General features: G+C 37.5%; 4 protein-coding genes, 2 long non-coding RNA genes and 1 other non-coding gene across 12 annotated transcripts; 4 read left to right on the top strand and 3 right to left on the bottom strand.

Annotated features, from left to right (window-relative positions):
• Positions 1-14,619: 14,619 nt before the first annotated feature.
• On the bottom strand, positions 14,620-17,663 carry LOC136226514 (uncharacterized). 2 transcript variants are annotated; one of them, XR_010687754.1, is made up of 3 exons: positions 17,338-17,661; positions 16,172-16,841; positions 14,620-15,054 (listed from the first exon to the last, which is right to left on the bottom strand). It is a non-coding gene; the product is annotated as an uncharacterized lncRNA (long non-coding RNA). The 2 variants fall into 2 exon arrangements; XR_010687753.1 differs by having other exon boundaries at positions 14,620-16,841; positions 17,338-17,663.
• A 27,129-nt stretch (positions 17,664-44,792) lies between these two features.
• LOC136225677 (7-deoxyloganetic acid glucosyltransferase-like) lies at positions 44,793-46,639 on the top strand. Its single transcript, XM_066013778.1, has 2 exons — positions 44,793-45,364; positions 45,446-46,639. Exons 1-2 carry the CDS (start codon positions 44,851-44,853, stop codon positions 46,381-46,383), a joined length of 1,452 nt encoding a protein of 483 aa, XP_065869850.1. The 5' UTR covers positions 44,793-44,850; the 3' UTR covers positions 46,384-46,639.
• Positions 46,640-51,498: 4,859 nt separating this feature from the next.
• Positions 51,499-53,323, top strand: LOC136225738 (7-deoxyloganetic acid glucosyltransferase-like). The gene is made up of 2 exons (XM_066013836.1): positions 51,499-52,076; positions 52,152-53,323. Exons 1-2 carry the CDS (start codon positions 51,563-51,565, stop codon positions 53,087-53,089), a joined length of 1,452 nt encoding a protein of 483 aa, XP_065869908.1. The 5' UTR covers positions 51,499-51,562; the 3' UTR covers positions 53,090-53,323.
• Positions 53,324-54,596: 1,273 nt separating this feature from the next.
• Positions 54,597-72,157, top strand: LOC136225758 (homeobox protein knotted-1-like 4). 4 transcript variants are annotated; one of them, XR_010687289.1, is made up of 8 exons: positions 54,597-54,973; positions 55,105-55,261; positions 55,873-55,980; positions 56,622-57,116; positions 57,192-57,523; positions 57,678-57,724; positions 70,808-71,001; positions 71,063-71,444. XR_010687289.1 is itself a non-coding variant. In XM_066013867.1 (8 exons), exons 6-8 carry the CDS (start codon positions 57,697-57,699, stop codon positions 72,037-72,039), a joined length of 261 nt encoding a protein of 86 aa, XP_065869939.1. In that variant the 5' UTR covers positions 54,597-54,973; positions 55,105-55,208; positions 55,873-55,980; positions 56,622-57,116; positions 57,192-57,523; positions 57,678-57,696; the 3' UTR covers positions 72,040-72,157. The 4 variants fall into 4 exon arrangements, 2 of the variants coding, with proteins under 2 accessions (XP_065869939.1, XP_065869938.1); XM_066013867.1 differs by lacking the exon at positions 71,063-71,444 and adding an exon at positions 72,001-72,157 and having other exon boundaries at positions 55,105-55,208; XM_066013866.1 differs by having other exon boundaries at positions 55,105-55,208; positions 71,063-71,451.
• LOC136226810 (uncharacterized) lies at positions 62,680-65,948 on the bottom strand. Of its 2 annotated transcripts, XR_010687870.1 has the most exons (5): positions 65,610-65,948; positions 65,106-65,331; positions 63,893-64,168; positions 63,260-63,402; positions 62,680-63,048 (listed from the first exon to the last, which is right to left on the bottom strand). It is a non-coding gene; the product is annotated as an uncharacterized lncRNA (long non-coding RNA). The 2 variants fall into 2 exon arrangements; XR_010687869.1 differs by lacking the exon at positions 65,610-65,948 and having other exon boundaries at positions 65,106-65,444.
• Positions 72,158-78,033: 5,876 nt separating the features above from the next.
• LOC136225532 (7-deoxyloganetic acid glucosyltransferase-like) lies at positions 78,034-79,877 on the top strand. The gene is made up of 2 exons (XM_066013595.1): positions 78,034-78,726; positions 78,816-79,877. The coding sequence occupies exons 1-2, from the start codon at positions 78,120-78,122 to the stop codon at positions 79,730-79,732; spliced, it is 1,524 nt and encodes a 507-aa protein (XP_065869667.1). The 5' UTR covers positions 78,034-78,119; the 3' UTR covers positions 79,733-79,877.
• Positions 79,878-99,653: 19,776 nt separating this feature from the next.
• On the bottom strand, positions 99,654-99,760 carry LOC136228396 (small nucleolar RNA R71). Its single transcript, XR_010688713.1, has one exon. It is a non-coding gene; the product is annotated as a small nucleolar RNA R71 (small nucleolar RNA).
• Between the last annotated feature and the right edge of the window lie 18,274 nt (positions 99,761-118,034).

The following is a 118,034-nucleotide window of genomic DNA, read 5'->3' as shown; positions in this document are numbered from 1 at the left end:
TCTACTTCTGATATATCTTGTCTGAGAAGATGTAGGCGTTTAAGGTAGTGATAAAAAGGGAAATCATTTGGGTTTAGTGTAGGAATGAATAAATTTCTTAACAAAGAGATATGATGTTTTGCTAGAGAGCTATGGTCGCTGGTCTGTAATGTCTACAACGTTACCTGCAATTTTAGTGGCTGCTATAATGATTTTTTCTCCTCGCTTCGTAGCACACGGGTCAGTCGCAGCAGGAGGAAAGGGTGGACTTTTCCAGTAATAACATGCATCTGGTTTATTTGGCTAACTAGAAATCGGGCTATTTTTGATGGACAGCTCCCTTCAATCCAAATTCTTAAGAGCAGACTTCTGCATTTGATTAATGAGGGTCCGACTGCTGCTGCTGCTGTAGATAGCCGTCCTCCCCCTGAACCAGACTTTGTGACTGTTAAATGGGTTCCTCCGCCAGTTAACTGGCTAAAGGTTAACACGGACGGAGCTTCGAGCAGCTTGGGAAGTGCCGGGGCGGGAGGAATATTCAGAAATTACAGAAGTTTCACTCTTGGTTGCTTTGCCTTCCCCATTCAGAGCTCCCCAGCCCACATTGCAGAACTCACGACCATCATCTTCGCAGTCAAAGCGGTGAGGGAAAGAAACTGGAACAACCTCTGGATAGAATCAGACTCCTCTTATGCAGTTAATTTACTAAATAACACTCAGGCAGAGGTACCTTGGAAAATTAGAAGGGATTGGCAAAATTGCCTACATCAGCTGTCTCAGATGAACTGGAGAGCTACACATATCTACAGAGAAGAAAACCAAGCTGCGGATAGACTAGCAAATCATGGGCAGTCGGCTCTTTCCTCTTGTTGGTGGCACTCGGCACCTCAATTCTGTCAGAATCTGGTGTTTGATGACATGTGTAAAATAGCGCATATTAGAATCATGTAATTCTTTTATTTTGTTTCTTTTATTTTCTTCTTCTCCCCTCTGTATTTTATTTTCATTTTTTATTAATAAAAGGGTGGTCGGTGCTGGGGGTGCCAACATAGTTGGGATGTCCAGTCTTCCGTCGAGGCCCAACCTTCATTCAAAAAAAGTGTATAAAAAAAGAGGTAAAGGTTTCTGGGAAGATTTTTTTTCTGGGAAAATCATCTGTCTTGTTCCTGATATTGCAGTTGCGGAACCTGATATGCAATTTTCTTGAAAAATTTTCATTCCCTTCTGATGTATCTGCTAGCCGAATTTCTTTTCTGTAGACTCCTTCGGTGAATTTATATTGATGATCAAATCTCCAGTTTATCTTTGAAAAAACTTGATTTTTTTTTATCTGCAAACATCTAAATGCAAACGTTAAATAACAACGAGGATTTAGTCCTAGTGACCATCCTCAATAAATAATAAAAACTATAAAAATAAATAAATACATATATTGTAAACCAAGGTTCGGAATAAAACACGAAAAATATAAATTTTTGTTAAAAATTTGGCGTTCTCCGGCAACTGTGCCAAAAACTTGTTAAGCAATTTCCGCAAGTGCACGGTTTCACTTTTAGTAATAAAAAGATATCGATCCCACAGGGAACGTTTTTTAACGAAAACTTATTTTAATTCAGTTTGATTCACGTTTTACGTTTATAATATGGAAAATCATTAATTGAATTTGGTTTTGAGATTGATTTAATAAGAATCAGATTAGGATATATGTAGAATGTTAGAAATCAATTCTGTTTTGAGTATGAATTACAAAACAGAAACGTTTAGTGTTTAAAATAAGAGATTAATTGTGTTCGTTTGCATTAAGCAAAGAAAACAACTCTAAACTTTGTATAAATTATAAAAGTGTAATAACGTAAACTTCTTCAATTAAAAGGCTTTGAACCGCAGACAATCCTCCTACGGTCGGGTTAGATTGCTACCTTAACCAAATTCATTCTTACTTCCGATAAGCCGACCTAATGGTCATATCGTTTGTAAGAATGAATTTGCCCAAGTGTTCAACAAACTTTCATTATAAAGATATTGAATTCAACTACGTTTTAATGAAAACACCAGAACTCACTTCGGATCAATCACAGAAGTGCTATATAAAATTATATTGAATTGCATGAACTTTATTAGATGAAGTATGAATTTGATACAAGTTTACAGAGAATAGAAAGCATGGAAGCATTCGAACGACATAAGAGTTTCGGGTCATCAATCCTTTCCTCAAACCTCGTCATAGAGTTTGTCAGGCTTCAGGGTCGAATCTGCTACTTAATCTTCTCACTGAATCTTCAGAATAGAGATGGTTCGTCAACTACCAGAATGTAAACTAATATAAACAGATCTTAATCTAAATCTAAATGCTACTGTGTTTGTAAGTAATCTAAGAACAATTTGTGTACATCAGATTGCTTTTTACAAAATTGAAATCTAAACTCTGACTCTTTCCTAAGTTAGAGTTTCTACATAACTTCTGCACTCTAATCTTGCAAATCTCACTCTCTCTCAACTCTGAAATCAATACTTTATTTATAGATGTTGAAGAGTCGTGTCTAAGGGTCGTGTCCGCTGCGAAGAGAAGTTTCTATCCACCCGAACGGACGCGTTTCTTTGATTTTCAACATGTGAATATAGTGCTGCCAGAATTTCTGATCTTACCGAGAATGGAAATTCTCAACCGAGAATAGGGAAGTAAATTTCATTCCTTCGGAACACAAGAAGAAGACGCCAGGAAAAGGCGTGTCGCGATCGAGAATCGGGATTCTCGATCGCATTCTCGGTCGCGACTCGGAATCTCTACCGAGATTTCGGAATCCCTGCCGAGATTCAGAATTTTCCTCCCATTTTTGACTTCGTTCCCGTGTTGAATTCTTCGTCTTTTGGCTCCTAACTTAGGGTTTTTCCTTCGTTTTTGACTTGTTTTCATTCCTATTTGGATTTTACCAAATATTTAGATACCTTGCATGAAAGAAACATATTTGGACGTAAAAGTACTCTAAATAGATATAAACAGCACGATTTCATAGCAAAACTGATGTAAATATTAATGATATTTTAGGTATATTTTGGGCTTAACACACCACAACAGAATGGTGTAGCTGAACGAATGAACCAGACATTACTGGAGAGGGTGAGGTGTATGCTCTCTAACGCTGGGATAGATAGAAGATTCTGGACTAAAGCGGTGAACACATCATGTTATTTGATTAACCACGGACCACACACCGGCATACAGCTCAAGACGCCTACAGAAATGTGGTCAGGAAAGGTTGCTGATTACTCAAATCTGAAAGCTTTTGGTTGCATAGTTTACTATCATGTTAATGAGCATAAGCTAGAGCCAATAGCCAAGAAGGGAGTGTTCATAGGCTATGGAGATGGAGTGAAAGGTTTCAGGATCTGGTCTCCATCAGAGAAAAGGGTCATTTTGAGCAGAAATATAGTCTTTGACGAAAAATCTGTGCTTAGACCCATGGTGAAACCTACAACTGCAACAGAAACTGATAGCATTGATAAACAGGTGGAGCTTCAGGTCATACAGAGTGAGAGTGGTTTGAAGGAACAAGAGTCAGAAGTAGAAATTGAGCTACCAGAATCTACACCATCAGTTTCTCAACCATCTAAAGCTACACATCATAGCTTAGCTCAAGATCGACCAAGGAGGGTTGGAGTTGGGCCACCTAAGAGGTATGGTTTTGAGGACATGGTATGTTATGCACTACAGGTTGTTGAAGAGGTGGACACTCGTGAACCATCAACTTAAAAAGCAGCTGTTTCAGGCACTGATTCTGAGAAATGGCTTGCTGTTAAGTGAGATGAGATGGAATCCCTCCATAAGAATCAAACATGGGATTTAGTCATACCACCTCCAGGGAGAAAGAATATTACTTGCAAGTGGGTTCTAAAGATGAAAGAAGGGATATCACCTGTAGAGAGAGTCAAGTACAAGGCTAGAGTTGTTGCTAGAGGTTTCAATTAGAGAGAGTGAGTGAATTATAATGAGATATTTTCACCAGTAGTCAGACACACCTCTATTAGAGTGTTGCTAGCTATAGTTACACATCAGGATTTGGAGCTTGAGAAACTTGATGTAAAGACAACCTTTCTACATGGAGATTTAGAGGAAGAGATATACATGACCCAACCAGATGGTTTCCAAATTCTTGGAAAGGAGAATTATGTTTGCAAGTTGAAGAAGTCCTTGTATGGACTTAAGCAGTCTCCCAGGCAGTGGTATAAGAGGTTTGACAGCTACATGATGCAGCTGAGCTACACCAGGAGCCCATATGATTGTTGTGTCTATTACAATAAACTAAAAGATGAGTCTTTTATCTATCTGGTGTTGTATGTAGATGACATGCTGATAGCTGCAAAAAAGAAGCACGACATTCAGAAGTTGAAGGGTCTTCTCAGCGCAGAGTTCGAGATAAAGGATTTGGGTGCAGCTCAAAAAATTCTAGGAATAGAGATTTACAGGGACAAAAGCAAAAGGAAGCTTTTTTTGTCACAGAAGGGCTATACTCAGAAGATTTTGTCAAGATTTGGCATGTCTACCGCAAAGCCTATAGATACTCCTAGTGCTGCAAGTGCACATCTGTCTATTGCTTTTGCACCTAATAAGTCTGCTGAAGAGAAGGAGTACATGTCTCGAGTTCCCTGTACTAGTGCAGTAGGAAGCTTGATGTATGCAATGGTCTGCACTAGACCTGATCTTGCACAGTTTTATTAGTGTTGTTAGCACACTACAAGAAAATATCAGTTCACATACGACATTTGACATGCATGTCGTTGTTATTAGCAATGAAATACAAACAACTTGCTTACGAAATTAATCACCCAACATCTATAAATAAAATACTTAGAAAATACAATCCACATATCGACGACAGAAAATACCAATGACGCATGTCGTTGGCAGTTGCGATGACAAATGCATGTCAATGCTATATCATCCCAAATAGAGACAACATACAAACAAGTTTCATACAAATTATTTAATGGCTGAATTATAAACAAAAAACACCAACTACTTGCCAACGACTGAAAAATAGAACACCAGAAGAATTCCCGCTTATTTCCTAAAAACTTTCCCTCTAAACTTTACTTTCCATTATTTTCCTTTCTCTTGTACCAATAGCTATAATAAGAATAAATAATATCATAAATATTACAATATAATATAATTATATTATATTATATTATATTATATATTCCCCAAATATTTAAAGCCCACTTTTTTTACTAAAATATTTCAGTAAGGCACCATGAATTCCCCTCAAATTTTTGACTAAAATATTTTAGAAAGGCGTAAGCCATTCCCCCAAATTTTCACAAAACCTAAAATTCTACTTCATCCCCAATTCCGCTCCCGGTTCTAGGCTATCTTCGCTTTCTTCTCAATTCCAATTCGACCTCTTCATTAGACTTTTCAAATATCTGGCAGGAACAATTTTTCATTCTCCCCCCTTTTTACGTTTTGCTCACCTCAGCTCCCCTCTTTGCTAAAATCGACACCCTCTCCTCTTTCTCTCTCAATCTGCATCCTAGCCTCTCAATCACCCACCTCTCTTCCTCTCTCGATTTTTATCAGCCGGTCACCCCTCTCTCTCCACTTCCATCATTTTGAATGTCTCAAAGCCATCGTAAGGATACTGGCACGGATTGTATTTTTGAAGGCAACTGCTGCGTGCAGACCCCTCACAGCCATCAAGGGCCAGATTATGCTTCATTAGGTGAGTTAACTTCTTAATTAAACAGGTTTTCTTTGGGCTTGCGTTAATTTTGAATGAATTTGGTGCCTTTTCTTGTTAATTTGTGAAGCAGGTTAGAGTTTCTATTGCTGAAATTGGGGTAAATTTCATCTATGGTGTACAACCTTTGCCCCATTTCACACTTTGGTGTACAACCTTCAATTTGTCTCACTAATATGTACGAACTTATAGGTGACCTCCCACTATGATGTATCAATGTCAGTTAATCAACTGATAAACACACAGTACAAAAGATTCATAGTTACCCTGAGTTGTAAGGAATAAGGAATATAGAATTAGCACCACCCTGTTTGAACCGATCCATCAACTCCTTTGAGCGGTCCGTTGGAGTTTTCTTAGTTCCAAGAGCAAAAGTAATACATGGATCAACAAATAACACCCTTTCTTCCATTCGTGCTTTTTTCAATACATGGTATAGATGACTGGGCAAATACATATATAAGTGTTGATGAAATAGATATCCAAATTAATAAATTTGTGTATTGCATTCATGTACCTCATGTAAAATGTAATTGTGTCTGCGGTCATCTCATGAAAGTGTACCATTACATATAAATCGCTAGGCATCAATACTTGCATTCGTTCTGCTCCGAACAACTCAGGTCCAAAAGTTTTGGTTATACATTTGATTCCATCCATCATATTGGTTCTCGCCCAGTTGCACAACTTCTGCAATGGGCGTGGTAAATTTGTTGGCAACTAAACGAAATCAATCGCCTCAGCCTCACTATTAACTTTCTTCAAGGCCTTCGCAAAAACTTTTGCTGCCTTGTTTGCCTCTTGATTGCCATAATTAAACACGCATTATACAACCAAAGAAATAATCGAAACACATAATCCAACCAACGAAATAAATGAATATTACCTCAACAGATTTGACACTACATAGCACCTTTGGCCATGCTACAATAGACCCCATTGCCTCCCTAACAACTTCCATTTCACCTATAATTGTCCTTTCCCAGTGGTCGCCCATGGATTGTCTGCTCTTCTTGGTCAATGTCTGATTGTATCAATCTACCATGGGCAACAATCTTCCCACTCTCTTCCACTGATAGTGCAACCTCAATGTCAAGTACATTGTCCTGATTCAACAATTTCAAATACAACTAATTAACTAAGTATATATAAGTGATAAATTCAACAAGCTGACAATCATAATAACCATTTACCTCTGAGATCGTTGGAATCTCATATCCTGCGCCTTCACCAACAACTTCCTCTTCCATGGTATTAGAGACCTCTAATACCAACTTTTTCTTCGCCACAACTTCATATTTCCCTAATATCTCCTCTCTATCGATATCATCTCGATTACAACTACCTTCTCCTGATTTTCCATTGTAAGTTGTTGGTGCAGCTGTTGGGGATTCCTCAGTCGTAACCCATTTGGACACAAGTTTCTCCATTCGATCTAGTTTTTGGACCATTTTCGCTTCAGACTTCTTTAACTCATCTTGATACATCTCATGTATCTTCTTCAATTCTTCTTCATGTTTCCTTGTTGACTCTTCCTCCCACTTTGCCCTTTCTGTTTCAAGCAATGCTTGCAACTCCTCAGCTCGCTTCTTTCTTCCCCTCTTCTGACCCGGTAGCTTGAAGAATACTACCAGCTTCACAGCACCCACTCCTCTAACCCTGCCACTGTGTTCTGGATTCCCTAATACCTCAGTTAGCACATCATTACTACCCTTGGCTTTAAACACACCTTCAGCCTCCTCCTTTTCCAGTTTCAACTATGGAAATAAACATATATAAATCAGTTATACATATGCGTTTTATCAATCACATTGTGTATTTGAATAAATGCTACTTACAAATTTTTTAAACTCCTCCTCTACTTCAGTGTCCTTAAAATTTCCCAGTTTGTCTTGCCTTCCCTTTATCCAATATGTGTGCATGCTGATTTTTTCCACTTCCTCTTTTGATAGCTCTGAGGTCTGCCACATAGTACGAATAATATCAAAAATCATACAAATCTGAAGTCTGAAAGTAGACAATAAACGACCATACCATTTCAACTCGGATTCCTCTGTACCCCTTGCGAGACATCTGGTGGTTGTACTTGTTCTTTTGCCGTTTGGATATCTGCACTTGTCGGATTTCCTTGAAGGAAAATAGACAAGCCTAGGCGCAGCGGAATAATAAAATTTTATCTATTTTATCTATTTCCCCTTTTCCAAGATCTGTTAATTGTTATTTCATATAAAGAGTGATAGAATGAAATACCTTTTCTGAAGAACTATCTACAGTTGCAAACGAAGTGCCCACAACTCTTAATCCGTGTATCACGAACAAAAAAAGAAACAACACAGAAAAGAATAACTAATCAGTAATCAACCTTAATAGTAGCAATCGCAATGATTGCCTCTAACAGAAATCGATACGAGATCAAAGAGAGAGTAAGAAAGATTGTAATTAGCCGAGACGGTTTCGGAACGATTCCTCTTGCCCCTTGTATGTGTGTTAGTCGAAATATTGGGGTTAGGGAGTCTATTTATAGACTTCTCAAAACCCTAATCCCAGTTGTGTTAGGTAATTAATTAATTAGAATCTTATTCGGAATAAGATTACTAATTAGATAATTAAATAAACACTTATTATTATCTAAATAATAACTAATTATATTTAGATAATATCACTAATCAAATTAGTAATTTATTTATTGTTAGGGATAATTAATTAGAGTTTGAATCTCATTAAAATCTCTAATTAATATTATTAGATAATCCTTTAATTTAATTCACAACTATAATCCAATTATAATTATTAATCAAATTAATTTATCCCTAATTTAATTACAAATTTCGGCCCATATATTAGTGTCTCACTAATTACATTTTCGTCCTCTGGTTCCAAGTCCCATATGCGACCCATTATGTCCTTTATTGCCACTAGCCGTACATATCCTTTGAAATTAATTCATCATGATTAATTCCAACATATATATAACGGAATACCGTCGCGAGCTGTTACCACTCACCGACAGGTATCCCCGCACCATCCCAGTGCGTAGCAAAAACAGCACAGAGTATCTCCCAACATCCTGAGATACTCCGACACTGGCCACAATGACCAGTGTCTAGCAAATCATATCTCATCTCAACCATATATACCAACATCAGGAAATGACCATTGAGTATAAATCCACTATGACAAGCTATTAATTAACCAGTATTCTCTATTTGTCATGTTTATCTCCTAACACAACCCATATCAGACATTCCAGAACCATATCATTACACAAGTCCATAGCATTCATGAATTCCAACTCAACCCAATGTCATACGAATCTCAAGCACTCAATTTACACAACACATTATGATCCCTTCAACGTCAAGTCCATTGTATCAAACCCTGACAACTTAATTCTGAAAAAAAACATATAGAACCCCACAATCAAATAAATATATATCAACTATCACTTACTTGGTAATTCAAGCAACTCCAACGAAACGCTAAGTCATGAGTGCTACCCGTCAACTTTTTCACTATCGTCTAAAAATAACAAATAATTTGTTTTATTATCTTATTAAACGCACTAATTTATATAAAATAAAACAAATACTATTCGACAAATTTAATGTAATATTTCCATAAATTAATCGTTTAAAACATTACAGAAGATAAAGTAACATTTAATCAGATATGAAATTTATTAATTCATCCTATGCCCATAGTACCTACAACTATCATAGCATGAGACAAAACAATTTGTAATATTTTTTTCTAATGTTAAATAACTAATATGAATTTCAGAGGTTGCAACTTCAACCTATGGTTCAAACTTAACTAAATTGTAATATTTGGAACCCAAATGGAAGGTTTGGTTTTTTTCTACATAGTGATAAAATATTAACCAATAAAGATATACTTAGTTGGCTCTATATACAACTTGTGTAAATATAATAGCTTTATCATATTTCTTTGTGGAGAAGAAAAGAATTACAACTACAATATATGCGGATTCCAAGATCAATAACCCATTTTTTAAATAATATGGAAATAAAATCATTGTGATGCTGGAACCAAGAAGTAGAAAAAGACAAACTTAAAACAATAATTTAACAATATGAAAGATACCCACTTGTCATTTGAGAAAATAGTCTTACCTCTTAAAAACCTTCAAGTTTTGCACAGAAATGGAGAAGAGTAGACAGTAGTGCGGCTCCAACAAAAGAAAATCATAGGGTTTTCTACTCTTCTCTCTAATTGTACACGGCAACTAAATATAATTACTGTTATACCCTTTTTATTTTATCTATTTAAAACAATTAACCATTATCCTTTATATACTAACTTTATTTACCTTTATTGCCCTTTCTTTTTATTTGACTTTGATCAAAAGGTGGTTCTATATTTTTTTAACACTACTCTAATTAACTATATATATATATTTTTTTTTTTGGGGGGATGTTACAATATATCTCCCACTTATCGGGAGTGACGAATGCTCAATCTGACATTAACTATTCTGCAATTACTTTGTGTGATACCCAACCCTGCTCTCACACACCCCAGGCTCTCACCTGTTGGATCGTGCTCGCACAGAATCAAAGTATCAGACTCCATAATCCAGAATCACTAATTAACGAATGTTTGAGTCTGATGATTAGTTATACCTACTAATACCAATGAGATGAACAGTTGACACATTAGATAAATCAATCCATTCTGTTATCTCAAGTCGTGTCTCAATCCTAATGAACTCCTTCACCGGATCCATGTAACTGTCTAGATATCTGAATATCTAAAGCTTGTGAGATCAGCTTTCTGTCTCGACAGAAAACACTGTTACATGCAAGTCTCAACAGTAATATGCCAACCCCTATAACATATTACTTGACTTGGGTTTACTTTAAGTCTATTGGTCTATTATAAAGTACAGTCTCACTTCATGCTTGTATGAACACTTTATAACTACTTAAATAAACTTAGGGTTACTTTCTTTATGAAAGATTTGTGCCTTTATATATAGTTACATTTTAATGCTATATATCTGATTAAACAAATGATTAAATAAACAATTTATTCATTAATATTTATATCCTAAAACAATTGTCTTTAGGACACTAAACTCCAACATTCTCCCACTTGGACTAAAGCCAATTGTTTCTGAAAACATTCCCATAAGCGTTCGCATGACGATCATGAACCTTTTGGGGTAAGGTATTCTTTAAATGGATCCATAAGATTGTGCCTTGGTGGGCACTCTTTTAATTCTCACATCTACTCTTGTTGTTATCTCTCGGAAGAGATGGTAACGACTGAGGTAGTGTTTGGACGTATTATGAGACCGCGGGCCCTTAGCAAGAGCAACAACTCTATTGTTAATCTCATTAACAATGTCAGGTACCACGCCTAGTTCATTAATGAACTTGCATTCCAAACTTCCTTTTAGGTGCTTCCGAAGCTGCTACATATATATATACTCTGATTTAATTTACTGGCTCGGTCATGATTTCCTACTCGGAACTATTCCAGCTAATCGTACCTCTTTCAGAATAAACTTGTATTCTGTAAGATCATTTTCATCTGTTTGATGACTTGCATCTAAAAGTCTCCAACTTTCAAATTTCATCTCCATATACCCGGAACATATCTTCAGTCATTTTAAGTACTTAAGAATGTTCTTGACAACAATCCAGTGACCATCACTCGGATTGACCTATAATTGACTTTGTCATGCTTAAAGCAAAAGTGATGTTAGGTCTAGTGCAAAACGCTTTGAGCACTTTGTCAATGTATTTAGACTAGGAGGGGTCAAGCAGTCTTCTCAATCAATCTCCATAGATTTTAATCCTTAAGATGTAAGCTGCTTCTCCTAAGTCTATTATGGAGGATTTTATCTGATAACCAAAATTTTCACCAATTTCAGTATAGCTACGTCGTTCCCATTAGTAGAATATCATCGACATATAATACTAAGTAAACGACCAAGCTCCCACTAGTTTACATATAAAGGCTCATACGAGCTCCTACTAGCTTACATGTACAGGTTTACAAGAGCCTTCCCATAAGTCGTAGGCTCATCGTCTAACACGTGAACCTCTTCGTTGTCTCCCACTAGAAATCCAAATCTCTTTGGGATTTCATTGGCTCCCAATAAAAATCCAAATCTCTTTGGGATTTGATGAACTCGACCAGACATATGAGTCAGTAATGTCACCAGTGTCTCATCCTGTGAGACAGATTCGGTTCCACCTATCGCTTCCGCTATTTCAGCCAATCCTTCTTCATGAACTTCTTCAAGTTCAATCACGCTTTCTACTTGTGTTTCTAGAAGAAACTCTTTCTCTAGAAATACAGCGTGTTTGGATACTATTACTTTCGATCATCCGAATGATAAAAGTAATATCCTACTGTTTCTTTCGAAATTCCAATGAAGAAATATTTATCAGATTTAGGGTCTAACTTAATCTGATGCTATGTATTTAACATGTGCTGAACACCCCTAAATTCTCATGAAAGAGAAACTGGGTTTCTTTTCCTATGAACAATTCAAATGGAATAGAACTTGGCGGTTTTGTGGATACTCGGTTCAAGGTAAATAAGGCGGTTTCTAGGGCGTAGCCTTAGAACATCTTTGGAAGAGAGGTTGTGCTCATCATGAATCGTACTATATCTAATAGAGTACAATTTCTCCTTTCAGATACATCATGGTGTATACGGAGGAGTCCATTATGAGCGAATCCTATATTCAATTTAGATAATTCAGAAAATCATTAGAAAGATATTCTCCACGACGATCTAATCGAAGCACTATAATATTCTTTCTTGTTTGTTTTTCTTACTTCATTCGTGAAGCATTTGAACTTTCTCAAAATCTTCTAACTTATGCTTCATCAAGCAGATGAATCAATATCTGGTATGATCATCTTATGAAGCTAATGAAGTAACTGAACCTTTCTCTTGCTTGTGTTGACATATGACTACATACATCTGAATGTACTAGTCCTAGAGTGTCTGATACACATTCTCCTTTATTGCTAAAGGGTGTCTTTGTCATCTTTCTTTTAAACAAGACTTACATGTGTTCATTGATTCAAAATCAACTGAGTCTATAAGCCCATCTTGATGCAGCTTAGACATATGTTTCTTGCTTACATGGCCTAGGTGACTATCACAAGTAAGTTGAATTATCTATCCTTTAGTTCTAAAAGTAAAAGCACCATCATGGCCCTTCTTCTAGAGAGAGTTTAAGTACTTATTACAGTTCATCTTCCAATTCCCTTCTTTACCATATTGGTGGCATTCCCTTCTTGCTTTTATTGACTTGGGTTTAATGCATTTGTTCTTCTTGGAATCTTTAGAATTGGCAAACTTCCCTTTCTCTTGTGAGATCCCTCAATAACAAGTGCTGACCTCACTTTCGTAAGATTTGGGCTCAACTGACTTGAGCGTATTCAAAAGCTCTTCGATAGAGGTCTCTGAGTTATTCATCTGATAGTTCATGATGAACTTATGAATAAATCTTTGGGAGGGATTGTAGAACTAAGTCGACACTTAATTCATCACAAATCCAATACTAGAAAGCTTTGGTGAAGTAGTCAATCATCTTGACACAAAGTGCCACAACAGAAGAACCTTCTTGCATCTTGGAGTGAAACAATCATCGCTATCTCATAACTTTCGCATTTGAGTCTGTTTCTCAAAACACCTCCTCCAAGTGCATAACCATGGAATACGCATCCATGTTCTTATGTTGCCTTTGTAACTCTAGTGCCATAGCTGCAAGTATGATACATCCTGTACGTTCATCATCTAATTGGTGCTTTCGGTAAACATCAATCTTCTTGATAGGAGCATCATCAACAAGGACATTGGGTATCGACGTATCTTAATACATACCCAATCTTTTCGAATCTCAAAACAATTTTGACGATGGATATCAATGTATCTTAATACATACCCAATCATTTCGAATCCTCAAAACAATTTTGAGTTTGCCAAAAACAGTTGGTGAATTTTGAACTATTCAATTTGTTATCGGTTAAAATATTACGTAGATCCATTTTAGCTATGATGATTCAGAGTATTTACTTTAACTTGAGAGTGAGATAGAGTGACAGATGTTATTCATTTGCTTTAATATATTTCAATTTAAAACATAGGACTTTAATTTATTTTAAATTGCTCCCACTATTTTACCAAATTAATAACCCTCAATATTAATTCGAAGAATTTCACAAATCCCTTAGTGAGCTAAAATCCTAACTCCTGAAATTTCACCTTAAGTTTGCTCAACAAGCTAGTTTCATTCATTAGGTACACTACAAAAAAAAATGGTCTATTACGACGCTAAATTTTATGGTTTAACGACACATTTCAGTGTCGCTAAATGTTTACCCACGCTTTTTTTAAACGTCGTCCCAAGTGTCGTTAAATCGCATGTCGTTAAATTTAACGACGCATAAAACATTGTGTGGGTAAATTTTGCCCAACGACATATTGCATACAAGCGTCATGTTTCCAACACTTATATTGTTAGCGTCTTGATTTTTTTTAAAATTATTTATTTTTAATTTCAGAAATTTCCACTACGTTTTAATAAAGCGTTGCAAATGAACAACACATAATATTTGTTATGTCGTTATTTCGCTTCAGAAATATTATTAGCGTCTTGCATATCACGACACTTTAATTTAATAGCGTCTCCAAATTGACGACAGATAATTAAAAAGGTGTCTACATTTGACTACATAAAAATCGATTACGCCCCTAATGCAACGAAATTTCACGGCTAAAATACCCACGCTTGTAAATGTCCATATTTAGATACATCAGATACTAAATATTAAAATAATTATTTATCAATTCAGAAAGTAATTGATAAAAAATTTCTTAAAAAGTAAAATAAAAAGTAATTGATGGTAAATACTTGAATACAAAAATTTAATATATTAAACTAAATCAACCTTCGGTTACATAAATATCACTGTATTTCATGTATAGCTCACAAACACCTAATATAAAATTCCAAACGAATCAAATAGCCATCCATGAGCGGAACTCTTAGAGTTGTTGTGACTTTAACTGACCACGTTCTATGAAATAGTACCGAACCATATTCATCTTCATCAACATGGCAATATGCTGGCCTTATTCCTCCTGCAAGTCCCAATGTAGCTAACCTTTAAGGTAATCACAAGCTCTGCTAACAACAAAAAAGCAACCATAAAATTTTGAATCAAATTTCAAATTAACAAACTAATCAAACTCAACACTCATCATATAAGTACGTAGGAAAATTTTGAAGCATGAGAACTAGCAAACTGGTGGGGCTGCTGGAGTTGTTGAACTGAATTAATAAGACCTACAAAATGGTAATAAAATACATGGCAATATTTAGCATTAATATGGATATGTCACTAACTATGCATATTTACAAGATAAACACACCATATACAACTCATTTCTATGATAAGCCAAATAAATTGAGGAAAGAAAAAGAGCTGTAGAAAGAAATAGGCCTAAAAAATTAGTTGAAGTGCACAAGCAATCCCTTAAAATTACACACACAAATGCGGATATCTCTGTCAAACTAGTCTTATTCCTTGTCGTGAAAACCATTATTCTGTCTTCTTCCGCTAGTAGAATAAATGATATCTAACTTTTGAAAATTTTCATGTAGAAAAAGAAACTAATGCATTCCATTTGAAAAATAAAGCCAATTATAAAGAAATTGAAAAGTAGGCAATTTCTGCCAACAAATTACATAAATGTAATAAGAGTTCGATAGAAGAAATTACATCTACAATCAATAACATATTCTTTAGTGTGCAGTGAAAATAGAACAAAATCTTAACAACTTAGAGAGGCTCATAGAAGAACTAGTAAAAATATATACCAACACCGCATATCAAGCGAGTTCTTTTACAGTGTACAACCATAACCCTGACAGCTAGACCTTGATATTCTTTTCTATTTTCTATTTTCAGATTTAAAGGATTAGTGTTGTAGCCCCTCTGTTCAATAATCTGTAAGCAGCAACAACCATAACCCATTGAGACAAGGCCTACCCATTCAATTATTTTGCACAACAATTTCATTAATTTTAGGTCCTCTTGGTTTGAGTTAAAGAAGTACTTCAGCTAAGGATATGTGTCTCAATAGAGAATGTGTCTTACCATTTATTACCAAAAAGCTCTATCCCTTGTGAACTCCAATGACTCTAAATAGCCTCAGATATCTAATCAATGTTTATATTGCTTCTACGTTTTTTGGGTTGATTTAAAGTAACACATAGAATATCCAATCGAAGAACAAAACCACATGAAATTGATTCAAAATCCTTATGCCTGAGATTGAGGCAATGCTTACTCTAGGAAACAAAAAATATTGAAAGATATACCTTACAGTACTTAATTTTTTAAAATAGTAAACAAACGTGGATCACAACATCTTTTTTTACAATTGGAACAAAAGCATACCTTCAGACATTTACTCCATTTAGGATATGTTTGGGCATTTAAGAGCAGAGCATTTCCATTTTGGACAGCAGCATAACCATGCATAGCAATTTCATGAACAACAGTTTAACGGGTCAGAATCACATCAATTTGGGCATTTTTGACGAAGAGATCATCTAGAACAGCAACAATAGGACATCCATAAGAAACAGGGCATTCCAAAAGACTAGATTGCCGAGTATTATAAACATGAAAATGCTATGGTCACACTCGAAGTCTACTAGAGCATAACCATAATTACAACAATGAAATTGAATAATCAGTTTTACGGTATTAGTTCTTCCTCTGATCTGCCTATTTTGTCACACCATCAAGTTGACAAAATCATGTCATTTGGACTATAAACCACATAATCACAAATTAAAGGGTACCAAGTAAACCATAACATCTTCTACTGTGTTTCTGTAAGACTATCAACGAAATATGGTATGTGAGCATCAATAATCATAAGCAATAACTGAAACATACTACAAGTGATAGTTGAAACAAATATCTGCTAGACCTGACCAAAATTGATAAGTCTGCAATTGATAAGCAATATCCAACAAGAAAATATTGTTTTCAGGTACAATTGATAAGCAAACTTTGACACTGCTGAAAAGATACGAGAATAATTGAGCCATTCATCAATCTGCAAAGAAAAAACAAAAAACAAAGAAACTTTCCTCATCAATTAGCATACTTAAAAACACCACAGTGAACCAAATGAAGAAAATAGAGAAAAGACAAAAAAAAAAGGAACAAAAATTGGATATCAAGTGGAAAGGGAAGTTTTTTAATCTCCATTTCCGTCACTACCATCAGCAAAGATTAATCTCATCCTCTGTACTCAAGCACTTTATTTAGGTTTGCAAAGAAAGGGGGGAATTTAAAAAGAAGCAAGGGGGATATATAAAAAGAAGGGGGGGACATACATTTCATAAGCCTATGAAGGTTAGATTATAGCGTCTGGAATTGTTTGGGCAGTAAAAAGAGAAGGTCGAATTAGATAGCAATTATTGCAACTTCCTGAGGCGATTTTGAGAATTGATCTAAGAAGGAACTGAATCTGAGGTTTCTCAAAATGATTTGAGAAGTCAATAGAGGAAGCCAGATTCGGAGTATTCAAGCCAATGGAAAAACCATACCTAAACAATCAAAGAGGATAGCAACTGTCACGACTGCCGGAAGCAATTCCTCAAAGTTGATCTGAACGTTGCTGAAAATCGCGTGGAGAATAGGCATTAGAACTGCTCAAATTGTGAGCTTGCAGCGTGGAAGGGGCTGCTGCATTGTGCAAAGCAACATCTTGCTAGCCTTCTTTGGCTGGAAATGTGGTGGTGGTGGTGGCGGCGGCGTTACTCGGTTAGGGTTAGAGGGAGGTTGCAGCTCGTGGAAGAGAAGAGAACGCGGGATAATATTTTGTAGATAAAAAAGGTAGATAAACTAAAGAATTTTGCTAATTTATCCAAATTTTAAAATGACAATAAAATGTTTAGTTAGGAAATATGGAAACACGGTTGATGCAAAATTTAAACCGTTTTCAAACTAAAAAAACGTGGGTATTCTTTTTTACAAGTGTATTGAAATTTTTAAAAATATCACAGAAAAATTAAAATCATCATTAAATGATAAAAATCAATACAAAAAAAACGTGGATGAATTTATAAATACAGAAGTGAAAATCAAAATATCTCAAAATTTAAAAAATATTGCATAATTTTTCAATATTAATTCTTAACAGTTTTAACTTAAAAAAGTTATTATGACACTTTTTATCGACACAAAATTAAACCGTCTTTATATTTACATAAAATGTTGACGCTTAATTTCAAATCTGTAGTTAAATTTTAAAAAAAGCCAAAAAAAATTAAAAACATTATTAAGTGATTTTAAAACGCGACACAAATAGAAAAAGTGTTGTTGAATTTTTAAAATATAGGGACAAAACTAAAGACGTCTTGAAATTAAAAAAATACCAGAACATTTTTTATCGATACAAAATCTAAACCGTCTTTAACTTATAAAAATACTAACGCTTTTTTTTCAAATACGTTGTTAAATTTTTCAAAATGCCAACAAAATATTAAAAGCGTCGTTAAGTGATTGTAAAAGGCGACACAAAATTAAAGAGCGTGGTTGAGTTTTTAAATATGAAAATAAAAAATAAAAATATATTCAAATGAAAAAATATCGGGACACTTTTTCACGACGTAAAATCTAAACCGTCTTGAAAAAAATATCGATGCTTTTTTTTAAAGCGTAGTTAATTTTCTAAATATGCCATCGAAGCATAAAAAGCGTTGTTAAGTAACAATACAAGCCGACACAAAGATAAAAGTGTCGCTAAATGTGAAATTATGGAGACACAAATCGAAAAGCGTCACTACAAAAGTGTCGTCATAGACCAATTTTTTTGTAGTGGTAGATTCATGCAATCAATCACATCAACCATGTGATTCCTAGGTTATTGGGTTACTAACCGCATTAGTAACTAATATGCATTCATATTAATCCCAACCATATTGCACATTAGTTTATAAAAACATGAGTTTGCTCATCCAATTATCATAATCTAATTTAAGTATTACCCCATATTCGTGAAAACGATTTTCGATAATTCAGGTGTTACCATAAGACCCCGAACTTGAGTTTGCTCAACAACCCAAAGGCCCCTAGTACTGCCGGCTGAATTATAATATCAGGGAGGGGCAACCGATTTTAATAACTTGCTTATTTACTTAACTTTTAATTAGTGAGGGATTTTATTTTAAGTCTCATAATCTAACCTAGTCTTGATTTGCTTTAGCATACATCAGACACATACAATTTACATTGGTAGTTATGGACATGTCATCTAAATTATTCCGTTGAGCCAGAAACGGAATAAAGGTCACCCTAGGGTAAATACTAACTATTACATATTTATCCTTCAGGTCCTCCGTCTTTTCTTGGCGCCTTGATTTACAACAATATTTAATTTCTATACTACTTTAGAATACTTCAACTAATTTGAAGGGATTTAGGTGAGAAGAGAAATACAATAGAGAGTAGGTAAGGCAGGACACACATGCCCTATTTTCCAAAAAATACCAAAAGACTAAATAACAATTATAGAGGGGTGTAAATATGTCTATAACACCAAACATGCAAAGACTCAATTAAATAAATTTAATTAGTTGATTACATAAACTATTTATGTAATATTTTAGTTAATCAAATTAACCCTTAAATTAATTTTACTATCAATTTAGTCCTTTAATAAATTTTACTATGAAATTAACCTTTAATTAACTTTTGTATCATTTATATTTTATTCTAATTAAAATATATCAAAAATAAACTTAATTAGACTTTCAAAATATAACTATACAAATATTAATTATTTGTGTTCAATTATTTTACCAAAATTATATATCATGTTTAATTCAACCGTATCCATACAAATAATTAAACATCAAATAACTTTGCAAAATCAATTCCAAAACACAAAACTTTTAAGACGAGAGATTATTAAATTATTGCGTTTAATCATTTTACCAAAACCGTTTAACGTGATTAACTAATACATCAAACATGATTATTAAACACAAAATCGGTTTGCAAAATCAAATTAAAACACACACAATTACCATATCCTTTTATTAATTATAACAATTATAAATTAATAAACTTATATGGGTTGATTCGTTGTTCCTAAATTTTAATTTTGTATCAATGAAATAGTTAATCTAATTAACCTTATCAAAATAACTTTAATTAGATAACTCAATTCAATCTATAGAATTTAAAATAGACAACGATCAAAATCAAGTGGATTAATTAATTCCTTATATATTAGTTTTAGTTTCCGAAAAATCAAAATATTTAGAATATCAAAACATTAAATAAATGTGAGGGGGCGAAAACCGGATTCGCCCCATCGCGAATCTCATCCGCGACGAAGGGCAGCATTACTGCCAAAAGGGGCAGCAACGCCGCACTTGCGATCGACACAACAATTGTGTCAATTGCTGTGTTCGAAAGAACACATCAATTAATTAATTTTTTTATTGTTTATTTAAAAACTATTTTAAGTTTAAATCAAATGAAAACACTTTTAACTTAATTCGTTTATATCAAATTAGAACTCTAATTCCGATTTACATAAAACTTTTATATATAAACTTATAAACCGATTTATAATTTATATATAGTTATTTCTAAATATATATCCCTAATTAATCGGTTTTAACCGTTTCATTCGAAACGTTAACAAAATCAAATTCTTCAAAGATTAATCTAATTAACTCTTTTAACGATTCAAACAATTAAAACCCTTAATCCACAAAACAAGTATATCACATATACAAACATCGTTTTAATCAACCGTTTAATTCTACAAACCCCTTTGTTAATTAACCGAATCATAAAACATCTTAATCTCATCTTAACCATTTATCTTTAGATTAATTAACCAAATCAAATTTATTAATTAACCTAACAATAAATCTATTCAATCTGATTGAAAACCCTTTTATTTACATATATGAAATAACAGATTTAACATAGGCTCTGATACCAATGAAGGAAAATAGACAAGCCTAGGCGCAACGGAATAATAAAATTTTATCTATTTTATCTATTTCCCATTTTCCAAGATCTGTTAATTGTTATTTCATATAAAGAGGGATAGAATAAGATACCTTTTTCTGAAGAACTATCTACAGTTGCAAACGAAGTGTCCACAACTCTTAATCCGTGTATCACGAACAACAAAAGAAACAACACAGAAAAGAATAACTAATCAGTAATCAACCTTAATAGTAGCAATCGCAATGATTGCCTCTAACAGAAATCGATACGAGATCAAAGAGAGAGTAAGAAAGATTGTAATTAGCCGAGACGGTTTCGGAACGATTCCTCTTGCCCCTTGTATGTGTGTTAGTGGAAATATTGGGGTTAGGGAGTCTATTTATAGACTTCTCAAAACCCTAATCCCAATTGTGTTAGGTAATTAATTAATTAGAATCTTATTCGGAATAGGATTACTAATTAGATAATTAAATAAACACTTATTATTATCTAAATAATAACTAATTATATTTAGATAATATCACTAATCAAATTAGTAATTTAATTATTGTTAGGGATAATTAATTAGAATTTCAATCGCATTAAAATCTCTAATTAATATTATTAGATAATCCTTTAATTTAATTCACAACTATAATCCAATTATAATTATTAATCAAATTAATTTATCCCTAATTTAATTACAAATTTCGGCCCATATATTAGTGTCTCACTAATTACATTTTCGTCCTCTGGTTCCAAGTCCCCTATGCGACCCATTAGGTCCTTTATTGCCACTAGCCGTACATATCCTTTGAAATTAATTCATCATAATTAATTCCAACATATATATAACGGAATACCGTCGCGAGCTGTTACTAGCAGAACCTATGATATTCCCTCAGAGCAATTAAAAAGTCAGGTTGATAACTGATGTTAACCTTTCTGCATTAGGTACAGTATAATACGATCCTTCATCAACTATATCCTGTCGGTTAATTCTTTACAACCATGGAATGTGTCAAGGTTATATATAATGAAGAGTCCGGTTTTACTTGTACAGGTTGAATTCACTCTGAAAAGATAAGTTAAGTGAAATGTTCATTTCTACTCTTAACTCTATCACCTTGCAAGGATTTCAGTCAATTCACCACAAGCGGCCAGTTAGATATATCTCCCACTTATCGGGAGTGATGAATGCTCAATCTGACATTAACTATTCTGCAATTACTTTGTGTGATACCCAACCCTGCTCTCACACACCCCAGGCTCTCACTTGTTGGATCGTGCTCGCACAGAATCAAAGTATCAGACTCCATAATCCAAAATCACTAATTAACGAATGTTTGAGTCTGAGGATTAGTTATACCTACTAATACCAATGAGATGAACAGTTGACACATTAGATAAATCAATCCATTCTGTTATCTCAAGTCGGGTCCCAATCCTAATGAACTCCTTCACCGGATCCATGTAACTGTCTAGATATCTGAATATCTAAAGCTTGTGAGATCAGCTTTCTGTCTCGACAGAAAACACAATTACATGCAAGTCTCAACAGTAATATGCCAACCCCTATAACATATTACTTGACTTGGGTTTACTTTAAGTCTATTGGTCTATTATAAAGTACAGTCTCACTTCATGCTTGTATGAACACTTTTTAACTACTTAAATAAATTTAGGGTTACTTTCTTTATGAAAGATTTGTGCCTTTATATATAGTTACATTTTAATGCTATATATCTAATTAAACAAATGATTAAATAAACAATTTATTCATTAATATTTATATCCTAAAACAATTGTCTTTAGGACACTAAACTCCAACATTCCTAAACAATAAAGCCATGTATATATGTGTATTTGTTAGCATGGCACATACAAACTAACAGATTAAGAGTAAAGCATATACGTAAATCAAATGGCAAACCATGTGCTGATTTGTAAGCCGATCGAATACAAACTGATGTCCGTCGTCCTTATTCATGAACCGGTAGTCATCAGGAACCTTTTGCAAGACCTCTACATCATCCTTGTGGGGCATGATATACTTGGACGTAAGTAAAGACTTGAAGTTCCTCCATTTGGTTGCAGCAGATACCAGGACTTCCTTCTTTTGACTCGGTGATAGCACAAACAACGACTAAAGAACAGCATACAAGTACAGTCTAAAGAACAGCATACAAATAACGTCTAAAGAATAGCATACAAATAACATCTAAAGAACAGCATACAAATATGTGTATACCGTAACAGATTCCCAAAGCTGTTCCTTTGCATCAGCTGTCACTTGTCTCCAGTCTTTGTACGCAATGGATATCCTCGTGCGTGCCAACACTCCTATAGAAGATTGCATCCACCCAAACTCCTTGCCAATAGGATCTCCATGGTGATTATACTTAATGTTCATCTTCTTCATTCGAATCATGGCTTGGGTCAGCCACGCCATAGTCACGGTCTCACGTTTTAGCAGTTTTAACCCACCAGTCACATTTGTGACTTCAGGTTCGTCGACAACAGGTGGCGATTCAGAGGGAGGTGAACTCGATTGACGTTTACTGAGGGTTGTGATCGCTGTCTCGTCATTGTTGGGTGACACTTTACATTTTCTCTCAGTCTGATTGACCCTCTTGCGTTCTAATGACTACTTAGCAGCTTGCTTTATTTTTTTGCAAGTTGTCGTGCATGTGTTTTTTCTGGTGCTCCTCTTGTATTAGAGCTGGGTGCCATGATGATATTCCTGAAGTTGCATCAATCAAAACATAAATGAAGGAAACTTGTAGGTACATGACATTAGGAGTATGCACAATAACTCACAATCAATCACATTATAACCAAAGCAAGTTCACACACAATAACTCAAGCAAATCACATTGATTTCATCAAACATTAATTATTCCAAAGTGTACAAGTAAATCCAGATTGACATACATTGTATAAGAACAAGCACACAAACAATTTCATCATAATTTCACTTATCAATCCAGATTGCTTCTTCTCCTGGTCTAGCATATGAAACTGTACAATCGGTGTCAACATCATCGAAGGCAGGCACATTCAGTGGATGTTCATCGAATATCCTGCTGTTATCATCATCATAATAATCATCATCAACCACATCAGCTTCATCTTCATCATCACATTTGAAATATTTATCTGGGCACGTCACGACAACCGACCATTCAGGATCCAAGGGGTCCTCAATGTAAAATATTTGCTTTACATGGGTAGCCAGCACGAATGGATATTTCAAATGACCAATTCTATCTACTTTGACCAAAGTAAAGCCTAGATCGTCTACTTTCACCCCTCTAGCTGACTCAACCCAATCACACAGGAATACTGGAATCCTAAAGTGGTAGTAGTCCACCTCCCAAATCTCACTGATACGCCCATAAAAATTCATGTCCATAGTCTTAGGCCTTTTATCCTTTGCGCTTGCAAACTGCAAAGCATCGACAACTAAGAAGACACCACTGTTTTGAACTGATTTGGTAACGTCCCGTTCTTTTGTGTTGCAATCAATGCCGTTGACATGATAACCCTGATATGTAGGAACGTGACTATTCGGTCCAGAAGCAAGCCACCTCAAGGTCTCTGAAACGGTAGACTTGTCAACTCTTATTTCATTTGAAACCTGACAAATGAAATCATTTATAGTTAGTACACAACAGCCCATTACTTCAACCAGATATGCATAATTACCCTGACAAATGAATTCATGTAAAAATTACCCTGTTTTTAAGCCAATCGGGAAATGTCTTGTTTTTTCTATCTCTCATCCACTTAGGATTCTTTTTTTGGCCGGGATAACTCAACTCTAAGAACTTCATATGCTCCCTGCAATTCATACATATTTCATAGATAAGCAATAATAACTTATTCTACAAACAAACAAAAATAAATCAAAATCACAAGGTATACACGATAGTACTTATAGAAAATAAGGTTGTACATCTTCATAGTTTTGCAAAACTGTTAAATGAGCCTTATGCAGTTGTTCTGAGTCCACCTGTACAATTGTAGGGGCAGATAAAGACTTGCATCCATTTACTAGTCTCTTCACGTTTCTTTTAGGAAGCCCCACAGTTGCAACATCTCCATTACTCATATGCGCTTGAACAAATTCTACGGCTTCTTCAACAATGTAGCACTCCGCAATGCAACCCTTAGGAAATTGTCGATTATAAATCATTCCTTTAAAAACTTTCATATACCTCTCAAAGGGGTACATCCATCTATAAAATACCGGACCGCACAACTCGACTTCTCTCACAAGGTGTAGGGTTAAGTGAATCATTATGTCAAAGAAAGAGGTGGGAAAAACTTTTCAAGCAAAGAGAGGGTATTGACAAGCTCACTTTGGATTTTGTGAAGGACTGATATGTCGATTACTTTAGTGCAAACAGATTTAAAGAATAAGCAGAATCGAATGATGGCAATTCTAACAGGTTTGTCCAACACTGAACGCAATGCAATGGGCAGTAGCAATTGCATTATAACATGGCAATCATGAGACTTTAAATTACCTATTCTGGAATCTTTTAATGAAACAAGGTTCCGTACATTAGATGAAAAATGAGAGGGAGTCTTTATATTAAAAAATGAATTGCAGACAATCTTTCGTTCTTCCACATGCAAGTTGATCTGACTTATAGGCAACTTGTCTCTCTTGTCACCAGATGTGGGTTTCAAGTCAGTACGGATCCCCATATCAATCATATCATTTCTAGCTGCAACTCCATCCTTTGTTTTACCCAATATGTTCAATAGTGTCCCAAGAATAGACTCACAATAATTCTTTTCAATATGCATTACATCTAGATTATGCCTGACTGGAAGGAATTTCCAATATTCTAGTTCGTAGAATACAGACTTCTTCTTCCAACATGGTCTAGACTCAGGGTCACCCTTATACGGAACAGATTTCTCACCCTTCCCATTAGCTTTGGGCAAGCATTGAACTCTTTCATATAACTCCTCCCCAGTTAATGGTTTAGGAGGATCATCCTTTTCTACAGTATTATCAAAAGCAGAAGCTTGCTTCCTATAAGGATGGTTTCTTGCAGTCCACCTACGAGTCCTTATATAAGCCATCTTTTTAGAATACTTCAACCTTATCGGTTTGGTCTGGTAAATGCATATAGGACATGCATTGTACCCTTTAACAATGCTCCCTGATAAGTTCCCATAAGCGGGAAAATCGTTAATAGTCCACAACAAGACCCCTCTCAACCTAAAGTATTCTCCTCTCACTGCATCATACGCCCGATCAATTCCATCATCCCACAAGACTTTTAGGTCATCTATTAAAGGCTACAAGTACACATCAATATCATTTCCAGGCTGCTTGGGTCCGGAAATTAACAAAGTTAACATCATATACTTTTATTTCATACATAGCCATGACGGAAGGTTATAAACAACCATTATGACTGGCCAACACGAGTAGGTGCTGCTAAGATTGCCAAATGGGTTAAAACCATATGAAGATAGTCCTATCCTAAGGTTCATAGGTTCACTACCAAAATCTGGCCACTTAGTGTCAATCATTTGCCAAGTTGGGGAATCAGCTGGATGTCTCATCAATCCATCCTTTTTCCTACCAGTCGAGTGCCAAGTAAGTTCCTTAGCGGTAACTGTGGACTGAAACATTCTTCTAAACCTTGGGATTGGTGGAAAATACCATAAAGTCTTAGCTGCTACCCCTACCTTCTCTGTATTATCCCTAGCTAGTTTCCACCTATAGACATTACATGATGGACATCGAGTAGCACCCTCATTAACATCTCTATACAAAATGTAGTCATTAGGACATGCATCAATCTTCTCATATTTCATCCCTAAGGCATGAAGAATTTTTTTAGCCTCATTGGCAGACATTGGCGTTTCATTCCCATTAGGAAGTAGGGTGTGAAACAACAATAAAATGTCAGTATAACAAGACTCGGTCAGACTATGTTTAGCTTTCAGATTAAAGGTTTGTAGTAAACCATTCATCTTGGTGGATTTAGTACAACCAGGATACAAAGGCTTGTCTCCATCATGAACGAAATGCATAAATTCATCTGACTCTACTGAGCACCCATCTTCTTCTAAGTCTCTCCCTAAGTCATGGTTCATTTCAACTGTTTCAGAACTCTCACCTATATGATTTGAGTCTGCAATAGAACACTCACCGTGCCATACCCAAGTTGTATATGTTTTCATAATTCCATTACAGATTAAATGATCCTTAATAAAGTCAATACTACCACCTCTGAGGTTACAACATTTGACACAAGGACAGAAAATATAGTTTGAGTTTGTAGCATTAGCAGTTGCAAACTTCAGAAACTTTTGTAAGCCTATTCTAAACTGTAGTGATCTCCTATCAGCCACCATCCATGATTTATCCATCTTGAACAAACATAATCTATAATCAGTTGTATTCTAACTAATAATTAACAATAAACACATACATTGACAAACATAAAACAGCAGAGAAACCTAAAATGTATATGTAAATGTATCTGCAAGACTATAAACCCAGCATCAAAAGTACATTAAAGAATCATCTCCAAAGTAAACACAACATCAAAAGTACATGAAAGAATCATCCAAAGTAAACCCAGCATCAAAAGTACATGAAAGAATCATCCAAATAGAACAGCATTGCCAAAAAACCAGATAAACATAAAAAATAACTAGATATACTAAAACCACATAAAACCCTTATTTCAGAATGTCAATACCTAATTTTAACCAAACAAACTTCGAATTATAGAAAGAATATGCAGTAGATTAAGTCAAAACTAACATGCATATAGTATAATAATTTCAAGAACAATCGTCATGAACATAGCGTAATGTGTTAAATAAACCCTAAAACGAACCTTACCGAGATGAAGAATTAACGAGTTAGAAGACGATTCACCCGATTGAGAGAGATAAACCAAGCAGGAGAAGATGAATTGTGTTTAGGGCTTTTGCAGAGGTGGAGATCGAAGGAGAAGAGGAGGATCGAAAGACTGGGTTTAGGCTAAATTGGCCTTATATACCCCGTTCTTTTTTTAAGTGCGCAAACTAAAAGTTAGAGTTTTTGCTCCCCCGCTTTTCTAAGTTTTGGTTGCCGCTTTTTTATTTTCGTACAACAATGACAGTCATTTATTCGAAGTGTCGTCTGATGCTTAAGTGACTTTTCCATCAAAATCGTGTTCGTTTGGGATGACAGCATACTGTAACCGTAACGTCATCTGAGACGTGAGCGCATTTTTTTTTCGCCTTCCGATGACATAGAATTAAAATACTATCACGAAACATATTCAAACGACACGAAAACAAATGTCTGTCATGTATCTTGTGTCATGTGAAAGGGAAAATGGCATAGTGTAAATTGATACTTCCCCAAAAATGACTTATCTATTTTGGCACCCTATCCCTAAATTCTACTAAAAGCTGCTGAATTTTTATTGCAATTATATTTTGGTATCCAAGCTTATCTTTCTGCTTTGATGTTTAATTTTTCAACCATCTGTAGATAGTTCATTATTGGATCAATAGCTTGTTTATATAGCGATAACAACGGCACTACTTCTGCACCTCCACCGTCTGCTGAATATACTTCTAAAATAAGAGCAACAAGTTCAAGATTTGAATGAAAAATATGGATGCCTACAGGTAGAAGTAACTCTGTTATGCCAACAGTTAGAAAATTGTAATGATGAACAAATTAATTGTAATAATGAACGACCTATTGTTTCTTGCTACCTTGGTTGTCTATCCTTTTGTTGCATTAGAATTGTGATTTTGGAATATTGTTTATATAGCGATAACTTAGTAATCACTTTCAAAACTCTAGCCCTTAAAGTCCAAAAAATTTAGAACATTGGAGTAATTTTGGATATATTATCTGATTAGTTTGATGATTTAAATTCTTATTTTTATTATTTTGTTGCATGGGATATTATTTCTTAGTTCTAGAATTATTTAAAAATCAATATAGTATACAAATTTAAATTTGATGAATTATCAGGTATTATATATATGTTAGCAACATGTTAGCAACGACTTACCGATAACATAGTTATCAACTTAAGATACATGTTACCGACGACATTTTAACAACAGTATTACAAACGACTTCCACACGATTCAAGTTAGAAACTACATACAAACGACTTCCCTACAACACATGTTTCTAAATTCATGCGAAATTCAATGTGAAAATTACCGACGACATGCCAACGACATATCTATTAACGATGACTTAACAACGACATATGTCGTGTCAAATAACGACACCGATTAATTCTTATGGTTGTACACTTACAACTTACCAACAACCATGTTGTCGCTAATGCCAACGACAATGATTTTGTCGTCGGTAACCATTTTCCCAACAATCAATCTGACTACGACATTAGTTTCGTTTGTATGTCCTCAGTAACTTATATTACCGACGAAAATATTATGATTACCAACGACATTGTGTCGTAGGTAAACAGTTATTTTCTTGTAGTGGCAGATTTATGGGTGAACCTAGCAATGAGCATTGGCAATAGACCTGTTCAAAAGCCCACTGGCCCGCCCAACCCGTCCAAGCCCGCTCTTCAAAGACTGGGCTTGGACATATATGTTTCGTAATAGACCCGGCCCGGTCCAAGCCCGCTTAGGCCCGCACATAGAGTAGGTTGGGCTTGGGATTTGTCTTAAAACCCAAGCCCAACCCAGCCCGACCCGAAATTTTAATAATAATTTTAATTTAATAACTTTTATATTTTAATAAACTTTATATTCTAAAAATAAAAAATTTAAATTTCTTCACCATAAAAATTTCCAAACCATATATTTTTTAGAATTGGTGAACATGTACATATTGTTGGTCCCTTGTAAGGTTGAAAATATAGTTCCAATGGGGGGTTAGGAACTATTTTACCTTTTTAAAATAAATTGGGCAGATTTCTTTTCTTCAAGAAAAGTTTATCTAACAGCGGCGCTTACCACTCAGCAAGACACTGGCTTAGTCAACTAGTGACTAGGACAGCTTCGTTGCTTAGGTCAGGAAATAGCACTTAGAGTCTATTCCTGAACCTTCTCGTTGGTAGCGCACAACTCAGCTTGACCTCTTTTACTTGGTCAGTTTTAGTTTGTTTTAAGCAAGCAATATGAATAAGGAGTTAAGGTTTAGAAATACTTCACTCAGCAGATTTATCCAGGTTCGGCTTCTTCTAAGCCTACGTCCTGTCCCCGGAACACCTCCGAGATTTCAAATCCTCTACTGAGCTCTTTAAAGGTAGAGCCTCAAACCTTTTACAATATCAGCAATTGAGTATGATAAGAGTACCTTCCTCTATACTTCTACTCAATCCTAATCTCTCCGTTGAGTACTTAAAACCGAGTACTCAGCCTCTCCTTTCTACTTCTAGAAATGATAAAGATTTTGTCCTAAACAACAATTGCTAGAACACCTTAGATGATTGAAAAACAATCACTCTAGACTTTTACACAAATGAATAGACTTTGTAGTGTAAGAACTTTGCTTTGCTTTTGATGGAGAACTTTTGTATACGTTTGGTCAGCGTAGCGGCTCTTGCTCAAAGTTCTCTGCAGAATGTGGATTCTGAATGGACTATTTATAGAGAGCTGTGAGAGCTTCTGGTTATTTCGAATTTCAAAATAACCGTTGGAGAGAAACGGCTACAGGTCGCTTTTACTGAGTCTGCCAGCAGTTCTCGTTAGCCAATCAGATTCCAGCGACTTCTGTTCTTCGGTCAGTGAGTCAGTATGTTCCACCATTTTGGGTAATGTCAACCAGACAGCTTGTTGTGTCTTCTGACCTTTACCTAATGAGGAAATACTTTGTTTGGAAGCTGTCTTATGGTCAGTAGCTGTCTTGCACGTTTTGTCGAGACAGCTCAGCAGCTTCATACCGAAGTTGTCTACGTGGATCTTCTCGATCCTTCTTTACTCAGCATGCGTTTCATCACTTTAACGGCAACGTTTTGGAGATACGCGGGCTGAGTGATCTTTGGCTTGTTTGACTTGGGCCTTGATTTCCATATAGGGCTTGAGCCTTATGATCTTTACGTCTTATGATAAATTATAAACTCAACATTGAACAAACACATTAGTAACACTAAATCAAAGCATTTAAACTTAGTGTGTTATAGAATATTTACTTTCACTTAATTAATTTTGTCAAATCAAAATCCTGTGGAAAGGTGTTTTAACAAACTCCCCCATTTTGATGTTGGCAAAACTAATCAGCAAGGAACTCAGTATGAGCTCCCCCATGATAGTTGACCTTTTTAATTAAGTGAACTCCCCCGTAAGGATAGAACTACTGACTTAGTTTTATTCTAAACATTCTAAGGTTTGGCTGAATAAGCCTAAGATCAGTTTTCAGTTATAGGTCAGCTTATGGGTCATATTCTATTTTGCTCAGTATTCAGCGGAAGTGATGTATAGTGACAGAGCGCGCTGAGCAAATTATTGTTCAATGAGTTCTTATTTGACAAGTTCAAACATCTATATGCAGCATGCATTTATATAATACTTGGCATTTAAAGGATGAATAATCAACAGTTAAAATATGAATGCAAGTATTTCAGGAGTAACAGAAGTTAGGCATAAAATAAAACAACACAAAAACAAACATTACAAAACAAAACAAGATAAAGTTCTTCTTCCTAACTTCTAACACTTAACACTCTAGTTTCTCTAACACTCTAGAGTTCCTTCTCCTTAGTTGCCACTTTTCTCCCCCGTTTTGCTAGCATCAGCAGTAGGCAAATTAATCGGTAGGGGCAGGAGATTTGGCCTGATCCTACAGCACACGTATTTGACCCTCCAAGGAATTCATATGACTGACCATAGCCAGCATGAGTTCAGTCATTCTGGTCATGTGAGCGTGTGTGGGTTGCTGCGTCTGGACAGAGGAGAAGTGATTGATTAATTCATGGATTTCACGCAGAATATGGTGAGTGATAGGTGGATGAGAGGACTGAGCAGGAGTCGATGGAGTAGGTGCTTGTTCTTGAAGCAGAGTGCTTGCTGAGGCGATGACACGCCGACCTGACTCAGTGGCACCAAGGTGTGCATATTTGGCAGAAGTGGGTTCACACTGAGGGCCTTGTGTAGTGACAGGACTACGAGGCGTGTTGACCTCAGGTGCTGAATTGCTTTGAGTTTGAGGTGGGAGTGGAGCTTCTTTTGGACTTACAGGGGTCTTGGCTTGTTTCTCTACGGGAGGAACAGAGGCTTGATTTTGTGGAGACCCCTCTTGAGCAACATGGCCCTCAAGAACAGGTTCTTCAGCTGTTCGCAGCTTCTTCTCAGCTGACTCAGCTAGGTCTTGATCAGCTTTCCTCTTGTTGCTTTCTATGAGCCTTATCTTTCGCGGGACAGTATGAATATCCTTCGAGCATGCTCCCTTTTTCTTCTTCTTCTCAGCTTCAGCAACCTTAGATGGCACGGTGGACGGATTCTCAGTTGGAGGTTCATTGATTGGTTCCGTACCCTCAGCAGTGTGAGCGGCTTCAGCCATAACATCATCTATAATGGCATCAAGGTTAGCCAGATTTTCCATTTCTCTAATGGGTTGCTCATCCTCAGCCATAAGATTCTCCTCCTCAGGAGTGGCATTTTCATCATATCCTCTAAGAGGTTGGCTATGTGAGAGTCCATTCAGCAGACGTGCAGTGATAGCAGTTCCCGTTGAACTTATTTCACCAACAGTCTCTATGTTCTTGTCTTGTATTATCCTGGTGATGAGAGAACCTAAACGGAGCTTCCTTCCGCTTCTTTGGAAAGCTCCGACCAAAAATACAGGCATGTTGAAAGGAGTGCTGGTCAGCATATGCCAGATGAAACATTGTTCAAAATTAGAGGCAGATGAGGGAGAGCTGAGTTTAGGGAAGATAAAGTTGGTCAGCAAAAAGTGAGCCATCTTCTGATTTTTGCCCATGCAGGTGCTGGGTACTTCTCCCTTGTAGTTTCTGGGTTTACAGAATCCCTTCATCTTCTCTGCGATGGCTTTCGGTATCGGCTCCTTTGTGGTTCTGAATTGGATTCCTGTATTTGGTATCTCTAGCAATGTAGCTAGATATTCAGGGGTTATCACTATCTTTTGACCCTTGACTGTGGTCTCCAGATAGTCAGAGTAATCTGCATCAACATGTAGGTTGGAGTAGAACTCTCTTACCATTATAGGATAGGTTTCCCCGGACAGAGAGAAGAGACCTGTCCATTTGTTGTTTTTGATCCATTCACAGAATGGAGTCTCTGAAGAGATGAAGTCAGGGTGGAAGAATCGACTTCTTAATACCTCTTGATTCTTAGCCCAAGAGTGTACTTTAATCATTTTTCTCATTAGGCTAGTTGAAGGACCAGCCTGGTCAGAGGATTTGGGAGTTGGAGAGAAATAACTTTCGTTGTAAGACATTTTTGAAATTTTGAAGCTTTCTTAGAGTTCAGTGTATATGTGACGAGGGTAGTGGGTTAGTATTTACTATTTATAGATTTTATGGTTTAGGGTTCCGTTTGAAATTTAATCCAGTTTTGCTCTGGGTTGTCCAATCGCCAGAAACCCTGACACTTATGACACTATTAAGACGTTATTCGGCGCATGCGCAGTACAGGTGTCACCTCGCGTGTAGTGACATTAAATGCTAATAAGTGCTTCTACTTAGCGTTTGTTGATATAAACGTTTCATATTCTGAGTAGTCAGTACATTCTTTAGGAATGGCTTTAAGTTAAAGTTCGAAGCTAATTTACTCAGTGTGCAAGATTACTCAGTATTGTATATTTAGTCAGTTTCAAGAGATACTCAGCAAACAATAAATCATTCAGCATGTAATTCACTCAGCATTCAATATTCATTTAGCACAGGAATTTACTGAAGAGGATTAAACATACCAATTGCTTCTCTCAGTATGCTAAATTGCTCTCGTGCTAGAGGCTTTGTAAAGATATCAGCAAGCTGCTCGTCTGTTGGTACATACGTCAGCTTGATTTCTTTCTTGAGTACATGATCTCTGATGAAGTGATGTCGTATACTGACATGTTTCATCCTGCTGTGTTGAATTGGGTTCTTTGAGAGGTCAATTGCACTTTTGTTGTCGCATTTGACTTCAATTGTCTTTGTTTGAACACCATAATCTTCAAGATGTTGCTTAATCCAAAGGACCTGAGCAACACAACCTCCAGCAGCAATGTACTCAGCTTCAATTGTGGACAGGGCTACTGACGCCTGCTTCTTGCTGAACCAAGATACAAGACAGCTTCCTAGGAATTGGCATCCTCCATAGGTGCTTTTTCTTTCCAGCTTGTCTCGTCCATAGTCAGCGTCAGTGTATCCGATGAGTGTAAAATCATGAGTGTTTGGATACCACAGACCTGCATTTACTGAGCTTTGCAAATATCTAAGGATCCTTTTTACGGCTATGTAATGGGATTCCTTAGGGTTAGCTTGATATCTAGCACAATAACATACTGAGAACTGAATGTCCGGTCTACTTGCTGTTAAGTAAAGTAAAGAGCCAATCATACCTCGGTATAACTTGCTGTCTACTGACTTACCATTCTCATCAGCACAAAGGACAGTGTCAGTGCCCATAGGAGTGGATATTGGCTTACAATGTTCCAGTTCATATTTCTTCAATATCTCCTTGGCATATTTAGCTTGACTGATGAATATGCCATTCTTTCCTTGCTTAATTTGAAGTCCGAGGAAGAAGTTGAGTTCTCCCATCATTGACATTTCGAATTCAGTCTGCATCTGTTTGCTAAATTCCTTGCACATAGATTCATTAGTAGCACCAAATATAATATCATCTACATATATTTGAGCCAGCAGGGTATCTTTACCCTTTCTCTTAATGAATAAGGTTGTATCAGCTTGACCCCTGACGTAACCTCTAGTCAGTAAAAAGTTGGTCAGACTCTCATACCAAGCACGTGGTGCTTGCTTGAGTCCATACAGAGCCTTTTTGAGTTTGTAAACGTGGTTTGGGAACTTAGAATCCTCAAACCCTAGAGGCTGATTTACATAGACCTCCTCGTCTATTATTCCATTAAGAAAGGCACTTTTGACATCCATTTGAAACAGTTTATAGTTCATGTAAGATGCATATGCACATAAAATCCTAATAGCTTCTAGCCTTGCCACTGGGGCAAAGGTCTCACCGTAGTCAATACCTTCTTGCTGACTGTAGCCCTGAGCTACAAGTCTTGCCTTATTTCTGACTATGTTTCCTTGCTCATCTAGCTTGTTCCTGAAGACCCATCTTGTTCCAATGGTCTTTTGGCTCCTAGGATGTGGCACTAGCTCCCATACATTATTCCTCCTGAATTGATTGAGTTCCTCTTGCATGGCATTCATCCAGAATTCGTCAACCTCAGCTTCGGCAAAGTTCTTTGGCTCAAGTACTGAGACAAAAGCTACATTGCCGAGATACTTCCTTAGTTGATTTCTTGTCATCAGCGTATTTCCAGCTGAGTCAAGAATTGCATTTTCTGAATGCCCTCTTGGGACTCTTATCTCCTTTGGTAGACTTGTGTCTTGTTCTATCCGTGTTTCAACATTCTCTGCAGAAGTAGATAGGTCAGTGAAAGTAATTTTAGGTTCGCTCTTACTCTTGGTCAACCGTTTTATGAAGGACTCAGTAGCTGGTTCTTGATCAGCAGGTGCTGAGTTTGGTTCATCTTCTGTCAGCGGCTGGTATCTTCCTGCAGGGTTAGTTTCATCGAATTGCACATGTATAGATTCTTCTAATACTTGAGTTCTCTTATTAAAAACTCTGTATGCTTTATTGTTTGTTGAGTAGCCTAGAAAGATAGCCTCATCAGCTTTTGAATCAAATTTGGCTAAGCTATCTTTGGTATTTAAAATAAAACACCTACAGCCAAAGGCACGAAAGTATCCAATGTTGGGCTTTCGTCCTTTCCAAAGTTCATATGGGGTTTTCTTAAGTATAGGTCTAACTAAAGCCCTATTCAGAATATAGCATGCTGTGTTGACAGCTTCTCCCCAAAAATACTTTGGAAGCCTATGCTCATCCAGCATTGTCTTGGCAATCTCAACCAGAGTTCTGTTCTTCCTTTCAACAACCCCATTTTGCTGAGGCGTTCTAGGAGCAGAGAAATTGTGGTCAATGCCGCTGGCTTCACAGAATTCAGCAAACTTTTGGTTCTTGAATTCTCCACCATTATCACTACGGATATGAGCTAATTTTAGGTCTTTCTCATTTTCAATTTTTCTAACCAAGTTTGAAAATGTCTCAAAAGTCTCACCCTTACTGGTCAGCAGGATAACCCATGTGTACCGAGAGAAATCATCTACAATAACCAAGGAAAACCTTCTTCCACCCAGACTGAGCGGCTGGACTGGACCAAAGAGATCCAAGTGTAGCATTTCTAACGGACGCTTAGTTGAGACAATGTTTTTACTTTGAAAAGATTGCTTGGTTTGTTTTCCAGCTTGGCAGGCATGGCATAATTGATCTTTTTGAAATTTAAGTTCAGGCAGTCCCTCAACCAATTGCTTTCTTGCTAATTTGGCCAGGAGGTCCATGCTTACATGACCAAGTCTCCTGTGCCATAGCCAGGAATTTTCTTCCTTTGTGACTGAGCCTACTATCTTACCCTTCTTGTTGTCTCCAAAACTTACACTCCTTCCTCGTTTACGTTCAAACGTGATGAACTGAGTTTCATCACCCGTCATATGCCTTGAGCATGCGCTGTCAATATACCACATCTTTGACTTCTCGGCACATCTCAGGCTTACCTGCATTGTAACTAGTTACTTTTAGGTACCCAACTCTTTTTGGGTCCTGACTTGTTAGGTGCAACAGGTATAGCATCATATTTTATTTTATGGCGGCATACATGGACAGTATGGCCATTCTTTCCACAGAAGTCACAGTTGACCTTCTATTTAGGATTTTTTACTGACTTGCCAGCACCCCAGTGCTGAGCGTGCCAGCACACTTTAGTAGTGTGTCCTAACTTCCCATAAAAATCACATTGGACTTTTCGCTGGGGATTTCTTCTCTGCTGAGTACCTTGGTACTGTGTACCTTGATACTGAGTTCTCAGCGAAAAATTGTTTTTGTTTGGAACCTTTAATTGGTTCTGAATGGTTGTGACATCCTTCCTCAGTTTCTTTGAAACTGACTGGACTTCAGAGACAGACTCATTAATGATTTTCATATTTTCATGCAAAACTGAGTTGTCTTGAAGAAGGTATCTGAGGTCACTCAGTTTGACCTCTTCTACTTCATCACAGCGCCGGCTGAGTGCTTTAATCTTCCTATTACACTTTTTAACAAGTGTATAGAGATCACTCAGGGCGTTACCCATTTCATTTCTGAGTTGAGAGAGTGAGATTACCTCATTAGATTGCTCTTCATTATCTGACTCATCAGATTGGTCAGCATGCTCAGAAATGCATGGCTCAGCAAGTTCGTCAGCCATAAAGCATATCTTCGCTGACTCGGTGGCCTCAGTTTCTGTTGATGAAGATTCATCACTGTCACTCCAAGTAGCCACCATTGCCTTCTTCCCACTTTTCTTGTCTTTCCTCAGCGTGGGGCAGTTTGACTTAATATGGCCATCTTGGTGGCACTCAAAGCATGTAATGGGCTTTGAGCTGTCCTTTCTGTATTTGTTGTCGCTTGAGTCAGCCTTATACTTATCAAACTTTTTGTAAGGCTTTTTGGAATATTTGTCGTTCTTCCTGAACAGCCTCTTCATCTTTCTTGTAAACATAGCCATCTCCTCATCATCAGTTGAACTCCCGTCAGTGGAGTCAGCCTTCATGAAAAGTGACTTCTGCTTCTTGTCATCAGATTTTTCCTTCACCTCAAAGTTCTTCATTGATATCTCATGGGTCAGCAATGAACCGATGAGTTCGTCATATTTGTAGGTGGTTAAATCCTGAGCTTCCTCAACTGCTGTCTTCTTTGCTTGCCAGTCTTTTGGAAGACTCCTGAGTATCTTTTTGACTTGTTCTTCCTCAGTGAAGATTTTCCCAAGTCTCTTGAGCTCATTAATGATGTTGGTGAACCTTGCGTTCATGTCTGAAATGCCCTCATCATTGTTCATCTCGAACAGCTCGTACAGTCTCATCTGCTGATTCACCTTGGATTCTTTTACTTTGTTTGTTCCCTCGTAGGTGACTTCCAGCTTTTTCTAGATCTCTTGTGCCGACTCACAACCTGAGATTTTGTTATATTCTGCAGCATCGAGCGCACAGTGAAGCATATTGATAGCTGAAGCATGGTTTTGAAGCTTCTTAAGATCATCCTCTGTCCATTCAACCTCAGCTTTAACAACTGACTGGCCAGCAACAACTTTCACAGGTACAAACGGGCCTTGGACTATAGATAGCCAGACACTCATGTTTGTAGCTTGAATGAAGTTTTTCATCCTATTCTTCCAAAAGGTATAGTTTGACCCGAAGAATAGGGGAGGCCTGGTAATGGACAGTCCCTCAGGTAATATCTGAGTTGTCTGGTTTCCAGGGAGAAACCGAGTGCTGTTTTCGCCCATGGTATGGATCAACTCAAGGTTGTTAGACCTTTAGTAGTGAGCTTTTAGGCTCTGATACCACTTGTTGGTCCCTTGTAAGGTTGCAAATATAGTTCCAAGGGGGGGTTAGGAACTATTTTACCTTTTTAAAATAAATTGGGCAGATTTCTTTTCTTCAAGAAAAGTTTATCTAACATCGGCGCTTACCACTCAGCAAGACACTGGCTTAGTCAACTAGTGACTAGGACAGCTTCGTTGCTTAGGTCAGGAAATAGCACTTAGAGTCTATTCCTGAACCTTCTCGTTGGTAGCGCACAACTCAGCTTGACCTCTTTTACTTGGTCAGTTTTAGTTTGTTTTAAGCAAGCAATATGAATAAGGAGTTAAGGCTTAGAAATACTTCACTCAGCAGATTTATCTAGGTTCGGCTTCTTCTAAGCCTACGTCCTGTCCCCGGAACACCTCCGAGATTTCAAATCCTCTATTGAGCTCTTTAAAGGTAGAGCCTCAAACCTTTTACAATATCAGCAATTGAGTATGACAAGAGTACCTTCCTCTATACTTCTACTCAATCCTAATCTCTCCGCTGAGTACTTAAAACCGAGTACCCAGCCTCTCCTTTCTACTTCTAGAAATGATAAAGATTTTGTCCTAAACAACAATTGCTAGAACACCTTAGATGATTGAAAAACAATCACGCTAGACTTTTACACAAATGAATAGACTTTGTAGTGTAAGAACTTTGCTTTGCTTTTGATGGAGAACTTTTGTATACGCTTGGTCAGCGTAGCGGCTCTTGCTCAAAGTTCTTTGCAGAATGTGGATTCTGAATGGACTATTTATAGAGAGCTGTGAGAGCTTCTGGTTATTTCGAATTTTGAAATAACCGTTGGAGAGAAACGGCTACAGGTCGCTTTCACTGAGTCTGCCAGCAGTTCTCGTTAGCCAATCAGATTCCAGCGACTTCTGTTCTTCGGTCAGTGAGTCAGTATGTTCCACCATTTTGGGTAATGTCAACCAGACAGCTTGTTGTGTCTTCTGACCTTTACCTAATGAGGAAATACTTTGTCTGGAAGCTGTCTTATGGTCAGTAGCTGTCTTGCACGTTTTGTCGAGACAGCTCAGCAGCTTCATACCGAAGTTGTCTACGTGGATCTTCTCGATCCTTCTTTACTCAGCATGCGTTTCATCACTTTAACGGCGACGTTTTGGAGATACGCGGGCTGAGTGATCTTTGGCTTGTTTGACTTGGGCCTTGATTTCCATATAGGGCTTGAGCCTTATGATCTTTATGTCTTATGATAAATTATAAACTCAACATTGAACAAACACATTAGTAACACTAAATCAAAGCATTTAAACTTAGTGTGTTATAGAATATTTACTTTCACTTAATTAATTTTGTCAAATCAAAATCCTGTGGAAAGGTGTTTCAACAAATATTTTTGTTACTATTTTATTTATTACTATCAAAAAAGTATTTTTTAGGATTGCATTAATTGAACTCCGCCTGTGAGGGTCACTTGGTGGCCTTTATAGCCGGTCCCAAGCCCGGACAAAGGAGGAGGGTTGCGGTAGGTTTGTGGCGGCCAGCGTAAAACTTAGCCACATCTTATGACATGAACCATGATATAAACATCGTTGGGGCGTTCCCTACTCAGCGACGCGCTGCACTTCCTAGACCCGGGTGTAGTGATAAATGTGCAAGGGTTGCTAGGTCGTCACCCCGAAGCGGCGCGCCATCCCAGGACCCGGGGGTGGTGTCAAATATGCAAGGGTTGCAGGTAAATAAGCTAGTCCATGGTAATGGTAGGGGTAGCGGTAAGGGTAGTAGGTTACGCTTTGGGACATGGAACATAGGTTCTTTGACAGGAAGATTAGCTGAAATTGTAGATGTTATGAAGAGGAGGAGAATAAATATAATGTGCCTACAAGAAACCAAGTGGGTTGGAGCCAAGGCTAGAGAGATAGCTCCTTGGGGTTATAAGCTTTGGTACTCAGGAAAGGATAAGGGTAGAAATGGAGTAGGTATTCTTATTGATAGGAAGTATATTGATGATGTAGTTGCGGTGTCTAGGAAGAGCGATAGAATTATGAGTGTTAAGCTAGTGATAGGGGATGAGGTTGTGAATGTCATTAGTGCATATGCGCCACAAATAGGATTAGATGTCTCTATAAGACAAGCTTTTTGGGAGGACTTAGAGGAAGTGGTGCAACAGGTTCTTAGGGATGAAAAAATGGTATTGGGGGCGATCTCAATGGACACGTGGGTTCTATACGAGATGGGTTTGAGAGTGTTCATGGAGGGTATGGTTTTGGAGATACGAATGAAGCAGGAAATGATATTTTGGAATTCACATCAGCCTATGACTTGAGTATCATGAACACATGGTTTATGAAGAGAACATCCCACTTAGTGACTTATCGGAGTGGCGATAATGCGAGCCAAATTGACTTCTTCTTAGTAAGGAGTGCTTGGAGAAAGAGTTATATTGATTGTAAGGTGATCCCTGGTGAGAGTACGACAACCCAACATAGAGTAGTGGTGCTTGATTTTCGAAGTAGGAAATGTATAAGAAAACAAACACCACAATAGAGACTAAGATTAAGTGGTGGAAATTGCAAGGGGAGAATCAACAAAAATTTGTGGATGAGATGACCAAAAAAGATGTTTGGACTTGTAATATGGATTTAGATATAGATTCGATATGGACTAAGATGGAGCATAGTATAAGGGAAGTAGCGAAGGAAGTTCTAGGGGAATCTAAAGGTAGCATGCCACCGGGTAAGGACACATCTTGGTGGACAGAAGAAGTACGACAAGCAGTAAAGAGTAAGCGAGAATCCTATAAAATATTGGGGAAATGTAGGAGTGACGAGAACTACGAAAAATACAAAGAGGCTAAAAGGGAAGTAAAGAAGGTCATACGAGATGCTAGAGCAAAGGTGAATCGGGATTTGTATACAAGATTGGATACGAAAGAAGGGGAAAGAGACATATATAGAATTGCTCGGATGAGAGATAGGAAGACGCGAGATCTTGGAAAAGTTAAATGTGTGAAGGATGTGGACCAGAAAGTCCTAGTTGGAGATAAGGATATCAAGGAACGGTGGAGGTCCTATTTTGATGACTTATTTAATGGAGATCGCAGACAAGATGTTGGAGATATAAGTATCCATCATGATATGATAAATCATGAATGCCTGCGGAGAATTCAAAAGGGTGAAGTCAAAATGGCATTAAGTAAGATGAAGTTGAAGAAAGCAGTAGGACCTGATGGCATCCCTTTTGAGATTTGGAGATGTTTGGGAGAAAGAGGAATCGAATGGTTGACGACGTTCTTCAACAAAATTTGGAGAAACAATAAGATGCCATCAGAATGGAGGAAAAGTATCTTAATCCCTTTGTATAAGAACAAAGGCGATATCCAAGATTGTGCCAACTATCGGGGAATCAAATTAAGAGTCACACTATGAAACTTTGGGAGCGAGTGATCGAACAAAGGCTAAGGAGGACGGTGAAGATCTCAGAAAACCAGTTTGGCTTTATGCCGGGAAGATCAACTATGGAAGCCATCCATCTAATGAGACAATTAATGGAGCACTATCGAAATAAGAAGAAAGATTTGCATATGGTTTTAATTGACTTGGAGAAAGCATATGATAGTGGGCCTTGATAAGGAAAGGCATTTCGCGGAAATATATTGACATCATGAAGGACATGTATGAGGGCGCATGCACGAGTGTACGTACTAGTGTTGGGAAGACTGAAGAGTTTCCTATTACGATTGGAGTGCATCAAGGTTCCGTACTAAGCCCATTTCTTTTTGCCATCGTTATGGATGAACTAACAAGTTCACTTCAAGATGGTATACCATGGTGCATGCTATTTGCAGATGATATTGTGTTGGTTGATGAGACGAAAGAAAGAGTGGAGAGGAAGTTGGAACTATGGAGATAAACTCTAGAATCTAGAAGCTAAGTTGAGCCGAAGTAAGACAGAATATTTGGAGTGTAAGTTTAGTGGCCATAGGAGTAGGGAGGCAGGGACAATCACCCTAGATGGGAGAGTTGTTCAGGCCTCGGATTGCTTCCGGTATTTAGGATCTATTATCCAAATGGATGGAGAAGTAGATGGAGATGTTGCTCATAGGATTAAAGCTGGTTGGTCGAAGTGGAAGAGTGCTACGGGTTTCCTTTGTGACCCCGGCATGCCTAATAGATTGAAGGGAAAATTTTACCGGACGACAATTAGACCAGCATTGTTATATGGTACGGAGTGTTGGGCAGTGAAACACTGCCACATCCATAAGATGTCGGTGGCGGAGATGCGTATGTTGAGATGGATGTGTGGTCATACGAGAAAGGATCGGGTGAGTAATGAAATAATTAGGACAAAAGTAGGGGTCACATCTATTGAGAATAAAATGAGAGAAAACCGACTAAGGTGGTTTGGCCATGTGAGACGTAGAGCGCTTGATGCGCCGGTTAGGAGAACCGAAGAGTGGCAAAGGGATGTAGTGGTGAGGGGTAGGGGAAGACCTAAGAAAACTTGGAGGAGGGTGATCGAGAGTGATATGAGTTTACTGGGAATTAAGGAAAATATGGTAGTGGATAGGACGGAGTGGAGGGAGCGAATTTGTGTCGCTGACACGACTTGATTTCACGGTTTTATATGATGGTTCATGTTAGCCGACCCCGAATCATTTCGGGACTAAGGCTTTGTTGTTGTTGTTGTTGTTGTAGGATTGCATTAATTGATTTTTATTGAAATAATCCTCTAAAATTTAGTTTATTGTATTTTATTATTTATATTTGTAGTATAATTTTTTAGTTTAATTTTAATTTTTAAAAAATACAAAGATATTAGTTGGGCCGGGCCAGGTTGGGCTTGGAAATTAGTTTTTTTAGCTTGGCCCAGCCCGGCCCGACCCCGATATAAATATAGTGCGGGCTTGGTTGGGCTTGGACAAAGTAATTATGTCATAAGCCCGGTTAGGTCCGGTCCAAGCCCAGCCCAGCCCAGCCCATGAACAGGTCTAATTGGCAAGCTGTGAAGAGGATTTTTAGGTACCTAAAAGGTACATCTGACATTGGTCTCATTTATGGAGGTGATACAGAGTGTTTGGTGACAGGTTTTTCAGAATCTGATTATGCTGGAGATGTTGACAATAGAAGATATATGACTGGTTATATTTTCACTCCTGGCGGTTCAGTTCTCAGTTGGAAAGCTTCTCTGCAGCCTATAATGACTTTGTCTACTACGGAAGCAGAGTATATGGAACTAACTGAAGCTGCTAAGGAGGGGATTTGGCTTAAAGGATTGGTTAGTGATCTTGGTCTACATTATGATCAGGCTACAGTGTATTGTGACAGTTTGAGTGCAATCTTTTTAGCCAAGGATCAGGTTCATCATGAGAGGACAAAGCATATAGATGTGAGGTATCATTTTCTGAGAAGTGAGAAGAGGGTAAAGGTGAAGAAGGTTGACACTGCCGACAATGTTGCTGACATGTTTACCAAGCTCGTTCCACAGAGCAAGTTTCAACACTGTTTGGACTTGCTAAACATCAGAGATTACTAGTTGCCTGTGGGGAACTCTGAGGCAGAGGGAGAAGTATGTTCATCTGACAATGTAATGGGTGCATCTGTTATGTTTTCAGGAGGATTCAAGTCAAGGTGTAGATTTGCCGTAATGCATATATCTTGTTTCCTATTCGGAGTAGTATTGGGTTTCAGATTCCTAGTTGGATTATGATCATGAGTTCCTAGTTGGATTGAGATCATGGGTTCCTAATGGGATTAGATTAGATTGGGTATTATAAATAACCCATTATGTAAACCTAATCATGTAATCTGATTTTCTGCCTCCTAATAATACTATTCCCCTTCTGCCCGTGGACTAGCCAACACAATGTTGGTGAACCACGTAAATCTGTGTTTTTTCGATTCTTTATTTATTTACCTTTTTTCGTTAATTCTGCACAACAAATAATAATAATAATAATAATAATAATAATAATAATATGTTTTAGGATTAGAATTATGAGTTGATGAAGAATTATTATAGTAATTCTAAAATTATAGTTGAAGAAAAAGGAGTTGAATAAGAATATGAAATTATGGGATTGATGCTCCAAGTTGCCAATATTGAACTTCAAAAAAGTTGGCAATAGAGAAGCAAATTATGGAACTATAAGCCGAGCAAGCACCCTCCCACCACACTAGTTGAAAGAATTATGAAGACATAAAGATGGAATTTCCCTTTATTTATTTGTCCTTATTCCTCCCACCCACATCCATATTATATGTGCAAGTCAAGTAAAAACGTGCATGAATCTGCAATTTCTTTTGTGATGGCCCATCAATCATTCATTGATAAATATCACTTGCTCTGCAAGAAAAACACAAGTCAGCTTTAAAATATCAAAGTTTTTCGGTCAATGTCTTTTATTCATATAGGTCAAAAAGGCATTTGGAGTAACAAATTAAAAAACATTCGAAACTCAACTCTTTTCAATATATAAAATTCCACTATATATATCCAATTTCATCAATTGTTCATACTCAGAATTTCCCTCCATTTACAAAGATGAATAAAAGCTTAACTTGTCCTTCTATTCCTCATGTTCTAATCTTTCCAGCACCAGGTCAAGGCCATGTCAACTCCATGCTTAAGCTAGCTGAGCTTTTATGCCTTTCTGGCCTTAATCATATTACCTTCTTCAATTTCCAGATTATCCATGAAAATCTTATCCGCTGTACAGATATTGAATCTCGTTTTGTTTCCAAGTATCCTGGCTTCCAATTCAAAACAATTCCAGATTGTTTCTCTTTCAATGATGGGCCAAAAGATCCGGGTGATCGATTAAGAGAATTCTTAGATGCAACAAAGACCAAGAGTAAGCCTATTTTGAAGAAACTGATAATTGAGAGTAGTCCACCTGTTAGTTATATCATTGGAGATATGTTAACAAGTTTTATCCATGATGTTGCTTCTGAACTTGGAATTCCATCTATTCAATTTCATACTATCAGTGCTTGTGCTATGTGGATCTTTTATTCTGTACCTGACATTATTGCTGCTCATCAACTTCCCATCAAAGGTATGTAATCTCATTTTATGCAATCTTATTCAAATATACAAAGAATGAGCATATATTAAATTAATTTCTTGAAAACTGAAGGGGAAGAAGATATGGATCGGTTGATAACAGCAGTTCCAGGCATGGAAACAATTCTCCGGTGTAGAGATCTTCCAAAGAAAATTGTCCAAGTCGATGACATAACCAATCCAAATCTGCTTATGAACAGAAACGAAATGAGAGAAGCAGAATCACTTATCCTCAACACATTTGAAGAACTAGAAGGACCTATACTCTCTGAAATTCGAACTCAATACCCGAAAATCTACGCCATTGGACCTATCCACGAGCTCTTGAAATCAAAGCTCGAAAGCATCAATAAGGGAGAATCATATTCAAGCTCCAATAGTTTACAGCAGGTGGACAGAAGCTGTATGGAATGGCTAGATAGGCAGCCATTGCATTCTGTTGTGTATGTAAGTTTTGGTAGTATTACATTGATGACAAGAGATCAATTCATGGAATTATGGTATGGTCTTGCTAATAGCAAACAGAGATTCTTGTGGGTAATAAGGAATGAATCTCTTATTGATGAAGATGGTAATGTCCTTGAAAGCATTCCAGTTGAGCTTGAAATGGGTCCTAAGGAAAGAGGGTATGTGGTGAATTGGGCACCACAAGAGGAGGTATTAGCACATAAAGCAATAGGTGGATTTTGGACACACAGTGGATGGAATTCAACTTTGGAGAGTATAGTTGCTGGTGTGCCCATGATTTGCTGGCCATATTATGGTGATCAACAAGTCAATAGTAGGTTTGTTGGCGAGGTTTGGAAATTGGGGTTGGATATGAAGGATACATGTGATAGAAATATTGTTGAAAAGATGATCAATGATTTGATGGTTGATAGGAGGGAGGAGTTTGTGAAATCTGCAGCAAACATGGCTGAGTTGGCAAGAAATAGTGTCAAAGAAGGTGGGTCTTCTGCTTGTAATCTTGATAGTCTAATTGAGGAGATAAAATTGATGAGCATGAAATGATTTTTGTTTCTTTTGAGTTTAAAATTTTATGAAATTAGCTTTCGTAAGCATCCCAATTTTTCTTGAAGTTGGGTTCTGGATGGATTTTGAATTTGGCAATTGAAAGTGGATTTATTTTGTATTTTCTCTAATTTTTGTACTCAATATGTTGTAGTTTTGAATTCAATGTAGTATGCATAAGCTATATGGAAGAATATATTTTATATTGTGTTTTGTTTAATGAATTTTTTCAACTGAATATTGATTTTAACAAAAACTTGAAATATTTAATATGTTTTACAGCACGTAGATTAACACAAAATTCTAGAAATATATAAATAGAGGGCTATCTATCTAATCTATCTACTACTGATAGACAAACATAATTTTGCCATATGAAATCGTGGAAGCCCGAACGAAAAAGGCTTGAAAGTCTTGTTGTTGGAGGACCTATCTGAAACAAAGGAAAGATGAAGGAGTTTTCGAAATCCAAAAAGAGTCATCATTATTGCTAATTGAAAGGGTTTAGAAGTGACAAAACAAAGGCTAGATTAAATCAAAATCCAAATCCTCGCATATTTTAACTAGGCCTAGCATTTCTAGCCAACCATTCGGAGACAACTGCATCTAACATATTTTCAACTCCTTCAGAACATTAACAACACCAGTAGGAAAAAGGAGACAAACCTATAGTTCTCCAAAAAGATATCTTAAAAACCTAGAATTCCTTTAGGAGCACGAGTTGTTACCTGACCACGAGTTGGACTGAAAACATCATGAGCGAACTTAGGATAGCGAGACACCAACTTTGTTACGACAAGATCATCCAGAGTTGAGGGCTGCTCGTAATTTCGAAGATTGGGGAGAATGTGCCTCTTTGATTCCCTAGAGGCAACATGTTTCTCAGTCCGTGCTTTCTTACGACCCATTAAAATTAATGAAAAATGAGAGAAAAATAGAAAAATATGTGAAAAAGCAAGAATTTGAAGACTTGTTAGGGCAGACGAGATATAAAAAACCTTGAAATCAAAAAAGCCGACCAATTTCAAAAATAAAGGATCATCGTGTCCTTGGAATCAAAGAAATCAATTGATCCTCAACAATAAAAAAAAAAGGGATAAGTACAAAAAAAAAAATGTATGTGGTATACACTTTTTGCGAACTCGAACCTGTGGTATTTTTTTTCTTCAAACAGAGGTCTGTGCTAAACGCTGTTAGCAAACAGAGGCAAATTTGACTAACGGTGTTAAAATTCAAAAAGAAAAGAGTTAATTTGGTCCTTATATTTATTTATTTTATAAATTAACCCCCCTAATTATCTAATTATCACAAATAAACCCCAAAATCAAAAATAAAAATAAAAAATACCATCTTCTCCATCCTTTTTAATTTTTAATTTTTGATTTTCATTCTTCTTTCTCTCTCTTCTCTCTCTCTTCTTCTTCTTCTTCAATATTTTTAAAATCGCTTTGGAGAGAACGACGATACGTTGATGCCGAATCGGAAGTCCAGCTAGCGCCACCAGAGAATCGGGTCGATTGGAGAGAAATGAAGTGCTCTCCGGTGATCGTAGATTCAGTTGATGAATGAATTGTATTACAAAATATAATTCGTAGGAATTATATGGACTTGGATTGCAAAACTATGAATGATGATAAATTAATTGCAGGAATATGAATGAATCTATAAGAAATGGGGAAGAAATTAAGTTAGAAAAAGCAAGTGAACTCCATAAATTAATTATCCACTAAGCAAACTGATGAACTGAGGTGGCCGTTATTCTTTTCCGTTTTCGATCGATAAGTTGCAGCAAAGAAATCTGGAAATTTCCAGAAATTCTGGAAATTTCCAGAAATCTGGCAGATTCCCAAAAAATCAATAGAAATTCGATCAAAACCGTAGTAGTTCTAGTAATGGAGAACCGCTCCTTCGACCACATGCTCGGTTGGATGAAGAAATTGAATCCAAAAATCAATGGCGTCGATGGAACATAATGGAATCGATTGAACACGAGCGATCCGAATTCGGAGAAATTGTATTACAAAGATGAATCGATTTATTTGATTTGATGCTATAAATTTATAGTAAATATATAAGTAACTTTAATTATTTATATAACTTTAGAAGAAGAAGAAGAAGAAGAAGAAGAAGAAGAAGAAGAAGAAGAAGAAGAAGAAGAAGAAGAAGAAGAAGAAGAAGAAGAATGAAAATTAAAAATAAAAAATTAAAAATTAAAAAGGGATGGAGAAGATGGTATTTTTTTTTTTTTGATTTTGGGGTTTATTTGTGATAATTAGATAATTAGGTGGGTTAATTTATAAAATAAATAAATATAAGGACCAAATTAACTCTTTTCTCTTTGAATTTTAACACCGTTAGTCAATTTTGCCTCTGTTTGCTAACGGCGTTTAGCACAGACCTCTGCTTGCAAAAAAAATACCACAGGTTTGAGTTCGCAAAAAGTGTATACGATAGACATTTTTTTTGTACTTATCCCTAAAAAAAATGATAGAAAGATAAAAGTGCACGATAACCTCGGAATCAGAAAAGCTCATAGGTCCTCAACGATCGAAAAATTATGGAAAGATGGAGAAAAAAATAAAAATAAAATACCTTTATAAGAGGAGAACAAATGACGTATGAAACACTTAAACGCAAGTGAGGAGACTGAGGAATTAGAAGAGACGAAAGACAGACATGGTTTTAAAAGGTCCTAATCATTATGAACAACCGATATTTTTCAAGAAAAATGTGGCCCATGCAAATTCACAGCTGTGTCAAGAGAAAGACGCGTGGACAAGGCATGTAGAGAAAAGCTATAAAAAATGACGAAGCAAATCAACAAATTAAAGAACTAAAAAGCTCCTTTTCCCCTTATACCCCGAATTAAATTTGAAAGAATTTATAAGTCAAAGGAGGAGAGTCATATGATATCATACAAAATAACATCACGCACGTGACATCGATATCGTCCTTTATGCAAACACATCACGTGTAACAGAGCATGTCCAAAGCCAGTCTTAGAAGCTTCAGTTTCCTTAATAAATGAATATTAAAAAGAAAATGGAGTTCTATGAGATAGGATTCCTCTTATGACAAGGAAATTCTCAGCTTATAAGGATTTCTAATTAATAAAAGTCCCGACTTAAAAACCATATATATAAACAAGTGTAGTCACAAGAGAGAGTACGTTAAATATCATCTTACAACTAGTCCATACTCTTCAATCCTTCATAAATCATCAGCTAACTTAGACATCGGAGCGGATCACTAGTCTCCTGCGCCGTCTGACATTCGGTTTTGTTTTTAGGTGGAAACCGAGGTAGTTTGGAAAGCATTTTGAACACGTAGACGGAGTTTAGATACACGGTTATCACAGTACCAAAAACTAGTTTGAGTTCTTACAAACCAAGCTTAGTATTTATGGACAACACATCAAAGAGGATTGTTCGTAAGTCCACAAACTAAATTAACTAAATAAAAAAACCCATTAATAATAGTAAAATAGAATTGATTTAAATAAATAAATGAATTAAAAAAAAGTCACATGATTTTGTTGAGTTGTGTGAAATAGGGATGGTAATGGGTAGGGTACCCGTGGGTAGTGTCAATCCAAAACCTTTACCCGTTTAACTTTTAATTATCCATTACCCTAACGGGTATACCTTTTGCATCTCATACTCGTTCTATTTAATTTATGGATATTTTTACCCGTTAAGAATTAATAAATAAAACAAAAAATATTACAAATTTAATAAAGTATAAATTTAATAAATCATCAATCTAAAAATTGAAAAAGTTGAACATTAATCAATAAAAATAAATTAGATTATTGATATCACTCAATGGTTTAAAAATAATAGGTTAGGGTTCAAATCTTATAATTTACGTTTAGAAAACAATAATATTTTTTTTAATTGCAATACCTCCAACAGAAAAGAAAAGACAAACAAAAGGTTTGGAGAGAGAAAGTAATGCAAAGAAGGCTCAAGAGAAACATACAGAAAATAAAAAGCTAGAGAGTGATTAGAGATATCAATTCAGCGTATTTAACACGACATTTTTTTTATGTGTATATATATGTTTTTGATATATTATTGACTAGTAGTAAAATGACATACTTATGCAATGTAGATTACAAAGTTAATTATTGACAAGACAGTTTGATAAATTATTCTCAAATTGATCAAAAATATTAATGTTGTGGATAAAAATTACTTTTAAATATCAACATTAGGAGTAAAAATTGCTCAAGCTCTCAATATTAGAGACATTTTTACACTTTATCCTTTCAATAAACTGCATGAGAATACTCGAAGTCAATTAGGAGTCTAAAATAATTTAATAATATTGAACTATTCAATTACATGAATTATTTATACCCAAAAAGGTGTCTTCTAAAAATACTACTTAATTTTAATAAACTGTTGTTAAAAAGATTATTTTAGGCTTAAAGTATTATTTGGGCTCTGACCTATCCAAAATTGTATCATTTGGCTCCTGACCTATTATTCGATCACATTTGCCCCTTGACGTATCCCATTTAGTGAAATTTCACCCAATTTATATTAATACTTAACGGAATCGTTATCTCATTAATAAGTAACGATATTTTGACACTTAAACTTGAAACGTGATGTTTCTTAAAGTTTTTTTCCACATTATGCGGAAATAATTAATTAGATTTAAAAAAAAAAACAAAAAACAAATTCTAAACTAAAATCTATTAAGTTCAAGTGTCAAAATATCGTCACTTATCAATGAGATAATAATTCAGTTAAGCTTGAATCCAAATTGGGTAAAAGCTCACCAATTTAAAATAAATCAGGGACCAAATGTGATTAAATAATAAGTTAGAAGCCAATTGACAAAATTTTGAATAGATCCGGAACTAAACAGTGCTTTAATCCATTATTTTAACAATATGCTAGGTTAGTTTGCAAGTCAAGTAAATGTGTCATGAATCTGCGATTTTTTTTGATATGGTCCATCATCACTTGTTCTCCAAGAAAAAATGAAGTCAGCTTTAATTTTTAGTCAATGTCTTTTATTCGTATAGGTCAAAAAGGCATTTGCAGTCTTTATAAAAAACTAAAAATAAAAACTGGAACCTCAACTCTTTTTACTATATAAAATTCCACTATATAATAAATCCAACTTCATCAATTGTTTATACTCAGAACTTGACTCCATTACAAAGATGAATAAAAGCTTAACATCTCCTATTCTTCCTCATGTTCTAATCTTTCCAGCACCAGGCCAAGGTCATGTCAACTCTATGCTTAAACTAGCTGAGGTTTTATGCCTTTCTGGTCTTCATCGTATTACCTTCTTCAATTTCCAAATTATCCATGAAAACCTTATCCGCTGTTCAGATATTGAGTCTCGTTTTGTTTCCAAGTATCCTGGCTTTCAATTCAAAACAATTCCAGATTGTTTCTTAGTCAGTGATGGGCCAAAAGATCCAGCTGATTGGTTAAGAGAATTCTTAGATGCAACAAAGAAGAAAAGCAAGCCTATTTTGAAGAAACTGTTAATTGAGAGTAATCCACCTGTTACTTATATCATTGGAGATATGATTACTAGTTTTATACATGATGTTGCTTCTGAACTTGGAATTCCATCTATTCAATTTCATACAATTAGTGCTTGTGCTATGTGGATCTTTTATTCTGTGCCTGACATCATTGCTGCTCATCAACTTCCAATCAAAGGTACGGTAATTTAATTTTATGCAATTCTTATAAAGATTGAGGATATATTAAATTAATTTCTTTTGAAAACTGAAGGGGAAGAAGACATGGATCGGTTGATAACCGCAGTTCCAGGCATGGAAACTATTCTCAGGTGTAGAGATCTTCCAAAGAAAATTGTTCAAGTCGATGACATAAACAATCCAAACCTGCTCATGAACAGAAACGAAATGAGAGAAGCAGAATCACTTATCCTCAACACATTTGAAGAATTAGAAGGACCTATACTCTCTCAAATTCGAACTCGATACCCGAAAGTCTACGCCATTGGACCTATCCACGAGCTGCTCAAAACAAAACTCGAAAGTATGAATAAGAAAGAATCATATTCAAGCTCCAATAGTTTACAACAGGTGGACAGAAGCTGTATAGACTGGCTAGATAAGCAGCCATTGCATTCTGTTGTGTATGTAAGTTTTGGTAGTGTTACATTGATGACAAGAGATCAATTCATGGAATTATGGTATGGTCTTGCTAATAGCAAACAGAGATTTTTGTGGGTAATAAGGTCTGATTCCCTTGTTGATGAAGATGGTAATGTGCTTGAAAACATTCCAGTTGAAGTTGAAATGGGTCCTAAGGAAAGAGGGTATGTGGTGAGTTGGGCACCACAAGAGGAGGTTTTAGGACATAAAGCAATAGGTGGATTTTGGACACATAGTGGATGGAACTCAACTTTGGAGAGTATAGTTGCTGGTGTTCCTATGATTTGCTGGCCATATTATGGTGATCAACAAGTGAATAGTAGGTTTGTTGGTGAGGTTTGGAAATTGGGATTGGATATGAAAGATACATGTGATAGAAATATTGTTGAAAAGATGGTGAATGATTTGATGGTTGATAGGAGGGAGGAGTTTGTGAAATCAGCAGCAGAGATGGCTGAGTTGGCAAGAAATAGTGTCAAAGAAGGTGGGTCTTCTGCTTGTAATCTTGATAGTCTAATTGAGGATATAAATTTGAGGAGCATGAAATGATTTTTGTTTCTTTTGAGTTTATGTTTTTATGAAATTTGCTTTTGTAAGCATCCCTTTGTTTGTTTGTTTTTTTTTTTTTTTTTTTTCTTTTTTTTTTGAAGTTGGGGTTCTGGATGGATTTTGAATTTGGCAATTGAAGATAAATTGGATTTATTTTGTATTTTCTCTAATTTTTGTACTCAGTATATGTTGTTGTTTGAATTCAATGTGATTTGGGTAAGCTGGATTATATGAAAGAGTATGTTTTTATATTGTGTTTTGTTTAATGAATTTTTTCAACAGCATATTTATTTTAACAAAATCTGAAATATTTTTTTTTTGAGGGAAAAAATCTGAAATATTTAATTTGTTTTATATCATGTAGATTATATTAAAAATCTAGAAATATATAAATATAGATGACTATCTATCTAATCTATTTAATACTGTTATGTGAGAGCATCTCCAAGAGACTCTTAGTGAGCTCTCTAAAAATAATATAAATAATTGACTCTTAGTGATTTAAGAGTGACTAAAATATATCATCTCCAATAATGCTCCTTATATTCACTTCTTATTTATTATTTTATTGTTACATTACCAATAGTGTGTGGAGAGAGACACATCAATAATAAATTATTAATAAAAAATGAAGTTAGGAGGCACTAAGAGGTGGAGAGAGGTTCTCTATTAATAGAGAGGATGGAGAGGCTCTTAGTGATTTGAGGAGTCACTAAGAGGCTGTTGAAGATGAATTTCCATTCTCCCTCCTCAAATTTTAACTTAAGAGCCAACTTAAGAGGCTGTTGGAGATACTCTGACAAATATAAGTTTGTCATGTGGATTTCGTAGAAATCCGAACCTACTCTTTAAAGTTAGAATATGTAGCATTTTCTTGTTTAAAGTACAACTAGAAATGACTGCATGCTAGAAGTTTGACTAGGGAAGCCTGGCTTGACGCATTGAAGGATTCAGTAATTGCCACAATCGCACCTAACCTCGGAGATCTCGGACCAAGTGGCCTTAAGAGATATCAGGTCCCGATATCTGCACTGCAAGAAAAATGAGTATTAATAAGTAAAATTTAATAAGGATGTCAAATATACTTATTAAAAATATATTCTTCACACATATAATAAGGATAAATTCCATCACTATATTATTAACAAGCAAAATATTTTTTTATTAAATTTTACTAAAATTTCCCCTTATTAATTCATTCAAAATTAAAATATTTTTATTTTTATTTTCTTAATAAAGTTAAAACCTCTTCAGATTGATATTAGAAAAAAAGTAAATACTTATTAATTATAATAATAACAAATAAATCCCTTATTAAAAAGTTTTGATAGCAAAAAAATAAAAACTTTTAATACTTATATTAGAAAATATAAGTACTTATAAACTCTAATAATAATAAATAAATCTATTATTAAAAAATTTGATGATAATATAAACAAATAAATCCCTGATCAATTTTTTTTAGTTTTTACCGCCCTTCTTAAATTTGGCTTCCCCCCTAAATTGCTCAAAAATTTCAGACGAAAAATTCAAAAGCCGCCCTCTGCTCCAAATTAGCCGCTCTTTGCTCCAAATCCCTAATTGGTAGTGGATCCCTAATTCACTATCGATGCAAATGAATCATTCTTGGTCTCTCTTCACCTTCTTCTCTCAATCCCTAATTCACCTGCGAGATGCTCTCAATCCCTAATTCACCTGCGGTAGTTCGTCCGCTCTCAATCCCTAATTCACCTGCGCTAGCTCGTCTGAACCTCGTGGTAGGGCTATGTTCTGCACTATCTCATCTCATCTCTCATGTTCAACTATTTCGCAATGTCTTTCACTTTAAGGGTCTTGGTGACAATGGTATCAGAGTCTGGTTGTTACGTTTCAAATTTCTCCAAAGTAAGTCTCCCTGTCTCTCTATGGAATAGAAATGACATTTATCCTTCAGCCACCGTTGGTTATTGCTCCCTTTTAGAGTAATTGTTCTTCTTGGAGTGTCATGTTCTGAAGCTTTTTTCATTAACGAACAGATTTCAGGAGCAACTGTCCAGGCTAGAAAGAAGCCTGCTAGTTCTTTTGGAGCACCATTGGAGGCGGAATGTCTATGAGAACAAAGTTTGAGAGTGCCATCAAGGTATTATTCTATACATATGGGAGTTCTGCTGCCTGTGCTACTTGGAAATATAGGTACAACATTGTTAGATAATGTGTTAAGGGCTTGGTAGCTTTTACTGGTGCTTTATTTATTGACCTTATCCATGTGCTAATTCATGATAAAAGCCAGAGAGGTCTTTACATTTTCCTTGATGGTTCAATGTCTTGTGCTCTATTATATTAGTTTCTATTGTGCTCAATTCATCTTTTGAATGTCTCACTGTGCTCTATTACATTCGTTTCTATAATGTCTCCTCCTATAGTAGTCAAAAATGGGTTAAGCTAAATCCTTCATAATGTCCCCACTCTCGAAGTTATTGATCTTTTCTCCGGAAGCTTAGTAAGTGGCTCTGGTTATTATTTATTGTTAGGTTTAAAATTTTCATGTTTGTTCTAATTATGATTTAGAAGTTAGGCAGATAAAGTTTTATATAGCAGTTTCATGGCTTTCTAGTCATGTGAATAATGGGATACTAATTGATCGAGTTTAGATAAGTCTTGGGTTTTAGAGAGCAATATCCGGAAAAACATTTTGCATCGTGGATAATAGGGTACTAATTGATACTCTAGCTAGCTTATATTCTTTTCATGATTTTCTGTGTTCATATGGGAGTAATAGAAAATCTATGAAAATGTGGTTGCAGGGGTTGTTACTAGGTGTCCTCTTATCTTGCAACTTTATAAGAGTGATGAAGGTACCAGAGAATATGTAGAGTTCTTGCACCTCCCAAGGAAACAATTAATTGATTTTGGTAAACCTCTCAACTTCTTAGCCATTACTTATAAGCTATGATTCAATGATTTTCGTCTGCTTTGCGAAATAAGTAAAATTTGGCATTGATTAGGTGTTGTGATACTATAGTTACACGGTAAAACTATTTTAGCTATTGATGTTACTACTTAAGAGCAGCTCAAGCAAGTTATGCTTTATCTTGCCTTACCCCATTATTACTTATTCCTTGTGTGACTTCAATAACCATAGCCAAATAAGCCTTGTTAGTACATTTGCCAAATCAAATGAATTTTCTTTAAATTTCATAGATGTGTCTGGAACTGTGCATCTTGATTCATAATGGACTAGAACTAAAGTTAGCAGCTTTGTATGATTGCTGCTTTGTTGTCGGGATTCAGGCTGACTGAACTTTTCTTTTGAATTTCCCAAATAAATAATTGTATGATAAATTCCTCACTTACTTTATGATTTGCATGATAAGCTATCAATTATCAGTGGAAAATTGTACAATTACATACCATCTGCAATAGTTTCAATTAAACACTTGATGTGCAGTTCTATATTGTGCAATAGTTGGTGTTAGTAGTTTCTTCAAAATAAGATCCCAATTGCTTCTTGTCTTTGAATTGGGCCCTTATATATGCAGTTTTACTTTTGCAGCATTAGCCAGTCAGATATAGTTCTAGTTGAGAAAGACTTGTGGATTTCTGCAAAGGATTCTATTACAAGTGCACGGCTAATGGACTGGAAACAGAACGGACACGTGTTTAAGTTGCCCAAGATGATGCTTGTTGCCACCAATTTTAAGGCTGGTGAATTTAATAAGGCTAAGGGAGGTTTTGTAGATAAAGCTATCATGAAAACTTTGAATGTTAGTATGGTGGCTGCATGTCTTCAATAGGTGCTGGGAATTGGGAAAAAGAGGCTGCAAAGAAATGATCCCAATGGATTTACTTACCTTCGGAGCCTGCTCTTCGGTAAGAAAATTCTCGTGGTTGATGACAATATGGTAAACGGCAGAGTTGCTGCAGGTGCAGTGAAGTTTGTTGCGAATGTGGAGTGTGCTGACAGCGGAAAAACAACATTAAAGTTGCTTCAACTATCGCACAACTTCGATGCATGCTTTATGGATATTGAAATGCCAAAAATGGATGGGTAAGTTATCTGGATTTAGAGTTTTGAAACATTGAACTTAAACATGGTTTTGTGAAAATTCTTGTTACTGTCCAGGTTTGAGGCAACACGTCGTATCTGGATGATGGAGAGCCAAGCTAATGAGCATATAAATGGTGAATTAGCAGCAGAAGGAAGTGGTATAAAAGGCAGAGTAGAATGCACCAGTATTAGCCGTACTAGTATTAGCCATGACGGCGGACGTGATACATGCTAGTATGCCATATATGATGAATTCATGAAATGTGGAATGGATGGATATGTATCGAAGCCATTTGAGGAAGAAATTTTTTATGAAGCAGTAGCCAAATTCTTTAAATCAAAGCCTATCTAAGAGTCATATCTCCTGCAAAATCGAGATGAATGAGCAGTGGCAGCAATTTTATTTAGTAAGTGGTTCCTTGCCTTGGACACTTTTCAATTTCATAATGGATCTCAATCTAAATTGAACCTTTCCCTAAGAAAGCAGTATTGATGCTAATTTTGTTTCTGCACTGCAAATTTTTCCTCAAGTTTCTCTGAAATTTGTCTACTTAACTGTAGGAGCTGAAGCAAAACCAGCATGGAAATCAGCATCATGCATTTCACTAGTAAGTTATAACGTTTTCTCCTTGGAATTTAGTATTTGAATATCCAAAGTTTATGTGTTTGAATGTGGAAATGAATATCTTAAGATACATGTACGTACTATATATACACTAGTACAGAAATGGCCTATGGCCACGGTCGTTTATCGTCATTAGTCACAGTTGTATGACCGTGACCAAAGGAGGCGTGGCAAATGCGTGGCATCTTCAGCCACAGTTGTTCGACCGTGGCCAAAGGGGTATTAGAGTCAGTATTTACATATAACCGACTCTAATGCTCTATGTTTTAGCCACGGTTGTTACGAAAAACTGTGGCTAAAGAGGTCTTTAGCCACGGTCTTTCATAACAACCGACCCTAATACTGTGATCATTAGAGTCGGTTGTAGAAGAACTGTGGCTAATGATAAGAGCATTAGAGTCGGTTGTTGTAACGACCGACTCTAATACTCTAATCATTAGAGTTGGTTGTTCTGCAACCGTGACTAATGTCAATTATATTAGAGTCTAATATTATTGTTTTTAACAATTTTACATCAGCAGGTTTAAATTAAACCTACTCTATTTTTTTTTTGTATTACTGTAATTACTTGGTCGTTTACCATAATCGAAATTGATCCTGATGTATTACTGAAATTAAATACAAAATCAATAAAAATGTACACAAATATAGGGTAATTAATTAACCTGCTATATATATACAATCTTTGATTCAATATTCACAAATTCACAAATTCACAGTATTTTCAAGTATTTAACCAGTTGTATATTACTGCGAACACACAAAAAAACTGAGATATACTCATTACTACTCTATCATACTACTCTATACAACGGGATGTTAAACATAACTAGGCCTAATCAAAATAAATTTCAATGAGCTTCAAAATTTGATCAATAATCAAAATCCTACCAGAACACCTTATGAAGATGATAAGGGACACGAGCCATTTACAGAATCGCTAGTTTTGGAAGTGAATTAGCACATCCTAACCATATGCAGAATACTCCTCCTGTTTGAAGAGTCCATAGAACCCAAAGTCCTCTCATTCCAAAGTATCTTGTTGCTAAATCAGATGAATATCCATTTTTGCCATTCCAAATGCTGCTGCTATCATTCCTGCTGTCTGTAGCTTCGTGTTAAACTTGCACATTCATTTCATGAACACCTTGTTATTTGTATATCTTAATTAATCTTATATATTTAATCATCAAACTAAGTGCTAATTATAAAGTACATGTCAAAGAAATATTTTGTAATCACATTATCTATGGATAGCTCAACACCCTTATAGTATCCATATAGAAGCACAAAGATCCATGTTCTGTAGTTTATAATCGCATACCACATAATCTGGAACTATATACTGTAACTAATTAATTCAATTTCTACAAACTCATCATACCTACACTAGCACCATGGTAAGAATATAATACAAATTAACCAATCAAAGTTGAGTAGATCTCAAGCTACATTTATCCGTTCGTTTTCTCCTCCACCGTAATAGCATCCAGAGAATGCAAGCATATCAGATTCAAACCTAGAACATGATATATTATATATTTCAGAGACTCACCAGGTTCAAACAACAGCATCAGCTGCAGACCGGACTTGCTTCAGAATAAAAACAGGATCTTCCCACATTAACTATGTTCCTTTTCTTCCCTCCTTCACTATTATCATCCTTCCAAACTAGATTCTGCCCAAAGTATATCTGCACTAGCATTTCACAATTCACATGACTATTTTTGTATCAACAGAAGAACATGGTTTCCGCTCTGGGGTACCACTCACCTTGCCTGGCTGTTTCTTGTTTGGACGCAATACTTTATCAGATCCGATTTGCTACTGGTGGAACCCCTGGTGGCTCAGATTCTAGTCTGAACAATCCAAATCATTAAATATTCATTTTCCATTTGTATATATATTATATATAGGACACCACTATTTTCAAAACACATTCAACAAACTAACGGAACACTTACGTCCAATTGTTAGCTGCTTTACACTTGCATTTCACACAACTAAGTAATAATGGGTAATCTGCAGAGGTGCTGCTCACCGAGGAATTACAAGTTGTCCATTCATTAACACCACAACTTTATATTATCATTACTTTATAATTCTATTTACCACTTCTGGAAAAGGAACCACTACAGGATTGGTTTGTGCTCCACCAACATGACATGGATACTTTACCTTTAAATATTAAACATTGAATCCACTACAAGAATTAGGTTTGATTTTAGGTATTTTACCCATTCTACAATAAGGATATATAAATTCTCTATTCTATATACAAAACTGGATATGCACTATTATCAAACTAAGTTAGTTCATTAATGGTTCCTCTTTTAACTTTTAATTTAATAGACAATGAAAATTGAACAACTTCTATGTAATATCATTTCATGGAATATTAAGAAATAAATATATACAAATGAATTCAAAACCTATAAAAGTATAAATTGAATTTAATAATAATAGGCATAATATTAAGCTCTTTAACTTGGCTAAAAAAAACTGATTAAGTCCATGTGCCGAACAAGAGAAGATTTGAAAAATTAAAATGTATATATATCACTTTAAACAAGTCAAAAAAATTAATAGATTGTAAGAAAGTGTAGAAAACTAATAAATACTTAATAAATTCAAGTGATCAACAAATTATTTTAAATAAGTTCAGAGGCTTAATGATAACTGTGGCTAAATTCTGGGGTCAATCTGCTTTTTGGGATAGGACCCGAAGCACAGATGAGTAAAACTAAAACAATTCAATAAGTGAGAACAGAAAGAAGACAAGTTAGTAAACAAGTAGGGCAGGCAGAGACCATATGAAGCTTTTAATGAACCCATAAAAAGTAGCTCAATTTGTTAGATAACTACTGTTTCTACTGATGTTGTTCCTAAAATATTCATAAAATTAAAAAACTAAAATGAAAACCAAACTATGTATAATAATATTTATATTTATATTTTCCAAAATATTGATAAAAGTAAGAAAATAAACAAATATGTGAACATGTAAAATTTTCTTTTTTCTAAAGCTAACTTTCAAATTTAACTGAATATGATAACATAGCCTATTTGAATGAATGCAAATTAATAGAGAATGAAAATGGCAGAGTGAAAACCTTGAAGAGGAACATCAAGAACTTGGCCAGCTAAGAGAGAAGAATCATTCGCGATTGCATTAAGACTCATAACAGTACTTCTAGTAGTTCTATATTCCTCTGCGATCAACTCCAGCGTACTCCCACTTTCTACTATCTAAGGTCTAGCTCCAAGGCTCCTATGTGGCCACCAATGTAGCTATTTCCTTTAGGATTGAAAATTCCAAGTGTTGGTAAGGATTGCCAGACTGGTCTTATAAGATGCCCGCCTTCTGCATCTTAGCTTTTGTAAATCCATGTCCAGCTTATTTGAGAGTCTGTAATCAAATTTACCAAGCTGAACAGCCTGCAAAACAAACGAATTGTTGACAATTTTCAGTTCTTTCATGAACATTAGGTTACCCAAATAGTTTAAAATCTAAGAAATTTAAGCTTTATGGCTATGATAATTAACACTTTCGGAATCAGATTAAACATGCTCAACATAGTTAATGAGAACGCCAACACTTCACAGATATACATGTTAATAGTCAAGGTTCCTTAAGCCGATGATATTTGACTTTCACTAACCATATCTTGCCTCATTCATACTTCTCAGTTTCCACAATTAATGTCACATTCTATGTTAATACCACCCATACGTATGAATCAATAAGCGATTCAGAGCTTTTCTATCTTCCCCTTTCCAGATGGAACTGCATTTTCATTTTAAATTAGCTCAAAAACACCTTACTTACACCAAACCAAGTTAGTTATCAGTAAGGAATGTCTCACCAGCAGAACCTATAATTTTTGTGTCCTTGTTATCTCAATATCGAAATCAATCACAAGGCTATGACATCTCCACTGAATGGACCGGAAATATCCAAATCCATAAATGCCAATGCCAATGCCAATGAGCTCAAGCCAACTTTATACACTATTTTTTAACATCTCACTAAAATATAATGTGTTGAAATGAAACTTCAAATTTGAACAAAATTCTTCAAGAGTAAGAAAGCAAATAAGAAAAACATTGCAATTTAGATCCAAGTGTATACAGAGAGGTAATGCTTCTGTGATTACATTGCAATATTGTATGTTGTTATGAGCATCACTACAAGAAATTCGGTCTTGTATGACGCACACAAATTGTCATGAAAACATAGTTTATCGTCACAATATATAATAGGTGACAAAAATTTATCGTCATAGCGATCGTCATGGTAGGAGCGTGGTATTATGTATCTAAAAAAAAAAAAGGGCGGCCCGATCGCATTACGCGTCCCCGCTGAGCGAGGGTCCGGGGAGGGGTCCCACCACAAGGGTGTATTGGGGGCAAGCCTTCTCTTGCCAATTTAATTGGCAAGAGGCCGCTCCTAAGACTCGAACCCGTGACCTCTGGTCACACGACAACAACGTTTTACCGTTGCGCCAAGGCTCATGTGATGAAATTTCTTTTTGTCATAAATGATTTGCTTTTATATGACGAACAAAAACATGAGTCACTATACACTTTTATTTTAGTGACGCTTATTTTGTCATTGTTATTACAAATAATTTGTCATGTAAGACCTCATTTTGTCATAAATATAAACATTTAAATGACATTATTCAAATTCCGTCATCTAAACATATAGTTAAGGTGACGATATTAATATAAGATTGAAATTATAGAGTTAAAATGGCATTATAAATGTCATCCTTTTTGTCACTTGAATTAAATTTTGTCATAAACCTAAATATTAAAATGACAAAATTCAAATTGTCATCGAAATATATAGTTAAGGTGACGATATCTTTATTAAACTACAATTATAGAATTTTAATGACATTATATCTATCAAATTTATTGTCACTTTAACATTGATTTGTCACTGAAGAATATTAAATAGAGACAACAAACTCATCATGGAAACTTATCTTACTCTAACAAAATACTAATTGTCATTTATTTAATATATATTGTGACAATACAATGTCTCATTAAAAATTAATGTGGTTACAAATTTGTTCAAATAGCCTTTGCTATGGACGCTTTCTACCCTTGGCTCTATATTGTTTGGAAAAGTGCATGTCTCTAATGCTATATGTGTGTCCGCTGTCAGAAATTACTTCATCACAATGCCATGCTAGCCATGCTCCAGAAATTACTGCAGCACAATGCCATGCTAGTCATGCTCCAGTTGAGACCTCTTTTTTGCTAAATACATCCATGCTAATATGAATCACCATCCTGCATGGTAAAATATTTTATGCTTCAAACACAATATATAAAACTTCATAAAAAACTATTAAAGTAGTGAACAAAAAAATAAATATATAATCATTTTTATGATGAGAACATAATAAACACGATGCATATTGTGAAAACATAAGAATGAACATAGAAGAAATGGATTTTAGGCTCATCAAGTCTTACAACCCCAATTAAATTGAGAACTTACAGATAAGAGAATGATGATTGACCTTGCTTAGGTCCTCATCATCTAACCTTATAGATTCCAATGTTAAACTCGTAAGCACATGCTTGATTCAAACCATCTATAGATACCTAAGCATTCTTCACCTTCATGTCAATATGATTGACCTGTAGTTTCAAAAATACCAATTGTAAGTAGGACACATTAATATCTCATGGCCTTCTAAAACTCTTTTCTTTAACAATTCAAAACCAAAACAAAGTATGTGTAACAGTTAAGATGCTTTCTTTGGAGCATAATGACAAATCCATCCCATTTATATCAAACACTTATTCATTCTTGCTTATCTCTACCAGAAAGCTAATGACCTGTACACAACATCATTTACAAAGATGCTAATTAACAAATCCATTCAAATACTTATTCGTTGTACATAGTTAAATCAAAGTGAAGTATCGAAATCTTGGACGCAATTAGAGTCCTACAACAAAAATTCATACCCATTCAATCCATTTCCAAATATATAAAAAAATCAAAACCAACAAACAGATATATAAACATAGACAATCTATGAGCTAGAGGGGAGCAGAACAAAAAGAGGAGGAACCAAAGAATCAGAACAAGCCATCACTCAAATGATATTGAACAAAGAAATACCTGAGTTCCAATGGGTTTAATTTGTATACAAATGTTCACTAGATCCAGAACCTTCAGACCTTGTCTCTATATAGCAACTTGCTCATTCAATTTTACTTCCTCGACCCATTCCATTATCAAAATTTGACAAAAAACATCAGGAACAAGGCTATCATCTTTGTTAGTATACAAGTTTTTAAATCTCCTAGCATTCTGCCCCTCCTGCAGCATCCTTATCAGCCACAATTTGTCCAGAATACTTCACATGTTCTTTGTAAACTTGGCCTAAGCTGCCAGCTGCAATCCAAGATAGGGATATATATGAATAAATAGTGTTGAGTGGTAGCATATCTCTTTCTCAATGCATAGAAATGTTTCTGTATCAGGGAATGTATGTAACACATCATGTTTAATTGTAAAGTGAACATGATAATGATTTAAAAAGCTTAATGTGATTAAAATTAATTGCAACAGAAAACTTGGGTAGGAAGATTTCAATGCTTCACTTCCAGTCTAAATCAATCATATAATTTGAATTTTATGCTCTGGTTCCTAGGGCGGCAACTAGGTAAAGGGCCCAAACCCGTACGAAACAGTACACCCAATGTTCAGTTGGACCATAACTAAGAGACGGGCTTGCTGTTGTTCTGCAAATGGAAATGTTCGCATCGAGATGCATCTATTTGGATGGAATGAGGAACTCCATGTTTTGAATCCCCTGCCTACTTTTCACTCCCTGGCTTGCTTCCAGTTGCTACTTGTTTTCCCCAAAGGAGTGGGCAGTGATTTTTCTAACTACTTTCCCAAGTGTCGGCATATCCCTGAGACTATTGATGAAAAGCAGCCTATTTTTACACCATATTCTGATCCCTCAGACCAGGAGTGAAAGCTGCAGAGTGTTTGGCTTACAACAACAGATGAACTAAAAATTTCACTCTCATTACCTTAAGCAATTAAATTGAGAACCCAGTCCAGGTTACCTCACCCATTAGGAAAGAAAAAACACCAAACGCATAAACATAGAATGCACCACTTAGTAAGTGCGGGTGAATCTGAACTGTGGAAACTAAACTCTTAACCCTGAAGAATTTGCATCTTCAATTATAAAAAATTCAGATATAAATGTAAAATTTGATTATAGCATCTTAAAATTTTACTCTACACGAACATGGTGAGGAGATAAAGTGGAAAACAAAAACGAAATAAATAGATGAATAAACAAATGGAGAGCAACCTTGATAGGCAGTACAAGCCATGGTGTCCTTCGCTCAATCCCCTCCTAGCGCTGGCTTCCACAAAAGCTCCCTTAAACACGGCCTTGAATCAAACTGCTGGCTACCGACAAAATCAAAAATCGGGAGGGGAGTGTAATGCAATTGAGAATAGAGAAGAGAGAGGGAACATGGTTCGATGGGCCAGTTGGTGGAGATGGTGGAAGCAACATTCAAATCGCTCTCGTCCTGAGAGGTGGGCAATAGAGAGAGAGGGGAGATTTCAGAGAAACGTGAATAACCCTAATAAAAAAAGAATAAATAGGTGTTTTTTTTTGCAACAAAAAAGGGAGATATTAAATGTAAACCGTAATATAATACAGATATATTAAAAATAAAATATGAATCCTAAAAAAAAAAAACAAGTATGGAGCAGGGAGATATTTTATTTGCTATTATCTGTCACCACCTTTGGAAGTGGAGAAACGATGAGATCTTTGGTGAGACTGTTTTTATTCAGAACTTACCCGAGTTCTTCTCTAAAAAGCTCCTTACTATTACGGGGAGCTTCAAAGGGGACCCCCTTGCCAATTCTACCCAGAATAAAGAGGTTCAACTCGTTGGGTGGTGTAGGCCGAAGGATGGGGTGGTTAAGTTGAACACAGATGGCTCCTGTCTCAACAATGGAAAGATCGCGGCTGGAGGCGTGCTCAGGGACGCGGGAGGTGCCTGGTTGTCTGGATTCACCCATAACCTGGGTTTGGGCTCATCCTTTTCAGCGGAACTTTGGGGTATTCTTTCTGTAGTCAAGCTTGCCAGAAATCTGGGTATTAAAAGGCTTGCTGTGGAGTCTGATAATATGGAGGCTATTAGTATGATCTCTAATAATCATGCTTTTTGTCTTAGTAGCCAGAACCTTATCAAAGCAATAAGAAGTCTTGGCTCCTCCTTTGAGTCCTTAGAGTTCAGCCACATCTACAGAGAACAAAATCGAATTACGGATTGTTTGGCGGCGGCTGGGCACGAGGGGATGTTAGGTGTTTCCACCCTTTCTGATCCTCCTATCTATCTTTCTTCTCTCCTTTTAGAGGACAGAGTTGGGGTTAGCTTTTGTCTCGGTGTTGGTTTGTTTTCTTTCCTGTTTCTACCAAAAAAAAAAAACAAGTAATTAAATTCAACTATTACATTATTTTAATATAATAATGATAAAAATAAAAATCTTATTATATTTGTATGGGTTAAGGTGTAAAAATATCCATAATGTTTTGGGTCATGAGCAACTTTACCTTTAACGTCTAAAATTGTGCAATTTTACCCCTAATGTTGATAAATTGGATCAATTTGAGAAATAATTTATCAAACTGTGTTCTCGGTCCTGAATCTTGTCATCTACACTTCACACCTGTAATCTATCAGTAACAAATCACAAACATATGTTTGGATGTGAAAAAAATATAAAAAATAAAAAATATACTGTCTTTTATACGAATTAGACAAAAATCTTCAAAAAAATCCACCGAATTTATAAATATTAATCTCCAATTCTATTATTCAATTAAAAAAACATAAAATTCTTTTTCGAACGAATTGATATGCAATTTGTGCAAAATAAGGAACAAAAATATATGTGTTTCATAATAGTATCTTAAATTGACACAAATTATCAACGTTAGGGGTAAAATTGCTATTGGCTACAAAAGCTAGTGGTAAAATTGCACAATTTTAGACATTAGAGATAAAATTGCTCTTAACCTAAAATATTAGAGGTATTTTTACACCTTAACCCTATAAGTTTCTACATAAACTCTGTTACGGGAGTTATCCCACTATAATTTTTTGAAGGAATATTTTTTGGATAAACAAAGGAATATTTTTTATTTTAATGATCCACTATAAAATAGCAGGATTATTTTTTATATATAATTTGATAACAAAAATTTAATTAATCATATAAGAAAAATAGTACACATGATATTAAAAAAATTATAATTAAACATAATTGTCATAAACCTAAATATTTTGTCCACAAAAATATTATTATATATGAAAAATATAAGTAACGTGATAATAATAATAATCAAAATATATTGTGAGTAAGATTAATATTATATTCTACGACGATATAAAAATATCATCAATTAACATTATTTTATGAGGATTTATCGTATTGTCATACAAATATTATAATAGGTCAATGTACAAATATGGTTACAATAAAATAATAATAAATGATAATATTAAAAATCGTCATTAATATATTATCTTGATGAAAAAATAAATCATCATGTACTAAAATTCTTTTTTCAAAAAAATATATTCTTTTCCCAATTTTAAATTATTAAAAAATTTATGTTAATATTACGGTGATGATAATTCATAGATCGTCATAATAACATTAAAATACATGACGATATTTAAATAATATAACAAAAGATTATAATATATGATGAAATCTCATTTGTCACCATTTATTCAATTTATGTTATGATGAATATAAAGTGTCATAAAAAATATTTCTTATTATGACGATAATTTTGTCACCAATTATCATTATTTCGTCAAGAAAAAAGTTTCTCTCCCAATTTATTATACTTAAGTTTCCCCTAGAAGGATAAGTTACGATTTTTCACTTATCGTCACCAAATGTATCAAATAGTGACAAAATTTTAAAAAAATAGGGACGCCTTTCAAACTTGTCATGAAAAATTTATAAATAATGACGAAAGTTAAAATTTGTCATGGTTAAGTGATTATAGGTGACTAAATTATATTCGTAGAAAAAATAATCGTCATAAAACACCAAATTTCTTGTAGTGACATGTTAATAGAATTTGACACTAATGTCTGTTGAAACACTTATATGGACAATGTTTACTTTAAATTTCGGAGATCTATTGTTTGTCTTGTTGCTGAAAGTATCAGTATGACAGAAGCACATTTACTACCTGTTTCTCAGTTGCATTTTGTTATGTTGTTGTTGCCCAACAAGATTCTTGTCACTGTTTGTGTCTAAAATTGCTTAATCTTAAAGCATTGAGAATCTAATTTAATTGTAATAAAGCCCTGAACAATAATCAAAATTGTTTTATTGGAGATATTTATGGTTTACATTACAAAAAGGAACTAAGTTAAAGACATTTTAACTCAATTCTCACAAGTTTTAGTGAAAGCAAGCATATAATTTATGAATTTGACAGATTAGCTTACTATAAAACCTAGTAACATGCTTCAACATAGTCAGATGAAATGCATCTCAAAGTCACCAATACCTCAATTGTTATCAAGTCAGCTCTAGTGAATGACTCATCTATAAGAAGCTCCTTCCAGTTCTTGGTCTTGATGTTTAGTTCTTGGTCTTGATGTTTAATTCTTTAACTGCCTATGAAATAAAAACCAAAGAAATCAAGACTTACATCAAAGAAATAACTACTCACCCTATGAATTAGGTATAAATCAAACCTCGCAGCAGAAAACAAACAAAACCCAGAACCAACCCAGAAACCTAACGAAACCCAGAAACAAACAAAACACAGAACGAAACCCAGAATGAACAAACCCAGAACGAATGATCGGAACCCGTAATACAAACAAAATAAACAAAACCCATAACCTTTCAAATGAAACCCAAAACACGAACAAACAAAATCCAACACAGTCTTTCAAACAAACCCAACAAGCAGAGCATCGCATCACACCGCACAAGCTACTTGCAAATGAAAGCTAAACCCATACGATTTTACAAATGCAGAAAACCCAGATTAATTACTTACCTCTTTTCTGGTGCCTCTGTTAGACTCGGAACACGAACCAAACACACCCTCAGCACAGAGACGAACTCAAACAGTGGAAATAGGTCAAGAAGAAAAGAGAGGTGTGTTTGCGCAAAAGAGAAGAAAAGAGAACGTATATATTTCTTTCTTATTATCAGGTCATTAGGATCGGTTATGTTAATAACCGACTCTAAAAGGCTAATTAGCGTTGGTTACACAAGAAACCAACACCAATCACCCTTCAATGGCGCCGGTTAATTCAAAACCGACCCTATTGTTTGGATTATTGAGGCTAATAAAACCTTATTGGAGTCGGTCATTTGAATAACCGACTCTAATGATCTTTAGCTACGGTTCTTATTGACAACCGTGGCTAATAAGGCGTAGCTATAGGTCATTTATGTACATGCTATTATAATTGATGATCTAGCTGCTACTAGTGGAACACTGTCAGCTGTAATAAGGCTATTATTAAGCTAACAGTTGCTTTTCCCTTAATCTGTTATCAATTTTGTCTCTAAATAGAGATTTCTATCGAAATAACAACTAAGTAGAGCATGTTCAGTGAACATTGTTGAATGCGTGCTTGTGTTCTAGAGTTTAAGGTAATGATAGTAGCTTCTCATACTTCGTCAATTGTCATGCTTCCATATTTACACATTTTACTTTTTTCTCTCATATATAGTTTCTTCATAATTTCGGATGTTCTAAGTAGCTTTTGAGGCAACTAATTCTCCACTCATATCTCTATGAATATCTGAAAATCTTGTATTTCACATGAACTCACTAAAAATAATATGGCTTCAAATGGTATATGTAAGTCATCACACTCATCTGTAATATGCCTTGCCATTTGATGCAAATCTAGATAACTAGTAGAATTGTCTGTCATTATACTTATAAACTGAAAGATCACCTCTTCTTGGCCAACTTTAGTGAAATTTAACTTGTTACCGTCAAAAGGCTAGAGGACCTTGTCAACACGGAACTCAGTAGGTCTCTTCTTCAAGTGCCGGCCTTCATTCAGCTGGGCAATAAATCCATATCGGCCAGGAATCACCTAAACAAAAATAACCACATACTTCCGAATAAATAGTATATTTCCAACTCAATAAACACCAAGTTGCGATCTTTGATTGAGACTAAATCACAAAGTGGACAAAAGAACACTTCGTATATAAGAACTCTCTTCTTTAGCTTTCAACCTTACTGACTTGCTTGTCTTCACGCCCATGACTATCGAGGTAAACATCTTGCAATTGTGAGCCTATACCCTGATGCAGAAATTTACTTGTGGTTGCACCTACCTTTTGCTTGTCCTGGTTGTTGAGAAAATTGGGGAAAGAGGGAGAAAATTTGTTATTAATTGGGGAAAGAAGGTCAAATAGCTATGACCAAGTGTTTCTCAATGCTAACCAAACATTTTAGATCCACTCTTTGGACTCCGGAGTAAAATAGCAAGACAGAGTAATATATGTGTTCTTTGCCAGTTCAAAATGCATACTGGTCAGGGAGAGGATTATACAAACCGTTGGTTTCTTCTGCTTAAAGAATTTTTTCTATGAGAAATGTAATTTTAAATTTGATGGAGGATCTATAACTTTCCGTGATGGTCACTGCACATAATAGCTCAAATTTTCTTTAATTGTCAGTGAGGTTAGTCATTTGTCATAAGAATAGATGAGCTCATATATGATAATGAAACATTTCAAATATATTTAGGTACAAAAGCATGTTTACCGTGAAAGAATAAGGATCATTTTCTTCTGATGTATGCTTGGTTATGACATTAATTTTATGTCTTTATATTGTGAACGAAAAACAGGATCAATTCTGTTTACAAAACTGTAGTAGTTCTGTAACAGAACAAGACCAATTCTATTTACAGAACAGGACTTGAATCCTGTAACAGATTGAAGTTGCTAGGCTTACAACCTAATCATGATGCATTGCAGGTGCATTATTGGGTGAAGGCACCGGTGCCACGATGTCAGAGGATGAGGATGATCAGGAAGATTGTGATGCCAACTTGTACGATGGAAGTATGGACAGGCTAGATTGCATGGGATTTGGCCCACTTGTTCCCACTGAAAGTGAGAGGTCATTGATGGAGCATGTAAGGAAAGAATTGAAGCATGAACTGAAACAGGTAAGATTCAAGAAAAAAAATGGTATTGTTACAGTGTGGCTAAGCTGCGTTCTGCATTTAGGATTACAAAGAGAAGATTGTGGACATTAGGGAGGAAATTCTCAGAAAGAGAAGAGCTGGAAAATTGCCATGAGATACCACCTCTCTCTCTTAAAAGCTTGGTGGCAATCGCATTTTATGTGGCCATATCCAACTATTAGTATGATTTTTTGTTCAGTAGTTGATCAAACTTTTTGTTCAGGAAGGAGGAAATCTTTTATTTTGTTCAGTCATGAATTTTTCCTTTTCTTTTAGGAGGAAGACAAAACAAAATTAGTGCAGGAAACAGGCTTGCAGTTAAAGCAGATAAATAATTGGTTCATAAACCAAAGAAATTATGCCTTTTCTTTTCTGATTTTTTCATTTTTGGGTTTGATTTTACCATTTTTCTCAATAGTATGAACTTCTCTTTTGGTTGTGTACAGACGGACCAAGTCCGTTCGTATGCATGCCATATAGTTGCCACGACTGCCAGTAGCTTTCCGATTAGCCAATATAATTTGGTAGAAGATTTTGGTCAATATCACTACATACGTATGTTATTTGTCATATTGCTGATTTGCTTTTATTTGCTTTGGAGTGACATACCAATTATTATTTGATGTTATCATAGCTCCATTCAATCCAAATTTTTATTTATTTTATTATTGGAAATTTTAGTTCAAATAATAAATATCATTAATTAGAGTAAATATTATGATTTAATAAGGGAATTTTTAATTATTATAAATAGTTTTAATAATGAGATTTTTATTTATTATAAATAATTTTAATAACAGAAATTTTAGTTATTATAAATACTCTTATAAAAAAAATATTTCCCTTATTAAAAATATTTAGTAAGGAAGCATTTATTAAGGGGTCGATAAGGGGGAATTTCCCTTATTAAAAGCTTCTAATAAGGAAAATTTGACTTTTAATAAGGCTTTTCACTCTTATAAAAACCCATTTTTTTTGTAGTGCTGGGTCCACTCCCTCCTATCAACAGGAGACGCCTGACCCACCTTGCTCCACGATCTGTAATCGTCTTCTACAGCTAAACATCAGTATAAACAAAGTAAGCTCAACTCGAGGTAAACATATTCATCCATTATTACATTAAACTGACATTACTGATTGTGATCATCCTTGAGTCTTCTCTATAAACTGACTAGGCATCGAAGCGGGTTCGCCGTACAAACCGCTCCCCTTTCACCTTCCTTCTGTACAGTTACAAGTTGATATGTGGACTTTTAGGATTTAATGACATCCAATTGGTGCGGTGAACATGGATTGATACAGTGATGACTCATTTAAGCAGTTCTATCAAAATTTCTTCCACTAGTGCACTCCTCACAATGGAGATTTAGAGAACCACCGAAGAAGATGCACACCGTATTCGTTAGGTAAATAAGGATCCAATCTTGGGAATGATGGAAAAAGGGGAGGTCCAAGAGTCCCAGCAGCAAGGCTTTTGGACGCAACCTCATGTCGCCTAGCGGAGAATCTTGATTCTATATAGGAGGGCGTTAACATCATGAGCTAAGAATATGCCATCCAAATGGTAGACTTAAAAGAAAAGTGTGTGATATCGTAAGAAACGTTCAGGTGTGTGAATAAATCTGAAACCACGAACTCGACCGGACACCATATTATCGGAAGCTGCTAACGCTGATAAGATGATTCCCCGAATAAGAGAAGGAGATATCTGAATCCATGTTCCTTCCCAGCTTCAAAGCAAACTCTTCTTTCCGGGGTTTAAAAATGTCGACATCATTATCGATTTAACAGGAGCTGCATAGTTTTGTAAAAAAGGCATTGTGGGTTTAACCAATGAAACTAGTAGATTAATAGGTCACACTGTCTACACCTCCCCATTCAGATTTATGAAACTAAAGATTGAAAATTATTCTCACTTGGATGGATTTACTAAACACTGGTCGGATTAGAAGAAGGCTCCACTAGCGGTGGAATAGAACGTGTTGTAGCCTGAACTAAATAATAAATTTGTATAATGTGAGATCAATCGTTGAACTTCTGAAGGAAGGCGGTCCTTCCAATCAGGATGATGACATCCGACGTTCCTTGAGGATCGAACCTCCTGGATGAAGGTTGAACGTCTTTGGATGAAGGTTGAACGTCCTTGAGGATTAACCTGTTACAGTGTGGGAAGCGGTCTTCCCATAACCGCTCCGATGCTTAAGTCAGATACCGTAAAATATAGTATTCTTTTCTCTCTTCCAAAGCCAACATTTTCCTCTTCAGCTTTCAACCTATTTATAGGAATAAAGGAGGAAGTTACCTGTGAGCTATCGGTATGCGATCATGCTGAATGTGGGTATAATTATCCAGGACGATAATGGAGTACGTGGGTATTGGTTATATCAATTGCTCCCCACTGTTATTTTCGGATTATTTTCCAAAATAAGAGTGAGAAAAATAAATATTCTTAACCGCTCGAGAAATGATTCTCAAAAATAGTAGCATGAATCTCCCTGACAGGATTATCGATTTCGTACAAGAAGTAAGAACGAAATAAGTTTTTTGGAAAAATGAATGAAAAGTCGGGTTCTTTCCCGATGAAATAAAAAAGAAAAGCATCGAATTTCAACGCTTTTTTGATGATTTTTGTTTCGGAATAATCGACCTTCAATGGAGTTTGCGTTTTCTGTTTTTTCCAACAGTTCGAACTTCACCGTTTTTCCGACCTTTGGCGTTTTTTTGAATAAAAACGATCCTCGAGGTTTTTACGAGTTCGAACAAAACTCGAACCTCTAATGTTTTTGTGTTTTGAAAAAACGATCCTCAACGTTTTGCGATTTTGAACAAAACTCGAACCTCCAGTGTTTTTTCGTTTTGAATAAAAATGATCCTCGAGGTTTTTGGGAGTTCGAACAAAACTCGAATCTCTACCGTTTTTTCATTTTGAATAAAAACGATCCTCAATGCTTTTTGCGATTTTAAACAGAACTCGAGCCTCCACCGCTTTTTCATTTCGAATAAAAACGATCCTCAATATATTCAAACGAAACTCAAGCCTCTACCGCTTTTTCATTTTGAATAAAAACGATCCTCAACCGCTTTTTGCGATTTTGAACGAATCTTGAACCTTGGCCCTTTTTTGCGTTTTTTCTATTTTGAGTGTGGATCGATCCTATGACGTTTTTGCGATTTTTGACAGAACTCAAGCCTCCACCGCTTTTTCGTTTCGAATAAAAACGATCCTCAATATTTTCAAACGAAACTCGAGCCTCTACCGCTTTTTCGTTTTGAATAAAAACGATCCTCAACCGCTTTTTGCGATTTTAAACAGAACTCGAGCCTCCACCCCTTTTTCGTTTCGAATAAAAACGATCCTCAACCGCTTTTTGTGATTTTAAACAGAACTTAAACCTTGTCCCTTTTTTGCGTTTTTTCTATTTTGAGTGTGGATCGATCCTATGACGTTTTTGCGATTTTTGACAGAACTCGAGCCTCCACCGCTTTTTCGTTTCGAATAAAAACGATCCTCAATATTTTCAAACAAAACTCGAGCCTTTATCGCTTTTTCGTTTTGAATAAAAACGATCCTCAACCGCTTTTTGCGATTTTAAACAGAACTCGAGCCTCCACTGCTTTTTCGTTTCGAATAAAAACGATCCTCAACCGCTTTTTGTGATTTTAAACAGAACTTGAACCTTGGCCCTTTTTTGCGTTTTTTCTATTTTGAGTGTGGATCGATCCTACGACGTTTTTGCGATTTTTGTCTTTACAAAAAATCGAACCCGCAAACGTCTTTTGCGATCGAACCTCAACGCTTTTTTACGATTTCCATGGTTCGAACCTTTCCATTTTTTCGTCTTAATCATTTTTTAGCTTTTTCTTCTGCAGCTGGCTTACTTCGTCTGAGGTAAATTCCTCTTTCAGGTAGATTCCTCTGTAATGTAGATTCCTTTTTTGCAGGAAGCTCAGCGTAAAAGATGCTTTTGATTTGATTTTGATCCTGAACCCTTCTAGATTCAATCATTCCTGCTCCCCAATCACTTGAAATTCAATTTGAATTGAATGTCGATTCCTCTCTGAGGTAAATTACTCTTTGATGTAGATTCCTCTTTGAGGCAGATTCCTCTTTGAGATAAAATCTTCTTTGAGGCAGATTCCTCTTTGAGGTAAAGTCTTCTTTGAGTAGATTCCTCTTTTATGTAAATTCCTCTTTGAGGTAGATTCCTCTTTGAGGTAAATTCTTCTTTGAGGTAGATTCCTCTTTGATGTAAATTCCTCTTTGAGGTAGATTCCTCTTTGAGGTTGAAATTCAATCTGAATTTAATGTAGATTCCTCTCTGAGGTAAATTCCTCTTTGATGTATCTTCCTCTTTGAGGCAGATTCCTCTTTGAGGTAAATTCTTCTTTGAGGTAGATTCCTCTTTGATGTAAATTCCTCTTTTAGGTAGATTCCTCTTTGAGATTGAAATTCAATCTGAATTGAATGTAGATTCCTCTCTGAGGTAAATTCCTCTTTGATGTATCTTCCTCTTTGAGGCAGATTCCTCTTTGAGGTAAAATCTTCTTTGAGGTAGATTCCTCTTTGATGTAAATTCCTCTTTTGCAGGGAGCTCAGCGTAAATAATGCTTTTGATTTGATTTTGAACCTGAACTCTTCTGGTGTTGATGATGAATGCTTTCATGAATTCTCTTCTCAATTGATCAAAGTTAGAGATGGAGCTTTCCTTTAAGCTATTGAACCACGCGCGAGCATGATCTGATAGAGTGAGGGAGAAAGCTCGACACATTATGGTGTCTTCCCTCCGTGTAATAACATTACCGCTTCATAACTCTGCATATGATCGTAGGGATCACCCTTTCCGGAATAAGTGGCGAGTTGGGGCATCTTGAATTTTTGAGGGAGAAGTTTATTCATGATCTCTCCCGAAAAAGGAATTTTCCTTGCTGCTTGTTCATCATTGCTCGGAACTAACTTCTTTTGTTCTAGCACCTTTTCAATCATCTTCTTAAGGTCTACTGTCTCTTTCGCGTTGAACATGGATTCTTCTCCGGCTTTCTCATGTGCTCTCGAATTTTCTTTGCATGAACTTTCCACAACTTCATGGATCTTTAAGTTGTTTCCCTTTCGCTTTCCTCCTTCACGTGGTTCTGAGACTTCAATTTCATCGTGTGGTATCTCTACCTCAGGACCTTTTTCCTTGTTTCGAAACTCTTTGTCTCGCATTTCTTCTTGGACAAAAAGCATTAATTCTTGGAGCTGATTATTGTTTTCTTCAAAAAAATTCTTCAACTCTTCATAATCCGCCAAGGGAACGGTAGGTGGATTTGTTCTTGATGGCCTATGTTGGTCTTCAACGTTTTCAACACGTTCTTCTTCGTTGGTTGGATGTGCATCGTGTTCGTCCGGAATATGGGATACTTGAGAAGGTGGAACTTGAGATTTCTTGGGAGGCATCTTTTTATTACGAAAAGTAGATGATGTAGAATGAATGACTTTTTTATCTTTTCCCACAGACGGCGCCAATTGTTGTAGCCTGAACTAAATAATAAATTTGTATAATGTGAGATCAATCGTTGAACTTCTGAAGGAAGGCGGTCCTTCCAATCAGGATGATGACAGCCGACGTTCCTTGAGGATCGAACCTCTTGGATGAAGGTTGAACGTCTCTGGATGAAGGTTGAACGTCCATGGCTGAAGGTTGATCTTCCTTGAGGATTAACCTGCAACCTTTTCCTCTTCAGCTTTCAACCTATTTATAGGACTAAAGGAGAAAGTTACCTGTGAGCTATCGGTATGCGATCGTGCTGAATGTGGGTACAATTATCTAGGACGATAATGGAGTACGTGGGTAGTGGTTATATCAGAACGATTGATATTTTCAATAGGTGCTATTAAAAGAAATTCACAAATAGAGGAAGAAAAAAATGGTAGAAATTATTGTTGTGATACCATATCAAAACATAAACTGAAAATTAAGATTATAAAAGATCCGAAGAAGACAATGAAAAAAAGAAGTGAACATGAACGGTGTGCTATTCTGTTTAACAGTATTTTTCACATGGGCCCTGATGACCACCTGAATTTGGTCATTCACCATTAGATGTAGGCTGATTAAATCTAACGATGAATGACCAAATTCACCGTAATTATTAGGATCCATGTGAACACTTGTTAGTTAGCAGTTGTTAAATAAGCAAATTCTCAAAAAAAAAAAAAAAAAAAAAAAACAAAACAAAAACAAACAGTTGTTGTTAATATCGTTATTTATTTACTTATTAATAAATACTGTACATATAACATTGTAAGATTGGAAATGTTCTCAGTTGCCAATATTGAAGCAAATTATGGAACTACAAGACAAGCACCCACCCACTAGAAAGAAATATGAAGACAAATACTAATTAATATTAATAAACTATTGTTAAAAGCGTAAAAAGAAAAGAATTATATATCAATGTGTTTGCAAGTCAAGTAAATATGTGCATGAATCAGCAATTTCTTTTTGTTAAAACTTCAAATGTATAAAATGTAAAATATAATATTGTTTTTTTTTTTTTTTATGAAAATACTTCTATATTCATTTGATGAAAGCAAATCCACATCCAATAAGAAAACGGTAAGGAATGAAATTTTACAAAATCCACAAAGGGATGAGGACGACTACAAAGAGCAAGAAAAAACCATAAAGGTAGAAAAACACGAAAAACAATGAAACATATACTTTTTAGAAATCCAAATCAGCAGAAGAGCAATTGCAATCCGATCTTCATCATTCAGGCCATTTCGAATATTCGGATCAGAGTCATTTCTTTTGTTGCAACCACATAGATATATTGATCCATATATAAAATAAATTGTTTCCGCTCTTGCTAAATTTGAAAAATGTATGAATAAAAGTATAATTGGGAGCAAATACAATTCAGACAAATAGAGAGATACGAAAAGTATATGAACACCAATTAAAAAGAAAATAACAAAAAAGAAACACAAAACCTAACAGAATGGGAGCAAAAAGAAAGACAAACTTTCTTCTTACTCCTTATAATAGATCAGATGAGACTTTTATAACATTGTTTCTTTTGCTAGTCAAGAAAGATGCTTAAAATGAAACTTTTTAATGTGGCTATTATGTCACTGCTTACCAAAAAATATCATCTATATATATGACCATACTTTATTTCTTTTACTAGTAAATTGTTTTCCTCCAAGAAAAAGAAAGATGAACCAAGGGACAATATCTCCTTTTGTTCCTCATGTTCTCATCTTCCCTGCACCAGGCCAAGGTCATGTGAACTCCATGCTTAAGCTTGCTGAGGTTTTATACCTTTCTGGCCTTCATCATATTACCTTCTTGAATTTCGAGTTCATGTATAAAAACCTTACAGATGTGGAATCTCGTTTTACTTCCAAGTATCCTGGCTTCCAATTCAAAACCATTCCAGATAGTTTTTCAATCGATGATGGGCCAACAGATCCAGCTGAATGGTTAAGAGAAGCCTTAGATGCAAGTAAGAAGACGGGCAAGCCAAATTTTAAGAAATTCTTAATTGAGTTTAATCCACCTGTTACTTATATCATTGGAGATATGGCAATGAGTTTTATCCATGATGTTGCCATTGAAGTTGGAATTCCATCTATTCAATTTCATACTATTAGTGCTTGCTGTATGTGGGTTTTGCATTGTGTTCCTGACATTGTTGCTGCCAATCAACTTCCTATCAAAGGTAATCTCATCTTATTTTCTAAGTGGATTTAGGCCTACTTTACTGTATAGTATCTATCAGAATTCAATTATTTCTTTTGAAAACTGAAGGGGAAGAAGACATGGATCGGTTGATAACAGCAGTTCCAGGCATGGAAACCATTCTCAGGTGCAGAGATCTTCCAAAGAAATTTTGCCAAGTGAACGACATAAACCATCCACATCTACTTATGCTCACAAACGAAATGAGAGAAGCAGAATCACTTATCCTCAACACATTTGAAGAACTAGAAGGGCCAATACTCTCTCAAATCCGAACTCGATACCCTAAAACCTACGCCATTGGACCTATCCACCAGCTCCTCAAAACAAAATTAGAAAGCAGTCATTCCAACAGTATATGGCAGGTGGACAGAAGCTGTATGGAATGGCTAGATAAGCAGCCATTGGAATCTGTACTTTATATAAGCTTTGGTAGTATTTCATTGATGACAAGAGATCAAATCATGGAATTATGGTATGGCCTTGCTAATAGCAACCATAGGTTCTTGTGGGTTATGAGGCATGGTTCCCTACTTGATGAAAATGGTAATGTTCTTGAAAATATTCCTACTGAACTTGAAGTGGGTCTTAAAGAAAGAGGGTATGTGGTGAGTTGGGCACCACAAGAAGAGGTTTTAGGGCATAAAGCAATAGGTGGGTTTTGGACACATAGTGGATGGAACTCAACCTTGGAGAGTATAGTTGCTGGTGTGCCTATGCTGTGTTTGCCATACTATGCTGATCAACAAGTGAATAGCAGATTTGTTAGTGAGGTTTGGAAAATGGGGTTGGATATGAAGGATACATGTGATAGAAAAATTGTTGAAAAGATGGTGAATGATTTGATGGTTGATAGGAGAGATGAGTTTGTGAAATCAGCAGCAAAGATGGCTAAGTTGGCAAGAAATAGTGTTCAAGAAGGTGGGTCTTCTTCTGGTAATCTTAATAGTCTGATTGAGGAGATAAAAAAGTTGAGCATGAAATGAAAATGAAAAATTTATGCAGCTAGCATATTAGAAAGGTAATTATTTGTTCATTGTGGGCAAGGTTAAGATTTGTCCATTTACTGTATTGTGTTGTCAATTGTGCAATTATTATAAGATAAGGTTGTCGAAGTTTCATTATTAGGAATTCTAGTATGTCTTTTAATGTTGTTTTTATTGAAATTTCAAAACTCATTATGTATATATAATAGTACACTTCCGAGATGAATTTCAAATCTATAAATATACTTGGCTAATCTTTTGGACTTGCATGGTTTTAAAAAGGGACAATTACAAAACTAGCACCTTTTAAGGTATTAGTTTTCTTTTCTAACCCATTTTGAAAAACTCACTAAAACTAACACATTTCATTAACTAAATTCCAACCTTGCTCTTGTCTCTAACACTCCGCTCCCCGCTCTCTAACATTCGAACTTACATCTCTCTAACCTAACACCCCGATATCCCTCTCTCTAACTTTCCGGCGATTCATTGACCGATTTTGTTCATTTCATCCGACGAATCTCTGTTACTTCGAGTGGACATGGCGAGAACACGAAGCTCAGACAACGAATCGAATTCAGAAGGAAGGACGAAAAAGAGGGTAAATAACTTGACTTTACATTTGCGATTCTCTCTTTTATTGTATTTACATTTGCAATTCTCTCTTGTATTGTATGTACATTTGTTGGGTTTGAGAAGGAATCTTTCGTTTCGTTTCGTTTACTTCTTATAGTGTTAGGGTTTATCTAGGTTCATCTGGTGTTAGGAAGTCATTCGGTTTGGTCGAAATGCGTCGATATGTATGTTCTATCGGCAACCTAATTGTAGATAATACATAGATATAGACAGCCTAATTGCCGATAAAACATAGATATCGACGACCTAATTGTCGATAGAACATTCATATCGACGACCTAATTGTCGATAGAACATTCATATCGACGACCTAATTGTCGATACAACATAGATACCGATGACCTAATTGTCGATAACTCTCTTATTTTAGCCTACGTTAGCTCATTCTAGCTCAACGTTATAATTAGCTTAATTGTATGTTAGCTGATGATATATCTACAATAAATTTCAGCATGATCGTGGACACAAGAGGAAGAGAGATGAGCATGGCTCTTCTTCGAAGAAGAAAGCCAAAGAGGACTCTGAATATAAATACCGAAAAGCATTTGGAACGGAAAGCGTCATCACAGTTAGGTGTAACCTAGAAGCAGCAAAACATATAAAGGACTTTTTAACACCAACCCAAGTAAATCTATTTAGGAAGAGTTGCTTCGGGCAGTATTTGGATATGACCAATACAGTATTTGCAGGAGTCCTCTGTCATATCCTTTTAACAAGGGAGATCATATGTGAAGACCTCAAACCCAGGGAGCTTTGCTTCAAAGTTAGAGGTGTTGAGTTGAGATTTGGGGATTGGGAGTTTGGACTCCTAAGTGGGTTACGGTTTGGAGACATGGAAGCATTTACCGAAAGGTTTAGTGCACTAAATAAGCCGGATAGATTTAGGAAGAAGTTTTTTTCAGACAACTCTACAGCAATCTTTAGAGACGTGGACACAATTATGAAGCAAACTGTTTGGAAGAATGAATCTGATCAGGATGCAGTTTCATTTGCCATGTTGTACTTTGTCATTGGCTATGTGTTGGATAACACTACCAACAAACAAGCTCTTCCTTGGGTTTTGGAACTTGCTGAATTTCCAACATTGTTTAACGAGTTCTCGTGGGGTGTTTTGGCCTGGGATGTGACCTACAGGTCTCTTGTCAATGGGATGATTGGTGGAAAAGGCCGAATTGATCAGTTACTTGCTTATAGGGATCGTTTGAGGACTAACCGTGTCTCATTAAACCTATATGGTTTTGCACACGTATTTCAGGTATGATGTGTGTATATTCTATATACTAGAAATGTTAGTAATAGGCATAAATAATGAATTGGAACTTTGTTACAGCTTGGTTGTTCAAAGTATGGGATGCCACCCACGGATGGTATGAGACGAAAGGCACTCGCATCCCACGATGGATACGATGGAAAAAGACTGGTGTCCCTAAATTGACCAACGTTATAGCCATTTTTGAAGTAAGTTAACCAAACATTGTGCCTATATGTGTCACTATTATGCTAGACATCTGATTGACTTGTTTATTTGTACATGTGTATTTTTAGTCGGGTATAATCTCATTTCTCTCTTCGAGCTTCCTCTAGATAGTCTGCTTCCCCCGGGCATAATGTACGAAGTCTGGTGAATCTTTCCTGAAAATCAATGGTCCGCCAGGCTTTTACAACTTGCCAATACGCTATGTCCCGCCCCCAAATTTAGCCTTCACATTCTGTTTTAAATGCTGAGCACAACTTCCATGTACCGCATTTGGATACACCATATTGACTGCATAATCAATGCTCTTATTCCTGTCTGATATTATGACTAGGTCTTCAACATCACCAATACATTCCTTCAACCTAGTGAAGAAATAAGCCCATGATTCATTACATTCATTCGGACCAATTCCAAATGCAAGTGGATAAATTTGATTATTACCATCCTTTCCAACTGCAACATAAAGTACTCCGCCATATTTAACTTTTAAGTGTGTTCCATCTACACATATAACGGGGCGAATATGTGCATTAAACCCCCGGATTGAAGCACCCACAGACATGAAGAAGAATTTAAAATGATCTTCATCATCAGTTTCAATATGTGTCACCGTACCTGGATTAACAAATTTCAATGTCTCACAATAGTCAGGTAACAACATGTACGATTCTTCAGGTGAACCACTTGTGCTATCTACCGCCCAACATCTTGCTCTCCAAGCTTGCATATAGGATAGGTTGATTGAAAACAATTTTTTAATCTCCCAAATGATGTGACTTGGACGGTACACTCGATTCTCCATATCTAACTTATCACTAAGTATGATACCTGCGATTCGTTTCCCCGCTTGCCTATGATGCGGCAATAGTTGTCCACCCCTATCGTAAGTGTGACTGTCCATACTGTCAATTCTTCAGAGCATGAACATATCTGAACCTAGTATGACTCCACCTCTAGCCCGCCACTTGCATGTGTCAAAATGTTTGCATCAGACCTCAAACAAAGACTTAGTTGATCTGTGCACCTTCCATTCGAACATATTATCAATTGCATATCTCCCAAGTGCATCTTGCAGTCCTCGTTTGCTTTTGAACATATCGTGCGCCTTCAAACCACCATCCCCTGAAGATTCTGTAATGTTAATCAGAATGGCCGGTTCCTCTGGTACTTGTGGAACATACCGAAATGGATCCGTTCTCCTTCTCATTCTTGCTTCATCATCAATCTCATTTAAACTTGGTTGAACATTATCAATCGATGGTTCTGAAACGGATCTTTGGCGATCATCGTTATCATATACGTGATCATCATTGTCATATCCATTGTAATCGTTATCATATCCATGATCATCGTTATCACAGCCATTATCATATCCTTGATCATCCTCGTTCACTACATTCTCATACCCACAATTGTGATCCAATGTAATATCGTCTAGCCCAAGAGGAGATTGGGTATATGGATTCATGACATGTTTTGCCGGAGCACAAGTCTCAATTGCTATATTGGGAACACAAGAACATATTCTAGTTGCCTCTACTTCAGCAACATTTTGTGGCCATACTTCAGCAACAATTGGTCGTCTTACTTTGGCAACAATTGGTCGTCTTACTTCCGAAACACTTGGTCCCCATACTTCAGCAACAATTGGTCATCTTACTTCCACAACACTTGTTCGCGGTGTCATAGAAACATATAATGGCATCACATCGGGTTTATTCCATCGACAAAACTCAACGAATCCAGCAATATCACTGTCATCCGCTATGTGGGCTAATCTTCCAAAAAGTTTATTTAGACCGTATGTTGTGTGCATTGCCATTTGTATGTCAAAACAGGTTGCATCAACGTTCAACGAAGCGTGAATTCTATCTCTCAAAGTTTGATAATCAGTTGGCGTTGAAAAATGGAGCACCTTCGATTGACCACCAACGTATATCATTGTGTCTATGAGCCCCTCTTTTTTCCATTATCCATCCCACGAAAGCACCTCTTTTTTCCATTATCCATCCCACGAAAGCATACACAGACAAGTATTTGGGGTAGACATATTTCTGCATTATCATAAAAACAGAAGTAAATTATATATTATTTGTAAATTAATGAAGAAAGCTACCGAAACATATCATGGTATACACATTTGAAACTATAAGATCCGTCGATATATGTCGATATAACATATATATCGACACCTATCAGCACATATCGACACATAAGACTAACTCCTCTGTCGATATCTGTCATATATCTACGATGCATTCTCGTGATAGCTGTCGATATTGATCATATATCGACAGATATTGACGAAAGATCAAGAGACGTTTTTCTAGAATGATCTGTTAATGAGCATTAAATGCAGTTAATGATCACTTTAACTTTCACTCTTTTTCGAATATCACTCTATCAATTAAATATGAGTCTTGTCTGTTGAGATTCCCCATGAACATTACGGTTCTTTCTCCTATAAATATACGCTTTGTCTGTTCATAGTTTATTCATTCTAGTAAACTCTTAAACACTCTAGAGCTAAAAATGGAAGCGCCACCTCCACCCCCTCCTCTGCCTGAATTCGAAGCACTAATAGCTTCATTCAGCGATTCGTTCCGTGAAGGGGACACATATGAAATAATCCGCTTCATGAGGGGCATGGCGAACACCATGTCTTTCGCTGCAGATGCCATGACTGACCATCTGGAGTCAGTTAAGGAAAAAAACAGGTGGGTGAAGAGGATAATTAGGCGCCTCAAAAGGCAGTTGGAGAAGTCCAAGATGGACTACGCTGACGCCCTTTTGGATCATGAGTATCTGAATGTTTAGTTTATGTATTTTTTGTTTTTAATGTTTATGTACTTTTGTTATTATGTGTTTTGTGTTTGTGTCTTTTTTGTTTATGTGTTTTGTGTTTGTCTGTTATGTTTTAAGCACTTTTTTATTGTGTTTTTGTTCGTTTTTTATGTTTTATGTACTTTTTTTCTTTATTATAATATAAAAATATTGTTCTTATCTATGTTTTATGTACTTTTTTTCTTTATTATAATATAAAAATATTGTTCTTATCTATGTTTTATGTTTTATATGTCGATATTCATCAGATATCGACGCAGATATGTATGTCGATATTCATAAGATATCGACGCATATCGACCCTTTCTGGAAAAAATCGCAGAGTGATGTTCCAAACCAAATGCATCTTCCTACAACAATGTCACTGTTTTTAGGGATTCGCACGACAAGGAATAACATGAAAAGGCAACAGCAACAATATACATTGGGTTTTAGAGAAACAAAATGCTACATCTTAACCATGAATGGACGAAGCTTTAGATATTGTAAATAAATTAAAAACTTACATGATTGTATAAAATCTTGAAGCACAAACTGTGGGTTGGATTGATTATTGTTCGTAGTCTGTAAATTGATTTGTTCTTTAGAGCGAGGGAGAGAGAGAGATAAAGAGAGAGCGCGCGAGAAAAAGAGAAAGAGGGGAGAAGACAACGTTATAATAAGGTTAGAGAGGGGGGCAATGTTGGAATTTAGTTAATGAAATGTGTTAGTTTTGCTGAGTTTTTCAAAATGGGTTAGAAAAGAAAACTAACACCTTAAAATGTACTAATTTTATAATTGTCCCTTTTAAAAATGGAGTCTCTAATCATTTATTTTTCTTTTAGCTTAATTTAAATTTCAATAATTTTAGGAGTACATTACTAACCGTTCTATTATCTAAATTGTTAGTGAATGCTCAATGCATGTGAAATTAAAATTCAGGAACTTAATTTTAAATTCTTAAAAATTTCAGGAACTTAATCCTTAAAATCTTAATAATTTAAAGACTTCACGTATTTGATATTATTTACTTAATTATCTTATTATTATTTTTATGAATAATAAATATATAATTTTTTAATTTTTTAAAATTTTGAATACATGTGTGTTAAACAATTAAAGAAAGAGATAAGGTACCAAAACATGTCTAAAGTTTTTGTAGAAGTACCAATTTAGGCTTAACATTCAAAATAGCACCAATATAGGCTTAACGTTTATAACATAATATCAATTTAGGCTCAACGTTTATAATATAGCATCAATTTAGGCATCACGTACAAAATAGCACCAATAAAGACTTAACGTTTATAAATAATACGAATTTAAGCTTAACGTTTACAAAATATATCCAATTTAAGTTAAACGGCACAATTAAATTAACCATATTATATTCTTTTTCTATTTTTATATGTTATCTTTTTATTTAGTTCTATTTTCTTATTTATTATAATACAATTAATTAGTATTCTTTCCCATTAAATCCTTATATTTGTTTTTCATCAACTATTTCATGCTCTTAAATTCCATGGCTCGTGTAATATTACCTTGTAAACATTACAAATCTGTTCACATGAGACATTTAAGTATGTTCCTTTTATACTTAATGTTTCTATCCTTTATATATAGGATTCCTAAGGTATATATCATGCCATATGTCAACATTAAAATCAAATTAGCATGATGTAGGATACCAATTTTTTTAATTACCATTATTTTTTTATAACATAATATGAAATTAAATTGCAAGATATATCATTATTTTTTTATAATATAATTCACATACTTTGTAATTGAAAAAAAAACATTTATTTTGATCCCTTTAATTTATAACTTTTTTTTTTATAAAAGTTACCCAAAACTTTTAATTAACATCTAAAAATATTAAATTAAACACAATAATATAATTATATATGACATTATCTAATTTTGAGTATGAAATATCTTAAATTTTAGGACACCGACGTGACATCTAAAATATAAGAGCGCATACGCAATGAACATCAACCAATTTGTAACATGAACCATCTTCTTCCTTTACTACATGCTTTATCACTACGCTAAAATCCCCTTCAGACGACGGTTAAAAACCGTCATCCCGCGAGATATAAATCTGTCACAGGGCTCGATATCGTCTATTGCACCTTCAGACGACGGTTAGGTTGTCATTTGAAGATACTATACATCACATCATCCTAGTTGCGTACTGTCATATGAATATTGTTACGATGCATCTTTTTATTTATTAACGTCACATTTAATGTCATCACATGACATACTAATAATTAAAAATGTCAAGTAGCTATATGGGAAATTGGCATATTGGTATTCGCGGTGACAATTTTTATAATAATTTCTGTCGTAGTAACTTGTATCACATGGCATAGGTCTTAATCAATCATGTCAATAGATTTATTTTAGATGACAGATTATTTTATTGTAATGTTTTATTATTATTGTTTAGATGATATTTTTTAACCGTAAATGTCACTCTTTGCCTTCTTCTTCGAATGAATCTGGTAATGAATAATAATCAAATGAACAAGAATTTTTGTATATCAATGATTTTAAATTTATTGGAGACTAATGCTCATAATCTATTCACATTTGAACTAGATAATTTTCTAAATGTAATAAGGTAAAAACAATAAACAATGTACATCTCCAAATCTGTCAATACGTCAATCTTTCAAGAGGCGTGGTGGTGTTGATTGGAAGCCAAATCCAACTTGATCTGCATGCATATCTAAGTCATCATTGCCTAGAATCCCTAAAGTCTTGATATCTGGAAAACCAATTGATGCTCATTAATTACATACCGTATACAGATGGACCTAATTAATCTTGTTTTACCGTTTCTCCATTCTGAGACCTTTCACTTACCTACCCACATTATAAATATGAAGCGTTTAACAATTCTCAAGAGTCCACAACCCAGCACTATACGTATAAGGAACCTCTATCGTTGTTATCACTTACTCTAGTTATATCATGGATAGACGTATAAGGAACCTCTATCGTTGTGTTGAGTCGCACATTTCCCGATTCCGGTCTGAGGCACCTAGGTGGCTTGTCAATATATATGCAGGTCCTGACCATCGGCAATGGACTGCCGTGATGAAGGGCCCTCCAAACACCCCTTATGAAGGAGGTGTATTCATAGTCCACATGGACTTCCCTGTCCATTTCCCCTCCACATCTCCAGTTGTAAGAACATGCATGAACTTATTAACATACAGAAATCAGTTCATATATATGCAAATGCACTCATGACATTACTATTGTTCGCATGTCATATTCAGGACCAAAATTTATCATTCTAATATCGGTCCCTTGGAGCATGTATCTAGGCCCCAGCTACTTGATCGCCCTTCCTATAGTATTGCCACGGTAAGATAATGTTATAAATCTATGTATTTGGGGTCTAGTTTATCTATTCATGTTTGGGGTCTAGTTTATCTACTCATGTTTGGGGTCTAATTTAATTTATCTATGCATTTTATAGCTGCAGTGGAATATTTATGAACTGCTGATAGAGCCCTTCATTGAGGGGCCATTTCTTGGCCGAGAGCGAATTGCTGAACGATACATCAGCAACAGGGTAGGTTATGTAGCAACTTCCAGGAGATGGACTGAAGAGCATGCAGGGGATATATTATGTGCAGATAGCAAGCAAGGGGGGCATTATGATGTGACGTGCGAATAGCATACAAGGGGGGGCGTGATGTGCGAATTGCAAAGAGATTTGGATGCTGGACAACCATTGAGTTGGATGGTGTGGACTATTGGATGGGCATAGAGCCAATCTTGAAGAACAGAATGATTACTGATTACCAATCTACTTGGTAATCAATCTGATCTTCAATGTTGACTCCATGCCCCTTCAGTATTCGACGCCATATAACTCTAATGGTTCTCCATCATCCAGATATCCTTGGTTACCATCTGCACATCATAATCATGCAGGGGGGCGTGATATGCGAATAGAAAGGAGATTTGGATGCCAAAGAAACACTGAGCTGGATGGTGTGGACTACTGGATGGGCATAGAGTCATTCCTAAAGAACAGAATGATTACTAATTACAAATCTACTTGGTAATCAATCTGATCTTCAATGTTGGCTCCATGCCCCCTCCAGTATTCCACTTCATCCATCCAGCTCCAGTGTTTCTTTAGCATCCAAATCTCCTTTTGTTGCTATTCGCGCATCACGCCCCCCTTGTACGCTATTCGCACGTCACATCATAATGCCCCCCTTGCACGCTATCCTTTTTTGATAGGCAATACAAAGTAGACAACTTATTCAAGTATACATATATATGTATATTCAAGTGACGCATAACATGCTATAACAAGTAGTCAACTTATTCGTTTATGTCTATTCCTAAATTGATATGAAATATATGTATATTCAAGTGACACATAACATGCTACATGCCTAATGAACATTGATACACAAACTGAATCGGTTCTACTTCCTAAATAGAACATAAAACAAGCCAACATGCTTCATACACATACACATTCATATCTACATGCCAAAATGAATATTAATAGCAATGCACATAAATAACCATTTACATGCCAAAGTGAGCACGGTGATGAAGTCTGCGATGCTCTAGCCACAAGTTCATAACTTATGCTGATAGCATCGAAAAACTATCACCATTCTGAATGGTTTCAATCAGATAACAAGAGAAGTGGAAGATATATTATAAACCTATCTCATCAGCATAACTCATGTTAAAATAGAAAGGAATCAGGCAAGTTCATCATTTTCAGCTTTAAGAGTATGTCTAATCAGCTACCTTCCTAAACAGAATATCAAATAGACAACTTATTCGTGCATGTCTATTCCTTACTTATTCATAATATTTTCAGCTTTAAGAGTATGCCTAACATGCTATAACAAGCTTAGTCATAAACTTGTGTTGTTAGAATCACTATGTACCTGCCTAAAGCCACCACTATGTACCTGCCACTTGGATTGTATAGTTCATGATGAAGTTAGCATGGTGATGAAGTGTATGATAATGTCACCACAAGCTTAGTCATAAACTTGTGTTGTTAGAATCATACAACTTCATCACCATCGTCTCTGATTTCCATTTTGAATTGCTATTTTGCATCTTTGGACATTGGGGCTCTTACTCGTAGTAGTTGAAGATTCGGTGATCCTATAACCTTTTGTTTTCTTCATATGGCCTATCCTACCAACTAGATATTCACGGTCATGAGTTGATGAGCCTTCGAGTATATCATCAATTTGCTCAATGTTTCCCCGGGAGAAGACAACTCTTCTAGAGACTCCGTGATATGCTTCACGTTTCCTTCTAGTGCTTCAATCCGTTGCTCCATGGATCCAGTGGCTTCGGTGGTGATACGGGGTTGAACCATTTCCGAGAAGAAGTCTCTGGTCAAGGAAAACGACTCGGCTCTGATACCAACTGATATAGAATGAAATCGACTGGAGGTTTTAATCGTAAACCAACAAAGATTGCAATCTTCTCTAGCTTAACTAGAAGGTTGGATTAACCCGCAAGGATGAACCTTGGTGCTCCAATGGAGGCTTCTTTAATTCAATATATCAAAAGTTAGAGAACATTACAAAGAGAAAGGTTTAAATACCTTCCAACAAACAAGGGTAAAGACCAAAACCCCATGAATAGGGTTTTGGGGATAGCATGTATATGAGGGTAAAGTGGGAAAAAGGGAGAGTTCATGGCAAGGTAGTAATAAGAGAGTAATGGAAAAACAGTAAATAAGAGTAGACAGAAGTTGGTCCCCTCAAGGTGAGAACTTGGAGGAGAAGTATTCTCCTGGGCAAACACGCCCCGCGTCCGAAGGGTACGCCCCGCGTAAATGTGCTCCTGAGCTTGGGGTTGTTGGTTCGCCGTCACTATGCACGGCGTCATGAGGGGTACGCCCCGCGTCTTTGGGTTCCTGATCTTGTTGGTCTTGAAGATGGAAATCTACGCGCGGCGCCCCAGGTGTATGCCCCGCGTGTTTGATCTCCTGATGCGCCTCCTACTCAATGTTGTTAATCATGCCCCGCGGGTGACCGTTGGCGCCCCGCGTCCTCACGTTGCTTACTCCTCCTCCCATGATGGTATCTCCCACGCCTGGCGCTCCGCTGGACACGCCCCGTGTGTCCTCTGTTTTGACTTGTTCTTTGCTCTTCCTTGGTGGGTTCTCTCGAATAGTTTTTCGTTGCTCCGGGCTCGGGTCTAGGGATAAGATGTCCTCATCATTCTCCCCTTCTTTGAAAGAGTCGGACTCCGCCTTCGATGCCTTGGTTGGTAACGTCCCCTCCGACTTCCACAAGCTAAGATCCTGCACATTAAAAGAAGAAGACATCTTCCCAAGCCAATTGGCGAAGTTATAGGCGATCACATAATCCCACATCTTGGGTTTATCTCGACATTTGCTCCTTAATAGGTTCCCCAAAGTCCGGTTTACCGCCTCAGTTTGCCCATCCATTTGCGGGTGAGCCGTGGTACTAAACTTCAAGGTGGATCCGAGGATGGACCAAAGGGTCTGCCAAAAGTGGCTAACGAACTTGGTGTCCCGATCCGATACTATGGTCTTCGGTACCCCATGTAGCCTTACCACTTCACGGAAGAAAAGCTTAGCAATGGCGGCGGCATCACTAGTCTTTCGACACAGAATGAAATGAGCCATTTTTGAGAACCTATCCACCACCACAAATATGGAGTCCATACCCCGTTGAGTCCTTGGCAGCCCCAATACAAAATCCATGGAGAGATCTTCCCAAATGGTTTCCGCAACTGGGAGGTGCATACGTAGTTCAGCATTAGTAGCGTGCCCTTTGGAGGTTTGGTACGCCTCACATCGCTCCACTATGTAGACCACGTCCTTCCTCATTTTAGGCCAATAGTAGCGGGAGCTAACCGCTTTAAAATTTTGTCTCTCCCGAAGTGTCCACCCAACACCCCTCCGTGTAGTTCTCGGATCACTCTTTCCCGGATGGACGTGTTCGGAAGACACAATTGGCTACCCCTCATGAGGAACCCGTCCACAAGCTGATATCCATTCTCCTCGGTACCTCTTCTACATTGTTCCCATTCAAGCCCAAAGTCTGGGTCTTCCTCGTACTCCCCTTTAATGTGCTCAAAATCCACTAACTCCAAGGCCACGGTTTTTTAGAGGGCTACCCGTCGGCTCAAGGCATCCGCGACCTTGTTCTATTGACCCGCTTTGTGAAGAAGTCGATAAGGAAACTTATCCACGAAAGTGGACCACCTAGCATGCATGGAGGTCCAGAGTTGTTTTTTACTTCCCAAGTACTTGAGGGCTTGGTGGTAGGTGTACAACATAAATTCCTTCCCGATGAGGTAGTGCTCCCACGTCTTGAGAGCCCGCACTACCGCATAGAACTCCTTGTCATACGTGGCCCACTTCTGTCTAGAATCACACAACTTCTCACTGAAGTACGCTATAGGCCTCTGCTCTTGCATTAGCACTCCCCCTACTCCGACTCCACTTGCATCACACTCAACCTCGAAGAGCTTTTCAAAATCTGGGAACGCTAAAATCGGAGCGGTACTTAGTTTTTCCTTAATCAAGGCGAAACTACTCTCTTGCTCACTCCCCCACTTGAAGCCTCTACCTTTCTTCAAACACTCGGTCATAGGGGCCACGATCGCGCTAAAATTCCGGATGAACCGCCTATAGAAAGTAGCCAACCCATGGAAACTCCTAATATCCCCAACTATCTTCGGGGCCGGCCACTCCCGGATAGCTCTCACTTTCTCTTCATCCACTCGAATGCCACTCCCACTGACCACATATCCTAGAAACACCAAACTCTCCATCACGAAGTCACACTTTTTAGTGTTGGAAAAGAGTTGGTTCTCTCGGAGCAAAACTAACACGGCCCTCAAGTGCTCCACATGCTCTTCTATCGTCTTACTGTGGATGAGAATATCATCAAAGTAGACCACCACGAACTTCCCAATCACCGGACGTAGTACTTAGTTCATCAATCTCATGAAGGTGCTCGGTGCATTGGTCATCCCAAACGGCATCACTAGCCACTCGTATAGGCCTTCTCGCGTCTTAAACGCCGTCTTCCACTCATCCCCCGCCTTGATCCGGATTTGGTGGTACCCGCTCCTCAAGTCGATCTTTGAAAAGACCTTGGAACCACCCAATTGATCAAGCATATCATCAAGTCGGGGAATCGGGAATTTGTACCGAATGGTAATCTTGTTGATGGATCGGTTATCCACACACATCCTCCATGACCCATCTTTCTTGGGTGTCAATAAAGCCGGTACAGCGCACGGACTCATGCTCTCCCTAATATAGCCCATCCTTATCAGCTCGTTCATCTTCTCCTTCATCACTTCACTCTCCTTAGGACTCATCCGCTAGTGGGGAAGACTAGGCAAGCTAGCCCCCGGCACTAGATCAATATGGTGTTGGATGTCCCGTAGAGGTGGCAACCTATATGGTAGCTCTTCCGAAAAAACGTCACGGAACTCATTGAGCAATCTTCCCACATCTTCCGGAACTTCTTCAGTTTCGCTTCCTACCCCAGTCGTCGGTGTGCTCGACTTTACCATCACTACATAGACCGTTTGGCTTTCCTTACACTCGTTAATAAACGCCTTGTGAGTTGGGAAAACGATCAAGGTAGACTTCCCTTTGTCTTTGGTCTCTCCCAGTAGAGGTGTTAGCACATACTGAATCCCGTCCTTTATAAACCGATAAGTGTTCTTCCTTCCGGTATGGGTAGCATCCCTATCAAATTGCCACGGGCGTCCCAACAGTAGGTGGCAAGCGTCCATCTCCACAACGTCACAATAAACTTCATCCCGGTACTCCCCTATCTCAAGAGGAACCCTACACCGTTGAGTGACTTTCAGCTCTCCGACGTTCTTGATCCACCCCACACTATACAGACTAGGGTGTGCTTCAACCTCTAACCCAAACCTCTTGGCTGCAGTATCGCTGATAATATTCTCTTGGCCCCCACTATCAATGATCACATTGCACTTCACCCCTTGCACTAGACATCGGGTTCGGAACAATTGGTGTCGTTGATCCGATTCCACTTTACTTGAAATCAATAGTCTCCTCACAACATGTATGGCTTGCCCACCATCATACTCTCCCTCATACTCATCGTCAACGGGGTCACAACAAACATCCCCCTCATCATCATACTCATAATCATCTTCGTACTTCTCGACCATGTTGGCACTTCTCCTCTTGGGACACTCATTGGAACGGTGACCCGGCTCATTGCATCGGAAACATTTGAATGGGGCCGGTCTAGCATATGGGTTGTTGCCCCTAGGGGTTTGTGTCGCCTTAAAAGGCCTCACATCTCCACTAGGTGCCTTTACCGCACTTGGCGCCTTGGGATCGCTTGAGCTTGCGATTCCCTTACCCTTGTCAACTCCCTTGGGGGTTCCTCTCCCTCCATAGGTATTCTCTATCCCGGCTCTCCTATATCCTTCACGTCCCCTCAAACTCAACTGTGCCTCGGCCTTCAATGCTAGATTATGGACATCTTGCACCCGAGTCACCATTTGCGTTCCAATCCGGTCTTGGATGTTATATCTCAGCCCTTCAAGATACCTTGAAGTCTTTTGGCTTTCGGTTTCCGACAAGTTAGCCCTTGCCGAAAGCCGTAAGAACTCCAAGGTGTACTCGTGCACACTCCTAGCACCTTGGGAACAATTCCGATAGGAACTGTAAATGTACTGCTCATAGTCGGGTGGTAGAAACCTCTCCCGCAACATCGATTTCATCCTTAACCAAGATCTAATCGGTTCCCTTCCTCCTCTTCTTCTCTCTTCCTTCATGTTGTCCCACCAAACTGAAGCTCCTCCTTTCAACCGGTAAGCTACTAGCCGAACCTTCTGATCTTCAGGTATTCCCGCATAGTCAAAGAACTGCTCTACTTCAAGCAACCAATCGAGGAAACCCTCTATATCGAGTTCTCCCCCGAATGACGGTAAGTCCACTTTCAGTTTAAAGGCATCATCTCTATCAAAATTTCCTCCATACCCCATTCTCACATTCGGTTCGCCTCTATATCAGCCCCTCTCATTACCTCGGCCCCCATACGGGTCATTCAAACCAACTTCTCTCCTTTCATAACCACCTACAACATCATTATGCACAACATCCATATTCCCGGCATGCACATGCGCGGGACCAACAACATCATTTGCATACACATCATGCCTAGGTCTATCATTCATGGCATTATCATCCATCCTAATCCCCATATTCCTAGCAATCCTAGGCATATCATAATCATCAAATAATTCCCCATCACTATCACTATCCACATTTCTAATGATTACGGGATTAGTCCGCCTTACCTCTTGAACCCGAGGGTCCATTGCTTGGGGTGCATAAGCTATCCTTGGTGGTGGTGTCGGTTGCCGTTCAAGTAGATGGCGAGTTGGTTCCTCTTGTCTCCGGTGAGGTTCTCCGGCTAGAAGGTTGCTATTTTGGCGGGTCGTTATTGTAAGTTCTTTAATGAGGCGGTGCAAATCTCGGGTGCTCGTCTCATGTCTCTCATCACTACACCATAGAATGCCTATTGCAATGATCCTGATTCGTTACGTTTGGCACCAAAAACGGTTGCATTATGGCAAAAAATGGGCTAAGGCAACGACTTTGGTCAATTTATTTTCGTTGGTTAATTCACGGTTGCTTTCTCTCTCGAAGGCAACGAAAATGTTCTCAAATGCAACAATGAAGATATCGTTGCTTTTGTTTTAACCAAATGCAACGGTCGAAGGATACAACTAAACCGGCAACGAAACATGAACCAAAAAGCAACGATAACACAATTACGAATCATTGCCTTAGTAAGGAAATGCAACACTATTTTAAACTAAAGGCAACAATTTCCATCTACGAATGCAACGATGTTTAGAATAAAAAGCAACGATGTTTTGTTTAGAAGTGCAACGATCTTTATAACATAATGGCAACGATATTTATAACATAAAGGCAACAATGATATTTATAATCCAAAAGGCAATGCCTGTTTATAAACATCCACAAGCAACAAAATCCAAAAGTACCTAAATATCAACATCCAACAGTATCTAAATAATAAAATCTCAAATCCTAAAATATCATCACAAGTATAAATAAATAAGTCGTCACATTCATTTGAACGAACTGTAGAAAGAACATCACCCAAATTTAGATTGAGTGATGGATTCATAAGGCTCAACTTTTGTACAAGAAATTCAAGATGAGCTGATAGTTTAATCTTCACTTCCTCTCTAAGCTTATTCTTCACTTCGTCTCTGATTTCCATTTTGAATTGCTATTTTGCATCTTTGGACATTGGGGCTCTTACTCGTAGTAGTTGAAGATTCGGTGATCCTATAACCTTTTGTTTTCTTCATATGGCCTATCCTACCAACTAGATATTCACGGTCATGAGTTGATGAGCCTTCGAGTATATCATCAATTTGCTCAATGTTTCCCCGACAGAAGACAACTCTTCTAGAGACTCCGTGATATGCTTCACGTTTCCTTCTAGTGCTTCAATCCGTTGCTCCATGGATCCAGTGGCTTCGGTGGTGATACGGGGTTGAACCATTTCCGAGAAGAAGTCTCCGGTCAAGGAAAACGACTCGGCTCTGATACCAACTGATATAGAATGAAATCGACTGGAGGTTTTAATCGTAAACCAACAAAGATTGCAATCTTCTCTAGCTTAACTAGAAGGTTGGATTAACCCGCAAGGATGAACCTTGGTGCTCCAATGGAGGCTTCTTTAATTCAATATATCAAAAGTTAGAGAACATTACAAAGAGAAAGGTTTAAATACCTTCCAACAAACAAGGGTAAAGACCAAAACCCCATGAATAGGGTTTTGGGGATAGCATGTATATGAGGGTAAAGTGGGAAAAAGGGAGAGTTCATGGCAAGGTAGTAATAAGAGAGTAATGGAAAAACAGTAAATAAGAGTAGACAGAAGTTGGTCCCCTCAAGGTGAGAACTTGGAGGAGAAGTATTCTCCTGGGCAAACACGCCCCGCGTCCGAAGGGTACGCCCCGCGTAAATGTGCTCTTGAGCTTGGGGTTGTTGGTTCGTCGTCGCTACGCACGGCGTCATGAGGGGTACGCCCCGCGTCTTTGGGTTCCTGATCTTGTTGGTCTTGAAGATGGAAATCTACGTGCGGCGCCCTAGGTGTACGCCCCGCGTGTTTGATCTCTTGATGCGCCTCCTGCTCAATGTTGCTAATCACGCCCCGCGGGTGACCGTTGGCGCCCCGCGTCCTCGCGTTGCTTGCTCCTCCTCCCATGATGGTATCTCCCACGCCTGGCGCTCCACTGGACACGCCCCACGTGTCCTCTGTTTTGACTTATTCTTTGCTCTTCCTTGGTGGGTTCTCTCGAATAGCTTTTCGTTGCTCCGGGCTCGGGTCTAGGGATAAGATGTCCTCATCATACGAGTATGGTCAATCACAACAACATCATACATGTAACTAATCAGCTACATGCCCAAATAAACATTCGTACACATACTCAATCAGTCTAGCTTCCTAAACAGAACACCAAACAAGCCATGTTTCATAGACATACACATATCAATCACTTTTAGCAGTATAACTCATAGGTGTAAAAGTATTGCCAATCACAATGAACATTCAAAGCTTTAGAGTATGCCTAATCAGCCACATGCGTAATGATCATTCATACATAAACTCTATGAGTCCTAGCTTCCTAAACAGTTATATCTAACCAATCAGTTCATACCAATCACTTCATCATCACCCACAACATCATACATATATGTAATTGTTCAGTTCAAACCCACATAACAATATATATATATATATATATATATATATATATATATATATTCTCAAAATCAAGTTAGTTTCCTAAATCAATGAGTTCTATGTTCCTAAACAGTACATCAAACATACTCAATCACTTCTAGCTTCCTAAGGAGAACATCAAGCATGAATAAGCCAATATGCTTCATATGCATACACATACTCATTCAGATAACAAGCCAAGTGGAAGATTGTTAGGCATGAATTTGACTACAATTTAACATGTTATTTGTAATGAATTAAGGGTGTTTTAGGGTTAAATTACGAGAAAGAAGGTCTTATAAGTGTTTTTGTGCAGATGAGGAAAGATTAAGTCGAACAGACTGTAAGTAGCCTGTTTCGCGCATACCAGGAGGAGTTGAGCAACCTTTGATCCAGCGGTCTAACGCTGCAATTTCTGATGACGGATAGCGACAGGACAGACAGCAGGAGCGACAGGTAGGAAACACGGATAAGAGCAGTTAAAAGTAGCATAATTACAAGAAAGTTCGACCATTGAGTGTTCAAGGGTCAAAAGGATCTTAACCACTTCTAGCATTCTAGGATTTGTGAACAATTTGTTGGTTTTTGTAATATTTTCTCGGATACTTTCAAGTACCATGTTGACCTTTTCTTTTCCTTTAAATAGACGTAGGGGGAGAAGGAAAAGGCAGATCTCTGTTATGAACTAAAAATATAGATATTTTGGTAGAGAGAAAGAGCTCTCAAAAAAGATAAAAACTCTATTGATGGAGCTCTATAGCTGTGAAGCAGACTGTTCACTCGGAAGTATGAGTGAGTAGTCGTTTTGAACGGGTTAGGCTAGTTAGGGCCTGTTATGTAAGTCTTCTATTTTCTTATTTATGAATGAATGTTGATATATTATGTTGTGTTTGCGAAAGTTATCACTCCATTGTTGTATGCATGTATGTTAGTGTTAGATGAATGATAGGGAACTGCATTCATCTTCACGGAACTATTTCGCAAACGTCCAAACCCCGAAGCAGAAATGTTAAGGGGTTGTATCAAGGGTTTTCTTAATAGAAATGTTGTTTCGATCGTCATGTAAGAAAGAACCAACTTTAGGGACGCTTACGGTTGTAGTACATCCTAGAATCTTAAGAACACACGAGAGTTGACTTAAGTGAGCATTAAAGCAGAGACCTTGACTTCACTTTACTTCATTCATGAATAAATAGGATGTTTAGAGACTGAAAGTAACATGTTCTGCTGTGGCCTAGCCTGTTCTACCTTTTTATCATTATCAAATGTTCTCTTTCATAAGTTAAATCGTTTACTTAGTTACCAATTCATAATATCTCTCAATATAAAGAATTCACACACCACGAACACCCTGTTCTGTAAGGTTTTTCTTGTAAAATTTGGTCATCAATCCCTATGGAGACGATACTTTATTTATCACTTTATTACTTGTATCTTATGCACTTGCTAGAGTCTGTTCAGAGGACAACAAGTTTTTAGCGTCGTTGCCGGGGATTGAAAGCAACAAAATTTATCTGAAAATTTCTGTGAAACAAGGTGTTTTTAATCTATTTGCTAAATAGTGCAGCCAGAAGGAGTTCTCCCATTGTTTATGCGCAGAGCTGGACCACCAGTTTTTCCTATCGATCTCGAATTAGAGAGAATGTGTAAACGAAACCGAGCGAGAGCTCGACGAGCAAGACAACGAGAGCGACAAAAAGAAAGAAGGATGGCTGGAAGAGTACAACCAGAACAACCGGTTCAACCTAATCAGGAAGAGGAAGGAGAAAACAACAATCCTCCAGTTATGAGGATCAGAGACTATTCCAGGCTGACCACGGAAGGACACTCGTCGTGCATTGTGTTGCCTAACGAAGGAAACAACATGTTTGAAGTGAAAGCATCTATGATACAAATGTTGCAGGCCGCAGTAGAATTCAATGGATACCAGTCGGAAGATCCAAATGGGCATATCCAGGAGTTCATCACACTGTGCAACACTTTCAGATCAAACCGAGGAGTTTCCGATGATGTGATAAGGCTAAAGCTGTTTCCTTTTTCTCTCAAGGACAAAGCAAAGAACTGGTTAAAGAACCTACAGCCAGGAACCATTACCAGTTGGGAAGAAATGTCCAGTGCTTTTCTAATGAAATATTTTCCACCTAGACAGGCCATCAAACTCAGAAATGAGGTATCCCATTTCGTGCAGGAAGAGGATGAATCCTTAGCCGATGCATGGGAAAGGTACAAGGAATTATTGAGAAGGGTACCAAATCATGGCATCCCCATGTGGATGCAAGTGCATAATTTTTACAATGGAGTCACCAACATTTATAAAATCCAGATTGAATCCATTGCCAATGGTAACCCCGAAGATCTTGAACCACAAGCCTTGTACAACCTTATTGAGAGAGTCGTAAGCATGAGCTATAATTGGCATTCAGCTAGGAGTGAAGGAAAAAGAGCGGGGAATGATGATGTTGTGTCAAAACTGAATGCCAATTCCCCGCTCTTTTTCCTTCACTCCTAGCTGAATGTCAAAACTGACCATCAAGGTGGAACAACTTGCAAAGCAGCTCAGCAAGATTAATGTATCATCCATTCACAGCGAACCGCCGTTCAATGATGTTTGTGAATTTTGTGGAGGACCTCATTTCAACATAAACTGTCCTGGAGTCAAGCAAGGGAAAGGTGAGCAGGAGCAATGTGATTATGCTGGATATAATTGATAGGGGTATTTTACCCCTATCTTTTAGCGTGATTTACGGGTTAATTTTAGAAGAAATAAATAAGTTTAATTATAAAAATAGAGTGTTTTAATAAAATAACGAAATAAAAATAAATTCTGTGCTTTCAGTCAATTTTCCTTGTTTTTGATTAATTTAGGAAATAAAAACGTCAAGCTAACTCGGCCCTCGAGATTTGTGTTTCAGGTACGAGCAAGGAGTGAAAAATCCACTCAATACGCGAGGCGCCTCATTCCTTACGCGGGGCGTGAAACATGGAGTCAGAAATAATTGCCCTATCCACAAGCACCATGTGGAATCTAGTCAGCATACGCGAGGCGTATGCCAACCTACGCGAGGCATATGACACATGTCAGAAATGATTAGCCTAATCCTGAAAGTCAGACTGCATGGTCTCCCTGAGTCAACTATCCCTACGCGGGGCGTACTACCTTACACGCGGGGCGTGTGAGGGAATTCTTCAACATAAAAGTTCAAAGACTCATTTATGCGGGGTGTGCCTCAAGCTACGCACGGCATAAAAGGACCAAATCAAGCGATAAAAAGTCAGAGTCTCAAACACGTGAGGCGCGTCCCAGTCTACGCATGGCGTGTTTGAGACAACAAGATCTGGAATTGGTCCACATGCAGGAGATTTCTGACGGAATGGGCACACACGCAAGGCGTACACCACCATACGCGGGGCGCATTATGGGATTTCTGCACAAAATTATGTTCCTCCATGCTTGCACCTTGTGGAATGAAAATCTTACCTCTAGCTTGATGTATAAATAAGAGTGACTCGCACTCATTTAGAAAAACCTTAGACCATACACATTAGACACCTTACATCTTGTAATTCTTGTCATTTGTAGTTTAGATTTTGTTTTTAGGCTTTATATAGCCAAACTCTTCCATCTTGAGAGCTTGTTCGTTAATTCCGGCATTCCATCAAAGTCCCGCTCCATTTCCGTGCACCAAGCTCGAAAGCTCCACCATCCAAGTCCTAAGAGACGGCTTTGAGTCCGGTTAGCTAGTTCCGAGGGTGGATTCTTCCCTTTTCACTTGCTAATTAGCTTGAACTCATCCTATGTACTAGGTTTGGTTGTAATTCATATTTACATTCTCCATATTTATAATTTATGATTCATAATCTTCTTTTCTATATATGTGCTGATGTTTGTTACTTGTTTTGATATTCATAATTGATTATTGTGTAGGAGAACGCGATTTCCGACGCCATTCGGGCTATCTTTAGGGATTCATATAGGTGTTGCCTTACCGGAAGTGACAAACCGGAAACTGTAGGAATTGACAAGCCACGGAACTTACGGGCCCTAATTTCTGGTCCCAAGAATTAGACACGCCTTGACTAGGAACCACGTAGTCTAAGTACTTCACGGGCCGGTTACACTACACGTAGTCGTCTTTGCAAGAGCAAAACATCAACCGTATATGCATTAGGAGTCGTTATTTGTCATATTTATAACTTATCGCACCCACATCATTTCATAGAGTTTTGTTATATAAATTCGCTTTGCCCGTAGTTAGGAGTAGTTTGTAGTTGGTTCCCACATCAAACCCAAAGTATTCACTGCTTAAATAACATATAAAACCGAGTCGTTTAATACTTGCAGTTATAAATCCCGTGGATTCGATACCCGGTCTTAACCGGATTATTACTTGATACGACGGGGTATACTTTCCCCTAAGTAGTGACGTCTAGTAAATATAGAGCATTTAGAAAGATCACATCCATAGTCGTAACGCACTTATCATACACATTTTATCATAGAAAACACTACACTAGATGACATGCATCAAGTTTTTGGCGCCGTTGCCGGAGATTTATAACATCTTGCAATATTAGACAAAAACGTTTTATTATTAGTTTAAGCATTCTTTTTGTATAAATTGTTTATATATACTTTCACTAACATCATTCTTTCTTGTCGATATTATATTTTATTTCATTCTTTTTATGCACACCCGATCTCGAAGTTGTCCTCTCATTGCTATTGATTTCGAAATTGAACGTACTTTTTGTAGGATTCGGAGAGAGAAAATGGCAAACCCCAACGCCGAGGTCAACCAGCTCGAAGGAAACCAAAGGCCGCATGTGAACAACATCCGCGGGGGCAACGACACACGTTCGATGATGGAGATCCTTGCTCCGCATCGTCCCCAAAACCGTAATGGAATTATCGCCCCCACAATACCGGCCAGCACGTACGAGATAAAGACCGGCATGATCCAGCTGATACAACAATGCGGTCAATTCGGAGGGGAACTCCATGAGAACCCCAACGAACATCTCGATAAATTCCTTATGTGTGCCGACACCTCTCGGCAAAATGGTGTTCCCGTTGAGACTGTAAGACTAAAGTTGTTTCCTTTTTCTTTAACAGGGCAGGCGTTGGAGTGGCTTCACTCGTTGGAGGCGGGATCTATCACATCATGGGAAGAGCTCGAGAAGGAGTTCCTTTCCTACTATTTCCCACCATCCAAAACGGTCAAGTTACGGACTGATATCACGTCTTTTAGGCAACTGGAATGCGAGGCCCTTCATGCAGCTTGGGCTAGGTTCCGGAAGTTGCTCCGAAACTGCCCCCACCACGACATCCCAAAGCACGACTTGGTAAGCACCTTTTACCATGGTTTAACCCCCACTAATCGTGCGACTGTTGATTCCGCTGCAGGTGGGGATCTATTTCAGAAGTCAGCAAGTGAGGCCTACGAGCTCATTCACGAGCTCGCGAGAAAAAACGTGCAGTGGCAAGAGGATCGGCTTGCCGGACCGTCGCGACATCAAATGTTCACTGTGGAGAAAGAGGCTCCGAAAAGTTCCATAGTAGAGATGAATAAGAAACTTGACTCGTTAGTTGCCCAGCTAAGCCTCAACAAAAGTGCACAAGTCCTGATGTGCAATCACTGTGGTGGAGACCACGACAGACTCAATTGCCAAGCCGGTAGCCCTTTCGCCGGTGACATCGAGAGTGTAAGTTATGTGGGAGGCAATCTAAGGTATAATCCTAATCTGAACTCCTATCACCACCACAATAATAATAACAGCGGTTGGCGGCCTCGGTACCAACACCCGAACTTGTCATATGGCAATAATAATAACGTGTTGAGGCCCCCATCCGGCTTTGAGCAAGAATATCGGGAAAACGGGCTCGGGCAATCACAAGTCATGCCCGGTAATCGGAACGCTCCACCTCCCGACAATGTACATGGCCAATCGGTCACGTCTTTGTTGAAGGATATATTAACCTGTCTTTCCGATAGCGAGGTGTTTTGCAGGGATCTTAGCCGCCAAGTAGCCCATCTGAACCGTCAGCAGCAAGAGAGGCCACTAGGAACCCTCCCGGCGAACACCGAACAAAATCCACGGGGCAAAAATTGGGAATCCGGACAGGCGATAACGCTCATGAATAGTGGAGGTTCGGACCCATCAAGTTCCAACTCGGACAACTTACATTGAGCCGCCGCACGAGAAAGTCGAGCTACTTCGACTCTAAACGTAGCATTGGTTTGAATTTCTCGAACCTCTTGTTTATATGTATCATAAACTTGTTTTTATTTAGTTACCCTTTTTTATGCGGATTTAGTTTTCCCCTTTGAGTTATTGTTATTTTTAACTTGAAACTTGTATTTTTACGTTTATTTTCATTTTATTTTCGTTTTTATTTTTATTTTTAGCTATATTTTTATTTTCATTTTTATTAAATTAAAAGAAAATCAAATCCCATTGATAATCCAAAAATTCTTAAACACGCGGGACGTACAACCCAGTACGCCCCGCATAGTTGCGTTTCTGACCCGTTTCTCTAAATAAAAGACACGTTACGCGGGGCGCCCCTCTTACCACGCCCCGCATACGCTTTAGCATTTAATAAATGCCACATGGGAGGACATGCGAGACGTGCCCCAGGGCACGCCTCGCGTATCCTCGGGGAGTTGTGAATTACAACTCCCAATGGCAGCTTTTTCCCCAACTTCCCATCACTCCTCTTCCCCATATACCTTTCCCACTTCCACACTCCACCTCCTCTTCCATTCAATCAATCTCTATCCTTTCAAATTCAAATCTTCAACTTCCCTCCACAATAAATTTTGCATTAACTACCCCCTTAATTACAATTTAAAAACACACAAATATTAAAAAGAGTTAATAAATAAACATAAAAATCATAAAATCAATTAAAAACTCATTAAAAACTCATAAACCATAAAATTAAAAATAAGAAAACTGCTAAAAAAAAACCGAAAAAATCCTTTGACTTCCTCCCCTTACGCGGGGCGTATCCCCATGTACGCCCCGCGTCCTCGCCCCTTTTTCCATCAAAAAGGGGTAGGAGGCATGATACGCGAGGCGTGCTTCCCTTCACGCCCTACGTACCATGCCATTTTCGTGTTAATAAAGGTCAGGGGGAGGGATACGCGTGGCATGGCCCCTTCACGCCCCGCGTACCCCTCTGGGAATCTGAATTTTACTTGGATTCCCCACTTCTCCCCTATATAAACCCCTCCTTTTCTCCTCCTTCTTCCTCACAACTCCCTCAACCTTCTCACAACCTTCCTCCACACTCTCTCAACCCCTCAAATCACACCATGGTTAAGCGAAAGCACACCGCCGACATGCGTCCCCCACGGCCCACTCCAATGAGGAAGGTGACTCGGACTCGAGCATGGGTCTCAATTTCAGCCCTCCACCCTTCCACGACTTCAACACTCTTTATGCCCGGTTGGACATTTTGGAGGGCAACCAACGTCGTGATCGGGCCCATTTTGACTCCCGCTTTGACACCATTGAGGCGCAACAACGAGAGGATCGGGCCCATCTCGATGCTCGCTTTGATGCCCTCACCAACTCCTTCGCCTCCTTCTTCAACCTTCACGGCAATCCTCCTCCGCCTCAACCATAGTCTCCATTTCTTTTTATGTTTTATATTTTCTTTGCTTTTTCGTTTTTATTTTTGATATTTCCGTAGTAGCTTTGTTGACTTTTGTGTTTTTCTTATACTTTCCTTTCTATTTTTAATATATATTTATACCCTTTTTGTGTGTGTTTCGTGTTATGTCGTAATCATTTTATCTTTAATATGTTTTTAATTTTGCACCGACAATACAATTCACGCAGGGCGTACCTCCTTGTACGCCCCGCGCGATCCTCGTTTTCATGCATAGAATGCTCAGAAACTCAAACACGCGGGGCGCGCCTCGCATAGGACCAGACCTTTAAAAGAATCTTAATTTTAATTTCATGTCTATTTTTGTTTTTGTTTTTCTTTTCTTTTGCGACGTCCTTGGAATAGACGTCATTTTAATAACGCGGAGGGTCGTGCAACCCCGCACTTTCAGTTTGTTTTGCACTAACAAAAACAAAAATAAATAAAAAATCAAATAAACAACAAAATAATTGAACTAATTTATCGATTCTACAATTTTTCCAATACACTAACCCCTCGAAAATAAAATAAAAGTTCTGTTATTTGTCCTTAAAATAAAAAGACGGAACACAAAGGATCGGTTTTAGCAAGAAATTTTAGTCTTAATTTTGAAGTTCTAGAATTTATGCAAAGCCTAGGTTTATACTAAACAAAAGCATCGAGTCCTAACCCACATGTCATCTCCATAATGAAATTTAAAAAGGCAATAAAAACGGGATGTTTGAAAGTTTAGCGAAGACTCGATAGTACATAATTTGAACCCAAAATTTTGTGAGGTAATTTGAGCCTAAAGGAGTTCGTACGAGAACTCTATTCCTTTCACAATTTTTCGAGAGCTTTGACTTCACTCGACTCATAGAGTTTGCACCTAATACCGGGTTAAGTACACCTATTTTGGTTAAAATGGCAATAGATGATAAAACGAACCCACGTAGTCTAATTCTTTTCTTAAATTATTTTTCTCGTTTTTATCAACTTCTAGGAAACCCCCTTGAGCCTACTAACCGAATTTTCTTGTCAATACCCTTTTAACAATTAACCCTCTTTTTCCTCTTGTTTAAATACCAACAAAATCAATTCGCACCCGAAATAAGTCAAGGCCTTAATAAGTAAGCACCATAAGTTCTCAAGATCGTTTTTGTGCCACTCTCAAAACAAAAAGAAAAGGAAGAACATAATAAAGAGCAAAAAGGCATTCTCAAGCTCCACCCGAGCAATTTCGAGCCATATTTTATAAACTTACCAAGGCCAAAATAAGATACGGTGCGACCACTAAAATGGTATCTAAACTCGAGTTTCAAAAAAATTAACCACTAAAAAGCCACCCACATTACAACCCCCCTCCGGGTTCATTTTTAATATTGTCTCAACCATAACATAGGAGGAAAAATCCGGATGAAAATGCAAACTCAAAGTGATCTCGGGTAAGTGCAAAGAAGAGTGCTAAAACACCGACCCACCAAAGTTTGAGCGTAAGAGTGAAATCCCTTGGTGAGGTACTATCGGGTTCTCAAAAGATAATCAACCCCCGTTAATATTGCCTATTAATTTTGATCATGGAGGTTTCAAACAAGTTTTGGTCACTCGATTGTTTGCGTAGGTACTTACCGAAAACTTTGCATAAAACTGTAACTTCGAAATCACGCACTTGGTAAAACCGATCGACGGTTTGTTTCTTAAATAATCTCAATCCCTTGTCTTTCGATTTCTTTTACTTGAGGACAAGTAAAACTTTAAAGTCCGAGGAGGTTTGATAGGGGTATTTTACCCCTATCTTTTAGCGTGATTTACGGGTTAATTTTAGAAGAAATAAATAAGTTTAATTACAAAAATAGAGTGTTTTAATAAAATAATGAAATAAAAATAAATTCCGTGATTTCAGTCAATTTTCCTTGTTTTTGATTAATTTAGGAAATAAAAACGTCAAGCTAACTCGGCCCTCGAGATTTGTGTTTCAGGTACGAGCAAGGAGTGAAAAATCAACTCAATACGTGAGGCGCCTCATTCCTTACGCGGGGCGTGAAACATGGAGTTAGAAATAATTGCCCTATCCACAAGCACCATGTGGAATCTAGTCAGCATACGCGAGGCGTATGCCAACCTACGCGAGGCGTATGACACATGTCAGAAATGATTAGCCTAATCCTGAAAGTCAGACTGCATGGTCTCCCTGAGTCAACTATCCCTACGCGAGGCGTACTACCTTACACGCGGGGCGTGTGAGGGAATTCTTCAACATAAAAGTTCAGAGAATCATTTACGCGGGGCGTGCCTCAAGCTACGCACGGCGTAAAAGGACCAAATCAAGCGATAAAAAGTCAGAGTCTCAAACACGCGAAGCGCATCCCAGTCTACACGGGGCGTGTTTGAGACAATAAGATCTGGAATTGGTCCACATGCAGGAGATTTCTGATGGAATGGGCACACACGCAGGGCGTACACCACCATACGCGGGGCGCATTATGGGATTTCTGCACAAAATTATGTTCCTCCATGCTTGCACCTTATGGAATTACAATCTTACCCCTAGCTTGATGTATAAATAAGAGTGACTGGCACTCATTTAGAAAAACCTTAGACCATACACATTAGACACCTTACATCTTGTAATTCTTGTCATTTGTAGTTTAGATTTTGTTTTTAGGCTTTATATAGCCAAACTCTTCCATCTTAAGAGCTTGTTCGTTAATTCCGGCATTCCATCAAAGTCCCGCTCCATTTCCGTGCACCAAGCTCGAAAGCTCCACCATCCAAGTCCTAAGAGACGGCTTTGAGTCCGGTTAGCTAGTTCCGAGGGTGGATTCTTCCCTTTTCACTTGCTAATTAGCTTGAACTCATCCTATGTACTAGGCTTGGTTGTAATTCATATTTACATTCTCCATATTTATAATTTATGATTCATAATCTTCTTTTCTATATATGTGTTGATGTTTGTTACTTGTTTTGATATTCATAATTGATTATTGTGTAGGAGAACGCTATTTCCGACGCCATCCGGGCTATCTTTAGGGATTCATATAGGTGTTGCCTTACTGGAAGTGACAAACCGGAAACCGTAGGAATTGACAAGCCACGGAACTTACGGGCCCTAATTTCTGGTCCCAAGCATTAGACACGCCTTGACTAGGAACCACGTAGTCTAAGTACTTCACGGGTCGGTTACACTACACGTAGTCATCTTTGCAAGAGCAAAACATCAACCGTATATGCATTAGGAGTCGTTATTTGTCATATTTATAACTTATCGCACCCACATCATTTCATAGAGTTTTGTTATATAAATTCGCCTTGCTCGTAGTTAGGAGTAGTTTGTAGTTGGTTCCCACATCAACCCCAAAGTATTCACCGCTTAAATAACATATAAAACCGAGTCGTTTAATACTTGCAGTTATAAATCCCGTGGATTCGATACCCGGTCTTAATCGGATTATTACTTGATACGACGGGGTACACTTGCCCCTAAGTAGTGACGTCTAGTAAATATAGAGCATTTAGAAAGATCGCATCCATAGTCGTAACGCACTTATCATACACATTTTATCATAGAAAACACTACACTAGACGGCATGCATCAATAATCAAAGGAACCCACCAAACCCATACTCAAATACCTACAACTCAGCCACAAGAAATCATCCGAACTTGGGATGGACTGGGCAGCCGAATCAGGAACAACCAAGGTATCATCAGCAACAAGGAGGACAGTACGAGAGGCAACCTCAACAACACTACAAACAGCTTGTTCCACCAAAGGAAGATATAGAACCGGACATGAAGACCATGATGATGCAATTCATGAAGCAAACACAAGCGTCAATTAAAAATCTGGAGACACAGGTCCATCAACTTGCTGCATCTTCGTCCAAAGGAAAAGGGATAATGCCAAGTAACACCGAACCAAACCCCAAAGGAGATGTCATGACCATCACTCTGAGATCTGGTAAGAAAACTCACCCTCCTTTTCCTACTGATGAAGATGATGAGTGTGCAGGTACTTCTCGAAATGTTGAAGAAGAGAAGAAACAAGCTGTTCATAGTCAAGAAGAACCCGTCGGGGTAGAATTGACCGTTGATCAGGACCAGGAGGAACAAGGAAAGAGGTACAAACCACCTCCACCCTATGTGCCACCTGTACCTTATCCGGCTAGGCTGATAAACAAGAAGCTTGAAGAGCAAAATTCAAAAGTGTTGGACACCTTGAGGAAGTTGCATATCAACATTCCCTTCGTGGAAGCACTTGCTCAGATTCCCACATATGCGAAGTTATTAAAAGATATCTTGTCAAACAAGAAGAAGTTGGAAAACATCTCGATGATCCAACTAAACAGGGACTGTTCTTCAATACTCCAGAACAAGCAGCAGCTTCCGAAAAAAGCTGAAGGATCCAGGGAGTTTTTCTATTCCCTGTTCAATTGGCAAGTTAAATATTGAAAATGCACTATGTGACCTAGGAGCTAGCATAAACCTTATGCCATATTCTGTGTATGCTAAGCTAGGAGTAGGAGAACCACAACCAACTAAAATGTCCATTCAGTTGGCTGACAGGTCGGTATGTTACCCTAGGGGAGTAGTGGAAGATGTGTTGGTCAAAGTAGGAAAATTCATACTGCCTGTTGATTTCATCATAATGGATATAGATGAGGACTTGCATGTTCCTATTATCTTGGGTAGACCGTTCTTAGCAACGGGTAAAGCATTGATTGATGTAGGAGAGGGACAACTATTTTTGAGAATTAATGGGGAGGAAATCATTTTCAAAATGAATGAGGCTATGAGACGAGCTAACACTAGTGATGACACTTGTTGTTTCTTAGATGATTTCCAAAGTCTTTCTACTTCGCAGGAACAGGGACAGGACACTCTAGAGGCTCTCTTGGGAGAAGAAGTGAATTTATGTGAAGGAACAGGATGTTCCATTGAAACAAATTTGTCAACACTTCCTCCTGTTCCCACTGTCCCTACTCATCAAGAACTTCTTGAAATACCCACTGTGCCATTGACTAAACCCGAACTAAAACCTTTACCATCACACCTAGAGTATGCGTTTCTTGAACCACCTAGCGGAAGCCCGGTGATTATATCTTCAAAACTAACCCCTGATCAGAAAGCTCAACTCATGGAGGTATTAAGAAGAAACAGGGATGCTATTGCGTGGAAAATTGATGATATCAAGGGTATTAATCCGGCAGTCTGTGTTCATAGAATTCTGATGGAGAAAGATCATAAGACGTCTGTCCAGCCACAGCGCAGGCTGAACCCCCACATGAAGGAGGTTGTGCGAAAAGAAGTGATCAAGCTGTTGGATGCAAGAATCATTTATCCCATCTCTGATAGTGTCTAGACGAGAGCCCTATTCATGTTGTGCCAAAGAAAGGAGGAACCACAGTGGTTCTCAATGAAAAAAATGAGTTGGTTCCCACCAGAACCATAATAGGATGGCGAGTGTGTGTTGACTACCGAAAGCTCAATGAGGCAACGAGGAAAGACCATTTCTCGTTACCCTTCATTGATCAAATGCTAGAATGTTTGGCAGGGTATGCATTTTACTGTTTCCTTGATGGATATTCAGGGTACAATCAGATTGTTATCCATTGTGAAGATTAAGAGAAAACAACTTTCACCTGCCCCTACGGGACCCATGCTTACAAAAGGATGTCGTTCGGATTATGCAATGCCCTAGTCACGTTTCAGAGATGCATGATGTCCATATTTCACGATATGGTGGAACAGACTATGGAAATCTTCATGGACGATTTCTCCGTCTATGGAAACTCATTTGGAAGCTGTCTGAACAATCTGGAGGCTGTTCTAGTGCGATGTAGGGAGACCAATTTAGTCCTAAACTGGGAGAAATGACACTTCATGGTTACAGGTGGCATCGTTCTCGGGCATCAAATCTATGAAAAAGGAATGGAAGTGGACAAGGCCAAAGTGGAAGTAATCGAGAAACTAGGCGTTCCAACTAGTGTCAAAGATGTGAGAAGTTTCCTTGGACACGCGGGGTTCTACCGAAGGTTTATAAAGGATTTCTCAAAGATCGCGTTACCCTTGTCAGCCTTGCTACATAAAGATGTGGAATTCTCATTTGATACAAGCTGTCTCAAGGCATTTGAACTATTGAAGGGCAAGCTGATCTCACCCATACTGGCAGGACCCAACTAGGAACAGCCATTTGAGATAATATAAATAAGTTTAATTATAAAAATAAAGTGTTTTGACAAAATAAAGAAATAAAAATAAATCTCGTACTTTCAGTTTATTTTCCTCGTTTTTTATTAGTTTAGGAAATAAAAACGTCAAGCTAACTCGGCTCTCAAGTTTTGTATTTCAGGTACGAGAAAGGAGCAAAAATCCACTCCATACGCGGGGCGTGAAACATGGTGTCGGTAATGATTGCCTTATCCGCAGAAGCCATGTGGAACTGACTCAGCATACGCGGGGCGTATGACACATGTCGGAAATGATTGGCCTAATCCTGAAAGTCAGACTGCATTGTCTCCCAGAGTCAACTCTCCTTACGCGGGGCGTACCACCATATACGCGAGGCGTAAAAGACAATTCTTCAACGTAAAAAGATCAGAGACTCTTTTACGCGGGGCGTACTTCAGCTACGCACGGTGTAAAAGCTCCAATTCAAGCAATAAAACTCCACAGACTCAAACACGCGGGGCGTACAATCCTTTACGCAGGGCGTGCTTGAGACAACAAGACAACGAATTGGTCCACATGCAGGAGATTTTTCTGACGGAATGGGCATTTACGCGGGGCGTAGACCAATTTATGCGGGGCGTATCATGGGATTTCTGCACCAAATAATGTTGCTCCATACTTGTGCTTTGTGAAATTACAAGCTTGCCCTTGCTTGATGTCTATAAATAAGAAGCTCTTGAACTTCATTTGACACCAATTACATACTAGAGAGCTACACTATACTCTTTTCTTTCCTTGTAATTTAGATTCAAATTTTGTAAGTTAAACTCTCCCCCTCGAGAGCTTGTTCGTTGTTCCGGTGTTCCATTGACGTTCCGTTCCACCATTCGTCACCAAGCTCGAGAGTTCCACCTCCACGACCTAGGAGATGGCTTTGAGTCCGGTTAGCTAGTTCCAAGGGCGGATTCTCCCTTTTTACTTGCTAATTAGCTTGTACTCTTCCTATGTACTAGGTTTGGTTGTATTTCATCTAATCACTTTCCATATTTATAATTTATGATTTATAATCTCTATTTCCCTTTATGTGTTAATGTTTATTGCTTGTTTTGATATTAATAATTGATTATTGTGTAGGGGAACGCGATTACCGCCGCCATTCGGGCTATCTTTAGGGAGTTATATAGGTGTTGCCTTACCGGAAGTGACAAACCGGAAACCGTAGGAATTGACAAGCCACGGAACTTACGGGCCCTAGTTTCTAATTCCCCCGCATTAGACATGCCTTGACTAGGAATCACGTAGTCTAAGTGCTTCACGGGTCGGTCCTACTACACTTGGTCGTCTTTGCAAGAGTAAACTATTATCCGTATACATTTAGAGTCATTATTTATCATGGTTATAACTTATCATACTCATCTCACTTCATAGAGTTTTAGCTACATAAATCTGTGTTGCCAATAGTGAGGAATAGTGTGTAGTTGTATCTTACTTAACCCAAAGTAATTACCGCTTAAATAACACACGAAACCGAGTCGTCTAATACTTGTAACTATAAATCCCGTGGATTTGATACCCGGTCTTAACCGGATTATTACTTGATACGACGGGGTACATTTGCCCCTAAGTAGTCGTGACGTCTAGTAGATATAAAGCACTTAGAAAGACCACATCCATATTCGTAGCGCAATCATCGTAATATACATTTCATCATAGAAAAGCACTACTAGCGACACACTATCAAGTTTTTGGCGCCGTTGCCGGGGATTTATAATTTCCTACAATATTAGACAAAAACGTTTCATTGTTAGTTTAAGCATTCTTTTTGTATAAATTGTTTATATATACGTTTGCTAACATTATTCTTTCTTGTTGATAATCTTTTATACTTGTTTTACTTTATGCACACCCGATCTAAAAGTGATTCTCTTATTCCTATTGATCTTGAAATTGAACGTACTCTTTGTAGGATTCGAAAAGAGAGAATGGCAAATCTCAATGATGAAGCTAACCAGCCTGAGCTCAACCAAAGGGTGCCGGAACAACCCGTGAATAACGACCGCAATGGTGAAGGCAACGACACACGTTCGATGTTGGAGATTCTTGCTCCACATCGTCCTCAAAACCACCACGAAATCATTGCCCCCACCATTCCGGCCGACACATTTGAAATAAAGACTAACATAATCCAATTAATCCAACAAATCGATCAATTCGGAGGGGAACCCCATGAAAACCCTAACGAACACCTTGATAAATTTCTTATGTGTGTCGAAACTTCACGGCAAAATAATGTTCCAGTTGAGGCCGTCCAACTAAAACTATTTCCTTTTTCTTTGATAGGACAGGCGTTGGAATGGTTGCACTCGTTAGAGGCGGGATCGATCACATCATAGAAGGAACTCGAGAAGGAATTCCTATCTTACTACTTCCCGCCCTCTAAAACGGTTAAATTGAGAAAAGATATCACTTCCTTTCGGCAACTTAGATACGAAGCCCTCCACTCAGCTTGGGCTAGGTTCCGAAAGCTGCTCCGAAGCTGTCCCCATCACGATATCCCTAAGCATGATGTAGTAAGTACTTTTTATCATGGTCTAACACCGACTAATCGTGCAACCGTTGATTCCGCTGCAGGTGGGGATTTGTTTCGCAAATCGGCAAGCGAGGCGTATTAGCTCATTCACGAATTAGCTAGGAAAAGCGTCCAATGGCAAGAAGATCGGCTTGCCGGACCCTCGCAACAGCAAACTTTTGCTGTAGAAGACGAGGCTCCCACAATCTTCATGATCGAAATGAACAAGAAACTAGACGCCTTAATGGCGCAAATGAGCCTCCAAAATTCAGCACAAGTCTTAATGTGCTCTCACTGTGGTGGTGGCCACCAAGGTAAGGATTGTCAAGCCGGAAGCCCTTTTTCCGGTGACACCGAAAGCGTGAGTTATGTAGGGGGACAACAAAGGTATAATTCTCATTATAACTCCTATCCTAACACGCATGCTTATCACCACCATAACAATAATAATAACGGAAGGAGGCTTCAACACATTCCATCTTATGATAACGAGCGGAATGTATTGAAGCCCCCATCCAAACCCCATGGTAAATTTGTGGAACAAGGGTTGGGCCAATTCCCCCATGACCAAGAAGGGCAAAAATCACAACACCCTAGCAATGCGCAAGACGCAATGGTAATTGATCTCCTTAAAGAAATATCTTCCCGTCTTGCTAACAACGAAGCATTTTGCAGGGACTTGGGACAGCAAGTGGCCCAATTAAGTCGCCAACAACAAGGGAGACAACATGGGTCTCCCCCGACTAACACCGAACAAAACCCGAAACCAAAAGATTGGGTGACCGCACAAGCAATAACTCTCCGTAGTGGTAAGGGCTTGGAACCACAGGTTCCAAAGGCGACTCCACCCGCTCCACAGGTAAGTAATGAACCGGAAGTGGTAAGCAACCCCGGTTCGGAACCAAAACCCTCAACTTCCTTGGACAAGAATAAAAATGTGTGTGACCCAATTGGAGCTTACGTGCCGAAGCTCCCTTTTCCACAACGACTTAAAAAGGAAAAATTGGACCACCAATACGGCAAGTTTTTGGAAATCTTTAAAAAACTTCACATTAACATTCCACTTGCGGAAGCATTGGAGCAAATGCCCACATATGCGAAGTTTCTTAAAGAAATCCTCGCCAAAAAGAGGAAGTTGGATTATAATGAGACGGTAGCGCTCACGGAGGAATGCTCCGCAATTATAACGAACAAACTCCCACCTAAACTCAAGGATTTAGGTAGTTTTTCTATCCATTGCACGATTGGTAATGTTGAGTTTAGGAGAGCTTTATGTGATTTAGGTGCTAGCATCAATCTAATGCCTTTATCTGTATTCAGGAAGCTCGGCTTGGGAGAACCTAAGCCTACCAATATGATGCTTCAGCTGGCCGATAGATCCATTGCCCGACCAAAAGGAATTGTGGAGGATGTCTTAGTGAAAGTGGACAAGTTCATTTTCCCCGCCGATTTTGTAGTGCTCGATATGGCGGAAGACGATTCGGTACCGATCCTCCTAGGACGACCATTCCTTGCAACAGGTAGGACTCTCATTGACGTCCACGAAGGTAAGCTCATCCTACGGTTGCAAGACGAAGAGGTAGAATTTAACGTGTATAAAACCATGAAATTTCCATCCAATACCATGGCAGATTGTAATTCTGTAAATTTCGTGGACTCCATTGATCTTTTCATTGAAGAATTTTGTGATAGGTCTTCCGCGGGAACCTCTTCGGAAATGGATGGTATTGAGCATTTGGATGAGGAGCCATTGAACAAGCCGTTTGAATACTCCTCCGAAATAGAACGATGTCTGTTGGCAAGGAGCCGGTTTGAGGGTTTAGACCGGGATAGCAAAGAAAAGCCGAAGACCTCCCTTGAGGAACCTCCAACTTTGGAACTCAAACCCTTGCCTCCTAATTTAAAATACGTATTTTTGCAACCTCCTAATTTCTTACCGGTTGTTATTTCTTCGCTTTTGACAGTGGAAATGGAGGAGGCGTTAATTGCGGTATTACAAAAACATAAAGGCGCATTTGGGTGGACCATTCACGACATAAAATGGATCAGCCCCACCATTTGCACGCACCGCATCTTTATGGAGGATAAAGTCAAGCCCTCCGTACAGCCGCAACGACGGCTTAACCCCAATATGAAAGGGGTAGTGAAGGCTGAGGTAATCAAAGTCCTCGACGCAAGTATAATCTTCCCTATCTCCGATAGTCCATGTGTTAGCCCGGTCCAATGTGTTCCCAAAAAGGGGGGCACAACGGTGACGGAAAATGATCAAGGGGAATTAATCCCCACACGGAAAGTAACCGGGTGGCGAGTATGCATTGATTATAGAAAACTTAACGAAGCCACTCGAAAAGATCATTTTCCCCTGCCGTTCATCGACCAAATGTTGGAAAGAATGGCGGGTCATAAATTCTTTTGCACCCTCGATGGCTTATCCGGTTATATGCAAATTCCCGTCGATCCTTCGGATCAGGAAAAAACGACATTCACTTGTCCGTATGGGACATTTGCATATAGGCGGATGCCATTTGGGCTTTGTAACGCCCCCGCCACCTTTCAAAGGTGCATGACGGCTATATTCTCCAAAATGATTGAGGATTTCATGGAAGTCTTCATGGACGATTTTTCTGTTTTTGGGTCGTCCTTTGAAATTTGTTTAAGTAATCTTGATAAGGTCCTCCAACGTTGCGAAGACACTAACCTTGCGCTCAGTTGGGAAAAATGTCAATTTATGGTTCAAGATTGCATTGTTTTGGGACACAAGGTGTCCGGGGAGGGGATCGAGGTCGACCCGGCCAAGATCCAGGTAATTGAAAAACTACCTCCACCAATCAACGTTAAGGGAATTCGGAGTTTCTTGGGTCATGCGGGGTTCTATAGACGATTCATCAAGGATTTCTCTAAGATAGCAACCCCATTGACCCAACTCCTTGCAAAGGATGCGGAATTTAGTTTTTCCCCCCGAATGTTTACTTGCATTTAATACGCTAAAGGAAAAACTCATTAATGCACCTATCATGGTGAAACCCAATTGGAACCTCCCCTTTGAACTCATGTGTGATGCGAGTGATTTAGCTGTAGGTGCTTGTTTGGGCCAACGGGTGGATAAACTCTTTCGCCCTATCTACTATGCGAGCAAAATGCTCAATGAGGCCCAACAAAACTATTCCATCATGGAAAAGGAGATGCTTGCCGTTGTTTTTGCTTTCGATAAATTTAGGTCATATCTTGTGTTATCCAAAATTATCGTATACACTGACCACGCAGCTCTCAAGTACTTGATGACTAAGCAGGACGCCAAACCACGCTTGATACGGTGGATCCTACTCCTACAAGAATTCGACATCGAGATCAAAGATAAAAAAGGAGTGGAGAATATTGTGGCCGATCATCTCTCTCGCTTACAAGGCGAGCAAAGCGAATCTTCGGAAGCTGTTGAGATTAAGGAGACCTTTCCCGACGAAGCACTTTACGCGGTAACATCTTTACCTTGGTATGCCGATATGGCAAACTACAAAGCCGGTAATATTCTTCCCCCGCACCTTACATATGAGCAGCGTAAGAAATTCTTTCACGATGCTAAGCATTATTTTTGGGAAGAACCTTATCTGTTCAAATCTTGTGCCGATAACATTATTCGTAGGTGTATACCGGAAGAAGAGGTTAATCATGTGTTACATATGTGTCATACCCAAGAGCCGGGGGGGCATTTTGGCCCTAGTCGGACTATGGCAAAAGTCTTACAATTAATGTGGGTTTTATTGGCCTACTTTGTCCAAAGATTCCCAAGACTTCGTCAAATCATGTGACGCTTGTCAAACGAGCGGAAACATTTCCCGAAAACACGAAATGCTCCAACAAGGAATCTTAGTTTGCCAACTTTTTGACGTTTCGGGGGATAGACTTCATGGGACCTTTCCCTAAGTCGCATAACAACGCTTACATTCTTGTAGCGGTTGACTATGTCTCCAAATGGGTGGAGGTCGTTGCCTTACCTTCAAACGACTCTAAGGCGGTAGGGAAATTCATAAAGAAAAACATTTTCACTCGGTTCGGAACCCCTCGGACTATCATTAGCGACAGGGGTTCCCACTTTTGCAACCGACAATTCTATCAACTCTTACTTAAATATGGGGTTGCACACCAGGTCTCTACACCCTACC

The sequence above is a fragment of the Euphorbia lathyris genome, chromosome 4, assembly GCF_963576675.1.
Source record: "Euphorbia lathyris chromosome 4, ddEupLath1.1, whole genome shotgun sequence".
Taxonomy (NCBI): domain Eukaryota; kingdom Viridiplantae; phylum Streptophyta; class Magnoliopsida; order Malpighiales; family Euphorbiaceae; genus Euphorbia; species Euphorbia lathyris.
This window is presented reverse-complemented; position numbering and strand designations above follow the sequence as displayed.

Bases quoted from the DNA above. Each gene is read 5' to 3' on its own strand.
- LOC136225677 (XM_066013778.1), top strand. From the start codon at position 44,851: ATGAATAAAAGCTTAACTTGTCCTTCTATTCCTCATGTTCTAATCTTT. The intron at 45,365-45,445 runs GTATGTAATCTC...TGAAAACTGAAG, and splicing joins TCATCAACTTCCCATCAAAG to GGGAAGAAGATATGGATCGG.
- LOC136225738 (XM_066013836.1), top strand. From the start codon at position 51,563: ATGAATAAAAGCTTAACATCTCCTATTCTTCCTCATGTTCTAATCTTT. The intron at 52,077-52,151 runs GTACGGTAATTT...TGAAAACTGAAG, and splicing joins TCATCAACTTCCAATCAAAG to GGGAAGAAGACATGGATCGG.
- LOC136225758 (XM_066013866.1), top strand. From the start codon at position 57,697: ATGGAAATCAGCATCATGCATTTCACTA. The intron at 57,725-70,807 runs GTAAGTTATAAC...GATGCATTGCAG, and splicing joins CAGCATCATGCATTTCACTA to GTGCATTATTGGGTGAAGGC. The intron at 71,002-71,062 runs GTAAGATTCAAG...TTCTGCATTTAG, and splicing joins TGAAGCATGAACTGAAACAG to GATTACAAAGAGAAGATTGT.
- LOC136225532 (XM_066013595.1), top strand. From the start codon at position 78,120: ATGTGGCTATTATGTCACTGCTTACCAAAAAATATCATCTATATATAT. The intron at 78,727-78,815 runs GTAATCTCATCT...TGAAAACTGAAG, and splicing joins CAATCAACTTCCTATCAAAG to GGGAAGAAGACATGGATCGG.